A 142,413-nucleotide genomic window follows, 5' to 3' on the forward strand; every position below is an offset into this window, starting at 1 on the left:
GACAATGCTGCTGTAACTCCATTTGATCCTAGCTGCAAATTGAAAAAGCATGTTGGAGATCCAGTCTCTCAATTGGAATATGCACGAGTTATTGGAAGTTTAATGTACTTAATGAACCCTACAAGACCTTATTTGACATATTCCGTAAGTATACTTGGCAGATATACAAGTAATTCAGGGAAAGACCATTGGAACGCTTTGATTAGAGTACTACGCTATTTAAAAGGCACAATGAACTTTGGACCGCATTTTTCAAAATATCCACCGGTACTTAAAGGATATAGTGATGCAAATTGGATTTCAGATAGCTCGGAAACTAAATCCACAAGTGGATATGTTTTCACATTTGGAAGAGCAGTAGTGGCATGGAAATCTTCCAAGCAAACATGTATAGCATGTTCGACCATGGAATCAGAGTTCATAGCTTTAGAAATGACGCAAATGAAGTAGAGTGGCTTCAAAATTTTATGGAAGATATTCCATTGGAACCAAAGCCTATAACAGCCATTTGTATACATTGTGATTGCATGGCGGCAATTGCAAGAGTAAAAAATAAGATGTACAATGGGACGTCAAGACATATAAGACGTAGACATAATACAATTAGACAATTGCTTAAAATGGAATTATATCCATTGATTACGTGAAGTCAAAGGAAAATATAGCAGATCCTTTGACAAAACGCCTACCACATAAGCAAATTAAATTTTCATCAAGGGGAATGGGTCTAAAGCCAATATAATGAGTTGAACCGAATGGTAACCTAACCTAGCTGATTTGAGATCCCATGGTCTAGGTTCAATAGCCAAAATGCTTGGGTAAGACTCAATAGTTGAACACACATTTGACCATTCCTAGGATGAATGTGTGTTGTCTACAGTAGGTTTAGGTTACATATCTTACATTTAATGACACCGATATCTTTGTATAAGAGGAATGTAGCAGAACATTCTTAATTGGTGGTCACCTATATGAGAGTAAATGTGGGGTCGTATTTATGAGAATTCATGGCTAAAACCTCTAAAGCTCTCATGAAATCAGGATGTTGTTCAGGACCAAAACGAACACCAATGTATGAACCTAAGTACGTAGAAGTGAAATATGTGTGATACTTATTGTATCGGTTTATCACAAAAAGATGAACAATTCAAGATCAACTATATCCATTGGGTCATCAGGTAAACCCAATAAGTACTCGTTAAGAAAGGTTCAAGTCCAAAAGACACATCTTCTGATGCATATTTTGTTTTGTTTTTCTCTTCCAATGCTGCATGCATTTCATTTATGACAATGTCCATACAAATGTGGGGTACTGTTGGAGTTTGTGTGCAAATTGTCACATATCGTTAGTGTACATATTATCAAGATACTTGATATTATATTCTTCACATTAATAGTAATTTGGTGTGAATAATATGTTATATAGGTCTGTTGGTAAAAGACCGAATATGTATTTGAATAAGCCAAATTCAAAATTTCATACTTATCTCTTCAATTTGAATTTAACTTATGTGGGCAGTTTCTTAACTTCCTAATACCAGTTGGGAAAGGATACTTAGTATCCTATATAATACCAAAGAGGTCAGACACAAAAATAATAATATACATATACTGCATATAATATACATATTATTTGGAAGAGAAAGCATTCAAAAGTTAGCCAAAATTCAAAGCTCTGGTGCTGAAACTTTGAATTACAGATAGTTGAATCCTGGGGGACGGACGCCCATTGAACTACAAGCACGGAGTAGGGGCACAATTCTGTCTTTAGGACACTGCAAAATCTGCAGGCCTCTATCTTTTCAATCAAGTCAATTTTCCTACTTTCTTGTTTCTTTTAGTTTACAATATTTCAATTACGAATTGGTTGTAATACATTATTGGATTATAGTTATTTCAATTGTTTATTATAATTTGTTATCAATAACGTTGTATTCTGATTGTTTGTTCCAACATTATACTGTTCACATGGCCACGTATCCTTTCGAAAAGAGAAAATTCTATCACTTTCCTGTTAATCCCATGTGCAAAAGACCGATGAGGATAAGGAACTGACGAAACACCGTTTCCATTCGATGTCTGTGGTTCCATGTTGTCCCTGCTCCGTCCCAGCATGCCCCTTTTCAGCCTAATCAAGGTAGTAAGTTCCAACAAAAAATATAATATAGAAAGCAATAATTTGATTGGTCCAGAACATAATTCCAATATATTAGTTGGTTGGTGGTCACATAATTCCAATATATTAGTTGGTTGGTGGTCCTACAGATGACACAATACTATTCCTGAAGAGGAACTGGAATCTTAACTTTTGGAGCAGTTCACTGCAGTCTACCACTATCAATCTAAAAGATTTAGAACATATTTTCATGTAATGAGTTAAAAATAAGCTCATAAACAAAAAGAGATTCCCCACTTTGGTTGGACCCTAATAAAGATTACTTTTAGGCCTCGTTTGGCACATCGGATAGTACCACCATATAGTGTTAATAATACGACACGGGTGTTTGGTGAGCTTCGTATGAAATAAGCACGGACTATTTAATCCGGGCCCATTTATCTTATACCCCTCACACCCGGCTATTTATCCCGTCTAAAACCACGGGATAATTTAGTCGGGCTCGCTCTCTCCTTCCTCTCCAAACGCAGTGTCGATCCTCCCAGGTTCCGCCCCTTCCTCATTCATCTTCTTGTTCGTCTGAATCCCGGATTATCTTCTCATTCATCTTCTTCTTCTTCCTAGGTTCTGCCTCTCCCTTTGTTTCATGGAATTTTTCTGCAAATTTTGATTTCTGGGTTTTTTCATCAGCCGTTATCTAACACAACAGAGCTTTAAAGTCTGCAACTTTCTGCCATTTTCTAGAGCTTCAAAGCTTGTGAGTAATTTACTAGGTGAAAATCAAATTTAAGTTTTAAATTCAAGTTAAAAATGATAGATTTTATAGGATTAAAGAGGATTAAAGACTCCTACAAAATTCATATGGATTTTAAAAAATTTAAATGGATTGTGGTGGAAGGATTTGAAATCCTACGGGGTGAGGTTGAATTCTTTTTAGTCTTGATTATAGCTCTCAAATCCCACAAAATCCACAACTTATTGAAATCCTCCAAAATCTTAATTTTTTTAATACACTTAGATTTGAATGGATTTTAAAATCCTTTAAAATCTTTTAATTGACTACACCTAGATTTGAATGGATTCTAAAATCCTTTAAAATCTTTTAATTGACTACACTAGGATTTTAATGTCTTTTAAAATCCTCTCAAATCCGAGTTATTTTTCTTGTTTTGCGGAGGGATGTCAAGAACCAGAGCAAGCTCCAACGGCAAAAAGGCTCTCTTCTCTTTCCTAGTGAAAGACACACAAAACTCACTTCCTCTTTCTTCGCGAATCCAAGATTGTTCACCAGCTTCACCTCAAAAGCCGTCTCTGAATCCAACGGCCACCATGAGCCTAACCTCTATCCTCAAAACGAAGCTGTTTTTGGGCCTCCAAACCCCTTTTTGTCTGAATTAAACATCCCTAGAACCCCAGAAATTTAGGGAGGGAGTGATGGAGGAGGAGGGAGCGAGGGGAGGAAAGGATCGGAAATCTGTGGAGAAGATCGGCAATGTGAGGAGGGAAGAGAGAAAAGTTCATCAAACAAAAAAAAGATTTGTCAAATTTTTTTTTCTTCCCTTTTCTTATCCAGTTCAGTACCAAACACAGTATAAATAATACGATCATCAGTCTGATACTGCACCAAACGTCTGACTAATTTAGTTAGTACTATCCGGTGATTATTTATGCTATCCGACAAAAATAGTTAGTCTAGTCCAAGCTGCCAAACAAGGCCTTAGTGGACTTTGAAATCCGAAATGCTAACTAATAATTACAATTTATTGACCCAAACGGAAGAAGAAAAAAAAAAAAAAAAAAAAAAAAACATATTTTGCGTACTGTTTGTCTTTGAACCTCTATTTGAACTTGTACCCACTCATGCTAAAAAGAACTTGGAACTTGCAGTAATTTAGATCATGTCAGCATACATATAGAACTTTAGAGCTTAGAGATATGTTGATAATTATTTCATTTTTAGTTTTTAGTTTTAATTTCTTTGATTAGAGGTAAATGAGACATGAGGTAAATAAAAAATGAAGAAGGATGTAAGAAGCATAGTCGAGAGAATCTTGTGTCCAACAACTGCATGCGTGCTGCTTCTCTCTCAATCGGGGGGACCATGGGTGGGAAGGTGGGAAGAGGGATATAGAGGACTCTCTATTTTCGTGTCGGTAGTTGTAAAATCACATAGTTCAATAAGCGAACTTTACAATTTGTGAGCATGGTGGGAGAGAGATGTGGAAGATATGTATAAGAAACGATACACACAAGACTAAAACTAGGTATAAAAAAAACTACAACAATTTTAGATTTGTTTCACTTTCAAATTTTTGTGTCGTACATTCTCTATCATTTCTCCTCATCCCTTCCAGTCCCACCACTGTCATCTACATTTCTTCACTCATTTTTTCTCTTGAGCACAGAAAGTGAAAAATTAAGACAAAAAGACTATCAAATGAACCATTAATAAATTGAATTGTAATTATGATTCCCCCCATTTTGCCATCAGAGACATAAAACATACTCCAAGAAGAAGCGTGAAACTAGCTCCAAGTTGGAGCTTGGGATTGCTTAGCATTTTAGTATTGTTTATGAAATCAGCAGCAAGAAGATCAACAAGCGCCATGTAAATAAGAATCCCAGCAGATGCTGATAAGAGAAGCCCTTGAACAATTAGTGCAGTTGAGCTGCTCTCATTGTAGGTTTTTGATATTGCTATGCCAACAGCTATCCCAGTTGGTGTGGTGAGGGAAAAAAATACCACCATTATTGCCATGGTTTTATGATTGAACTTGGCCTGCCCAAATCATAAATCTTCTAATTAGCTTATAATTAGTATCCCAATTCAATCATGCGTTTTAACGTTTTAACATGACAAGAACTAACTAACTTGGGATACAGCCACAATATGGAATTTCCCGTTACATAAAAACTCTTCTCCTACAATGTTCAAGCTAGCAGGAATTTGGGAGCATTTTTTTCTTCTTTTTTACTTGACAAAGAAATTTGTTAGCTGAGAACCGAGTACCTGGTAGATGCATCCACCAAGTCCCATGCCCTCAAAAAATTGATGGAAACTCAATGCTGCCACCAAAGGCTTGATTGTGTGTTGACTTTGACAAGCACCAAGAGATATCCCAATGATCACTGAATGAACCAGAATGCCCAATTCCAGAACCTGCATTTTGCAATGCATGGCCAATCAATTAATAATTGCGAGTCCATATGTATGTAGTCCGACAACTGGACTAGCATGTTGGTCTGCTCGCCTAATCCTTTATTGCTTTTGTTTTTCGTTTGTATAAGATAAATAAGATGTAGAGTTCGTGTGTGTATATAGGAAATTTTGATGCCAAGCTTTAAAGACAATTTATTTGGATTACCTGTGATATGATTCGATGACGGATCAGCTCCGACGAATTTGATGCAGAACCATGAAAATGAACAGCGTGATCATTTTCTTCATCACCATCAACTGGCTGAGGTTTCCTGAGCTCAGACCTCTTCTGATACCCAGTAGCAATAGCTTCCATCATCAATGTCCCAATGGCTGACACCATGGCAACAAAACCTGTAAAGGGAAACCTTCTCCATGGGTTTTCACTAAGGCAGGGGCTTGTCAAGCTGTCGTTAGCATCAGGAAGCACATGAACAAACCCCGTTGCTAAAATCACCCCAGCCGCAAAGGCTTTGATTAAGAGATAAAAGTCTTTTTCCGGGTGGAAAAATGGTATGTTCTTCACCACGAATGGAAGACAAACTCCTAGTGCACCAGAAACTAGGACTGAGGCTATTGCAATTAGTTTATATCTGATCAGCAATTTGGATTCGTTTCGGTGTTCGTCTTTCTTTTCGTATGTACATGCTGAAGATGTCAAGATTGGTAGAAGAAGAATTAGGAAGAGGATGGTAAAGAAACTGTAATTTAATTCAAGTCGTCTGAACTTGATCATTGTATAAAATGGAAAGACAAAAAGAAAGTGATAAAAAAGGTAAAACTGAAGAAATTATGGTGGGAATATTTCCATGCTCATCGCTCATGCATAAAGTGATGAGTCACAAAGACAGACAATAATTGGTGAGCCTAACATGTACGGACAGAAAAAAGAGGCCAAACGTGTTCTTGCTCCTTGTCAAGTGATGAGCAAGCAAGGCCATACATCATTTTCAGATGAAAACTAATAAAAAAGATTTAAAAATTTTGAGTTTTAACGATAAAGATAAAATAAAAAGTAAAATGAATAATATCAAGTTTGACTTTTTAGTGTAAAAATATGATTTTTCGTTAAAGTGAATAATACTGCAGGCTTTTCGTTAAAACTCCAAATTTTCAATCTATCAACCATATAGCCAAATTCCAAAATTTTGGCACTGATTACTAGAGTTATATACATTAAGGCAACGATTTCGCACTCCATTATCAATCTGCACTGTAAATTAAATATTCACAAAATCTTTTTCTCATAGGAGTACACGAAAGTAAAAGGGCAGTGTGTTTAATTAGATGTCGCAATATATATTATTGAGAATTTTTTTTCAAGTATAATTTAGAATTAATATTGATTAAAAGTTGTGCATAATCACATTGACTAAACAAAATGTGTTCCCTATGCACTTAAGTACAAATCTTCCTCCCCATAAATTTTGAATAGAATATTAATACAGAACATGATCATTTCTTGCATATGATCCAATATTTTAATGGATAGAATTTTGAGTTTTTACCTATGTGTTCCAAATCCAAATCACCCCCCTCTCTCTATATCGCCAAATTATTGTAATAATTTCAAACCCTCTCTTAATAATAATAATTTTTTTTAAAAAAAGAAAAAAGAATATGATCATTTAAATAATACTGCTTGATAACCAGAAGCGACAACTGCTAGCAGCTAGGGTATCTTATCCTCCTCTTTTCCAACCAAATGTCCGTCATGGATTGGATGCCTTCCAATTTCCAACTCTCCATAAAGAAATTTTTAATTGTGACAGAAACATAAGTGATACACCACATATTTTAATAGAAGTGGTGAGAAATTTCATTTTTTTAAGTTATTAACTTTTTAGCACATATATTCCATAATTTGTATAGTGACATGTGATATACCATTCCTTGTACCTGTCATATTGAAAAATCTCTCATCGAAGTGGTAGAGAGATCAGTGGATAAGCTTTTGATTGGATGACCATCTAATTCTCAATAATACGATTTGTCTCATCACATTAGGCTTCCGGTGCTTTTGTCTGATCTTGACGAGTCTCACCATCTAATTCCATTCCATATAATTAGCAATTTGCTAAACATGGCCCTTGATGTTGATATGTAATTCGATGGACTTCTCCTAATATATCAAATCAAAAGCCACATGTTCCATGCATGCTGCATCAAGCTTCATGTGTGTGGGCTAATCCTGATTTATTCGTCCGGAATATATTGTTATTAACGACGTCCTCAATCGCCTAGATTAAAAGTGAGCCTTGGATGCATCTAAATTAGTATCGACATATAAAATGTATTACAATTATGCAGGTAAAAAACCAAAACTCAAGACTTATTATAGGTCATGTTGTCCTTCCACGTTAATTAATTAATGGATACTAGACTTAGCACCCTCTCCCTCATTCACGTTCTTTGAAATTTCGGGTGGCAGTTGGAGTTTGGTTTGAAATTGGGCAAAAAGGTTGGGTATCCATTTCAAATGGCAGGATCCGTCGACCCCTGTCAAACCCAGAATTACCCAAAAATACTTCCATGCGTCTTTGTGTGTTGTAGAATAATTTTTGTGTGTTATAGAACAATTCACAGCTGGGGTGTTGCATTTTGTAAGTTGGCCCATAAGAAATCTAGTTTTAATCTTCGACAATTCAGCCGAGTCTTTTGATTTGAATACATTTTGAGTAATGTTATTCATACCATATTTTTATATTATACTTCTATACCACCTTAAGTGGCATTTGATGTGGACAACAACATCATTTGAAAAATTTACAAAACCCAAGGAAAGGGAGGAGAAAGACTCCTCGTATACCACAATCATTATTTAATTAACTAGTTTTTCAAAAGGAAAGTGTCATTAGGACTCCAAAAATCTCATTCTACACTCCTCACAAGTGTATTTTTCTTTCTAAATATGAAAAATTTGGAGTGTAAAATGAAAATTTTGGAATGCCAATAACAATTCCCTTCCTTAATTATTAGTTTATTAAATAATGAACTAAATTTAAAAATCTGATTAATTTAAATGATGTGGCTGTCCATATCAAATGTCATCTAAGGTGGTATGAAAATATGGTACAAAAACATAGTATGAATAACATTACCCATACATTTTTGCAATGGACATAGTTATTACGTATGCTTCGTTTGTTGACAAGCATTTGACCATATATATTCCCCGTATTCAAACGTATATAGAACCAGAACGGTTTGAAAACGATATATTGAACATAGATTCCTCGTATTCGACTATATACTAAATACTAAACCACTTCATTCACAACTGATTACTTTTACAATCCTTCATAAACAGTTTTTCTTCAAAGCCAGAGAAAATCTCATAGCCCTTAATGCTTCCGGATTTTATACCTAAATTTTAGTTTATTGTAAGAATCCCAAATCCATATTAATTAATTATATAGAAAAGGACTATATTTTTCAATAATCATATGGATTGGTCCTCCATTAATAACACCAAATTCTTAGTAATATATCTACTAAGGGTAATGTTAAGGGGACTATCTATTTAAACCATATTTTGTAAATTATATAATATGGTTGTTGATTATTAGATTATTAGTTAAGTGTTGATTAACGTGTTATTTCCTATCAGTGACACGTTATATAATTTATAAATTAATCTACTTAAAATTACTCATCAGTCATCAACTAGACAGAAGTAAAATAAGAAAATTTCATGCCACCATAAATTGTGAGGACCAGCGCCCTTAATTAATGGGGATGGATGTTGCATGCACGATAATTCAAATGGAAGTCATGCATGCTATTGATGCACAAGCAAGAGATATAACGTCAGAAAATAATTTATCTTGTCTTTTCAATGTTGGAATATACAATCATATTCTCCACCATTTCAGTAACTAAAACATGAAATTCATGTGATCAGTCTTTTGTTATAGATTAATTCATATGCCGGCCAGCTGAGATACGTGATTACCTGAATCATAAAAGAAAGTTCATGAGATGAATAAAACAATTACGTTCTACTTTTTATCTGAAAGAATATATGATTTCTTCCAATCAGTTTTAACTCAAGTATTATGAGTAATTGAGTTGGGGTAAGGCCGTAAGGGTAGACATCTTTGGTAACCTCCTTACTTATATATACAAGCAATTATTATTCTAGTTCAACATAATTAGTTGTTTACCAACCATATATACATGTACATCATGTTATTTTTAACAAAGCAACATTCTAAACTAATACTTTAATTTATGGAGATGGAATTGATCAAACTCGAGTGTCTAACTCATATATATGCTACATGTACATCATGTTTTAAGTTTTATATTCTATGGACTTACTTATGTCTTAAAAAAATAATAAAGACATAGCCTTTTATTGACATTGGCAAATGGTGTGACAAATTTTTCTTCCCCTTCTAGTAACTTGGTTGTTTCAAAATGTAGAAAATTAATAGAAAGCTCATCGTAAATTTTTTTCATAATAAAAAACTCTCAGACAATTTTGTTTTTCATCTAGAGCACATTTCTGATTATTAAAGAAATTTTCTTTATTATTAAGGAACTTTTTTAATTCAACATAATACATGTACATCATGTTATCTTTTACAAAGCAACATTCTAAACTATTATTTTAATTTATGGAGAGGGAATTCAACCAGTGTAAAAATGAGTACACTACCCCTCATCAACTAGTCTAACTCACATATGTATGCTACACGTACATCATAGTTTAAGTTTTATATTCTATGGGTCACATAGTATTACGGTCTAGTGGTACTCTTCTTCACTTGTAACTAAGAGGTATTAGATTCGATTCTTACCAAAGGCGAATTTGAACCACACATTATTGCTAGCACATTATGAGACTTATCTCACTCCTCCACCCCTTAATATAGATAATTTTTTTTTTTATCAAAAAATAAAATAAAAGAGTTCTATATTCTATGGACTTACATACTGCTTAAAAATAATAATAAAGACTTCTAGCCTTTTATTGACATTGGCAAATGGTGTGGCAAACATTTTCTTCCCCTTCTAGTAACTTGGTTATTTCAAAGTATAGAAAATTAATAAAAAGCTCCTCGTAAATTATTTTTAAAAGAAAACTCTCAGAACTTTCTTTATCATTTAGGGAACATTTGCTTATTATTTAAAATATTTTTTTATCCTTTTAGTATAGATAATATCGGTTGTTAAAAAAAAATCACTTTTTTTTATTATTAATGACTTTTTTAATTCAAAACTCTTATGAAGTGCAACTTCTTTTTGTTTTTTGTCCTTAATTATAATACAAAAAATCCCTAATAGTAAGAAAAAGTTTCAAAGTGTTTTCCGGCGAAATTTTTGTTCGTAAGGTACTTTTTATTAGTTCTTCTTTCAAAATATATTGACATGTTCAAATAAAATTTTATCAAAAATTATGAACTTCGTGTAAATAGTTATTTATTAGTCTGTCGAGGCATCTGTTCACCAAAACATCATGGTTTAGTGCTTTTGTGAATTCAGTTGTCATGCTCCACACATGCCCGTTTCTTTCTTTCCTTCTTAGTTTTTTTCCCGTCACCATATGCATAATTTAGATGATAACTACTTCGTTTTCAGTTTTTTATTTTTATTATTTTTTTAACTGAAATCTTGTTTGGTAACTACTTTCAGTTTAAAGAAAATTTAAAAATTCAAAAGCAAATAGTGAAAACTCAATGCCAAATTTTGAAAACTCAACAAAGTAGTTTTCAATTCTTGGTTTTCAAATTTCAAAAAAGTGAGAAAAACTAAAAACCAAATAGTTATCAAACCGCCCCTCTCCAAGACCATCTCCAACCCTTGGGGATAAAACTTAAAAACTTAAACAAAAAATTTTTAACCCATAACCTAGAAACTGTTTATGGCTTAAAACTATGATTTTAGCCTTTTTTTTTTTCAAATAAAATTTAAGTAGATTATCTTAAATTATTTTTATGAACATTTTAACCTAAAAATATTTAAATTATGACAAATAATTAAAAAATACAAATACAAATACATAGGTATTTATAAAGTTTTAGGTGGAATTTGATTTAAATAATTTCTTTAAATTATTTTAGATTTTAGATTTAATTTTGGTCCATCAAATCTTTTTTTTTTTACCATTAGATTTGATTTCATTTGATCACAGTCATTGGATTATAAGTAAAAAACAAAAAGAAAAAGGTTAGAAATATGATCGTTTGGTGGATCTTGAATAATTTAAGCTAGACTTAATTTCTAGGAGAATCTAGCCCAAAAATATATTTTCTCCCCAAAGCTTATTTTAGCCCAAGGTTGGAGATGGTTTAGAGGAGTTTTAAAGCTTATATTTTAAATTTTATCCCACAAATTGAAGATGGTGTATGAAAACCGAGTTTTCCCCACCCGTCTATAACTTTTTCTTTTTCTTTGTTAGTACATAGACATGATAAATTAGCTTCTATAATGTATGCGACAGGGCCTTTAAGGAAGGGATCCCATGTTTCAAAAAAAAATGGGGACACCTTCTTGACCATTAGATTTGACTTTAATGAAATTCTATGGCTGAGATTACATCACAGGCCACAGAATCTCAACTATAGGATTTCATTAAAGCCAAATCTAACGGTTAAGAGAATGTCCTTATTTTTCAAAAAAAATAGAGATCCCTTCTCTTAAAGGCTTCATTGTATGCGATATTTAAATCCATGCCAATTCATTCAACTTTGGTCGCTAATCCAACCATGAAAAAGGACCCTCGTCACTATTAATTCTTGAGCCAAATTTGTACCTTTCCAAGATTCTTATATCCAATTGATGACCAAGGAAGCAATTCATTCTTGAAGGTTGTTTTTTTTATTTGTATAATTGTATGGTACATTTCTATGGCGTTATACATTTTCTTTTACCTTTTTACTGAGCAACATTATCATAGTAATTAAAACCTACAAGTACAGTGTGAATGGCAATTTCAATTAAACAAATCATATTGAAATTATAAAATAATCATTGAAAACAGTTGAAGTTTCATAATAAAAAATCAATTTGCAATATGAGAAATAATCTAAATCCTTATGAGGACATGCAAAGTTTAGTAAAACTTTTCTCACACCCTATACCATGGAGACACCAATCTTAACAAATAAAGTTAACTGATTTCACCTTTGATTTTATCACGTGAATCATATAAATTTGGCATAAGAACTGTCTTTTAATATTCTCCACACAGGCGTGCAATGAAACTGGAGCTGCATGTGAAATGTTTGGAGAGATGAAATGCATCATATACTGAATACAGTCTTCAAATAGATAATAAGTATACAGAATATATATTGTACTGTTTCAATACGATCGAACTCATTAAAAAGGGCAAAGCTAGTAGCTAGGTGGGGTAACTGGGTTGGCGTCAGCCACAAGCAAAGCAAGTTTCCAAGTTTAATTTTGCTTTCTATGGTTTCTTCAAAATGAAGAACGAGTTTGAGGTAACCTTACCCAACAGCATCAATGAAGGCAGGCACCACCATGGAATTCTTTGTCTTCTCATCTCACCTTCCTCAATCATTCACTCCACTCATTAACTTATATTGTAATTCTATATTATTATTATAATTGTGGAATAACTATCAAACAATGGGTTAGGCCAACTTGCCAGAGTAGTTTCTCCGCCTCTTTACACTAGAATTCGATCTCCCTTTCTATCGATTTGATTAATTTGGAATATCTGACTGTTAAACAAGCATATCATTTTCATTTAGTTATCATGATTGTGTACATGAAAAGATAATTTTTTAGGGTTTGCTTGTCTACTAAAACAACCAAACTTACTTATACATTAAAATTAGAAAAACGAAGTGATGTGTAATAGCAAGGCAAACAAAAACAAAGAATATAGTTTGAGAGTTAGGATATCTATAGCTACCTAATATTCCCCTACTTGATTGTCGTGATGCAATTAATATTTGGTGACCTTAAGTGACAAAGCAAAGACCAAGCAATTATAGATTCATGTACGTATTGAAACTGACCCACAAGGAGGAAAGTACTCTTTGTTTTGATGCAGCTTGGTGGCCTTTCACACACTGAAAAAGTGTACTCATGCATGCCCGTGACCTTCGGTTTGTCCTTCCATCATATGGTTTGCTGCGCTTTGCATATACACAATGGTAAAGTTTTTCATAAATTAGGGTTGTGATGAAATGGTCGGAACTAAATGTTTGTTTTCTACTTGGCCACTGGTTATCATTAAAGGCAGGGCACGACTAAATACTCCGTAAGTGTAGTACTACTGTAGTAAAACTTATAGTGTATCGATCTTTCTCGTAACTTGTTAAATCGCATGATGAGAAATAGACACAAGTGTATACACCCGACTTTGTCATAGCTGTTTTCTTCGTTTTTGCTAAAAAGAAGGATAAGAAATTTCAAGTCCAATTGGAGAATGTTAACTTTGTTTCCCCTCTTACATGGTATATAATAAGGCGCACTATATTATTGCATTAATTAGGTGGTATATATAGTAATGTCATTTGTCCATCCTCAACTTATAGGTTTTATTTTTTTTTTCATAAGATGTGACCACCGAAAATTTATTCACGAGTAGATGTGACCGAAAGAATTCTAGGGTTTGACCCCCACAACACAATCCCTTATTGATTTGGATGGTAATTTGTATTCAGAATAATATATAATGGGATGTGCTATCCACATACCCCTTTTTACTTCTCTCACATCTTTTGTTAATTTATGTCTTTTAATCTTCTTCAATTCATCCAATCCGACGACCTAAAATTAAAAGAGTGTGAGAAGTAAAAAGGGGTATGTGGATATCACACCACTATATAATTTTAAGATAAAAAAAAATGCCAAACAAAACAATTTAACCCAAAAATTTTCAAATCTAGTAAAATACATTGATATCTTGAGTCCTTGATTGCATGGAGTGTGAGCTTGGATCGAGTAAGCATGCATTTCATTATTTGAAAAATATAATCAATGGCCATCGTGTGCTGATTCTATTGAATGTGTAGTTACAGATGACAGACTACAAATGACAACAGGCATTCTTTTCTTTCAGAGCCCAAAGAAAAGGAGGAGGATGAACCAAAACCTCATAGGCATTCTTTGTCGTTTTACTTCTCAAATTATGCACCAAAGACATATGATTCTTCTCAAACAATGAACCCACCCCAAGAGCAATTAGATTAAGCACCTTTTCTCATGCCAATAAATTGATTACATATGGGGTGATGTGCATTTCCATCTTATTTGTAAATTACATTGTGAGTCTGCGACGCACAAAAAAAAACTACAATATAATGAAAATATAACCACATTTACATTCTCTTTGCTTGAACTTATTCTCGAGATCATCCCGTTGCATAGAAGTTATTCTCTACAATAAAAAATGACTTATGACATGTAAAGAACAAATATTGTAGTTCTTTCCTACTAACCTGAATCGTTTTATCGTACAAATTTCATAATCGGACTATTCATTCTCTTTATTATCATTTATCATTTCATCTTTAGAAAATTTTATTCGATTTAGAAATCGTTACTCATTCATATAAATCGAAGAAATTGATCATTCATAACTTGTTATCATAATCATTGGTTTGTTTGACACATAAATTAACTATCTCTAGAGTGAATGCTTTTTTTTATTAAATTGATCTTTAGATGATGGCAAATAACACGAATGGTTTCGATTATTCTTTTTCGACAGTAAAATGATGCCACATTAGTGGGAAAGCCCCCTTTTTGAGGAAGGACTAAAGTTAGTGTTTCAAGATATGTTGATAAATAATATCCTGGGAGATAGGATATTTCTTTTCAACCAATTGTGCCTCAAGTTCAAACAACACTTTTCTTTCAGTGCAACTTAGATTAGTAATACCGCTCAACATAAATATTGGTTATGAATATATAGTGTGAAGTGTGTCATTAAAAGTCAATAAATAGATCAACCAAACCCAATGAGGTGGAACTCCTACACTGGACCCAAATCAAGTACAAGGTTAGATTGCAGGTAGCAGGTTGGCTTGCTTTGTAAAAATACCTTATAAACTTTGTCAAACTTGTTGGGGTCCCAAAAGTAAGAATCTGGTAACTGCTTACTTTTCTGTTAGAGAAAGATTAATTAAAACAAAAATTAAAATCTCTCATCAGTTATGAAAACAACAAAGACAAGACGCAATTATTTTAAGGGTTTCTCATCATCATTTCATTTGTATAAATACCAGCATTTGAAGGGTGGTGTCCTTTGTATGATCCCATAATATTATCTAGGAAAACATTTCGTACCATTTTCTCAGCAAATATTAGTTAGCCCCTTCTCTTTCCATGTCCCCTTACTCCTCCTTTCTCTCTTTCTGTTTTCCTCTCTCTCTCTCCCGCACATATAAAGCGATCAAATATATCCCAACTTCTTGCATCTGACATTGCTAGAAACGCAGAGAAAAACAGAGGAAAAACAGAGGAGTTTAGGTATGGAGGCAATAATGCCGAAAACGGCTCTAATATGGTCAATCTTCATGGGATTTTGTAGCTTCATCGTAATTCATGCCTACGCAGATTCTCAAATGGGTTATCGTCAGTTTCCCAGTGGCAATTACAACGATCATTTGCGAAAACTGCAAGAGTTCAAGGCATCACTCATCCGCCATGATTCGATTTCTGTTGCACCATCTTCAATCCTACCCTCCCCTAGTCCTAGCCTTATTGCTCCGCCAACGGTAAGTCAATCCCTTTGTGCATAAATTATAGATTTTTATTTTGTAATTTGGTTGTTTAATTCTTGGTTATAATGTTGGGATGGAGTCTTTGTTGTTGAAATTATGTGTAACTTGTTAGCCCATGTTGTTGAAAAATGGGTGATGGTTGGTGCAGGGGAGCACTAGTCCACGTGTTTATCACGTGACATCGTACGGTGCTGATCCGACGGGGAGCAGAGACAGCACTGATGCACTTGCTCAAGCAATGGCTGATGCATTTAGAGGCCCAACTGAAGGGTTCTTGATAGAGGGAATTGCCAATCTTGGAGGTGCCCAGATCAATCTTGAGGGTGGCCTTTATCTGATCAGCAGGCCCTTGAGGTTGCCTGGAGCTGGAGTAGGAAACCTTATGGTATGCTCCAATTTACGTTATTTTCTTAAATATTGATAAAAGTCTATCATAAAGTTTCCACGAAATTCTGATACACGTACGTTATGTCAAATGGTCATCCTATGACTCACCTTGTGGAATTTTCCTAGTCTAATATATGTTTCCTAATTGTTGGTCAAATACATGTCAGCATCATGATTTGAATTAAGTAATGTGATTAGCTTTATGTAATACTTGTTTAACTTGAACATTCTTGTTTTTATGAAACAGATTCATGGAGGAACGTTACGCGCCTCGGATGATTTTCCAGCTAATGGTTACCTAATTGATTTATCGCCAACATCATCCGGTAACATGAAAGAAGAAACCAAAAAAGAGAGCTCAATGTCTGCGCAGCTTTCATCATCATCCTACAACTATGAGTACATAACTCTCAAGGACCTATTGTTGGACTCTAACTACAGGGGAGGGGGCATTTCTGTCATAAACTCACTTAGGACCAGCATAGACAATTGTTACATAACACATTTCACCACCAATGGGATCCTAGTCCAAAGTGGCCACGAAACCTACATCCGGAATTCCTTCCTAGGGCAACACATCACCGCCGGTGGTGATCATGGCGAAAGGAACTTTTCAGGGACTGCGATTAACCTAATGGGGAATGACAATGCTGTGACAGATGTGGTGATTTTTTCCGCTGCCGTTGGCATTATGATTTCAGGTCCGGCCAACATACTTTCCGGGGTCCATTGCTACAATAAGGCCACCGGATTTGGCGGCACGGGAATTTATTTGAGATTGCCCGGGTTGACACAAACACGAATCGTGAATTCGTACATGGACTACACCGGCATTGTTGCCGAAGATCCAGTGCAGCTTGATATCTCCAATAGTTTTTTCCTTGGTGATGCATACATTGTCCTAAAATCAATAAAAGGGGTTGCCAATGGGGTCAATATTGTAAACAACATGTTTAGTGGGTTCAATAAGGGGATAGGGATTGTTCAATTGGACCAAACAAATGGGCCTTTCAAAGAGGTTGAACAAGTATATGTGGACAGGAACAATGTGAGGGGTATGAACATAAAGGGCACAGTTGGAAGGAGGTCTGTGCAAGGCAATGGGAGCTCATGGACCGTAGATTTCAATCCAATTTTACTATTTCCTAACCTTATTCGGCACGTTCAATACACGCTAAGTTCCGGTGGCAACGCGTTCCCAAACCATGCCCTGAGGAACATGTCGAATAACCGTATTGTAATCGAGTCGAATGTGGCGGTTCCGGCTTCTGTTTTTGTGACAGTTGATCAAGGAGTGGCAAACTGAAAGCTAGCTGACCTAAATTTGTGTCAAGATTATTGACTGGACAAATTGTGAATAGGTTGGGGAGGATGGCAACATTTTGCCATTTTCTTTTTGATCATTTGCCCTTTTTTTAGTCATGATTTATACTATTAATTATACCACAGAAGATATATAAATATATTCATATACATGTTGTAACTTGTAATAGTAGTTTGAGTTAAAGAAATAAACCAAATACGATACATCTGTAAAACTTAGGCCACAATGTCTTGTTGCTTTGTCAAAGGTCATGTTTTGAATATGGTTCATTGCTGAATTTGTGTACTAGAAATTGACGAATCAAATAAAAGGCTTTTCTTGTTACACGTGACAATAACATTTCAACACAAGTCAAAATTTTAAATGATTAAGTAGAGATGACGAGGGATTGAAAATCATTCGGAAACAATTTTAGAGAATTTATAAAACAAGAGCAACTTACGTGGAATGAAATGTCACGTGAAAGTAAACTCGTTCCATACTCTGGTGATGATATTTTACATATAGTTTTGAAAAACATGACAATGTGATATCGTGGGTGTGGACGTGTACACATAATAATAAGGGATTATACAAACAAATGTCAGGTAGAAGTTGCGTGGAGTAGGAAGCCGAGATGACCAAAAGTCCAAGCTTTTGAATAGATAGTGGAACTAATCTTTCTATTCTATATATATGCCGAAGGTGGTTGGCCATTAGTCATGACTCATTCGTCAATGTTTTATTTTTTTCATACATACAAGCTACTTAGGTGCGGAGTGAGTTGAACACAGGACCTCGATGCTTGGGCAAATATTTTTGAAAAATTGATCGTTTTAATGATTCTACAACATCCAAGTGTTGAACTAACCAATTCAAAAAAAAAAAATTTTGAATCTATAAGAGTGAAATAGTGGGTTTACTAAGATGATATGATGAGTCATTAAAAGCGTATAATTAGTTGGGCAATCAAAATCTTTAATTTTTTTACCATTTTAATCAATTACTATTAACTACTGATGGACTTTTCAAATAAGAGAGTAGAGACTTAAGGTTACCGTTGAAGATTTATTGAGAGATTATAACTCAAGTAGTTGATGTGTATATTCAAAACCAAAAACTAAGAATAAAATCAGGCATCAAATAAGCCCAATAGAATTGTGACTGATCGCGGAGTTTGTTTTGCATTTATATACTTAGAATTATCGTTGTAGCGTAATGTATTTGTATTTTTGTAAGTGATTTTTTAAAGCGAAAATCTCAAAACCTCCTCTAGCATCTTTTAAGGACTCTCGCCTGCTTGCTGGAAGCTTCTGGGAAGAAAAAAAAGAAGAAGATTAGGCCTAGTTCGAGATATGCAAAATTTTCAAACTTTTCTAACCTCTTGTATTCTGTGTAGGATCAATACGTTGAACGGCGAAAACTTTTCTCAAGCTTCATTTTGAAAGTGTGATCTCAGTTCTAATTCATTTGTTTTTTACTCAAAAGATATATCATTCTCGTTAAATTTTTACACTATAATTGAGATGCAGGAACTTTTACAATTATTGTCTCTGATTGTGAATTGGACAAGAGTAGAGGAGGTATATATTTCTCAACTTTGATATCAATTAAACTTTGCGTGTTTCAATATTTTCCTTCTACGTTCTTTTTTTTCTTGACTTTTTTTGGTACTTTTTATTTTTTATTTTTATCCAAATACCTTCCATATATGTGATCCTGGATTTTAAGGCCCAAAAATGTTTGGGCTAAATCCTAACTAAAGTTGATAAGGTTCTCTATCGTTTGGTATGCAGACGGGACGGGACGGGACAGGACGGAACGGAACGGAACAGAGCGGGAGCAAAGATGCCCTCGGATGGAAACAAGGAGGAAGAAGAAGGAGACATAGAGGTTATAATTTTGTGTTCCACGAATGTGGAACGAGTCGTTCCAGGAGGGTGAGGTGGAACGAAAATTCAGCCAAATCTCGTCCCGTGGAACAGCTCATTCCACCCGTTTTAGGCGCACCAAACGTGGGATGGAACGCCTTATCCCACTCTGTTTCGTCCCATCCCACGTACCAAACTGTACCTTCACAAGAAATTAGGCCCAAATAAATAAAGAATTGGGTAATTGTCGGCACATCTAGGAGTATATAATAATTTCACCGTCCAATCTTATTTAACGCTTTATTTATCTGTTATCGGTCCAAGTGCTTATCTTAAACCGAAGAAGAAAAAAAGTCATGTACATAGAGAAAAAGGGAATAGATCCATTTTGGATCCTTTTATGGGGATTCAAAGAATTAATCAATTGAGTTCGTTTATTGTACATTACGTGGTTAAAAATCATATTGAATTTTGAATTTAAAATTGAATATAAATAGTACTTAACGAAAACTGACCGCACGATGTACGATAAACGGACACAATTGATTGATCTCTGTATCCCCACAAAGAGGATCCTTGGCCGAGAAAAAGAGAAATGATTGATACACACCATTTATTACTTTCTACACTCTTTTTAATTCTCGTTATTGAATTTCTGCTCTAATTCTCTTTTGATTTGTTCAATTAAATGATGAAAGCATAAAATGTTGATATTTACGAGGTGAAAAAAGGTGCAAAATTCATTTCTCTCAAATGAAAAAAAAAAAAAACATATACTTATAGGTAATTTTATTTACATATTTATTTTTACTTCTCATATAACCTTCTCAATTTTCAATCGTCAAATCAAATGAACTGAAGATGATAAATGACTATAATATAAAAAAGGTGTTTGTGAAGTAAAAATAGGTGTGTGAATAGCACTATCCAACTTAAATCAAGCAAAACTTGGTGCGATTTTGCATGCATACTTATATGTTAAAACCGACAATATTCACTTATCAAACATTTAATCCTATTATCCTAACCTAACAAATCAATGTTCACCATCTGAACTCTAAACATAATTGTTTGGGCCCAAAATAATATTATTGGGCCAAGCTTATATTTGTGTTCGGTCCAATGCTTTTCCAAAACTACTATGGGCCGTCCAAGCTGTTATAAGTGGCCAATCAGGTCGGCCGAGTCCTGTTGCAAGAATGATTGATTTGGATAAGAGTGAAGAAGTCGAGTCTTGGTACAACAAGGAGGTTTCAGAGTTGAAGGTGTTGGGAATTTAGGAGTGAATATGATTCATTATAGAGCTTGGTTCAGAAACATATTGGAACTTAGATTGGCCGAATCCTAATCAGATTAGATTTGGGAGTTTTAGTTCGGATACATCTCTGGTTTGGCTAGGAGTAGGTTTGCTGCTATATATACACAGGGGAGTGCATCATTCAAACCTTTCTCTAACTCAACACACAAACTGTCCTGCGCAAACTCTCGCTCTATGCGAAACCTCTCAAACACCTTTAGATTTTTATTTTCTTTTTCTGCTAACACATCTTCAGTTTGGATAAACAGCACTATTGCCGCAGAATCAGCAGACCCCGGAGCACCTTCAGTTTGGATAAATAGCATGACGTCGAGGCAGACTGGTTATTTATCCAAGTCTTGGCCAAGAAGGATTTTCGAGTTCTTGCTGGCAGAGGTCATCTCATTAGCCTTTTTGACAAAGTGAGGTGTTACAGATTACAGGGCTTGGCACATTGAACACCGAGTTGTTTTATGATTGGATATTCACAAGTAAGTTTTAGAGCTCGGCATCTTGACGACCGAACCACATTTACCATCAAGACATACATCTCTTTTGAGTACTTGTGTCCGTATAGTTTGGTATCGGTTCGGCATGCTTATACTTTTACGAATATAATCATCGTGACCGAACCCGACGCCGACAATCTGTGAACTTCGCAAGATTAACAGCCTTGTCTTCAGGCTGTAGAACCCGAAGGTCGAGACGTGTTCCTTCCTCGGCTGCAGTCGCAATATCAAGAAGTCAGCAGCACGCCCAACGTGACATCAACACATTTTACTCCTCGGCCGAGCTCGGCCGACGAGTTGGCACGCCCCGCACACAACCGAATGACGTAGTTAGCTTATTAATTACTCGGCCTGCGCGCCACGTAGGCTTGGTAGTTTTTAGGGTCAACAATTATATCAGATTGTCTCGTTAAACAATATTGAGAAATTAAAATAAACATTTTGTTCACTAAAGCACCTGCATAACCAAATTATCATAAATTAAAGCACTCAATCATAGACAAGCATCATACATGCTGTACTTAAATGCACATTGAAGAAGATATGGACGAACCAACTTGTGAACATGGGACTCATAATTGCAAGAGTAGAGTCAGTAGACTAAACCTGAAAATTAACTTAAATGTGAGTTAATTAGTACTGTCACAACACTAAGCTTTTTATGGTATACATCACCAACTCCTCAATGCTCACGAGTAATTTTTTAGTATACTCTCCACGCAGTGTTATAATAGTTTCTAATTATAATTTAAAAGTGGAATATATCAATTTTATCGGTTACTCATATTATAACAAATAAAATAATAGCACCACGTGACGATTTTTTGGGTATGCACAAAAATTTCTTCATGCCCACAACCGCGCAAGAAATAGCAAATGCATAGAATACAAGTCTCAACCACCCGCTTAGTGGTCCTAATTAATCGAAAGCCAACTTATTCTGTGTTTTTCTGTGAAATAAAGTGTAAAAGGCCTCTCTTTAGTGCTTTGCTTTCCATGCAGCAAAAAACGAGAAAGAAAGGAAAAGCAAAACTAATAAAACAAAGGGGTTTTTGCAGGATCGGTTCTGATCCTCTCGTTCCTACAGCTAAGCTGGTTGTCAGCACATGCTTTATGCTTATGGAATTTAAGGCCGGAAATTGGAATGTAGGATAAGAAAGAGGATTCGGATGTTGAAACGGCAAAATGTACTTAAAGATTTGTACAGACGCTTTAACTATGATTCTTTGATCAACTAAAATGCTTAATTGGAAGTAATCAACTCTTAGACGAGTGGTATTTAGTTTTAAATTGTTAAAATTGATGTCAAGTTCAAGAACTCCTTGCATTATTTACAGAAGAAGAAAAAACGCATAGATTTTATGTCTTTGTAATGCCAGATTAATATTATGTCGATTTGCATTGGCGAAGAGACTTACATTCTAATCATGGCATGTTAATTTACTTACAATGTATGAGTATGTTTCTTACTCCTGTGTATACTAACACAAAAGGAATATGCATAATTATGTGAGTCCCATCAATTTTGAGTATGTTTATCTCATACTCAATCATTCACATCCATGTTCCTTCTAATACCTCATTCCTTCATATCCTCATACCACATAAGTAAAACATTAATTAGTGGATTAAAATTCCATCATATCGATCATATCCAAATATTCATAGCCATATTCCTTCTAATACCTCACTCCTTCAAATCCTCATACCATAACATTAATTAGTGGATAAAATTTTCATCATATCAATTCCTAGTCATTTACAGCTCTATTCCTTCAAATACCTCATTCCTTTAGATTCTCATACCATGTAAGAAAAACATTAATTAGTGGATGATATTTTCATCATATCATACGCAATCATCCACAGCTCTATTCCTTCTATTACCTCATTCATTCAGATATATATCTTCATTTCATGTAAGTAAAACATTAATTAATGGATGATATTTCATCATTTCTTGCTTGTAAAGGTTGCTAAAAAAATTTCACCAACAAAGCAAATGGTGGTAAATAACATACAAACTTTAACATAAAAAAAAATAAAAAAAAAAGAATTTAACAAATATGATGACAGATAATAACAACCATATAACTAAGTAACAACCGAAAGGGCGAGAAAGCAAAAGACTGAAATTTTGTTCCCTTTCTCCTTATTTTTCAACTTAAAATAAGCCTAAACCTTTTTCCATTAGGCTCAAAACCCAAAGTTATATATAAATAGGAACAAGTAACGTATTTTTAGCAAGGCTCAAGAGACCCAAAATTCCAAAGACCAAAAGACCCCAAAAAAACTCACATCTCTCTCTCTCTCTCTCACAAGGGAGGCGCATTTCAAAGAGTTGTTCAGAGCAAGGAAAAATGAGACATATGATGATGTCATCAGCAGCATTGTTTTTCTTCTTGTTATTATTGTTGGTAGCAGAAGAAGCTTCATGTTCCTACAGGCCTCAAATGCTATCAGTATTCCAAGCACAAGCAACAAAGCTCCAACAAAAACCATCCACTTTCTCATTTTCTGCAGCTTCAAATGTCACAGGGGTAAGATAATTACAATGTTCATTCAGTTTTGTTTTATTTTAATTTCATTGTATCTGAATTAAGTTCAGGTTGATTAATTAACTAATTAATGTGGGTGATGTATGATTAGAATGGGAGGGTGTTTTACCCAATCGAGTATGGGGCAGACCCGGCTGGAGAGGAGGACAGCACAGCTGCCCTACTCAAAGCAGTGGAGGAAGCCTTTCAGTTGAAATCCGGGCTTGAATTGCTGCCTGGAATCACTGACTTGGGAGGAGTTGCCATTGATCTGCAAGGTGGAAATTACAAAATTAGCCAGCCTTTGATTTTTCCTTCAGGTGGTGGCAATGTTGTGGTCAGTAATTTCGCTTCCTTTATCTCTGTCATCTTGTCTGTGTCATCACGTCGTACAAGTTCAAGAATCTCAACTGCATATCTGTGTCATCGTGTACAAACAAAACATATAAAAACAAGTTCAAGAATATTTTGTTTTTTTTGTTCTTTCTTCTGGTAAAAATTAGACCGTGAAAAAGTAAAATGAAAAATTACCAATGAGAAATAAAATATTAAATACTCATCGTGGCCGGTAAATAAAGCTACTTACAGAAAAAGAAGAAAACTTTGGCAAATGGGTGACTCCCACGTTGCCATGTTGTTGTTTGTGCACCGGCTTTCGTGCATGGGAGCACAATAACACATAGAACTTTAGTTGGTCAAGTCGTAATAGTCCAGTTAAAGTTTTTTCTCAACTGAAATCTACTCTCCGACCTCTCCGTCCTGAAAATTAAAACCTTGGAGTAATGCATCCACCAAATGCAAACCCCACACAGATTCAATTTTATATTAATTCAACTTCAATTTTCGATGATACATTATTGCAGACGTTGTCGTTGTCACCTGTCAGGAAGAAGCTTCGCTTGATTAAAAATGAACTCCGGTTTATGACTTTGCCCGTGATCCTTGTTTTAGATGTTTGGAGGGTTTTTTATTTTTATTTTTATATTTACCGATACCTTTTGTCGTTAGAGGTTGATTATTAGATTCTAAATTAAGGATTTAACGGCCAATATTTCGATGTATAAACTACTTCAAAATATATTTAAAAAAATTCATAAACTATAACACACATATGTGACGCAAGATTTTAATGAGTTATTAATTTACCGTTAAAATTCAATCTTACTATTCAACTTGTTACATCTAAAAATGAAATAAAAGTCAGTTTTCCTCTTTGTTTGACAAATTAAACTCTCTTTTTCTATATGAAAGATTGACAAAGACTCTTCGTCAGTCTTTGGTTAACAAAGGAGATTCTCCTAAATACAGCAAATAGATTTTGCTTTTATAATATATTATCAATAGGGCTGTATGCTTTCATGTGCACCCAATGTCAATTTACTGGAATTATCTTAGATGTTCATATTTTTTTTTTTGTGGACATGAAAGTATTTTATATGGTCTCAAACTCTATATAGGTACGAGGAGGAACCCTTCGTGCCTCATCCACATTTCCTGGAGACCGCCATCTCATTGAACTATGGTCACAAAATTCCCAAAAACAGAAACAAAAATCCTCTATTGCTAATAATTATTTCACAAATGAAGCCCAAAACAATGAAGCAATCTACTACGAGGACATCACATTCCGAGACGTTCTCTTCGATTCGGGCTTCCGAGGAGGAGGCATTTTCATCGTCGATTCAGCCCGAATCCGAATAAACAACTGCTTCTTCCTCCACTTCACAACAGAGGGCATTTTGGTTCAAAAGGGCCATGAGACCTACATATCAAACACCTTCCTAGGGCAACACTCAACGGTTGGTGGTGACAGCGGCGAGCGGCAATTTACTGGGACTGCCATTGACCTAGCCAGCAATGACAATGCCATAACTGACGTGGTAGTATTCTCAGCTGCTATTGGTGTTGTTCTGAGGGGCCAGGCTAACATGGTCACTGGTGTACATTGTTACAATAAGGCCACAGGGTTTGGAGGCATAGGCATTTTGGTAAAATTATCAGGAAATTCACAAACCAGATTGGATAATTGCTACTTGGATTATAATGCAATAGTTATGGAAGATCCGGTGCAAGTACATGTCACAAATGGATTCTTCTTAGGTGGTGCAAATATAGTGTTGAAATCTGTCAATGGAAAAATATTTGGATTAAATATTGTAAACAATATGTTTACAGGGGGAGGCTCACAAGTTCCTATGGTCCAGTTAGAGGGACAATTCGGGGATATTGATCAGGTGGTGATTGATCAGAACAATGTGAATGGGATGAGCTTGAAATCAACGGTGGGAAGGTTGAATGTGGAGGGCAATGGGACGAAATGGACGGCTGATTTTTCATCTGTGTTGGTCTTTCCCAACAGGATTAGTGATTTTCAGTACTCGTTTTATACAAAAGGGGACACCAAGTTTACAGCACATGCTGTGACAAATATCTCAAACAATGCGGTGGTTGTGGAGAGTGAAAAGGTTGTAAATGCTGTGGTTTCTCTGGTTGTTCACCAGTAGATTAATATATCTAATAAGATCAGAAGTTCGATGCATAAATTTAATCATTTACTGCTTGTAATAATACTTTTCATAAATTTAATCAGTACTCTCAAATTTTTGAAATTTTGTAGTGTTTATCACCGAAGTTTATGGTGTTGTATAGCTCATAATTCTTATCACAAATGGTCCTTGAAATTGACCCTCATTATCAAGATGGTTTTTGAAATTAAAAATCAATCAATGTAGTCTTTGAAAATAGTTGTCGCCAATCAATGTGGTTCTTCATTCACAATTCTGTTAAAAATTCCATTAAGTGCTAATGTGGCACATAAATGGGTCCCACAAGATTTATCCGTTTTATCACAGATGGTCCTAAAAATTGACCCACACCATCAAGATGGTCGCTGAAATTAACCCACACCATCAATATGGTCCCTGAAATTGAAAATCAATCAATGTAGTCCTTGAAAATAGGTGTCGCAAATCAATATGATCTTTCTACCACAATTCAGTAAAAAAATTTGTTTTGTGCTGATGTGAGTTTAATAATTAATTTAAAAAGTTATCTAAATACCTTTTGCACAATGAATTATTTTATTTTATTTATTTTTTTATTTATAGTAGTGCCTACTTCGAAGAGAGATCTCTTCCATAAATTCTCAAAGGCACAAGGGTTAACCAAGGCCTAAGAGGGGGTGAGGAAATAGTTTTCAACCAACAATAGACGCCCCTCGGTTATAACCTCATTATCTCAAGGCAAACCTCACCGTTCTTTGCATCACCAAACCACTAGGGAAGTGCCGAACAAGCTCTCCAAGATTAAGGTTGTGAAGATATTGATCACCTAAATGTTAACGGTAATGTCCTAGAAGTCATTGTCAATGGGCCAAGACGTCGGCAAAGGTGATCTCGATCTAGGTTCAATTCGGTGAAGGATGTCGAAGTGTGTAAAGATTGGTGTATTGAGATTTTTTTAATAGAGAATAGAGAGCGAATGACGTAGAGAAATGTGGACTGGGATCGAAGGTGATTGCAGGACTGGGTTTTTGGGTTGACAATTTTTTTATTAACTATTAAATTATTAAGCGTACTTGTAATTTTTTAAATTTATTTAGACTTATGTGACCCATTTATTGTCATATTAGCACATAATATAATTTTTTACAGAATTGTAATTGAATGACTACATTGATTTGAGACACTTACTTGCAGGACTACATTACTCAACTTTCAATTTCAGGGACCATTTTGATGTCATAGGTTAATTTCAATGACCATTTGTGAGAAAAAAATGACTTATGAGGCCTATTTATATGACACATCAGTACTTAACAGAATTTTTAATAAAATTGTAACGGAAAGACCACATTGATTTGCGACACCTATTTTCAGGAACTACATTGATTGATTTTCAATTTTAGGAATCTTCTTGATTGTTGGGGTTAATTTCAAGGATCATTTGTGATACAACCCTAATTCAAATGAAGAAATATACGTCAAAGGTAAAGGGAAGTAGTCATTGCGATGCTCCTTCTTGGATTACTCTAGTTCCTTGACCGGTTAATTGTCAAGATTGGCTGAATTACCAAGGCAGCTACCCTAATTAGAATACTATAAACGAAAAAGACATACTAAATTAGAAAAGATAAAAACATTTTTAAATGATACATTTCTAGAAGTTGGGAAAAGGACTTGGGAGAGGAAAGCTTGACTCCTTCAGAATGGAATTGGATCCTCTTTTGAGCAGGAGATCAGGATCATTCTAACTCACTAACACGGATCGTTAGATTTTGATCCAACGGTTATAATTATTATAACTTTTAGAGGGACCCCCTATTTGTAGTTGTTGGATCAAAATCCAACGGCCCATGTTAGTGGATCAGGAAGATCATGATCTCTTGCTCAGGAGAGGATCCAATTCCCTTAAGAATGAGGAGGAGTTCCTCCTCGATATATTTTGTAACAGATTTACAAAACTTCGTCTTTATAATTAGAACTGTTTATACTATAAATTACTCTATAAAGATCATCTCTGCAAAAGTCAATTTAAAATAAGATCATTTAGTCCATGAATTGTAGGAAATAAATAGACGGTTCATAATACTTTTACAATATTAGACTATTTGTTTTTATACAGTTGAATGACTAAACGATCTCATATCTTATCGATTTTGTGCAAATATGGTTTTTCAAAATGAATTATAATATGAAGAGTTTTGATCATAAACACAAAATCATGTTAATTGATAATAATGCATCTTAAGAGGAACTCCTCTCATTCATTCAGGAGCTAAGTTAATTCCGAATTGGGAGCCCCAAACTACAGAAACAAAGATCAGGCATTAATCAGAAAACAACAAAAGTATATTCTTTTCCAATTACACCAAATTGAGCATACTTATTGTGCGATTTCTTTACGCTTAAGATACTGATGACTGTGTTGGTGCTACTCTTTGCACGCGCGCAGCTGTGTTATTTTAGTCACTTCAACCTTTATTTAGGAAATGTCTGTATCTAATATAAGAAATGTTATCATTCAGTACTACGGTCTAATAGTATTTCTCTTCACTTAGAAGTAAGAGGTCTTAGGTTTGAATATCGTGGATGGCGAATTCGACACCAAATTAGGTTGCCCATTGTGTGGCTTATCCAAACTTCCTCTCCTCCTAGTGTAAAATTATTGATATACTAAAAAAACAAAAAAAAAAAAAAATATATATATATATATATATAAGAAATGCTGTCAATAGTGGCTTTTTTTCACAATTCATCTAATAATTACAAGAAACACGTTATGCAATCAACTCGGTCGGAAGACTTGGAATTCTACTTCAATTGTGACTCAACTTAAGTCAAGCTCATTCAAAAAGGTCCGGTATCTCCAATCAATTAACATTGATTTAATGGTAGTTATCTTCATTTAGTCAAATGTTGTTTCAAATTTGACTCACATAATAGCACAAATACTATTTTTTGTACGGCAAAAAATTCTTTCACAAAAAATATATCTTTTTTAGGTTTATTTGTTTTGAAATGAAAAGCATAGGGGTTTGTCACTTCTCCAACTCTCTCTCTCTCTCTCTCCATTATGTAGGGTTTTTGGCAGGAGAATGGAATCCTATACATAAATCAATTAAGAAAAGAAAAGAAAATACTTTTACTGTATCGCTCAAAGTTGTATATGAATTGTTGAAATGGGATTGACGATAATATATGCAACGAGTTTAATACGTCCTATTATAATGACACAACTCGGTATTTTATTGAATTTTCATTTTTACATATCAGATCTTTTATCAAAGAAGAATATTGCATTAATTCAATCAAAGACCACAGGAAAAGATTCATAGGTAGTTCATTCAGATTTTGCCAAGAAGTTAGAAGGAGATTGGTCTAATCATATCCAATTGTTTGGGGTCTTTAGTAGAGTGAATTTACATTTCCAAAATTACGTGTTGTCCACTACTTGCAAGTTGGTGGGAAACAAGCAACCAATAGGAATTGGTATAGTTTGAAGCGCATTAAACAAAAGAGAAGAAGACAGTGGATTGCCAAGCAAGCATATCCAAACATGCCACCGTTTTCCTCATCCATCACCTTACCCTCCCCACGCTCTATTAATTGAGGAGAACAACTTGTATGACACAGGTTTACCGTCACAATAATGTATGTACTAATTATAGAAGAAAATATGTAAAAAAGTTAATACATGTTTTTGTGTTATGGGCATGAGAAGCTATGTAACGGTGAACCTATGTCATGCAAGTCCTCTTAATTAAGGGTTATTTTTCTTATAAAACAACGTTTGGCTTCTTCAATATTAGGAGTTATATTTGCTTTAATCGCAAATCACAATCTTATACATATATGTTTTAAGGTCACAACAAAAAACTTTATGTATACATGTCAAATCTAATTTGTCTAATAAAAGAACTTTTTCAACAAGCCAAGTATTTTTCGTATGTCCTAAATCACATTGCTCTCCACACCTACATTAACTAAGCCTTAGCCTCTTCTTTCCATTTGCCCTCAAATTTACGTTCCCCTTCAGCACGTACTACCAAAACTATGTTCATGCCCCTTCTCTCCACTAAATAAACTTGCATCTCCATCTTCCCACTACTACTCTCGTAAGTTTACAATTTTCTCCACCACTTCAGTCTTCGTATTTATCTCTATGGCTCAAACACCCCCTCCTCCAATTCCCAGTCCCATCTCAATAAGAACACTTTGTGACCAAGACCCTAATCATGATCAATTCCAACTCACTCATCATCTCAACTTTATGGTCATCTTGGCAGCAATCTTTTGTGCCCTTGTGTGTGCTCTTGGTCTCAATTCCATGTTACACTGTGTTTTTCAATGCACGAATCGCACCCTCACTGAACCGGTCCAATGGGTAGCTTCACGCCGGCTTAATTCAGGCCTAAAGAAGAAGGAAATGGTGGCTTTGCCTACTTCAACTTACGCTGATTCAGGTACTACTTCTCCATCTTCATCGTCTTCAGGCTGCGCTATCTGTTTGGCAGATTTTTGTGATGGGGACAAGTTAAGGGCGCTGCCCAAGTGCAACCATCGGTTTCATGTTGCCTGCATTGACAAGTGGTTGCTCTGCCACTCTTCGTGTCCGACTTGCCGGCATAGGCTCAAGTCCAGTGACTCCATGCCCTCTCTTTCTGAGATTGTCACAACCTAAGAGACTCAATACAGAGAAGTCATGAGCTTAGTTGAGTGGATATGACTGCAGAAACTCATGAGTTTGTATTAGGGTTCGATATTAGTATCTGGTTTTACTAGTTTCTCTTCCTATTTAACCTATTTTATGAGTTCATTCTTTCCTCATGGAGTTGAGAATGGAGGAGTTTTGAGTTTTGTAGTATGCAAACTATATTATTAAATGTTCTAGTTTTGCTATTGCCATATTTCATATGTGTGTGTGTAAACCGTAGAACATGAACTTATTAATTGACTTTAAATAATAAAAACAATGTCCGCTCTCTTTTCAGGGTGAATGCGGACCAATACTTTTGAAAGACATGAAAATTACAACTCACACTTATCCAAGCTTACTTTTGGGACCTTCAAATCTTTGTCCAGATTCCAGCGTATCTTTTTTAGAGTTTTAACGAAAAGTTCACGGTATTGTTCACTTTTAACGAAAAATCATATTTTTACACTAAAAAGTCAAACCTGGTCCTATTCACTTTACCCTTTATTTTGTCCTTATTATTAAAGCTCAAAGTTTTCAAACTTTTTTCATTAGTTTTCCTTATCTTTTTTTCCTGTTGTGCAACACAGTTAAAAGTTACTCGATTAGATCAATGTTAATTGCTCTTTTGTACAAGTGATATTGAGGAAGAAAAAAAATTTAAATCAGGAGCTCGAGTACAGTGGTTATATGATTTTAATCAACTGAGCTTCAAATTATTTGTGGAAGATAAATTATGTTTGAAGTACAATGTCAACGATTATTTGGTTTGTTGACACTCAGTCTCCATCTTATTGAAAGATGTTCTAAGTTCAAATAACATGAACTAACAACCGTTGGTAAATAAAAAAACAATTGATTTTAATATGATTTTATTTTATTAATCATGAATCTTCCAAATAACTTTAAAGTCATTCCATCTCGTTTAATAACCATGTAGCACATGTGTGTCTCTTGATATGGTGTTAAAATACTATCTAAAACTTGCTGTAATGGAAGCCACCAGCACTAAAATTTCTCAGCTCTCAAGGACAAAGCCATTGCACTTTATTCCCCATGTGATAGACTCAATGAGGTGAGAGGAATGCTGAAGAAAGAAAAGAAAAAGGCATGTCCCAGTTTCGTTCTGCTAAACTTGCAAGGAAACCTTTCCAGCATTTGGTTTTGGTGGGTGGATTCTGTAAAAAGCTTCCTATGTAGTGATGGTGGCAACACCCTCATCTGATGTGAGAGATTCCGAAACAAGAAACTGAAAAATGAAAAGTTGTTAATTTGTGGAAACTCGAACGACTTTGCAGAAATGTGTGATCTTCATAAAGATTTTGTGTAAACTACATCAAACAAGCACCTACCGAAACGAAAATGACAGAATATTATAATTGAGTTTGAAAATCCAAGCCTTGATTTTGGCTGTTTCACAAACTGAAGTCATATAATCAAGGAATCTAATGCTATCGACTTCTTAGTTAGTTCTACATTAATACAATGGACAAGTATTTCAGCTCCTAATTGACAACAACAGAAGCCACTTCAGTTCTCGTCTTCATCCTCGTTTTCTTCTTCAGAGTCATCATAGAATTCATCATCTTCTTCTTCATATAAAAGCCCTCTGAACTGCTGCTTCCTTATTCGCTTTTGAATTCGGTCCCTTATGGCTGTTCCCTGATAGAAGACCATGACAAGTTTTCAAGTCAAGAAAATGAGATAAATCTTCCCTGATTATGTTCGAATCAGCTCATGCATACAAACACAAGCGGTGTAACAAACTGAGATAAGGGAAAGAGAGCCCACCATTTTATGGAAACCTTCTTCAAACCTCTCAAGAAATCCAGCAACCAGCCGGTCAGCATTCTCCACCCATTCATTACGACGCATTGTGGCAGTTTGTGTTACTATTTGTATCTGCACATTCACATCAGAGTAAAATATCAATCGACTTATGACTAGAAAATCCTAAGCCAAACACGTTTACTGCAGCTCTAAGTGCTCTTACTAGTGCATGAAAAATAAGGGCCCAGCAAAACCAAGATTGTCAATATTATCAGGGAACTAAAGTCCGCAGGTTGAGTCTCGTTGGTATTTCTAAACCTAAAGGTTTTCTAAAATGCAGGTTCACTCTAGCTGAGTGCAAACATAAGGAAATAATCAACAAATATGTGAAAACAAAAAATGATGCCAGAAGCAAATAAGATTAGAGATGTCAAAGTCCAATAGTCCGTTAAGAAGATAAAAACATGTTCTAATTGCAAAAGTATGCAGCATAAATTGCAAACAGAGTGAGGCCATAAGTAAAAGTGCAGGAAGGTACCCTCGGAGAGGCTAGCCCAAAAAGGCAATACATGTATCCGATTCTTTTTGGACTTAACAAATGGTTGGTCTCTCTCATGCATTGTTTTCAAAATATATGCAACCCAATCTATTTAGTATATGAAACACCGATGATGCAGTTATGAAAGGAAATTCCAAACTGATGGCAAGACAAAAAGTACAGGGTATTGAAGCGTGTTACTACATATATGGTGTAAGTTGTGGTTTTGTAACCATGTAACGCGTACGTTATATAATGGAACTGTATGGGGTACTGAAGCCTGCTGGATTACAATCTCAGACACTCCAGTCAATGATGCAAATGAAAAGGTAAGAAATATTATTAAGCATCATGGAATAAATACCTTCTCTCCTACTTTTTCTTGGTGCTCCTTGACCCTTTCACGCAATCTTTTCAGTCCCATGTTCACTCTCAGTCGCTTTTCCTAATAGTGAGAAATAAGGATGACGGATATCACTTTTTGCACCAGAACAAAAAAGCAAGCCATCACATGAACATGAGATATTCATATAAACAAGAACTCACCCTCACATAGCTAACACCAAGATCCTTTCTCGTGTACCCGCGGTCCAAATTACGCATCACATACTGGTTGTAATCTTTAACTATCCTCATTATGAGATCTGATGTAGAGATCCCATCAGTTCGCTTTGTTTCCTTAAACTTACCAACGGACTTAACCTGTGCGGCAGTTTATGTCAATTACAAAATAAAACATGCCATATATGAAAATCAAGAATGATGAATAACCATATCGACAGAATAAGAACTACTACAAAAGTTAACACGCTGGAAGCATCCACACTAGTCAACTACTGATAAACAACTGCATAAGTAGCTGAAACAAAGCAAGATGACAGATAAGACTAGGAATTAGAAGAAGAGGATATAAATGAATAGCAAAAACCTAACAGCAAGAATTAGAAGCAAACAGGGCATATAAGACAGTAAGTGTTATTCCTATCGCCACCCAGAGTCTACTCGACATTAAGTGGTTATATCATGACAGTCTACAGAGAACAATTAAAACCTTGACAGATACAAAAAGGAAAAAGAGAAGGCCACAATGTTCTGAATGGGAAATAAACACGTAGGTTCGTTTATCAACAGAACTTACAAACTCATAGACATCCTTTCCAGAGCCACTGGCATCAGCATAGCTACACATTTAGGACAGAGAAGAAGCATCAGATTGATGATACAGAAATATTGCAAATCGTAATTAATTTGGGGTTGGTTAACTTTACGGAAGAGAGTCATGTGCCACAAAGTCAATCTTGTGCTTGTCAAGAAACTCTTGCGAGAGCACCCATGGTGCGTCGGGGATAACTTCATCCACCCATCTGTAGCATATATATTACAACACCATGCTTCAGGAACAACAATTGAGAAATGTAAAGTAGGTAACTGAGAGTGACGATGCAAAGTACGGTTTTCAACAATACGAATTTACGTTTTTGGTTAGATGCAAAGCAATCATAAAATGGTTTTAACAGCAATAAGCAGAAGATTAACAAGTACTTTCCATCTGACCCTTCGCTGTGTTTAGCTTAACCTAACAAAGTGAAAAACTTTAGGCAAATTGATAAACTAACCTGCAATGGCGGAGCGATTCATAGCGCTCCTTCTCAGTCATAACAGTTTTTCCCTTATAACTGTGTGTAATTTCATCACCACAGCAGCCAACAAGCAGGTACGTGTTCGGAAACCTAGATTTTAGACATAAACGAAACAATCCAAACCCAAATCACACTTCATCCAACTTATCAAATTTAGAAATTTACTACTAACAGTAACAAAAGAACAAAGAAAGAAACTTTTTGGCCTCGAATTCGAATTCCAAGGCAGACATAAGCAAAGAGAGAATTAATTCAAAAATGTTCCTTAACCAATCTTCAAGACAGTAAACATCCAGTTAAACCCAGAAACAATTTCAAGTCTTGACAGGGAAATTGCTTGAGATCCAAGAAAAAGCATGTAATTTCACTGAAAATATGAAACCAGTTCAATTCTGGAGAGAGAGAGTTACAGCTTCTTGGCTTGCTCGAGAGAACGGGCATGGCCGAAGTGAAAGAGATCATAAATGCCGTCTGCATAGACTCTCACTGGACGCTCCTCCTCCTCAACACTCTGCTGCTTCTCTTCCTCCATCACTCTTTGTCTCTCTCAACTGCAAATTCTTTGGGTTTTTTGCTAAAGTGGTTCCCTCGCAGAAATAGAGAGCTTCACAGCCTCTCTCTCTCTCAAGGACCACACCACTTGGAGTTTTGTAGTTAACGTACAAATACCCTTGTACGCTGGTTTCTCTTCAAGAGTCCGCTAACGTTGTTGTTGTCTTAACGGTTATCCCTACGTCCAAAAATCAGTTAGTACTGTTTATCGGCCGTTAATCTATCCATAAGAAGAGATAATATTTCACAACTTAACAGTTAGAGAAATGTTAAGGAGACTCATAACCTCACTTTGAGAGGGTGTATTTAGGATTTCTCTAATATTTAATATGTAAAAAAGTGAAGACGCTAACAAGAGAATTTTCAGTGTGATTGGAACACAGAGTGATACACATGTAACTATACAAATGATGAGATACGTGTACTAAAATGTTAATAACTTAAAAAGTAAAATTCCCACCACTTATATAAAAACACGTGATGTACCACCCATGTTCCAATCACAATAAAAAATTTCTGCTGCTAGACCAATTGGTCATATGAAATAGAGAGCTTCACAGCCTCTCCCACTCGCATTCTCTCTCTCTCTCAAGGACCACACCACTTGGGAGTTTTGTAGTTAACGTACAAATAACCTTATACGCTGGTTTCTCTCCAAGAGTTCGGGCTTAACTATGATAGTTGGTTATCTGTATCCGTCCGTTAACGTTGTTGACATGTTGTTGTCTTAATGACTATTCCAGCATCCAAAAATTAGTTAATACTGTTTTTTCGGCTGTTAATCACTTAATCCACTCAAAAGAGGAGATAATATGTCACAACTTAATATTTAGAGAAATGTTAAGGAGAGTCACAGCCTCACTTTTGAAAGAGTGTCTTTAGGATTTCTCTAATATTTAATATGTAAAAAAGTGAAGATGCTAACAAGAGAATTTTCAGTGTGATTGGAACACAGAGTGATACACATGTAATTATACAAATGATGAGATATGTGTACTAAAATGTTAATAACTTAAAAAGTAAAATTCTCACCACTTATATAAAAACACGTGGTGTACCACTCATGTTCCAATCACAATAAAAAATTTCTGCTGCTAGACCAATTGGTCATATGAAATAGAGAGCTTCACAGCCTCTCCCTCTCGCATTCTCTCTCTCTCTCTCTCTCTCTCTCTCTCCCCCTCTCTCTCTGTCAAGGACCACACCACTTGTGAGTTTTGTAGTTAACATACAAATACCCTTGTACGCTGGTTTCTTTTCAAGAGTTCGGGCTTAACTATGACAGTTGGTTATCTGTATCCGTCCACTAACGTTGTTGACATGTTGTTGTCTTAACGGTTATCCCTGCATCCAAAAATCAGTTAATACTGTTTTTTCGGCCGTTAATCGCTTAATCCACTCAAAAGAGGAGATAATATGTCACAACTTAATATTTAGAGAAATGTTAAGGAGAGTCACAGCCTCATTTTTGAGAGAGTGTCTTTAGGATTTCTCTAATATTTAATCTATATCTATACTATTAAGAGAACCCTCATTGTCAATTTTTTTTTTCCTATTTTGCTCTCACTTTTGATACTCACTATTGACAAAAAGGAGAGCAAATAGTAATTTTGTACCTTTTGACATAATGACAATCATATCCTTATTTTTCCTAGTTTTCCTTTTTTTTTTCTCCAGGAAATGACAATCATATGCTTATTTTTTCAATTTTACCCTCACTTTTGATACACAATATTGCTATAAGGAGGACAAAATAGAAATTGTACACGCACACAAAGTGTGTGCTCTCTGCTAGTATGTAATAAAATGAAGACTCAATGCTGTTAGACGAGATTTTTCAATGTGACCGAAACACAGAGTGGTACACCACGTGTAATTATACAAATGCTGGATATGTGTGCTAAAAATTTAATAACTTAAAAAGTAAAATTCCCACCATTAATATAAAAACACGTGGTGTAACACCAATGTTCTGGTCACAATGAAAAAAATTTGCTGCTAGACCAATTGGTCATGTGAAATTTTCTTTTTCTTGTTCCTTTTTTTTAAAAAAAAAAAAAAAAAAAGGGAGACAACTAGTAGTGAACCACAGTTATTCATCCCTTCCGAACTCGAAGGAGGTTAGTTGGGAATTGTATCCTACTCGCGTCGCATCGACAATCAAGCAGATTCACATCTTACAAAGTATCAAAACTAGGACCTCCTGGTTTTTCTTTTTATATTAAATACTATTTTAAATAAATTTTTTGTGCATGTGTCTAATATCCTTGCAGATAGAGTGATGGGCTTCTACTCATCGATTTCGTTTTGAAACTTTCCCTTTCTTGAACTATTATAATAGTTTTGAACCTTCCTTTCCTTTAATAATAATGCAATTAAAAAATTAAAAAAATTAAAAAAAAGCCATTTCTTCTCTATATTATGTTTGATACCAATTGACTTCAAATTATGGACAAAATGCAGAAAAAATAATGGTGTCCAGTACAACTTCCACCTGCTAGTGGGTTGGTAACTGAATAAAATATTATTCATGTTCAAAATGGCTAAATTTGATGGGAAATTCAACACGAAGAAAACTCAAAATTCTTCCCCAACCCAATAGAATACGTTTAAACCAGTCAAGCATTTTCTTGAGTTCGAAGTTGTGTTAGAGTTACGTTAACCGCAACCAGTTTATAGAAAATGCTAACGTCAATTGTTTACATGAGCATGTTTGTGACAAACAACGCTTAATTGGGTTCGGATCCTTAATAGATCATCACTTGACCATCGATGAGAAATTCAACATACAGTGGACAATCTCAGTCTATGTACAAGAAGTTATTGAAATAAGATTCATTGTCGTTTATATCGTAACAATACAATATCTCATTCGTATCGAAAAGACATTCTAGACTTTTCAATTACAAATGCTCTAACCAGACACTACTTACACATACACAGTGATGACACTCGGCCGGGCTGCTAATAGTTGCAGGAGCAAAATCTACCTCTGCATCCAATATTCACATTCTAGTGTATGGTGCTGTTTTCTATCAGTACCAGCAGTCCGAAACTTCCTCCTGCTGCGGCAAATTCTGCTTCTTTGGGGGACCAGAGGTTCTCGGGGATTCTCCATAAGCATCTTTCCCGGGTCTAGCAAGCTCTACGTAGATGATCCTGCCGTCAAGATTCTGATAGTTACAAAACAGCAAATGAGTCACCAGGAGTAAAATTTCGTGGGAAAAAGGCATGGGAAAAATGGTGAGGTTAGAACCTGGCTATCCCTATTTTCCAGGGCAAGCATGGCATCGTCTTGATTAGTATATTGAATAAATGCAAACCCCTTGGATTTCCTTGAGGATTCATCCTTGACTAGTTTAACTGGCAGACATAGTAAATACCAAATACAGTTACATGACGTTGATAAATGTATGGCAAAAAATAATGGATCGGACCTAATGAAATGACTAATGCCTTTTCGATAATCATCTAGAATTGTCAAGACTACAAGACATGTACCTTCAGCTATCTGGCCGAAACTGGAAAATTTCCGCTGCAAACTATTTTCACTGGTGGAATATGGTATATCTGCAGCTCAAAACAGTACAGTTAGAACTTGGACAGTTAAAGACAAATTGCAAAGTATCTTTACATTTTTGGGGATCTTCGGTATCTGGTATTATCTTTGTGAAGTGCTAACTCGCTATAGCTGTTGCTACAAACCTATACTATGGTACATAAAAAGGCTATAAACTTAGAATATATGATAAAGTTCAAGGATCTGAGGCCTCAGTGAAGAAATTGCTACAGCTGCTACCAACTCCTTGCTCTTAAAATTGTTGACTACAACTGCAAATAGTAAAATTTCATTCCAAGCCATGATTGCAAAAAACACAAGTGAGATATTTAGTTAGTGCCAAGCCAATCTCTGCTTGTAGTGAGCTTACTTTGGATGGAGAACCAAGTAATTCCGCACCTAGAAGCAGCTTAAGTAAACCTAATCATATTCTACAGATCCACGGCTTAGGCATTAACAATGTTCCAAAGATTGTCCATCCATTACTCTCAATGCTACCTTGTTAACTATCAGCCTAGCTAGTGTTGCTATTGTCTGAATCTGAAACACAGATGAACAACCTCTGTTAGCCGTATCATTTTACTTTTGCGGCTTTGCCGGTGCCTACTAAACTTCACATGTACAGGAATAGGCAAAATGGACCACCACCTCACTTCCTCTTTTAAACAATAAACTCTTCTCATCCCATTTGCTCTTAAAAATATTGAACCACGACAATGAAATTAGTCACCCTGGAATTTCTCTTTGTATCAGTCTTAAACTACTCCCTTATAATCTTCACACTCATCTTAAACTCGAGTTGTGCCAACTGTTAACCTACACTCATTCCATTTGAATCATCGAATCGAATTCGAGTGTGTGCTGCTAACCTCAATCCAAATAAACTGTACTCAATGTATGTTCACAAGCTAATACATTTCCAATCAAATGATAACAATACAAAACCGCCCAAACACAATTGAGTAGAGAAATTATGTCAAAAATTAAATGATAAATCAATAAAATACAGCATAAACTACATAAAAAATTAAACTGTAAGAAAACCCAGATGATAAAACAGTAAAAACTCAGAACAAGAGCTACTCCACTGCATAAATTACACCAAAATTTACCACAATTCACAGAATGAAGAAAACCCAAATGGAAAATCAACCGAATTCACAGTAATTGTATGAAGTAAACATAAAAATCCATACTTTTAACCAAGATTTTGCTTGCGAGAGGATAATCGAAGAACGAAGCTCTGACTCTGAGGTTCAATGGTTTGTCGACCGTACGATTTGAGAGAGAAGTTCGTTTCGGGTATGCATAACATGGGAAGCAGACCGTTGCCGCCCACATACCTCCTCAGTTCTCAATCTTCTTCTTCGAGTGTTGAGTTTTCTGCTAACTTCATCTGTTCTTCGCGGCTTCGTATTTTCAGTTTGCAGCGAAAAGCCCGCGACCCGCATTGCGTAATGGGTCTTAACCCGAGCCCCAGCCCAACAGCTTCCCTCAACCCTATTACCCTTCTTTTAGCCCATCTCATTTCCCTTTTTTTTCGATTTTTTTCTTAGATGTTTTTTTATGCATCTCATCTTCACACAGTTTAATTTCTCGTGAATTTTTAACATCAAAATTTGTCCGGCCTTTTATCTAAAATGGTCTATGAAATTGGTATAACTCCTTACTTTGGTTTCTAAGATTTGAAATTAATAGAAGTACTTATTGAGTTTGTCCACCATCAATCATTTTTGTCGTTCAGTTAAAAAAAACACAGTTAAATAAGAAACCAAAATGACAAAAATTACCCTCAATTTACTTAACAATAGGCTAAAATGAGTTGACAAAAATTAAGGGTATTTTTGTTATTTTCTCCTTATTTAATGAATATTTTTCACAAAACGATCAAAATGATTGATGGTAAACAAACGTAGAGGCAAGTGCTATCGATTTTAAATCTCAGGAACCAAAATGAGGAGTTATATCAATCTTAGAAACCATTTTAGTTTAAAAGCCCTATATTTTGAACTACAATTTTTTTTATACAATATGGATATATGGGCTAGACAATTACACATAATTAAACGTCAAAATTCGTCATTCGTAAAAATCGAACTTAAAATCTCATGCTACTTATAATAAATACATTGTCCTAACAAAATAGACTAGTAACTATTCAAACTACTATATCAAGAAATAGACTTAAAATTTAATATAAAGAAACAAACACAATGTCTCAACTTTTGTTGTATGAATGAATAAACAGTACAGTAGTTTAAAGGCTAAAACTTAGGTTACTTCTAAGAGCAGCTAAGTCAAATAACAATTAGGATAAATTAGAATTAAATGCCTCATTTTAGATTTTTCTAAATTAAACATCTGTTACTTTTCAACTTTTGATTAACGTGCTTTTACTTTTAATTAAACTTTATATTCCAGGTATATTCTTAATTTAAGTATTTTATAAATTCTTTTAAATCCATTTCTATGTAAAAAAAAAAATGCACTCAATAATATTCATTAATTTATTGCTATTTTTATGGAATCTCATCCCTCCCTCAATTTGAGGATTCAATTATATATACTGGGGTTCAAGATTAATTGGATGAAATATAGTTTTGTTAGGATATATATACACGTGTAACAATTGTATTGGAGGACTGCAGAGTTAGTTATATGTGTGCTGTATTTATAAGTGAGGTCGGTCACAGTTGCAAAGTAATGAAAAACAGAAAATTTCCCTCATCTTTCTCTCTCTAAGTTTGTTCTCTCTCTTTGATACGTTTCGTCTCTAGTGTTTCTCTGTATTACATATATTAGGGTTGTTATCATGGTATCATCGCCGACAATGGCTAACGCCGTCGTCTGACGATCTTGGTGACTGCTGCTTCCGCTTTCCTTTGTTACAGTGATCGGTGGAGTTCTGTTGTTTGGTCGTCGTCGGAGGTCTCTGGTTGGAGCTCGTTGTCGTCGTCGGAGTTCTCTGGTTGCCGATTGTTGGTTACTCAAACCCTAGATTTTGGGGATTTCTGGGTCCAGTGGCAACTTGTCGTGGTGGTGAACGGTATTTGTCTCGTTTTCTGCTCTCTTGCTTCTTGTTGTTCGTCTTTTTCGTAGATCTGGCTGTGATTTGAAGTGTTGATCAGTTGTTGATTCTTGTCGATTGTTGCTTTCTTGCGGAGCTGTTGGTGTGTCGGTTGATTGCTTGTGGATTGTTGAAGGATATTGTTTGTTACGATTTGTTGATTTCTTCGCTATGGTGACTGCTGCTCAATTAGCTCTCACTCAATCGCCTATATCTTCGTTGATACCTAGTGTTGGTAATACTGTGACTGTCAAGTTAGATGATGCTAACTATGTTACTTGGAACTTCCAAATTGAGTTGCTTTTAGAGGGCAATGGTATTATGGGCTTTCTTGATGATTCTATACCTTGTCCTGCAAAGCACAATATCATTGAAACTGTTGATGGCAATGTGGTTGATACTTCTTCTGTCACTGATGCTTTCAAAGTTTGGAAAATTCATAACAAAGCATTAATGACGCTTATCACTGCAACCTTGTCTACTGCTGCGTTGTCTTGTGTGATTGGGTGTCAAAATTCCAAGGAGATGTGGGATAATTTGAAGGAGAGATTCTCTAGTAGGACTAGAACAAACATTGTGCAGATGAAAATTGATTTACAGAACATTAAGAAAGGGGCAGAATCTGTTGATCTTTATCTTCAAAGGATCAAAGATTGCAGGGATCAGCTCGCTGCTGTGGGTGTAGTTATTTCCGATGAAGACATTGTGATTGTTGCTCTTCGAGGTTTACCTCCTGAATATAACACTATTAAGGCGGTTATTAGAGGCAGAGAAAATCTAGTTTCTTTGAAAGAGCTACGATCTCAGTTAAAAGCTGAAGAAGCAACCCTTGAGGAAGTTTTTAAACAGCCACTGATGACTGCCATGTATGCTCATGGTTCTGGTTCTATGTATGAATTAGGTGGATCATCTGGTGTCAAATCTTCATCCTCATGTCAGTTTCCTCCAGGTCCTCCAATGGTTCAAGGAGTTCAGCAGTTTCTTCCAGGTCCTCAAATGCCTCAAATGGTGCCCGGGGTTCAGATGTCTAACTTTGCTCCACTGTTCTCTTCCCCACAACTGAGTCCACCACCTCAGTACTCACAGTTTCAGCAGTTACCTTTTTCAGGACCATATGCATTTGTCTCTCAAACAGGATCTGGTACATACAATAACTTCAGGGGGAATAATTTCAAGTATAAAGGCAAGGGGAAGAAGTTTCATTCTGGTTTTCAAGGGTCTCAGTCTCAGTCTCAGTCTAATTTTCAGACTTTCAACACTCCAATGTCATCAGTGCCGCCTTATAATCCTATGCTTCTGTGTCAGATTTGTGACAAAAAGGGTCACTCTGCCCTCCATTGTTTTCAACGTGGTTGTCAAATCTGTAATTGGGTTGGTCACATTGCAGCAACATGCTTTGATAGGGGCAGTCCTAATGCTTTGTCTCAGCCCATGTATTCTTCACAGTTTCAGGCTCCTGGTTTACCAGTTCAGCATCTGCCTCCTCAATACATACCTAATCCTTCTGTGGCTCAACCAGCTTCATCTCCAGTGGCTTTTCCTGCTCGGACTACTTCCTTACCTTCTATCCCACAACAAGAGTACTGGTTGCTTGACTCGGGTGCTACCAATCATATGACTTCTGATATTTCGAACCTGCAAGCTGCCACACCATATCCATCCAATGAAACTGTTACTGGAGCTAATGGTGAAGGTTTATTCATATCTCACATTGGACAATCATGTCTTCCCACTAATTCTAATATGCTTCAGTTAAACAAAGTCTTATATGTCCCACGGTTATCTCAACATTTACTTTCCATGTATCAGTTATGCAAAGATAATAATTGTCGATGCATTGTCGATGAGTTTTCTGTGTGTATACAGGACAAGGTCACCAACAAGGTGGTCTTCCAAGGACTGAGTAACAATGCTGTTTACCCCTTTCCTTTGTTCAAACAACCACACTTCAATCCTGCAGCTTATCTTGGACAGAAAGTGAATGCTTCTCTGTAGCATTGCAGATTGGGTCATCCCACCAACTCTGTAGTTCAATTAGCTCTTAGAAAGTCAGCTATTTCATTTCCTTGTAATTCCATACCTCAAACATGTATTCCTTGCTTACAAGGCAAGTTTACCAAATTGCCATTTCCTTCCCTAGCAGCCAAGTCTACTGTACCCTTTGAAGTCATTCACACAGATGTGTGGGGACCTGCACCAGTCATGTCAATAGAAGGTCATAGGTACTATGTGTCGTTTATAGATGAATGTACACGGTATGTGTGGATTTTTCCAATGATGAATAAAGCTGCAGTTTGTGCAATCTTCATTCAATTTCATGCTTTTATTCAAACTTTCTTCTCTGCTTCTATAAAAGTGTTACAAAGTGATGGTGGTGGAGAGTTTGTTGGGTCTCTTTTTCAAAAATTCCTCAAAACCACAGGTATTTTGCATCAAATGTCTTGTCCATACACTCCTGAGCAGAATGGGTTGGCTAAGTGTAAGAATAGACACATTGTAGAAACTGCACTTACTTTACTTCAAACAGCCTCTCTTCCTTCCAAATTTTGGTTTCATGCCTGTGCCACAGCCACTTATCTAATCAATCGCATGCCCACTTCTGTTTTACAAATGCAGTCTCCTTTTGAGATGTTGTATCATTCTCCACCTCGTCTTGATCATCTACGGGTGTTTGGGTGTGCTTGCTACCCCACTTTAAAACCCTATAGACCCAATAAGTTAGCCCCCAAAACTACACAGTGCATCTTTCTAGGGTATGCTGCTCAATATAAAGGGTATATTTGCTATGCTCTTCAGGATCACAAGTTTATAGTTTCTCGGCATGTTGTCTTTGATGAGGATGTTTTTCCCAAGATTGTAGTGCATTCATCTCCCTTATCATCACCTGTGTCATCCCCTCCAGTTACACATCTTAATACTTTTCTGCATTCTTTTAATGTTCCTTCCTTCGAAACCTCTCCATCTCGTCCTGTTACTCAGTCCTCCCTTCCAACACCTGGTGATCTTGTTCCTGCTCCGAGTTCTTCATCTGTGGATATCGTTCCACAGTCATTGGTTGGTTCTGATCTGCATCCTGATGTCTCCATATCTCAAGTTCCAGAACTACAACATGTTGGTGTTTCTCAGCTTAATACACATCCGATGCAAACTAGATCTAAATCTGGTATTTTCAAGAAGAAGGTTCTTGTTGCTCAGGTTCTCCCTTCGTCTATCAAAGAGCCACAGTCTTACACAGCTGCTGCCAAGTCTGCTGCGTTGAGGGATGCTATGCAGGAGGAAATGTCCGCCCTAGTTAAACAGAAGACATGGAAGTTGGTCCCTCTTCCACCTCACAAGAATTTGGTTGGTTGTAAATGGATTTTTAAGCTCAAACATAATCCTGATGGGACTATTGCTCGTCACAAGGCCCGTTTGGTAGCTCAAGGGTTTTCTCAAGAAGCTGGCCTTGATTATTATGAGACATTCAGTCCGGTGGTTAAGCCAACCACAGTTCGTCTTCTGCTATCTTTAGCTGCAACTAAAGGCTGGAAGTTAAAACAACTCGATGTCAAAAACGCTTTCCTCCATGGTTTTCTGGCTGAAGAGGTATATATGTGCCAGCCCCAAGGCTTTGTTGATTCTGATCACCCTGAGTTTGTCTGCAAATTGGAACGCTCTCTTTATGGTCTCAAACAGGCTTCGCGAGCTTGGAATGATCGTTTTACCAGGTTCCTTCTCACTCTCGGATTTACGTCTTCATATGCTGATCCTTCGTTATATGTGAAATATGATGGTCAATCTGTGGTTGTGTTATTACTATATGTTGATGATATCATTCTCACTGGTGATAGTGAGCTTCAAGTTCAATCTGTGATTGCTCAGTTAACCACTGAGTTTGATATGAAGGATCTCGGCCTTCTTCATTACTTTCTTGGTCTACAAATTGACTATCTATCTCAGGGTTTCCTTGTGCATCATTCCAAATATGTTTCTGATCTCCTCACTAAGACCAATATGATGGATAGCAAGCCATGTACTACTCCTTGTCATCCCCATCAGAAATTACTCAACACTGGCAGTTCTTTGTTTCCTGACCCCAGTTTGTATCGGAGTATTGTTGGGGCTCTTCAATATTTGACGTTTACGAAACCGGATATTGCTTATTCCGTGAATCAGGTCTGTCAGTTCATGCAATCACCTCTGGAAAGTCACTTTGTTGCTGTCAAACGCATTTTGAGATATCTCAGAGGAACCATGAATCTTGGGTTATGTTTTCGACCGAGTTCCTTGACTATTAACGCATACACCGATGCTGATTGGGCTGGTGATCCCAATGACCGACGGTCAACCACAGGTTTTGTAGTGTTTTTGGGATGTAATCCCATCTCCTGGAGTTCAAAGAAACAGCACACTGTTAGTCGTTCCTCCACTGAAGCTGAATACCGAGCTATGGCTACTACGACTGCAGAAGTTGTATGGTTGCAGCAATTGCTCTCTGATTTACATCTTACTTGTCCTGATATTCCTCTGCTTCACTGTGACAACATATCTGCAATGGCATTAGCTACAAATCCAGTCTTTCATTCCAAAGCCAAGCACATAGAAATCGACTGTCACTTCGTTCGTGAACGTGTTCAACAAGGTTCCATTGTTCTGCAGTTTGTCGCATCTGCTGACCAACATGCTGATATACTTACCAAGGGCTTGTGTTTGCCTTTGTTTAGTTCTCATTGTAACAATCTTATGCTTGGTTGTTCCTCGCATAAGCTTGAGGGGGAATGTTAGGATATATATACACGTGTAACAATTGTATTGGAGGACTGCAGAGTTAGTTATATGTGTGCTGTATTTATAAGTGAGGTCGGTCACAGTTGCAAAGTAATGAAAAACAGAAAATTTCCCTCCTCTTTCTCTCTCTAAGTTTGTTCTCTCTCTTTGATACGTTTTGTCTCTAGTGTTTCTCTGTATTACATATATTAGGGTTGTTATCAAGTTTTTCCAATTTTCAACTCAACATTTTATATAGATTATAAAAAAAACAAGAGTCGTTTATAATTAAAATTGAGATGTAGACTAGACTGCCTAATTTCATGCAACTGAAAATAAATTTGAATTTTTTAACAACTACTTATAGTAGAAACATGAAGTAAGAGTTTTCATATTTTTATTTTTATTAATAATGAGTCCTTATTCCAATAATTAATTATTAAGAGTTGACAAAATATTTTTTAGTGCAATGTTTTAATGTGAAAAGTTATCTTTTTTTTTGGTTACACAACTTACACATAACGTATCATAAGTTTTGTACGTACCAAAATAAGGATAATATAACGTACTAATAACTTGGTACGTACTAAATAAAGAATTGCATAACGTACCAAAAGCAAAATTTTATAACGTACCAAAATACTAATACGTGCCCGGATTAAATTTACATAACGTACCAATAACTTACCAAATGATTGGTACATTATATTTAATATATCTGTTTGGTACGTTATATTTAATATATGTGCATGTTATATTTCATAATTGTATGTTAATAAGATGTTTATGTGTTTTTAGAATTTAAAACAATAAATTATTTGAATAAGAAAAATTCATTTTGAACGAATTATGATAAGATAAGATAGGATGTTTGTGGTGATTTTAGAATATTTGTGATATTATTTTCTGAACTAGTTGGTTAATTAAATACAATAAAAATTATAATTTTTAATTAAAAATTAGTAGAAGAATGTTTGATCAAAAGTTTAAAAGTTATAGATGTTTGATTAAAAAAATTCAAATGTAAGGTATCTATATCAAAATGCCCCCTAACAATTACGGAAGACCTCACAAGGGAGACTTCCGATTATTTCTCATGAACCACCTTGTCAATTCTCACAAATATATTACCATGAATTTTAGTGTTTAATTAGTGATGCTTGGAAATTTCAAAAAGCATGCATGTTGAAAGATGTCAAATGTGCACAGATCAGTTTAGAATTATAAGACAAAGACCCGTGACCATCAAGTCTTTGAACCTCATTATGGCAACCTATTTGAGAAGGAAAAGAACTTGGAAATCTGATCTGATCAGTCCAATTTGGTTGACGGCTTTTGGATAGAATTTCCCTCCACCGCTTCGGAAAGAGCAGATTGACCGGAACCAGTCCAAGTAAACAAGGCTACAGCGTACATATTCCTTAAATGGCAAAGAAACAAGAAAGTGAATTACACTTGGCGCATATAGACCAACTACCGAGTCGATCAGCAAGCTCAGATTCTTGGATAGAATTTCCCTCCACCGCTTCGGAAAGAGCAGATTGACCGGAACCAGTCCAAGTAAACAAGGCTACAGCGTACATATTCCTTAAATGGCAAAGAAACAAGAAATTGAATTACACTTGGCGCATATAGACCAACTACCGAGTCGATCAGCAAGCTCAGATTCTTGGTCAACCAAATGAGAGTCGATCGACCTTTTATTATGGATAAACCCAAATTGCAGAATAATAATATTTCTTACAATAAAATGGTCCCTTAGCAAAACGGCAGCCCACCTTCTTGTACAGATCCCTCGCCCTTTTCTCACTCTCTACTCTCTTACAAGTCAGTAGTCATTGGTCAATGCTCGTGACTAATAGATTATTGCAGCAGCATTAGCACACCACTACTGCAGCACACCATCAACAGTGGAACATTGGAATGCGGAACCTCCAAGATTAGATTAGTTATGTTGAAGCTGAACGATGATCAAATCCAATTTTTTTAAAAGTTAATTAGGTATTATTTCTTTATCTCAAAGTTTCAGTGCTTACATTGCTGTGACTTGCTTTAAGGAAAATGAAATATTGTAATTAACATGCATTAACTAGAGCATTTACTTGCTTGAACCCTTCTAAAAAAAATATTGTATAGGCTTATTAATTAATTTACCCTATGAAACTGCCATTTAATCTCATTTTAAGTCTTAAAACAATAGAACTTTACGGGAATATCTCTCTTGTATTGCTTCTTTAGAAATATATACATGTACAATCAGTGTTCAACTAGGAAACAAAATAAAGCTTATAAACAAACCTACTTAATAAAGGACTCCTAGTATTTACATTCCTTTTTTCGTAATATTGACTCATGACTAACACTCCCCCTCAAGTTGGTGCATAGATATTACACATACCCAACTTGACAAGTGAGTCATCAAACTTTCGACTACATACTGCATGAGTTAGAACATCTGCAAGTTGCTCCTCCGAATTCACAAAAGGTATTGACACAATCTTCCTTTCAAGTTTCTCTTTAATAAAATGTCGATCAACTTCCACATGTTTTGTCCTATCATGCTATACCGGATTATCAGCTATATCTCTCGCTGACTTATTATCACAGTATAGTCTCATGGTCTCCTTTGGCTTGAACCCAAGCCCCTCAAGGAGTTTTCGAAGCCAGAGAATCTCACAAATGCCGTGAGCCATCCCTCGATACTCAGCCTCAGCTGAGGATCTTGATACTACCTTCTGTTTTTTACTTCTCCATGTAACCAAATTTCCTCCTACAAAAGTAAAATATCCCGAAGTAGACCGTTGGTCACCCACACTTCCTGCCCAATCAGCATCTGTGAACCCTTCAACCCTCAAATGTCCATGCTTCCGATATAAAACTCCTTTCCCAGGTGCAGACTTCAATTATGCTAAGATACGCATAACAGCAGCTATATGATCTACACTCAGTGAATGCATAAATTGACTTACTACACTCACTGCATAAGCAATATCAGGACGTGTATGAGCCAAATAAATTAGTCTCCCTACAAGTCTCTGATATTTCCCCTTATCAACAGATTTCTGATTCGGATCTAAACATAGATGGTGTTTTTCAACAATAGGAGTATCTACTGGCTTACATCCCAGCATACCAGTTTCTTTTAACAAATCCAAAACATACTTACGTTGTGACAAGAAAATACCTTTCGAAGATCGAGCAACTTCAACTCCAAGAAAATACTTCAAATCCCCTAGGTTCTTCATTTCAAACTCAGCCGCAAGATTTCTCTCCAACCTTGAAATCTCATCAAAATCATCTCTAGTAATAATCATGTCATCTACATAGATGATTAAAGCTGTCACTTTTTCATGTCTCCGTTTAACAAACAATGTATGATCAGAATTACTCTGATAATACCCAATCTTTTTCATAACTTGAGTAAACCTATCAAACCATGCACGAGGCGATTGCTTAAGCCCATAAAGAGACTTACGCAACCGACATACTCCGGTATTTCTACCAGCACTATATCCAGGAGGAAAATCCATATATACTTCTTCCTCCAAGTTCCCATGGAGGAAAGCATTTTTCACATCAAACTATTTTAATGGCCAGTCCATATTAGCAGCTAAAGATATCAGAACACGTACCGTATTCATCTTGGCAACTGGAGAGAACGTTTCTTGATAATCTACACCATATGTTTGGGTATATCCCTTAGCTACCAACCTTGCTTTGTACCTGTCTAATGATCCATCGGCTTTGTATTTGACAGTAAACACCCACCGACATCCAACTGTTTTTTTTCTTTCTGGTAAAGACGTCACCTCCCAGGTATTATTCTTCTATAATGCCAACATTTCTTCATCCATTGCTTTTGCCCACTTTGGATCCTTTAGAGCCTCCTCCACATGGGTTGGTAATCGAATAGCCTCCATATTATCCACCAAGCTCTTATGTTCTGGTGCAAGACCATTGCAGGAGACATAGTTGGCTATTGGATACTTCAGTTTGCCTTCCGGAGAAAACCTGTCAGGTGGCACACCCCGATTTTGTCTCGGTGGCAGCTTATATGCATTTACATCGTTACTCGCGTTAGTTACATAATCATCCACACTACTTACCTCAGGTATATCTAGAGAAGATTCATTGGGAAACACTGTGGAGCTAGAGAGAGAGGGGGTTACATTCGCAGACTTGTCAACAATCTGCCCTGACTGCAGATCACTCTCGGCAGCAACCATTCTTGACTGCATGCTGCTCTCGGCAGCAATCACTCCTGACTCCATATCGCTCTCGGCAACAATCTGCCGTGGCATTCCAGCCCCATTATCACGCACGGCATCTATGATCACTGCCTCATTATGCACGGCATCAGCTACAGTGTTCCCTCCCAAGTCCAACCATTCCAGATCACCACTAGAGCTCTCCCTCTGGTGATCTGAAGATGAAGATACGGGAGCATAAAAATACTCCGATTTAGAAAATGTCACATCCATGGTAACATACATATGCCGAGTCTCAGGGTAATAACATTTATATCCTTTTTGGTGAGATGAGAAACCAACAAACACACATCAGAGGGCACATGGATCCAACTTAGTGCGATGAATTTTCTGAATATGCACATAAGCCACACACCCAAATACCCGGGGGTGAGAGTATAAGTAGACACCACTGGAACATGGTGAGTGAGGGCTTGAAGAGGAATGCGAAAATCAACCACCCGAGAGGGCATACGATTAATCACGTAGACGGCATAAGTAACTGCTTCAGGCCAAAAAATCTTAGGAACCGATGCGCCCAGAAGTAGAGCACGTGCCGTTTCTAAGATATGGCGATTTTTCCGTTCAGCCACCCCATTTTGCTGTGGAGTATAAGGACAGGTTGTTTCATGGAGAATGCCTTGATCACACAGAAACTCCGACAACTCACAATTAATATACTTACCCCTATTATTAGAACGGAGAACTTTAATCACAGACAAGTATTATGTCCGAATCATCTGAGAAAAAAATCGAAATACCATACCAACATCACTTTTATTTTTTAACACATACAGCCACGTCATACGAGTGTAATCATCCACAAACGTAACAAACCACTTAATCCCAGAAGAAGTAACAACAGGGAAGGGTCCCCAAACATCCGAGTGCACAAGTTCAAATGGTAAAACTCTTTTATTCATACTAGGAGGAAACGAAGCACTATGGTTTTTAGCAATAATACATACTTCACAATGTAAGTCTGATTCATTTATTCCACTAAATAGACTAGGTAACATATGCCGTAAATACCCAAAAGATGTATGCCCTAATCGACGATGCAACAACCACACTTCTTGTAAATTACTAGACCGGGACGCTCAAACTGCATTAGCTCTGCCAGAAACGACGTCGTCCACATAGTACAACCCCTCTCTCTTAGTGTCATACCCAATTATCTCCTTGGTCTGAATATCCTGAAGTAGACAAAAGGACGGATACATTAGAACAACACAATCCAATTGTTCAGTAACCTGTGGTATGGACAACAAGTGATGGGATAAAGAAGGAACAAACAAGCAATGATGTAAGGGAAGTGACGGGGTGAGATGCACAGTGCCGGCACCACACACGGGTGCCAAAGTACCATTGGCAGTTGATATATTTTTTCTGTGAGATGTAGTCATGTATTGAAACATATTTTTATCATATGTCATATGATCCGTTGCCCCAGAGTCCAGAATCCAACCTGTATGGTGCTGAATTTCGGAGGCTAAGAGAACACGTCCCATGGTACCTGTGTCGAAAGACGAGTCACCTCGAGTACAAGTCAACAAATTTTGACTAGAGTCACTGGGGCTAGGCACGGCTTCCTGGACTGTTGGTGTAGTCACAGCAAGGGAGGCATGGCCTCCATTGGACTGGCTGCTCCACGCTCCTTGGCACACAATTTTTTCTTTAACTCTGGAAACCAATCAGGCACCCCATGCTTAGGAAAACATGTATCTTCAGTATGATGGGTTTGTCCACAGAAAGTACATTTCAAATCATCTTTATTTTCTCGGTTGAAGGGACGAGAATTTAAAGATTGAGTAGAAGAATTACTAGGACGAGAAACACCAACTGGCCGAGAGATCATGGCCATGGACGGCAACCCTCCGTGATTGTTATTTCCACCCATCATAGTAGCATGTCGTTGAGCTTCACGCCGAACAACAAAAAACACCTCCTCAACAGATAGTAGGGGCTGAGTACGTAAAATATCACGACGCACTTTATCAAACACATCATCCAAACCCACCAAAAAGGCATACACACGATCAATCTGAATTTCTTCTCGAAGTGTCTTGAGATCCACAGCACATTTCATCTTGATTGGTCTCCGTTGATCTAACTCCTGCCAAACGGACTTGAGATCAGCATAATACACGCCAACTGGCCGACCCTCTTGACGAAGTCTAAACGATTTAACCTTCAATTCATAAATCTGAGAAATGTCTGAGCCATCATAATAGGTCCGAGCCACTTCTTCCCAAATTTCTTTAGCGGTACGCAGGTGAATAAAAAATCCCATGATAGCAGGTTCCATGGAATTGATCAACCACCCTTTTACTATTGCATTCCCTGTCTCCCACGTCTCATATTCAACACTATTCTCAGCAGGCTCCTTGGTACTCCCAGTCACAAAGCCCTTCCTACCGCGTCCAGCGATGTGCATCTCCAAAACTTTGGACCAAAAAGGATAATTTGATCCATTTAATTTCACGGTATTTAGTACAGCAGACACATCACTCTGAATAACGACCGGATTCAATACTGGATTATTGGTTGAGTTACTGCCCTCTAACTTCAACATGCCACTGCCTCCTCCTGACGCCATTCGGTTTTTCCCAAAAAATCAACACCGATGCACGCACACGGCAAAACTGTGCAGAAACGCCAATTAAACACAGTCCAGCCACACACTGCTGCACACCAAGCAAGATCACCCACTCACGGCTACCCTGTTTTCTGCAGAAAATTTGCAGAAAACGCAGTCAACCAAGCACAGCGGAAAGAACTAGGGTTTCGGCAACTCTAGCTCTTGATACCAAATAGAACTTTACATGAATATCTCTCTTGTATTGCTTCTTTAGAAATATATACATGTACAATCAGTGTTCAACTAGGAAACAAAATAAAGCTTATAAACAAACCTACTTAATAAAGGACTCCTAGTATTTACATTCCTTTTTTCCTAATATTGACTCATGACTAACAAAAACTAGTTTTGTCTCACATTGTCATCTGAAATTGTCATTTTCATCTCATTTAGTCTTAGATCGCCCCATTTTTTCTCGATTCTATCAAATATTTGTTTTATTAAAACGTAGTTCGGACATTTTATTTTTCACACAAGCAGAATAAGCCTCATACTTGGTGATGTGTCACTTACATGGGAATTTTGGTAAATGACCACATATTTGTCAGACCGCATGTGAATTGTGGTAAGAAAAGTTGAGAAGAAAAATTAAGGTTAAGTGAAAGAGGAGAAAGGTATTTAAGCTTGCGAAACCAATCCTTGAGTTCAATTGACGACTAATCTTCTTAGTGACAATGGCAGTTCATCGTAAAGCTAGAGAAGAGCAACCATTTTATTGTAAGTTTTCAGGAGCAAAGTAAGACAAAAGTAGTTCAGTAGGTAAAATGAGACTAAATAATAGTTTTAAGGGGTAATAAATTAATAAGCCGTATATATTGTAAAACTTTATATAAATTAAAACACACACAAATATATAATATATATTCGATAAATTAGGTTCTCCTTGTTGAGAATGCATGGGATTCCTCTACACCAAAATAATGGTTCAAAGTCCCCTAAGCTTAGCTTAGTTTGAAACTTTCTCTCTCTTCGGTGAGAGTCTTTCTCTCAAACTGAGAGTGTTTCTCATCCTTGTGTGAGTGACCGAAACTTTCTTCTCCATTCAACCGCCGGCCCTAGCAAGGCCTGGGTCGGTGGCAGTCCTTCATTTTTATTTTTATTTTTTCTCTTCTTTTTCTTCATTTTTCCTTGTTGCTGCTTGTTTTCGACCTTTCCTTCTTCCTCCTCTTGCCTCGGATCTAGCGGAACTTTCGCCTTTGTTGGAAATTCCTTCATCACGACCATATTCTTTCTCTTATCCTGCAGCTATCTAACATCCATGTCACCTTTCAACCATTTCTCTATCTACCCCCAATGGTTTTGGCCTCCTCTCGATCCTACTACTTCTCAGATCTGCAACCAATTTCTCTAACCGCATCTCGCGGCTATCCTGGAAGGTGTGTAGAGCTCTTGCTCGGGTGGTCACACCACCACCTTCCATTTGTTTGCCTTCGTTGGCACGATTCCTTGTGGGAGGTTTTTCCCACAAGTTTCATTCTCTGGATGGCTGCAGATTTGAGTGTTGTGGCATGATGGAGGCGGGTGGAACCTTCTTGATTTTTGATTTGGAGGCTTCTTTTGGGTGGATTCTGGTGCCTGCAAGAGGCGGTGGTTCGTGGTCGGTAGTGTTGGCGGCAACTAAGTACTTAGGCCATCTCTAACCGAAGGCTGGTCGGATGACTCGTTTTAACCCTTTGGCCCTCTAAGAAATTAATATTTTAATGAACAATGCAGGGCCATATTTCTCACCATCTCCAACCGAGGGCCAAAGGGTCATAGGGCCAAACATAATTTATTATTTGAATTTAAAAACTACAACAACTTATATTTAAAAACTACAATTTAAATTTAAAAACTACAAATTAAATTTAAAAACTACATTAACTTAAATTTAAAAACTACAACAACTTAAATTTAATATCCATAGTCAACATCATCTTCATCATCCGCCATTGTAGGAGTATAGTCAGAGGTAAACAACTACCGCCGGGTCATAATATCTTTTTTTTACTATCAAAATAGGCCTTACTCATTGGAGTGTAATTAGAAGTGCTCATTTCCATATTTTTATCATCCATCTCTTCTTGTATTTGTTTGGCCCGTTCTTCACGCCTACGGTTCCTTTCTTCCACGGCAATGGCATTTTGCTTTGCCATTAATCGCAATGAGGCCGCCACTTCCTGTTGAGCGGCGTAATCATCATTTGCCTTGCCCTTTTCCTTCAACCTTCAGGCCTTGTTTCGTCCCATAACCCTAGGTATGGAACCTTCACGTGAAGACGGATTTTCTACCCTTGTTTGTTGAATGGTAGGAGATCCATCTTCATCCACATCTGCAACTGAGGATGTAGTTCCAAACACCGGCATATGACCTACTCTATGTTGAGGTGGATCTTCAAATAACACCCACCCTTTACAAATTTCCCAACAACCGTGAAACTGAAAAGGTTTCAAGCTGTCATCCATATACAATTCCTCTGCTTGGCGTACCTAGAAAATATAATTACAAAAATTAAAGGAAATTAAATGTAATATAATTAAATATAATTACAAAAAATTAAAGGAAATTAATTTATGAAATTAAATATAATATAATTAAATATTTAAAATAAATTGTGAAGACACTTACTTCTTCGTAGTAATTAGCGCCGTTTGCATGTCTATTTGCGGCTGCTAACAGTGCTTGATGCCATTTGTTCAAACTTGGCTAAAGATGTTTCTTCCATCTTGAAGAACAACTCTCATGGTTTCAGGTATTCGGTGGAGTGGTGCCTTCGTAGAACTCTAAGTATTTTTTGGACACACGAGTCCAAACACCTTCACTTGTTTGAGAACTCCCCCTCACATATTCTTCCAACACCCATCTCTAAGCCCTGCAAAGAGCTTCATCTTCTTTTCGGTTCCAAACCCTACCGTTCATTGTAGACGAGGCCATTTGAAAATTATTGAAAAAAATGAAGGAAATATTTTTAGAAGAGGTAAGAAAATATGAGAATTGAAATGGTGTAGGAATGGTTTAGGTATTTATAGGAAAAAGTGAGAATTTTTTAGAATTTTTAAAAATAATTTTGGCCCAAAAAAAAAATTTCAAAAACCAAAGGTAACTGGCTGGCTGCTTGGGCCAGCCGGTTGGCCCTTTGACCCTTTTTTGTCCAGTGGAGCTCACGAGCCCTTTGGCCTGGCCCTTAGTTGAAGATCGTTTTTGGGCTATTTTCAGTCCTCTGGTCCTTTGGATCCTTCGGTTAGAGATGGCCTTAGGGTTTTTGGCTTTTGTTTTGTTTTGCTTTGGCTCATCTGTTTGGTTGGGCCTGTTGTGGGATTCAAATTTGAGTATTGAGCTTTATTTGTAATTGGATCCCAGTTTGTAAATGTTTTTTTTGTTGTGGTAATGAATGGTTACCTTTGGACCGCAAAAAAGAAAAGTGGACATAACATGCAAAGAATTTGTAGCTAGAGTTAAGATTATTTATTTACGCAAGCACATTATACAAGTGTCTGATCCCCTTCTTTTTCCCCTACCGCTTGTATTAGGAAAATGAAAATAAAGTAATAGTATATCGTGCATATATGAGCAAAATCTGAAAATGATGGCTTGATTATTCTAATATTACAGCATAAAACATTAACGAATAATCAAAGAGAAATTTCCATTGCTTTTGTTTTTTATTTGACCTAGTCATGAATATGTAGTACTTTACTCTAACTGGAGAAAAATTCCCTCGAATATTCATGCAAAGCTATATCTTCCTGATCCATGACAAAACCATCCACAACCTCCACACTTTGCATAGGATTATAATTAACACTACTCGACGAATATTGAAACACATCGTTACCACTACCGCTAACATTGTCAATCGGATACATTTGTTGTTCCCCTTGATGTAAGTGTTGGTTTTCTTGCAACTGTAGCAGCGGTTGTCGTTGTTGTTGCTGTACTTGTAGCGGCGGCTGCGCCAACCGCTGCAATTGTTGATGATACTGGTAGTTATAGTTATGATTGTCAAAAGGTGCCACTACAGAGCTAGTCACGTTATTATTGGATCCAAAACTCAAGTTGATCGGACCCTTTTGGCTCCCAAAGGAAAGGGGTGTGCTAGAAGCAGCACAACCTGTGAATTGTTGCACCAAATCTCGAAAGTTGTTGGCGTTGGCATTGAGGAGGGTGATGGGCGTCTTCTTTGAAACCCTAGACCTCCTTCTGATGGGTTTTGACACACTTCCTGATGGCGTGAGCTGGCCCCCACTAGGGCTGCTGGGGCTGATTTCTGTCACAGTAGGACTACTTGTTGTGACAATAGTGGAATCAGAAAACCCTCCACTAATGGGTGTTGTTTTCTGCCCATTATCCATGAGGGCTTGTTGGTAGTATTGCCCCCACTCGCTAGAACTTGGCATAGTTGTACCTTTGATGCCTGCAATTGAATTGCCTGTAAAATAACTTACAACAGAGAAACTGGTTGAATGTTTACTTACATAAGAGTGACTGGATGCCGATGAATCCTAAAGAGGATGAGTTCCGAAGAAGTACCGATCTTAAGATAATAGAGAAGCACCGCCAGAGTTTCAACGGTGCTTTTTAGTGGTGGGCGATTTATGTCACTCTATTGTGTTGTGAAAGGAATTATTAAGAAGCCTTACATCTCTATTGGATTTATAGGCACTTTTGGTCAATATTAAGACAAGTCTTTAGTTGACCTTTCAATTCATAGAGAGAAAGATGCTGATGGCCAAAGCAAGCAGTGCTTCCTGGAAATTACTTGTGTTATTATCAAATGAGGTGATCATAGCCACATCACTATCGGTCTCCAATCAATTGGTGGAGCGAATTTTGAGATGGTATACGCTTCTTTGGTCAGAAAATTGTTATAAAGAAGCTAACCACGGTTAGAAAAAACTTAATTAATTAAAGGGTATTCCTGCTTTATCAAATTAAGTTTCAGATTAGGAGATTTGCAACTTAGCAACTTTGCATGTGTGAGTTGATTTGATATGAGACATGCTAATTAATTTCTTTGACTTTACTTGAATATTTATTAGAGTTTAATTTCCTCGGTAAACTATGAGATTAGGGATTTTATATGGAAATTGATATTAGTACTCCAAAAATCTCATTCTACACTCCAAACTTTCTATATTAGGAAAGAAAAATACATTTGTAAGGAGTGTAGAATGAGATTTTTGGAGTATCAGTAACACTTCCCTTTCTATATTTTTAGTATATAAATTCACATCAAATAATATTTGCTGTTTATTACAAATAAACAACATAAATAAATATTAAATACATTTGTAAAAAGACATGATCTGGTTTACTAAGAATGTTAACGCTTGCAAGTCACCGTATAATATATATATATATATATATATATATATATATATTATATCAGTAATTTTCAATAAATATGAGACATGCTGATTAAAGTGTTGCCATTGCAATTAACCAATTAATATTGGGAAAGGGATTGTAACAACCCGTCCCGGAATTTAGGGAACGAAAAGGGTATTTTGGTAATTTCACTTTTATTGTAGGATATTTGTTTGAAATGTGACTTTGTGGCCTTAAATGGTGTGCCATGTCACCCCCGCTCTGATTTTGTCCCCGGCCCCATTTCCATTTTCTTTCTCTCACTCTTCCTCTCGCTGCACCCAACCCTCCCCGAGGGTAGCTTGCACACCCACACACATACCAACTGTCTCTCTCTGATTTCCCTCACCTATCTTGTCCCTCTCCCTCATCTGTGTGTGACAACTCCGGAACCTGGACGCCATGGGAACCAGTGCAAAGGTACAAAGGAAAAATTGGCGAGTCTTGACCACCTCTAATCATGGTAAGTTATTAGAACCTTTTTTATCGTGTTTAGGAGTGATTTTGAGATGTCTTTGAGAAGTTTTGTGGTTTTTGGATGAAGAACACATTGGGAAGACTTTCCCCAGTTTCCTGTGAGAACCCGTGGGTTTCAAAGCGTTTTACGGCCACCTCATGTCTTGAAATTGGTACGAATCTCTTCCTTATTCCTTGGGCTTCAATTTGGTATATTGCATGACTTGTTTTAGTTAGGTTGGGGGGTTGAATGGAGCTTGGAAAGCTCTGGTTTCCTCCTTTGCGAATCCGGCTTGAAAACCGGATCAACCCAACCCAGAGTTTCGAACCCAAGCCTAAACCATAACCAAATTTGGGCTCAAAACCTAACCCAAGGCCTTCGGCCCACTAAGCCCAACCCAAGCCTTTAGGCCATGTAAGCCTGGCCCGAACGCAAATGGCCTTAGCCCAGGAACGAACCCCAACCCAGAACTGAATTGGCCCAAAACCCAGAACCGAACTGGCCCAAACACAGAACCCAATTGGTGAGTGGGCCTGGGGGTAGGCGCACATGGGTGTCTGCCTTGGCCGGCACTTGGAGCACACGCGCTTCCACCAAAGGTATTGTGCTCTGCCGCTGTCCACGGCGACGCCGACGACCCAAAATGGCTCGTAGTGGCGTGTGACCGTCAAGGCCGCCATCCCGCGATGGCACGTGGTGGTACCCGAGGTCCCCCTTATGTTTTTGGATGTCCTGAATTCGTTTATGACATTTGTTTCTCAAAATTCAATCGTTATGATTGAGTTTTATTAATTGGAACCGTTATGTGTTTAGGTGTAATTGTTTGTGGAATTTTCGTCCTCTTTTGTTTGCACGGCTCTTTGCCAATGGTGTAAGGTGAGTTGACACCTTCCAAAATGCATATTTTACTATAAGAAATGCGTACATGAAAAACATGATTTTATGACTACCTCGGCCCAAAACCCAGAACCGGACTAGCCCAAACACAGAACCCAGTCCACACGTGGGTGCCTGCCTTGGCTAGCGCGTGAAGCACATGCGCCTCTACTAGAGGTACTGTGCTCCGCTGCCGTCGCCGCCAGCGACTTTTCCAGTAACCCAAAATGGCACATAGCTGTCAAGGCCACCACCCCGTGGCGGCACGTAGGGGTACCCTAGGTCCACCGTATGTTTTTCAACGTACTGAATCCGTTTATGACGTTCGTTTCTGAAAATCGATCGTTATGATAAGGTTTTATTAATTGGTACTGTCATGTGTTTAGGTGCAATTGCTTATGGTGCTTCCGTCCTCTCTTGTTTGCACGGCTCTTCACCAACAGTGTAAGGTGAGTGAACCCCTTCCAAAATGCATATTTTACTATTAGAAATGCATACATGAAAAGCATGATTTTATGACTACGTTTTATGCAACGTTTATGAGTGAATTGGTTACCATGCTTTATCAATATCATGCTTTATCGACTTTGCGTCCCTTGTGGTATATATGATTGATGACTATATACATACTTGTGAACGTGGTTTTACAATATGGCGTTTTAGCTACTGAACTCTTATTAAGATAGTTATACACACACACACACACATACATATATTAAAAATATTATGTTAATGTTCTTATGTACTTACTTGGTGGTTATTCAAATGATCTGGCTACGAGCGAATGGTCCTGCCTACAGGCGAATGATACATTTATATTGGCTTTGGCTGTGGGTTGTGCCTACGGGCGGAAAATACTTATATTGGCTTCAGCCGGGGGTTATAATGCCTACAGGCGGAATATACTTATATTGGCTTCGGCCAGGGGTTGTAGTGTTTACGGACGGAAGATATTTATATGGCTTCGGTTAAGCATAGGTTGTTGGCTTCGGCCGGGAGATACTTATATATGGCTACGACCGGGTGTGGGTTGGTGACTTCGGCCGATTATGATAACATTGTTAAGCACTATATATGATATATGTTTTATGAAGTTTTATGGCATGCTAGGGTTTTCGGAAAACCTATTACATATTATGCTATACAAGTTTTCTAAACATGGGGGTTAGTATGTTAAAGATTAACTGTTTTATTACTACGTATATATCAACTTGGTATATTCATGTTTTGATTTGCGCCCCCTCAGGACTTAGAATCGAGGCGTACAATCCCAGCATCAAGGCACTCCCGCATCAGCATCTTCGAGTCCTCTCGGTGTAGGACCCATCCTTTTGTTCATTCAATTTTATATTATTCTTTTTTAGTGTCTCGGTTTAGTTGTATACTCTGAACACGTTCCATAAATGCACATTCATTATAATTAAATTTACAAGTTTTATTTATGTCGGTTAATTGTTTCTAGTTCTCATGCATCCTAATATGGCTTCGTCACCTTCGGGTGTCAGCTAGCATGTGCCTACCCTGGTGTTTGGAGAATATTAGGGTCAAGCGTGTCAATTTTGGATCCTTTCCAGATCCCTTCCACCTAATCTTCTTCATCAAATCATCCGGGCCCTTGAAATTTGATCCAACAGCTAAAAATATAGGCCCACTTTAAAAGTTATAATAATTTTAGATGTTGAATCAAATTTCAATGGTCCGAATTGTTTGATGAGAATGATTAGGTAGAAGAGATTCGGAAAGGATCCCTATCCTTTATTTGAACTCAGCAACCTACTACTCGGTCAATTGTCATTATCAAAGTTGATGTCAGATATGATCTGTTAGCAAATGACATAGATTATGTTATTTGCAGCGATCTTTAATCCTTTTGTTTATAGTTAATAAATCAACACTAACTTTTAACGACAAAGTCTTACTCTTAGTACTGTTTCATGTCTGAAAAGGCTTGGAAGTTGATGCTATCCAAGTCTGAACGCAATTCTGATTTTTCTTACTTGCCGATGAAGTTTTTGAAGCTTTCCACAACAGCAGAAATGATTTAGATAGCTTCTGGAATTCAATTAATATATCACTGATATAAGACATTACGGTTTTTTATTTACTTTTTTCTTTGGATATGTAGAAAATTTGTCATCCAGAGATTCATAAACTAAGTTACTTCGGGGAAATTATATATTATCTGGAAAACTAGTGGACCCCATCCAGTAGGATTGGCTTGTAGGGCAAATTTTCTTACATTTATGTTTGACCAATATATACAATCCAGATCCTTTGAACATGTCGTATGTCTTTTAGTTTGTTGAAAAGAAATACATCATGTCACCTTCCCATGGATGTTGAAGATAGCCATTTTTTGTAATATGGACTGCGATATGATGTTCCAGTGACCATTTGTTCAGACTTTTTTTTAATTGATTTTCACACTATTTCAGCCTTTTGCACAATTTTTTTGTGCCTCACATATTTTTTTATTTTATTTTTATCGTTAAATTAAATAAATCAAACGAAAATAACGTACGAACTTAAACAGTGGTGTGTGAGAAGAAAAAAAAAAGTGTAGTTATAATTTCTTTTAGTTTGGTACTGGAGGTGATTCACTTAGACTAAACTAAGACAACTAGCTACCAACTATTTTTGGTCATTGGCATAGTGGATAAAAACTCACAGTTAATGAAAAAACATACATTCAAGGTTACATAAACTCTTCGTTTGGAAAAGAATTACCCATGTGCGTTCTAAATCAGATATTTTACAATTGTTTAGGTTGAGAAAGTTGAAAAAGATTTTATTTTTATTATTATTTGTTGTATATATATGTATATGTTGCTAATTACGAAAGGTAGATGTGCGAATCCTCCGTTGTTTTAAAATGTTTCTTTTTGCTTAATCTTTCACTTATTTGATGTTCCTAATTGGATGTGTGTGAACGAGAATCGGCTGCTCACTGAGAAGTACCTAACCTACCGTACAAATTAAGGTTGGTCATATAAATTTATGTCAAATAATTAACCTAAAGAAAAACATAATTAATGATATAATCTTTTATTCTTTCAAGAACAAAACCCCATGCTTATCAAGGATTGTTTTGACCAGCAACCACATCTGATTTTTTTTTTCTTAGTTTTGACTTGGTCTAGGACTGCTAGAGCCTAGAAGCCAAGACTGACATGAACACTTGCCACAACCTCTTTCGCTCCATGACCTTGAGGTCTGATAGATTACGAACCACACACGTCCAAGACTTTTGTATAAGGTGTAAACCTTTAAAGATCATGGGGAGCAGGGTTCAATTTTCTTCCCACATTGTCGTTCCTTGATATTGAAAAGGAAGGATAATGCAATCTGACGCAAAGACAAATAACGCTCTTTAGGAGATTCACCAGGAAGAAAAATGTAGAGGAAAAGTCTTACCTCCTCGCATTTAAGGATTTTTCTCTATTTAAATACTGTTATCTCGTTACTGACAAATTACAGGTTAACACATATGCATACATTTTTTTCCTTTTATAATTTTATAAGTCGTACCATAGGGATTGGATGTGAAAAACAAAGCGCCGGCTGTCGACTACTTAACATGCTCCATGTCCTTTATCCGGGCTTGGGATCAGCAGCGTAATTAAACTTACGCAAGCGGAGTTAAATTTGTGGTTAATCTGTGCAAGGTGCATGATTTAGGATTCATACAGCCGACCCCACTTAGTGAGATAAATCTTCTTGTTGTTGTCATTTTGGTAAATCACTTCATTATAGGTGTTAATTTGTGGTTTGTAAGAAGTTTTTCCTCTTTACAAATGGTGATCTCGCTACAAATAAATTGTAGTTTGACACATCCACAAATTTTTTTATTTTTATTTTGAGAAGTCACTTCATTATAAATTTCTAAGTGCTAATTTGTGATTTGCAAGCAACCTCCTCTTTACAAACAACTCTCGCTCTCTCTCTCTCTTTACACATAAATGACAATCTAACACGAGCAAAAAATTTTCTTTTGTATATTTTAGTACGTCACTTCATTACAAATGTTAATTTATGATTTTCCAAAATCAATTAGCTGCTTCTCTCTCATTTTCACAAACCATAAAAAAACTTGCAAATCTTCCCCTTCCTTTCGGTGTTTATGTTGCCAACAAGGTACTGGACGGTGAGCATAGTAAACCAATAATTCCTGGAGTTGGTTCTCCTTCTCCAAAACCTACCATTTACCAAGTATCTTCATACATAAAGTCTCTCTTTGGAAAAACTCATGTAAACACAGAACCTCTAATTCTTTCCAGTGAATGTTAAAAATCAAATCGACGAGAAACGAAACAAGAAAGAAAGGGAACTTATTATACAAGTAGAGGGGCATTTACAACGAATGAGGCATAAAATTACACCCCATCACAAGCACACAAGGAGAAAACGCAATGCACAAAATTGGGATAAAGTCCAATTCGAACTATTTATCCCGTTTTACTTCCTACTCTACAACTATTTCCAGTATGGCGGTAAGTCTGGGTTTTCTGTACCTCCTAAGGAGTAAAGAAGAGCATACAACACTTACAGATGACATAGCCATGCATGCACCGGCTGCCCATGGCGGCAACATGATCCCCAGCGATGGGAAGAAGACCCCTGCGGCAATAGGTATTGCGATCACATTGTACGCCATGGCAAACACGTAATTCAATCGAATACGAGTAAAGGTTTTCCTTGAGAGATCAATGGCTGTGATTACGTCTTCCAAGTTATTTCTCATCAGCACGTAGTCAGCTGCTTCAATTGCAATATCCGTCCCTGCCCCGATTGCCATACCAACATCAGAAGCAGCTAGGGCAGGAGAGTCATTGATTCCGTCACCAACCATGGCAACTATACTTCCATCTTTTTGGAATGAACAAACCACATCAGCTTTTCCAGCCGGCATTACCTCTGCCCTCACGTCTTGAATGCCAACCTGCCCAGCAATGTATTCACATGTATGTCAAAAGTCTACGCAACTAAAACATAGAAATCATATGACTAAACGTTACCAAATCATTATATTAAATCCTTTTTCTTTTTTTTTCAGAAAAGGAAATATCCGTACCCGCTTGATTTCCAAAAATAATCTCTAACTTTCAGTTTATACGAAGACTCTTAAGTTCATATAAGGTCAAACATGATTGCATCCAAAACTAAATGAAAAATGTAACCCGAAATAAAAGTCAAAGTTGCACATTTTTTTCTGTCAAAATTATCAGAACTTAGTTTGACAAATGGATAAACAGATATATACTAACCTCCTTAGCAACAGCTTGTGCTGTCCTCCGATTATCCCCAGTAACCATGACTGGTATGACACCCATCTTACGTAGTCCTTCTATCACTATGGCAGCTTCTCTTTTTAGAGGGTCCGCAACCCCCAATACACCAATTAAATTGCCTTCATATGCAACAAGTATGCCTGTCTTTGCACTTTCTTCCAGCTCTACTACAAAGTTCTCTACATGTGTAGGAATGTCGATTCCACTTTCAGTCATCAGCTTCCTATTACCGACCTGTTTAGGATACAATACTTCCAATAAGCAACCATGGATGGTGAAGCATATCAGGATGGAAGCCATATGGAAATTTAGAACTCACCAGAACAAGTTTTCCATCTATAAAGCACTGTATACCTCTTCCGGGCAAAGCAGAGAACTCTGAGGCATCAAAAAGCCATCCAGAAAGTGTGGTGTCTTTGCTCTTGTTCGGGGCATCGTTAGTGACGGAAGGCTCATCAAAAAAGTGAAAATGGCGTGCATATTCCACTATTGCTTTTGCCAATGGGTGTTCACTGCTAGCCTGAGCCAACAAAAAGAAAATATAAAAAAAATATATTAGCGGAGCTGTCAACTTTCTGCAGTTGAATGTTTAGAACTTTATATTAAAGCATGTAACAATGTTAGATGTCACATTTCCAAGGGCTACCAGCGAAAACATTTGAATTAAAAAATAATAATGATATAGAAAGAAGGTTTCTCTGGAGAGGTAATAGAAAGTTACCTCTGCAGAAGCCACCAATTTAAGAAATTCTCCACGATCCATTCCCGTGAAAACTTTTACAGTAGTAACTGTCGCTTTTCCCTGGGTCAGGGTACCAGTTTTATCAAATATCACATACTTGATCTTCTGAGCTCTTTCCAAAGCATCTCCTCCTTTTATCAGCACACCATTATTAGCCCCAACCCCCGTCGCAACCATGACAGCAGTTGGTGTTGCCAAGCCCAGTGCACAAGGACATGCAATTACCACAACCGATATGGAAAACATAAGGGCAAATACAAAGTGATTTCCGTTTTCAGGGAGCCACTTTTCTGGGTAAGCTCCAAAGGCTCCAGCAATATACCTAAAGCGAATCAATAGAACATACAAGTTATCAATAGCTGGCCTAAACATTCTCAACTTACAAATTCACTAATTATGCGAAAGATCATAATAAATACGGTCAACTTACCAACCCAACAATGTCAACAATGCCAAGGCAACTACAGTCGGGACGAAAATGCTAGCAATCTGCAAGTATGGAGAGATGGAAGACATTAGTTGCACTTTACTTCAAACTTTACAGAAGTTAATGAATTAGCTTTAGTGGAAATAAAGAAGGGCTAAAAATTATAGGGGGACTTAGCAACTTCTCACAAGCAACTTTATAAGAAATAATTCGACAATACCCCTGAAAATGATATTCATATATAGCATAAGTATCACATAGAAAAACTAATTCAAAAACTACATTTCCAGCACTTACAAAATCAGCAAATTTCTGAATAGGAGCTTTGGACATCTGAGCAGTCTCGACCAAATTAATTATCTGACTTAAAACTGTATCGGATCCAACTTTTGTAACTTGTATGTGAAGAGCTCCATGTAAATTTATCGTTCCTCCTATAACTAATGAATTTACTTCCTTTGAAACAGGTATAGCTTCACCAGTCACCATACTCTCATTGACATAACTTGAACCCCACACAACCATACCATCAGCAGGAACTTTGGTACCAGGAAGAACTTTTAACACATCCCTGGGCTGAATCAGCAAGGCATCAATTTCCCTTTCTCCAATGACTTTCCCACCTAATAAACAATTTAATCAAATTAGCCCCTTATCTAGAATTTTATATTCAATTCCACCATAAACTTTGATTTGGTTAAAGAATGATAAGAATATCAAATATTAAAACATAGGGACATGAAATATCAATTGGTAATGGAGGAAGAAAAATGAAAAACAAAACAAACAAACAGAATGATTGGTTAAATTATGATAACAATATCAAATATTAAAACACAGGGACATGGAATATCAATTGGTAATGGAGGAAGAAAAATAAAAAAATGAAAAACAAAACAAACAAACGGAATGGAACGATGTACCTTTATCTTTGACAATTAACAATGCTGTAGCTGGAGCAAGTTCTATCAACTTCTTGATGGCATCTGATGTTTTTCCTTTTGCAAGGCACTCCAGATATTTCCCCAAAAGTACAAATGTTATTAGCATGGAACTTGTTTCAAAGTATGTTGGAGACCAGAACCCAGTGACTGCACCATATAGAAGTGCGCATACAGAATAGAAGTAAGAGGCCGAAGTTCCCAATGCGACCAAAACATCCATGTTAGTTGAACCATTTCGTAAGGCTCTGGCAGCTGCAATGTAGAAGCGCTTCCCAATAACAAATTGAACAACACTGACCAATGCCCACTTCAACCAATCACCCATTTCGAAGGGCCCACATTTCCAGAGCAGTAACGAATAAAGAAGCGGGATATGAGGACAAACTACTCGAATGAAAAAGATAGGAATCTGGAGACAATTTATTGATGTCAGTTAACAGATTTTAAAAGTAATATATACATATCTATACTTAGTACTTATGCATGCATACATAAAAAACATAAGAAAATATTAGGACTAAGCGTCTAAAGGAGCTCCTGATAACCAGTGTCTCGATGCATTCTGAATGAACTACTTAAGAAACAATATGCTTCTGTTTAGAAAATTGAACTTTAAAATTAATTAACTTAATTTCTCTTATGATAGAAGTGATCTGTTCAATACCAAGCTGTTCAATACTGTACTGCTATCAGGCAAATTAGGCAAACAGAACTGAACAAGAATGAAGGGAAGAGGAAAAAACTAAGGTATGACATATAGCATAATCATGCGTCATTTTTTCTATTGATAAAGCATATAACCATGTGTATGTTAAGAGAGAAATATACTCACACTGAGAAGCAAACTGGACAGAAACAGCCGAAACATATTTGAGGCTTCATCGATATCTTTAGAAGTCATTCTTGTATAAGGGTTTGCCACTTGTAGTTTAAATTTCTCATTGCTTGATTCCTGAATCTCATCCACCAAGGATCTAGAAGTGACAATTTCAGGATCAAAGAGGATTTCAAGTTCTCTTGAAATCCTGTCAACATGAAAATGTCTCACCCCTTTCAAAGTGCTAATTATGGCTTCTAAAGTCTGTGCATCCATCTCGCTGAATACGCCAGCAACTCCAAGTACGATTTTATCCTGTTGACTACTCTGCACAAGTGATGCATCAAAACCAGCATCTTCAATGGCATTCACTATCTCATCTTTACTAATTACCAGAGGATCATACTCCACTTCCCCTAGTGAAGTTGCCAGGGCTACTACAGCTCTTTTGACCCCAGGAAGCCCTTTTAGAATACCTTCAACAGAGTTCACACAGGCAGCGCAGGTCATACCTCCTATTGAGAACTGACCAGACAGGGTACCATGTGGCTTTGTTCCACTTGCACTGGGCTCAGGTATAACCTCTGCCTCAAACCCAGCATCTTCAATTGCATTCTTGATGTCTTCATCCTGAATGAACAGAGCTAAGTAGTCTCAGTAACTAAAAAGCTCCGTACTTCTCAAAAACAAGTTGGTAAGCAGTATAGAATCATGATTAACCCCTCAAGCGATCAACTGAAGAACACACAAGGAAGATCAAGGATTAAGAAAGTTGGCCAGAACTTTACTCGAGAAATTCCCAAGGAAGGGCAACAAAATATTTAGAATTAAATTGGCAACCTACCAATCATATAAATCATTTGAACGCTTCTGTGTAGTTCATAGGAACATCACCCATTACAACGGTCGAAAATAACCAATTCAGCCAACAAGTGCAGATACGATGCAGGAAAATAGCAAGCAAAGCCTAGTATCCAACTTTTTGGAGCAAGTACTAGTGAAAGTAAAAATGTGAAAGAGTCCTGATTTATTGAAGTACAAATTACATAAGACCAAGGAGAGTTTCAGAGAGAAAGTTTGCACATTTATAGTACTAACGGCATGTAATCAGCAGCTTCACTGATTTCAACACTTGCTGATTCAAATGCAGGTTTCTTACATTATCCGGATTAATAACAACCTTACATTATCTTAATTTTTAAAACTAAAAGTACCCATATCTACATAAGCTATCCGATCCAGTTGGGTATGGCTGCCTCCCGGAATCGGGCATATGTTATATCTGAGTCATCCTTATGCAAAATTTACAAGAAAAGTGTACCACCAAACCAATCACAATTTTTTTTTTCAAAATGCACCATATGAGACATAATTTGAGTCCAACAAAAAGTAAATGTGTGTGTGTGTGTGAGAGAGAGAGAGAGAGAGAGAGAGAGAGAGAAAGCCCATCATTAAAGAGGGGATGCGGAAGAATAATCTGTCACTTTAGACTAATTCTTATCATGATTGCAGCTCCAAGTATATAAAGTAAAACCACATAATAACTGAAGTACCAAATAATTAACCCTTAATCATGATCCAGTCCAACATAAAGCATAAACAAAAAACAAGCATGATCAACCAAAACTCGATCCTAGGATTATTCGAAAACCACACTAATCCTCAGTGTTTTCGAACACTAAGGAACACCAAAACAACTACCAAAGCTCAAAATTCACTAACCCATGATACCATCCGCCTTAAGATCAACACTCAAATACAATTTAAAAAGAAAAAAAAAACCAAACTTTCTAAAAATTAAGCAAGCAGGACTAAACCATACTTCAAAACGCCCAAAACCAACTACCAAAAGCTCAAAAAATTTCGAAAACGGACACGAACCCAATTGCCCAATTCAGCCAGAGACACCCAAAAACCCAGCAAAACCCACCAGCATTCAAAAACCACATCCGATCAAAAGCTAAATTTGACTAACCTTGACCAATCTCGGATCAAAAACCACATCGGCCCTGTTCTGGAGCAACGCCACGGAGGCCGTGAGAACCCCATTGACGCTCTGCAGAGCACCTTCGACAGAATTCGAGCAAGCAGCACACGTCATACCAGAGACTCTGACTTGAACCCTCTTCATCCCGGCTTCAACTCCCTCCGAATTCTCATACGAATCCAGGAGCCTCACGTTCTCCAAATCGCCGAAGTCGCCGGCGGCAACCATCGACGTCGGAGCTCGGGCGGAGACTTGGGTAAGCTGGAGGTCTCTGGGACTCGGCGCCATTGTAAGGTACCGAGCCGATAGAAAAAAAAGACAGAGAAATTTATACAAAAAAAAATGGAGCGAATTGTAGAGAGAGAAAATGGAGATTGTTTTTGTAGAGAGAGAAGGGGAGGATGGAGGAGACTTTTCCGAGGGAGATGGTTGAGACAGCAATTTTCTAACCAAAGTCTTGGGAGAGCTGGTGGGGAGGGAGGGTGGCGTTTTTACGGTTTTGCCCTTGTGTATTTCTGGTAATTTGGTAATTACAAATATGAGGAGTTGGTACTGCCCTTCTGAGAGTTGTACTTCCCACTTGGGTGGTCTTTGTACCGCACGAAGGAGGTGGCTTCAAGGCCAACGTGGCGTGTGTATTCGTAAATACAATAAAACGTGTCTTGGTTAAGTTCGTAGGGAAACTTCAACTTGTCTACGTCCTAATTGGACTTGAATTGTTTGCGTATGTTTCTCTTCACCCGTAACGAATTACACAAACAACACAACTTCGAAAACAAAAATTTTAAATCCTGTTGTCAGGATGTGTAAATGTAATTATTAATGGAGCAGGATTCGAAACTATTACAATAATTTAAGAAATGAGAAGTTTCAAACTTAGGCCGCACGAGTAGAAACTCAACATCATATCCACTAAGATATTGGACATCCTGCAACCTCCTCTTATTACACCGATAATTTTGCTGTCTGACTATAAATTAGTAGCACAATGAGATTCAAAATTGTTTGACATATTTCATAGTGAAAAAAGAATCACTTGATTAATTACAACTTATTCAAAAATAAATTTTCATGATGATCTGTCTTTTCTATTAGACTAATGTGATGGTATCTTATTGGCCAAAGAAAGTTGTGATACCCATTCAAAAAAAAAAGTTTATGATTATATCTTGTTTACTTTAAAGGTAACAAATAAGACTTTGACCAAATGCATTCACATCAAGTTTGTTTGCTTTCTTTTCCTTGGTATATTCTAAACCTTATTATTAGTAATTATGCAACTTTTATTTGCAAAAAACATTAATTATTTGACCTTTATGACTTTTATGAAGGGCAAAGTTTTATGAAACTTCTTAAGAGTCATCTAAAAAATTAATACAAAGAATAAAGAAATTGGAATGAAAATTAGTTTCATAACAATTATACCAAACATACAGCATTACGGCTTCCAGATCATGAGGAGCGGAGGGTCAAAACAACTCAAATTGCTTGCAAGAAATATAAAATGCATTTCTTATACCTTTTTGAGTTAATCTGACCTTTTTCCAATGCATTTTTTTAGAATGAGGATCCTTTTCTGATCCTCTTTGTGAGGATCATAGAAATCCTCTATTCGCATCCATTCATTGCACATTATACGGTCGATTTCTTTTTAGGTATTATTTATATTCAATTTTAAATTAAAAAAATTACAATAAATTTTAACCGTACAATATACGATAAACAGACATGATTGAAGAATCTTCATTCCATTTTTTAGGCCTTTCAAGTATGCCACATCACATTCCAGATTATTATATTACTGTTAGTGTGCAACTTGTGGACAAAAGTTCACGAGGAATGCTAAGAAGACATTCTCAAACTAGGGCTAACATTAATTCATATGTCAATATTATAAATCATTATACAAAAAATATAAAATGACATAAACTCTATAAAAATTTTCATTTTTAAAAGAATTTCCTTAACGTATCTCGATTTATTATGGGTTTTAGAACTAGCTGGGCTGCAAATGTCTTTTCGCACCTTGTTAAAATAGGCATCGCAGATTTGTCAATACCAGGTGCACCCACAGTTTTTGCTTTGGTCACCTCACCTGGCCATGTGCTTTTCTCCCTCCAAGGTCTATTGTTTTTCTCGTTTATTCTTTCTTTTTGTCCATGAAATCCGAAATTAAAATTGGAATTTGTCGGAAAAAAAAAAAGGACCACGTTTATTTTGCTAGGAGTCGTCGAAAACGTGTAATTTACGGCCAACTTGGTCCGGAGCTGCCTACCTCAGTTTTCAAAGGGAAAGGAAAAGAAGAGCGACCTTGCGAGAGGGTAGTTTGGGAACTACGACGTGAATTTGCTTGGAGTGACGGAGTCTTTGTTGGATATAACGAAAAAGCGTGACGATAGTTTGCCGGCATATTGCAGCGGAGACGGCAGCCGTCGGATGCTTTGACCGGTATTGAAACCCATGGCAAGTCGGTGGTTTCGCAGATCGCTTTCTCACCTGGGTTAAGTAATTGCGGATGAGAATTTCTTTAGGGTTAGCCTGTTAGGGTTTAGGATATTTACTTCATATAGTAACAACTTTGCGATTGGTGAATGCAATGTTCTATTCTAGGTGATAAGTTAACAAACTTTTGATTTTGCTTTTAAACGAACGGCACTACAAAAATGTATAGGTTTTTTTTTTATTCAAAATGATTCGTGAAATTGGCACTATTCATTGTGGTCTCTGACAATGAAAATCGATATAAGTGATCTTTGAGTTTATCCATCGATCGTAAATCATTTTAGTCATTTCGTGAAAAATTTGTCAATATCCTCACTAAGTGGAGTGGTTAGTTTGACAAAAATACCCTTAAAAAAAGTGGTCACGTGGTCGTTCAAAAGATATTGATAAATTATTCACGGAATGACCAAAATGATTTACGGTGGACAAATTCAGGGATCACTTCTGTCGGTTTTCACTGACAGAGACTAACCTGAGGAATTATGCTAATCTCGGAAACTATTTTGACTAAGGAACTGTAATTAGCACTTCAAAAATCTCATTCTACACTCCTCACAAGTGTTATTTTATTTCTACTTATAGAAAGTTTGGAGTGCGAAATGAGATTTTTGGAGTGCTAATAACAATTTCCTTTTGACTAAAGAGTTTAAATATATATTGTCGTCATAGTTGTATAATCAACCACAATGAGATATTGAACTCGCCACCAACATTTCTCACATTCTCGTACATGAAAATCAAATTTGAGATCTTCTTTTTAACTTAGTAAAGGCAACCATCATTTGGAAACAGACTAGTTTTTTTTTTTTTTTTTTTTGTCAAATTTAAAGACTAGTGGATTAACTATACATTCATCTTGTTTTTTCTCTACTTTCCACCATCATTCTTCATTCATCTTTACTCTTATACACTTCACCTTTTCTCAAGCATAAAATTGATGTACACTTTGTGTAATCTGTTAGTTTTTTTTTCCCTCTCTCCACCATCATTCTTTATTCCATGTATCATTATGCAAATGCAAATCATTTTCGGTCCTTAATTATCAAAGGATTAAGTATCCGTACAATAACTATTTCATTTTTAGTTGTTATCTTTTATGCTTGAGATAAATCAAAGTATATAAGAGAAAAGATGAATGAAAAATGGTGGAGAGAGTGAAAAAAAAAAAACAAGATAGATGAATAAAAACAAAATAATTTAAAGAAAAAACAACTTAAATCATTTTTGTTTTGTGTACTTTTTTTTATGTTAATTTCTTCCACAGCTCTCTAATTCTTCTAATACTCCCTTAGGTAGCAATTACCTCATTTTTATTTCCACGTACTTCTGTTTTATCTCCGACACAAAAACAAAACTTAAAAGAAATAAATGAAATAATTATCAAGCAGACTCCATAAGTTCCTATGAATAAAAATCATTTGTCTTTCACTTCGGCAGGCATGCCATATTGCCATGCAAACTCGCAATAAACGAGAGCCATTCATTTTGGAAAGATGACCTGCTTCCACTTACTTGATACTTGATGGAGAAGAAAAGGTAGTGTAAAATACAGAGAAATTAAGGGGATGAATAACGATCCACTACTACTACAACGCATGCATGCTCGAATTTAGCAAGATAAGAAGACAGCTCATCCTTCCACCAAAACACAGCTCTGTCGACCTCCAAATGGCACAGCTGACTGACGTGGCACCCACTTCTTCTCTGCCCATCCGACGTGGAAAATTTGGAATACAAGCTGTACTTTACGGTAACGTATGATCGAGAGAGGGCAATATGGTAATTTTGCACAGTAGAATTAGGTGATATCCCTAGGTTTAGATGAACAACTAAATCCATCAAAATCTAACCCAGTAGAATTGCTTTAAGTCTGTGCCATCCTCCATGGATGATTGGGACATACAAACTGGGGATGTCCTTATCGAAGGGTTTTAATATATGTTAGTGTTCTTGGTGAATAGCAGGTGATCTGAAACAGGCATATATAGTTGGTGCAACGTCGTCCATGACCAACACCCCATATTAGTTATGGACAATTGTGACTTGTGACTAGACTAGCTAATTGGTCTCCTACCAAATCTAACCTAGGGTTTGTCAAATAATAATATCATGATATCAAATCATCTAGAAAACTAGCTAGTTTGTCATCCTCAAAAATGATTTCTTTCTCATGTTTTTTTACAAGAAGCGATAGCAATTTTTCATTAAAATACAATAGCAAATACAATGTTGTAACATGAGTTCGTATTCTTCAGTAACCAAATTACTTATCTAGAGATAAACAAATAAACATAATGAGTAATATCTTAACTGGCTACAACCACAAACGTCACCGAAACTAGCACAAGCACCAATAGAACAAATTTGTCACAAAACGGAAGACTAAGGCATATATAATGTCATACTAACAATTAAGACCACATTAAACCATCGCTAACAAAGATCAAATCACGATAATATAATGTTAGGTTAGATTTTAACTTTGGTCATTTGTGGGTACCTTCAGTATATCATATTGCAAGTGCAAGTGCTTGATATATAATTAATAAAAGGACCAAAATCGGAATTTAACATAACACCTAGATTCACTGTTAGCAACTTAACCAAACACACTAGCTAATCTAACTAATTTTAAATCGAAATCAAAGAGCATCACCAACAACTTCTCTAAAAGAGGTTATTTTGGCTACTTTAACTTAAAAGGCAGTAATAACAATTCCAACATACTAATTATTTTAGTTTTTAGTACCGTGGCTCGCTATTTTTAGGGAGAAGGAGAGAGAAACTAACTGGCTAGCTAAACATTTAAAATTATTATGTCACTTGTATGCTCATGCTCCAATCTTTGTGTTCGGTTGTCGAACATACGAAAGAACAACGAGATCTTAAGGCGAAGTAACAACATTTAATGGCAGAAAACGATATATGACAGCAAAGCAGCAGAGCGATGAAATTTGAATTTTAAGATTGTTGTCCGATTAATAAAACGACCAAAAAATGGATACTAACTAATTCAACATTAGTTAGTTAAGCCTATGTGATTCTATGTAGTCAACCACCCTAATTCATAGTATGGAGAAATAAGTTACAAACATACCTAATTGTTTGACAATAGAAAAGTGAAAAGGTTAGTAGTTGCCAAAGACACTAACCCAAAAATCATTTATGGTTTTAATAATGAAAGACTAAATTTGCAGATGTGGGAGCTTTTACTTGCTAATTATATGTAATGGAGGACTCCCTACACTGAAATAAAAACATACGTACCATATTAATTAAACTAAAGTAAAAACATATGTACCATATTAGTTAAACTGAAATACACGAGTTCAAATTGAAATCCGAGCAGAAACACATAATCAAAAATGCATTTCACACATAAGCCTCGTTTGGTACATGGGATGGACGGAACACAGTGGGACAAAAGTAGTTTGTTCTACTCTGGCCTGCATACCAAACATAGCACAAAAAACCTCCTTTCCATCTCATTCCATCTCGTCTCTTTCTATCCCGTCTACGTACCAACCACGCCCATCATGTCAACATGTTTTCACACGACAATATTTGCGTGGCAACGAATTTGTCGCTGCAGTTGATTTAGAGCATTTACCTTGAACCCGAGATTTTGAGCTCGACTACTCCTTAATATGGCTTATAAAACAATCTTTATGCGTTGTGTGGACCTTATGGACTAGGCCTATATACCTTCACCAACTAGCGCATTTACGTATTAATTGTTTTGGGCTCTTCTTGTATTTTTGCCTTATGGACTAGGCCCAAACAACATCACCGAATCGGCAATCGCAGCAAGTTCTGCGCAGCGCTTCTTCATCGTCACAACCTTCCTTCCAATTCTTTCCAAACCCTGGCTTCTTCAATCCCCACCGCAGCATCTCCGCCGCCCACAGCATCTCCTTCCGCCTCCAAACCCTTCTCCAATTCCCTCCACCACTTCCCAAATCCTCACTTTCTGCAACTCCGACCTCTCTCCTCGCCCTCAGGTACTCCATATTTCTGTTATTGTTGTCGCCATTGTTCAAAGTTTCAATTTTTAAATTTTGGGTTTGGGAATAGCTCAGTAACTTGAATTGTTGATTGAATTTCAGGTGCCTCTAATATTGTTGTCAATCATTAAGTCGGATGAATTTAGCACCGCAGTCAGCAAAGCTAAAGGTAATTTTTTTTTTTTTTTTTTGGGTTTTTTCTGGTTTTCAAAATCTTTTTGTTTTGAGAAAACTTGCCATATTTTCATACAACTTATCTGATGTAAGTATAAAATTTCATATAGATGGGTTATTGCTGGTTCCGTCATAGTAATTCTATATGTTTTAACTTGAATATGGTAAAACCCAAGGTCCATTTGGTTTCTGATCTGTTGTGTGCGTTTTGGTGCAGCCTACATTCCAATTCTTTAAAGACGGGGAAGAAGGTGGCTCAAGTTGTTGGTGCTAATGTTGCTCGCTTGAGAAACACTTTTGGAAGTTTGGGAAATACGACCTAGTATTGGAAAACAATATAGTCAAGTCCTAAGTTCTTGTCTTGATAACGGACAAAATGATTCAAACTTGTGATCTCGTGTAATATTATGAAAGAAAATTATTAAAACAACAATTGTTGGGTTACCATATGTCATATGTCCTAGGAGCTACAAGCGCAACAACTCCGTGGTTGACGTATTATTGTAGCACATCTCATTGACTACACTTGTTGATTGATTAGGAAAAAGAAATTGAACTAAATACAATGGTGTTAAAATATAATTTAGCTGTAAAAAATTCAAACACATTATAATTTTTTCATCATTTTTGTTCACTAATATTAACAAACGAGATTATTCAAACGTGTTTGATACTTTGAACAAGGAAATGTCCAACTTAATGTCGGCCAACAAGTCTAAAATTGTGAACTTGTTGAAAACATTGGCATTATATGAATGCCCACACACACACACAAACACATTGTCAATTCCCATTCAGATTGAAATTGACTTTGGGGATGCAGGAGATCATATTTTCCAAAAGGGTGCTGTAAATTTTCAATGTATAATTAATGCATCAGTATTGGAGTTGCTCTATAAATAGAGCACTTCGTATGCCTTCAAAAATACAGACAGAAAGAAAGAAAGAAAGATCAATAACATCATATATTCCTCCGTCTTTTATTAGTTATCCTTTTGTGCTATAGTTTCAGTGTGATATTTTATACCTGCTTCGCTTCATTCACTAAAAAGTTATTTCTCTAACTTTTACATATTTATAACAGAACTTTTATATTTTTCCGCAGAAGGAAATTATGATATTGATTTAGAAGTCGACTTAAAAGTAGGCAGGAGCATTTGTGTCCTTGTCAAGTAGTCCCCCTCCCCACTCAATCTTTCCTTCCTTGCAATTTCATGGTGTGAATACGAATGTAAACGCGTGAAACTCAATCGAGTTGATGCACGCTACGTAGCACTATTTTCTTTTAAGCTCTCATTGCTTTGTTATATATATGAGTTAGAGTTCACTTGTTGTGTTCATCTGCAACCAACTGGGGAATATATATACTGATTTCTCCTATGGATACCTTGCTTGCAAACACCTTCTTCAATCCCCTCAATATTTCTCTCTCTTTTCTCATTTTGCTTTTGGCATCTACGTATCTACCCACTGCCATAATCTGCTTGGGTGATATCGGAGTTCCGAGCACCAGCACTGTGAAACCATTATGCATTGAGGAAGAAAGTCGAGCACTTGTCAGCTTTAAACAACATCTTGTTGATCCTTCTAGTAGGCTTTCTTCTTGGGTGGGTCATGATTGCTGTCAATGGGAAGGAATTTCATGCAACAACAGCACCGGCCATGTTGTGAAGATGGACCTCCGGAATCCGTATCCGTATCCCGATTCTGATGCCAAGTGGGACGAGTCGGCTTATAATAAGTCTTGCTTGGGAGGTAAGATAAATGCTTCGTTGTTGAGCTTGAAACATTTAAAATACCTGGACCTCAGCTACAATGAGTTTCAAGGCATTCGCATTCCGATGTTCTTTGGGGAGCTTAAAAGTTTGCAATATCTCAATCTCTCCCTTGCATCATTTGGGGGAGAGATTCCCCCCTCTCTTGGTAAGCTGTCAAGCCTGAATATTTTTGATCTCGGGATGAATTTCCGCTTGTCTTCCAGAAACTTGACTTGGCTTTCTCACCTCTCTTCCCTAAAATACCTTAATCTCAATTACGTGGACCTTAGCCGCACAGGAGCCAGTTGGGCATATGATATTAACATGCTTCCTTCATTGTTAGAGTTACACTTATCTTCGTGTCAAATTGAAAGCATTCCACTCTCACTCCAAAGGATTAACTTGACATCACTTTTGGTCCTTGATATGTCGGATAACGGTATTAAATGTTCTTCATCTCCCAGTTGGGTTTTTAATCTTAGCAGCCTCATGACACTTGATCTATCGTGGAATAATTTCAGTTGTCCTTTTCCAAATGAATTTGCAAACTTCAAATCTCTAGAACACCTTGATTTATCTCAAACAGGCTTAAAAGGTCAAATTCCGAAAGTCATTGGAAATTTGTGCAAGCTAAAGGTCTTAAGTCTTTCTTACAACAAGTTTGATGGTGGAGGGATTGAAGAGTTTTGGAGGAGCGTCTCAAAGAGTCCAAATAATTCATTAGAGTCGCTAGATTTGTCTAATTGTGAGCTGGAAAGCCAATTGCCGGCCTCCATAGGAATGTTAAAGAATTTGCAGGATCTCAACCTTGGTGGAAACCATTTGTGGGGCTCAATTCCTGATTCCATTGGAAACTTGTCATCCATGAAAACATTGGACCTCTCTTTTAATAAGATGAATGGCTCCATTCCAAAAAGTCTGGGACAACTCTATGAGCTAGTTCACCTCGATCTGTCTTATAATTCATGGGAAGGTACTCTAACGGAAGCCCATTTCAGAAACCTCACAAGATTACAATATTTTCGAGTGGGAATTCAAGTCACAGACCCACCCATGTCCCTCATTTTTGACGTGGCTTCTGTTTGGGTTCCTCCTTTCAAGCTCCTATCAATTGCGATCATAAACTGTCAGGTAGGTCCTGGTTTTTGGGTATGGCTTCAATCTCAAACTGAACTGATCCAAGTCACTCTTCGTGGTATTGGAATCTCTGAAGATTCGATACTAGAGGAATGGTTGTTGAAGATGTCTTCCCAACTCAAAATTTTGGATTTATCTAACAACCAATTAAGTGGAGACTTTCCATCCCATTTGAAATTTCCAAATTTAGAGTATATTGATTTGAGTCATAATCAGTTGGAGGGCCCATTCCCACTTTGGCGGTCCACTAGTGTCTATGCCCTTTATCTTGAAAGCAATATATTTTCCGGGCCAATTCCCTCGACTATTGGCCAGATGATGCCCAATTTGAAAATTTTGTCTGTAGGAAGCAATCAATTTTCTGGGGAAATGCCTTGTGCATGGAGTGTGGGAAGCAAAATTTGGTTTCTAGATGTTGGTCACAACAATCTCTCTGGTAATATTCCCACTTCATTGGGGGTATTAAGTTTACTGGAAGTATTAAAGCTCAACAACAACAATTTTGGCGGTGTAATTCCTGATTCCTTGCAAAGTTGTTCTAGTTTGAGGAGTCTTGATCTTGGACACAACAAATTATTTGGGAACATACCTCTATGGATAGGAAGATCAAATGTATCCTTGTTGTATAGGCTACAATTACGATCCAACGTTTTTACAGGACATATTCCCCAGCAACTGTGCAATCTTCGGAACCTTCACATCCTCGATCTTAGTCACAACAACCTTTCAGGTACTATTCCCAAGTGTTTTGATACTTTAATTTCACTGGTCAACTATAATTCTAATGCCTTTGGTATGGGTTCTGAGCAAGCCACACTGACACTAAAAGGAGCAGAGCTTGTGTACAACGTGACTCTAAAACTTGTAAAGAGCATTGATCTTTCATCAAATAAATTACAAGGTGAGATTCCTGAAGAAATAAGCAACCTCATCCTGTTGGGCACCTTGAATTTGTCCATGAATCAATTGACTGGAAAGATCCCCTTCAAGATCGGAAACTTGCATTTGCTCGAAACTCTTGATTTCTCGCACAACCACCTTTCAGGACATATTCCTCAAAGCTTGTCATCTTTAACCTTTTTGTCCCACTTAAACTTGTCTTATAACAACTTGACTGGAAGAATTCCTTCTGGAAGCCAGCTTCAAACGCTCAATGATTTGTCCATTTATATGAACAATCCATTGCTATGTGGCGTTCCTCTCTCAACTAATTGCCCTGGAGATGACACTTTCCCAGCTAAGGATGCGAATGACAAGAATGAAGATGGAAATCATGATAAGTTGTGGTTCTATGTCAGCGTGGTACTTGGCTTCATCGTAGGTTTTTGGGGCATTTGTGGCACATTGATCTTGAAGACATCGTGGAGATATGCCTATTTTGAATTCTTTGACAACATCAAAGATAAGGTAGCACTAGCAATTGCATTGAAAGCGACTTGTTTCAAAAGAATTTTTTTTTGAGTTTGATTATATATGTATGTGTGATGTTTTCCCCTTTCTACATTGTATTTTTGGTACTTGCAATTTATGTAATAAATAAAGGAATTGTATCCATCTTTCAATAGATGTTTCCACAAGCAACTTTATGTATTCTGATTTTCTCTTGTGTAAAAACCTGGAATTAATAAAAACTAATGTTTTTTTTATTTCTACTAATTATCGATAGCATAATACAAAATATGTATATGGCCGTCATCCATTCAATGTTCACTACAAGAAAATGTGTTGTAGGGTACCATTTCTTATCACTGGGTTTGTAAACCTATGTGTCAATATTGTCTAATTTTAGTGCCCTTAACCTTTGTAACACTGTGATTGGTGTCAACTATAAAATTTTGATACCGAAGTCATATTGTTTTGTTTCTCAATTAGGACTGATTTTCTTGTTTTTTTTTTTTTTTTTTTTAGTTTTTCTCTCCCATTTTTCTGTCAAAAATAGTTCAATATTCATTTAGTATTACTATTCCACATATATTTTCACATCCTTGTAAATATGAGTTCAAATTTTCTGCACTCAAAACCCTTTGCGCCTTATATTATACTTGAGTAACATGTGTTCTTTTCACTAAATTTATCTTTAGTTTTTAATTTTTTTATTGAAGGGATAAGATGAATGGCCAGGTGACAGTCGTGTAGATAGGGCAAAGAGATGCCACATAGGGTTTTGAGTCCAAAAGATTTAAACTCAGCATAGGAAGGAAAGAAAGAGAGAGAGAGGAACTTGCTTTCATTTTAATTTGATTCGATTTGGAAACCAAAATCTAATTTAACTCCATGTCTGTCGATCCTGTCGAGTCTAAACGGAAGATGAAAGTGCTTTTATTTTAATCTAATTCACAATTTGTGGAAATGAAGAGAAGGAAAGAGCGACGTGGGGCTGTAAAGCCGTCCTCGGAGAAAAGGGTGCTGAGATTGACACTATTTAATTGGGTAATACTAGAGAGATCAACTATTTAGATCCAATTTTATAAACTATATAATATGTTAGTTGATGATTGAATTATTATTATTTTTTCTTTTATTACAAAGGATAAGGAATAAGATTTTGATTTACTTTTTCTTTCTTTTTTTGGGTTCCGTCTTTCTATTAAAGTAGCTCATATTGTTTGCAATTGAAGTGCATTTGGTTTGCCTGCAATTTCTTTTTCCAAAAGTTTAGCAGATAACAGAGGTTTAAGGATAACAGAAAAATTAATTAGTGAGTGGGTGGACACATGTCACATTTTTTAAGGGGCCATAGAGTGACACATGGGTATTTGGGGAGATTTTTCAATGTAATCAGAACACGAGAATGAGATAATATATCACGTGTCATTATACAAATTATAAGATATGTGTGTTAAAAAGTTAATAACTTAAAAAATAAATTATCTCACCACCTATATAAAAATACGTGGTGAATCACCCTTGTTTCGGTTACAATGAAAAATTTTCTCGAGTATTAGGGTGTTGAAAATCTGGATTCTTTCCTCTCAGGGATGAAACTTAAGGGGGTGTAGTCAATTTGGATTATAGAGGATTTTAACAAATTTTTTTTAGTGATAGATTTCAAAGGATTTTAATAGACTTTATAATTCTCTATGGATTTTAGAAGATTTATATGGATTTTCATTATGATTTTTGTGGATTTATATGGATTTCTTCCATAAATTTCTTAGGATTTTGAAAAAATTGAAAATCACACGCAGAGCCGTCATTTTTAATGAAATCATGCAGCTGTGACTCAAACAACTCCAATGTCCCAATGTGTGTTCCATTCAGTCTAGCAGACCGACCACAAGCCACAAGCCGCAAGCACCCTTTCAATCCCATGCTCACCATTTTCCTAAACTTCAATGCACACTCTAGCTTCCTGCCCTTCCAGTACCCACCAAGCGTAACATTAGAAACCACATTTCATTAATTTCCAGCAAGCTCCACTTCCCCACAACAGCAATACATATGAATCAACAAGTTCTGCACATGCAGCACAGAGTTTACCCCAAAACTAGAAAGTATAGCTATTGGGAACAAAGCTCGGCCCATCGATGAACTCACTGAGCTTGTGCAAGTTATGTGGGTTTGGGGTAATGGAGATTAGATAATTTTGGCGATTTGAGGCGATCTGCCATTGAAAATCAGTTTCGTGCGAGGAGAACATGGGAGAAAAAAACTGATTGCAGTGACATGTTAAAAAAATATTAACCATCGGATCTCAGGTAAGGCAATAAATGGAGGAAGACTGTTCCTCTTCTGAGAAAAGAGAGAACTTGCCAGAACTCAATAGCTGTTTACGAGTAGAATTTGAAAAATAAAAATCCATGATAGATGAGAATGAAGACGATGTATTGGAAGTCGACGAGGACGATGGGATGTGTTCTGAAGAGGAAGGTATAGATGAAGATGAAGGGGTTGGGAGGTTCTTTTCTGTTTGAGGGCGTGAAAAGAAATCAGATGGGGGATGGTAGGATTCTTGACAGCATTTGGTATATATATATTATCCACCTTTAAATCCATCAAAATCCATCTCCCATTCAAACCCTATCAAATTTTTTGTATTCTCGCTAACTCTGGATTTAGATATATTCTTTAAAATCTTAATTGACTATTTTTGGATTTAGATGTATTCTTTAAAATCCTCTTAAATTTACTTTGAATGCACCATGATTTCCAAATCTTTTAAAATTATAGTTGACTACATCATGATTTTAAAGTATTTTAAAACCCCATCGACTACACTCCTTATTTTGCCCATTCATTTAATGACATGTGGACTCCACTATTCCTCGAGACTCAGTATTTATTGTTTTGGAAAACTAATTATTTGATTTCCACATAAGCCCTCACTAATCAACCACCTTTAAACCAAAAAAGTTAAAATAAAATAAAAAATAAAAAATTCAGATTCCCATGTGGCCGTTCGCTCTCCCCATCTCTTGCTTCTTGCGTATCATGTTCAGATTCTTCAATCATAGTCTACCGAATTGCAGAAGAAATTGCAGAACACCCATTCGAACCTACCCAAATCAATGTCCTGACCGAACCCATATAAGAGAATTCGATCCATGGCAAATTTTCAAATTCGTTCTCAAAGAAATCTTGACCAATCGCCGTGAGGTCGTCACCTGAATAGAGAAGAATAGGAATTGGGTTTTCTGGGGAGACCTTGTACTCAACCAAAGCACAAGAACGATCACATTGATGTAAAAAATATTTGACGACTTCATATGAGCAGCAAGCAATCTTTGGTTGCAGGTTGCTGGGCAGAGAGGAATTCAAAGAGACGATTGAGCAAGAGTAGAAGTGGATCATGATTATATTTTTTTGGCCAAATTTTTTTCATGGTTTCTTGTGGTGTCATGACATTTTTAATGTGACCCTTGTGGTGAAAAGACTTTTAATTAAACTCTCGTGGTGAGCTTTATTAGTAATTGAGGTCCAAATCCCAATTTTCGTTAATCTTCCGTTAAATAAACTCACATGACTATCACATAGAGGGTCAAATTCGTCATTTCAATTCAAATTACATCCTATTTCATGGACCTCTAGTATGAGGTAGGGTTTAACGAAAATTAGATTTCATGGAAAAAAAGTTTGAATGTAAAGAGTGAAACTAAACCTGTAAAACCACGTCAATGGCTAGGAGAAAATGTGAAAGTGATTTTGGAGAACAATTCAGAAAATAAACACATAATCAAAAATGCATTTCACACATAGGCCTCGTTTGGTACTTGGGGTGAGATTGAACATAGTAGGACAAAAGTAGTTCTTTCTACTCCGGACTGCATACCAAACGTAGCACAAAAAAATTTCGTTTCATCTCATTCCGCCCATAGTGTCAACATGTTTTCACATGACAATATTTGTGTGGCAACAAACTTGTCGCCAATAGTGTCAACATGTTTTCACATGACAATATTTGTGTGGCAACATACTTGTCGCTTCAGTTTATTTGGAGCATTTACCTTGAGCCCGAGATTTCGAGCTCGACCACCCCCTAATATGGCTTGTAAAACAATCTTTATGCGCTGTGTGGGCCTTATGGACTAGGCCTATATACCTTCACCAAAAGGCCCATTTACATATTCATTGTTTTGGGCTCTTCTTGTATTTTTGCCTTCAACCCCAAACAAAGCACCGAATCGATAGAAGAAAAATGGTGAGGAACTCAGGGGTAGCCATGGCAAGGCAATTGCTCGGCAATTGCAGCGCTTCTTCATCGTCACAACCTTCCTTCCAATTCTTTCCAAACCCTGGCTTCTTCAATCCCCACCGCACCATCTCCGCCGCCCACAGCAGCTCCTTCCACCTCCAAACCCTTCTCCAATTCCCTCCATCACTTCCCAAACCCTCACGTTCTCCAACTCCGACCTCTCTGCTCGCCCTCAGGTACTCCATATTTCTGTTATTGTTGTCGCCATTGTTCAAAGTTTCAATTTTTAAATTTTGGGTTTGGGAATAGCTCAGTAACTTGAATTGTTGATTGAATTCAGCAAAGCTAAAGGTATTTTTATTTTTATTTTTATTTTTTTTGGGTTTTTTCCGGTTTTGTTTTGAGAAAACTTGTCATATTTTCATACAAATTGTCTGATTTATATATAAAATTTCATATAGATCGAGCTGTGGTCCGGGCCTTGTAAGTTCGAAAGACATTTTCTTTTAAGCAATACCCACATGTAATAGCGTATAAGGTTGACATCGACGCGTTTATTTTGTTTGAAGAAAATGCTCCAGTTTATTTTGTTCTTGGTATATAGCTTCTTTTATTCATGGCACTCGTGGGATGATCTTTTTAAGATGGTCTTTTGAATGGATTATTGCTGGTTCCATCTTAGTAATTCTATATGTTTTAACTTGGATATGGTAAAATCCAAGGCCCATTTGGTTTCTGATCTGTTGTGCATTTTGGTGCAGCCTACATTCCAATTCTTTATAGACGGGAAGAAGGTGGCTCAAGTTGTTGGTGCTAATGTTGCTTGCTTGAGAAACACTTTTGGAAGTTTGGGAAATACGACCTACTATTGGAAAACAATATAGTCAAGTCCTAAGTTCTTGTCTTGATAACGGACAAAATGATTTGAACTTGTGACCTCGTGTAATATTATGAAAGAAAATTATTAAAACAATAATTTCTGGGTTACTGCATGTCCTGGGAGCTACAACCGCAACAACTCCGTGGTTGACGTATTATTGTAGCACATCGCATTGATTACACCTGTTGATTGATTTGGAAGATGAAATTGATATGATGGTGTTACAAACGTGTCTGATACTTTGAACACTTTAAACAAGAAAATGTCCAACTTAATGTCGACGAACAAGTCTAAAATTGTGAACTTTTATACTTTTCCACAGAAAGAAATTATGAGAATGACTTAGAAGTAGACCTAAAATATAATTTCGCCATAAAAATATGATGGTGTTAAAATATAATTTAGCCATAAAAATTCCAAACACATTATAATTTTTTTTTATCATTGTTGTTCCCTAATATTAACGAACGAGATTATTCAAACGTGTTTGATACTTTGAACACTTTGAACAGGGAAATGTCTAAAATTGTGAACTTATATACTTTTCCGCAGAAGGAAATTATGAGATTGACTTAGAACTTAGAATTTGACTTAAAAGTAGGCAGGAGCATTTGTGTCCTTGTCAAGTAGTCCATCTCCCCACTCGATCTCTCCTTCCTTGCAATTTCATGGTGTGAATACGAATGTAAACGCGTGAAACTCAATCGAGTTGATGCACGCTGCGTAGCACTATTTTCTTTTAAGCTCTCATTGCTTTGTTATATATATGAGTTAGAGTTCACTTGTTGTGTTCATCTGCAACCAACTGGGGAATATATATACTGATTTCTCCTATGGATACCTTGCTTGCAAACACCTTCTTCAATCCCCTCAATATTTCTCTCTCTTTTCTCATTTTGCTTTTGGCATCTACGTATCTACCCACTGCCATAATCTGCTTGGGTGATATCGGAGTTCCGAGCACCAGCACTGTGAAACCATTATGCATTGAGGAAGAAAGGCGAGCACTTGTCAGCTTTAAACAACATCTTGTTGATCCTTCTGGTAGGCTTTCTTCTTGGGTGGGTCACGATTGCTGTCAATGGGAAGGAATTTCATGCAACAACAGCACCGGCCATGTTGTGAAGATGGACCTCCGGAATCCGTATCCAGATTCCCATTCTGGTTACCAGTGGGACGAGTCGGCTTATAATAAGTCTTGCTTGGGAGGTAAGATAAATGCTTCTTTGTTGAGCTTGAAACATTTAAAATACCTGGACCTCAGCTATAATGAGTTTCAAGGCATTCGCATTCCGATGTTCTTTGGGGAGTTTAAAAGTTTGCAATATCTCAATCTCTCCTTTACATCATTTGGGGGAGAGATTCCCCCTCTCTTGGTAACCTGTCAAGCCTGAATATTCTTGATCTCGGGATGAATATCCGCTTGTCTTCCAGAAACTTGACTTGGCTTTCTCACCTCTCTTCCCTAAAATACCTTAATCTCAATTACGTGGACCTTAGCCGCACAGGAGCCAGTTGGGCATATGATATTAACATGCTTCCTTCATTGTTAGAGTTACACTTATCTTCGTGTCAAATTGAAAGCATTCCACTCTCACTCCAAAGGGTTAACTTGACATCACTTTTGATCCTTGATGTGTCGGATAACATTATTAAATGTTCTTCATTTCCCAGTTGGTTTTTTAATCTTAGCAACCTCATGACACTTGATCTATCGTGGAATAATTTCAGTAGTCCTTTTCCAAATGAATTTGCAAACTTCAAATCTCTAGAACACCTTGATTTATCTGGAACAGGCTTAAAAGGTCAAATTCCGAAAGTCATTGGAAATTTGTGCAAGCTAAAGGTCCTAAGGCTTTCTGGCAACAAGTTTGATGGTGGGGGGATTGAAGAGTTTTGGAGGAGTGTCTCAAATTGTCCAAATAATTCATTAGAGTCGCTATATTTGTCTTATTGTGAGCTGGAAAGCCAATTGCCTGCCTCCATAGGAATGTTAAAGAGTTTGCAGAATCTCAACCTTGGTGGAAACTCTTTGGTCGGCTCAATTCCAGATTTCATCGGAAACTTGTCATCTTTGAAATCATTGTACCTCTATTCTAATAAGATGAATGGTTCCATTCCAAAAAGTCTGGGACAACTCTATGAGCTAGTTCACCTCGATCTGTCTTATAATTCATGGGAAGGTACTCTAACGGAAGCCCATTTCAGAAACCTCACGAGATTACAAGATTTTCAAGTAGGAATTCAAGTCATAGACCCACCCATGTCCCTCATTTTTGACGTGGCTTCTGTTTGGGTTCCTCCTTTCAAGCTCCTGTCAATTGCGATCATAAACTGTCGGGTAGGTCCTGGTTTTTTGGTATGGCTTCAATCTCAAACTGAACTGATCGACATCGCTCTTCGTGGTATTGGAATCTCTGAGGATTCGATACTAGAGGAATGGTTGTTGAAGATGTCTTCCCAACTCAAATATTTGGATTTATCTAACAACCAATTACGTGGAAACTTTCCATCCCCTTTGAAATTTCCAAATTTAGAGTATATTGATTTGAGTCATAATCAGTTGGAGGGCCCACTCCCACTTTGGCGGTCCACTAGTGTCTATTACCTTGATCTTGAAAGCAATCTATTCTCCGGGCCAATTCCCTCCAATATTGACCAAATGATGCCCAATTTGGAAATTTTGTCCGTAATGAGCAATCAATTTTCTGCGGAAATGCCTCATGAGTGGAGTGTGGGAAGCAAAATTTGGTTTCTAGATGTTGGTCACAACAATCTCTCTGGTAATATTCCCACTTCTTTGGGGGTATTAAGTTCACTACAAGTATTAAAGCTCAACAACAACAATTTTGGCGGTGTAATTCCTGATTCCTTGCAAAGTTGTTCTAGTTTGAGGAGTCTTGATCTTGGACACAACAAATTATTTGGGAACATACCTCTATGGATAGGAGGATCAAATGTATCCTTGTTGTATAGGCTACAGTTACGATCCAATGTTTTTACAGGACATATTCCCCAGCAACTGTGCAATCTTCGGAACCTTCACATCCTCGATCTTGGTCACAACAACCTTTCAGGTACTATTCCCAAGTGTTTTTATAATTTAACTTCACTGGTCAACAATAATTCTAATGCCTTCAGTATGGGTTATTTTGAGCAAGCCACACTGACACTAAAAGGAGTAGAGCTTGTGTACAACGTGACTCTAAAACTTGTAAAGAGCATTGATCTTTCATCAAATAATTTACAAGGTGAGATTCCTGAAGAAATAAGCAACCTCATCCTGTTGGGCACCCTGAATTTGTCCATGAATCAATTGACTGGAAAGATCCCCTCCAATATCGGAAACTTGCATTTGCTCGAAACTCTTGATTTCTCGCACAACCACCTTTCAGGACATATTCCTCAAAGCTTGTCATCTTTAACCTTTTTGTCCCACTTGAACTTGTCTTATAATAACTTGAGTGGAAGAATTCCTTCTGGAAGCCAACTTCAAACGCTCAATGATTTGTCCATTTATATGAACAATCCATCGCTATGTGGCATTCCTCTCCCAACTAACTGCCCTGGAGATGACACTTTCCCAGCTAAGGATGCGAATGACAAGAGTGAAGATGGAAATCATGATAAGTTGTGGTTCTATGTCAGCGTGGTACTTGGCTTCATAGTAGGTTTTTGGGGCATTTGCGGAACATTGATCTTAAAGACATCGTGGAGATATGCCTATTTTCAATTCTTTGACAACATCAAAGATAAGGTAGCACTAGCAATTGTATTAAAAGTGGCTTGTTTCAAAAGACTTTTTTCTGAAGTTTGATAGTACTATGTATATGTGATGTTTTCCCCTTTCTACGTTGTATTTTTGGTACTTGCAATTTATGTAATAAATAAAGGAATTGTATCCATCTTTCAACAGATGTTTCCACAAGCAACTTTATTTATTCTGATTTTATCATGTGTAAAAACCTTGAATTAATAAAAACTAATGATTTTTATTTCTACTAATTATCGATAGCATAATACAAAAGATTTATATGGGCGTCATCCATTCAATGTTCACTACAAGAAAATATGCTACAGGGTACCATTTCTTATCAGTGGCTTTGTAAACCTATGTGTCAATATTGTCTAATTTTAGTGCCTTTAACCTTTGTAACACCATCATTGGTGTCAACTATAAAAATTTTGACACCGAAGTCATATTGTTTTGTTTTTCAATTGGAACTGTTTTTTTTTCTTTTTTAGTTTTTCACTCCCATTTTGTTGTCAAAAATAGTTCAATATTCATTTAGTACCACTATTCCACAGATATTTTCACATCCGTATAAATATGAGTTCAATTTTTCTGCACTCAAAACCCTTTGTGCCTTATATTATACTTGAGCAATACGTGCTCTTTTCACTAATTTTATCTTTAGTTTTTAATCTTTTTATTGAAGAGATAAGATGAATGGCTAGGTGACACTCACGTAGATAGGGCATGGAGAGGCCACAAAGGATTTTGAGTCTAGAAGATTTAAACTTTGCATAGGAAGGAAAGAAGGAGAGAGAGGAAGTTGCTTTTATTTTAATTTGATTCAATTTGGAAACCAAAATCCAATTCAACTCCATGTTTTTTGATCTTGTCAGAGTCTAAATGGAAGATGAAAGTGCTTTTATTTTAATCTGATTCACAATTTGTGGAAATGAAGAGAAGGAAATAGCGACATAGGGTTGTAAAGCTGTCCTCGGAGAAAAGGGTGCTGAGATTGACACTATTTAATTGAGTAATACTAAGGAGACCAACTAGTTAGACCCAATTTTGTAAACTATATAATATGTTAGTTGATGATTGAATTATTACTTTTCTCTTTTATTACAAAGGATAAGGAATAAGATTTGATTTACTTTTTTGTTTTTTAAGGATCCGTCTTTCTATTAAAGTAGCTCATATTGTTTGCAACCGAAGTGCATTTGGTTTGCCTACAATTTCTTTTTCCAAATTTTTAGCAGATAACAGAGGCTTGAGGATAATAGAAAAATTATCAGAGTTAGGATTAGTGAGTGGGTGAACACATGTCATATGGGTATTTGGAGAGATTTTTCAGTATAATCAAAACACGAGATGATACTCCAAGTGCCATTATAAAAATAATAAGATATATGTGTTAAAAAAGTTAATAACTTAAAAAATAAGATATCTCACTATTTATTTAAAAATACATGATAAACCACTTGTGTTTCGGTCAGAAAGAAAAAAAAATTGAGTATTAGGGTGCCGAAAATCCGAACTCTTTCTTATCGGGGATGAAACTTACTTTGCCCATTCATCTAATGACATGTGAACTCCACTATTTCTCAAGACTCAGTATTTATTGGTCACAACAATAAATACTTGGCTTTCTCACCTCTCTTCCCTCAAATACCTTAATCTCAATTACATGGACCTTAGTCGCACAGGAGCCAGTTGGGCATAGGATATTAACATGCTTCCTTAATTGTTAGAGTTACACTTATCTTCGTGTCAAATTGAAAGCATTCCACTCTCACCCCAAGGGGTTAACTTCCTTCCACTCTCACTACAGAGGATTAACTTCACATCACTTTTGGTCCTTGATATGTCGAATAAGAGTATTAAATGTTCTTCATTTCCCAATTGGGTTTTTAATCTTAGCAGCCTCATGACACTTGATCTATCGAGGAATAATTTCAGTAGTCCTTTTCCAAATGAATTTGCAAACTTCAAATCCCTAGAACACCTTGATTTATCTGGAACAGGCTTAAAAGGTCAAATTTCGAAAGTTACTGGAAATTTGTGCAAGCTAAAGGTCTTAAGCCTTTCTGACAACAAGTTTGATGGTGGGGGGATTGAAGAGTTTTGGAGGAGCGTCTCAAATTGTCCAAATAATTCATTAGAGTCGCTAGATTTGTCTAATTGTGAGCTGGAAAGCCTATTGCCGGCCTCCTTAGGAATGTTAAAGAGTTTGCAGAATCTCAACCTTGGTGGAAACTCTTTGGTGGGCTCAATTCCAGATTCCATCGGAAATTTGTTATCCTTGAAATCATTGTACCTCTATTCTAATAAGATGAATAGCTCCATTCCAAAAAGTCTGGGCCAACTCTATAAACTAGTTTACCTCAATCTGTCTTATAATTCATAGGAAGGTACTCTAACGGAAGGCCATTTCAAAAACCTCACGAGATTACAATATTTTCGAGTGGGAATTCAAGTCACAGACCCACCCATCCCTCATTTTTTACGTGGCTTCTGTTTGGGTTCCTCCTTTCAAGCTCCTGTCAATTGCGATCATAAACTGTCGAGTAGGTCCTGGTTTTTTGGTATGGCTTTAATCTCAAACTGAACTGATCGACATCACTCTTCATGGTATTGGAATCTCTGAGGATTCGATACTAGAGGAATGGTTGTTGAAGATGTCTTCCCAACTCAAAAATTTGGATTTATCTAACAACCAATTACGTGGAAACTTTCCATCCCGTTTGAAATTTCCAAATTTAGAGTTTATTGATTTGAGTCATAATCAGTTGGAGGGCCCACTCCCACTTTGGCGGTCCACTAGTGTCTATGCCCTTTATCTTGAAAGCAATCTATTCTCCGGGCCAATTCCCTCCAAATGATGCCCAATTTGTACACTTTGTCTCTTTATGAGAATCATTTGAATGGCACTATTCCTCCCTCTATCTGCAACATGCAAAACTTGGGATACTTGTCCATAAGGAGCAATCAATTTTCTGGGGAAATGCCTCTAGCGTGGAGTGTGGGAAGCAAAATTTGGTTTCTAGATGTTGGTCACAACAATCTCTTTGGTAATATTCCCACTTCATTGGGGGTATTAAGTTCACTAGAAGTATTAAAGCTCAACAACAACAATTTTGGCAGTGTAATTCCTGATTCCTTGCAAAATTGTTCTGGTTTGAGGAGTCTTGATCTTGGACACAACAAGTTATTTGGGAACATACCTCTATGGATAGGAGGATCAAATGTATCCTTGTTGTATAGGCTACAATTACGATCCAACGTTTTTGCAAGACATATTCCCCATCAACTGTGCAATCTTCAAAACCTTCACATCCTCGATCTTAGTCACAACAACCTTTCATGTACTATTCCCAAGTGTTTGGATACTTTAACTTCACTGGTCAACAATAATTCTAATGCCTTCAGTATGGGTTATTTTGAGCAAGCCACACTAACACTAAAAGGAGCAAAGCTTGTGTACAACACGACTCTACAACTTGTAAAAAGCATTGATCTTTCATCAAATAATTTACAAGGTGAGATTCCTGAAGAAATAAGTAACCTCATCATGTTGGGCACCCTGAATTTGTCCATGAATCAATTGACTGGAAAGATCCCCTCCAAGATCGGAAACTTGCATTTGCTCGAAACTCTTGATTTCTCGCACAACCACCTATCAGGACATATTCCTCAAAGCTTGTCATCTTTAACCTCTTTGTCCCACTTGAACTTGTCTTATAACAACTTGACTGGAAGAATTCCTTCTGGAAGCCAGCTTCAAACGCTTAATGATTTGTCCATTTATATGAACAATCCATCACTATGTGGCCTTCCTCTCCCAACTAATTGCCCTGGAGATGACACTTTCCCAGCTAGGGATGCAAATGACAAGAATAAAGATGGAAATCATGATAAGTTGTGGTTCTATGTCAGCGTGGTACTTGGCTTCATCGTAGGTTTTTGGGGCATTTGCGGCACATTGATCTTAAAGACATCGTGGAGATATGCCTATTTTCAATTCTATGACAACATCAAAGATAAGGTAGTACTAGCAATTGTATTGAAAGTGGCTTGTTTCAAAAGAATTTTTTATAGAGTTTGATAGTACTAAGTATATGTGATGTTTTCCCCTTTCTACGTTGTATTTTTGGTACTTGCAATTTATGTAAGAAATAAAGTAATTGTATCCATCTTTCAATAGATGTTTCCATAAGCAACTTTATGTATTCTTATTTTCTCATGTGTAAAAACCTGGAATTAATAAAAACTAATGTTTTTTATTTCTACTAATTATCGATAGCATAATACAAAATATGTATATGGCTGTCATCTATTTAATGTTCACTACAAGAAAATGTGTTATAGGGTACCATTTCTTATCAGTGGCTTTGTAAACCCATGTGTCAATATTGTCTAATTTTAGTGTCTTTAACCTTCCTAACACTGTCATTGGTGTCAACTATAAAAATTTTGACACCAAAGTCATATTGTTTTGTTTTTCAATTAGGACTGATTTTCTTGTTTTTTTTTTTTTTTTTTTTTTTTAGTTTTTCTCTCCCATTTTTCTGTAAAAAATAGTTCGATATTCATTTAGTACTACTATTCCACAGATATTTTCACATCCGTATAAATATGAGCCAAATGAAGCTACTTATGTTAGTGTACTTTCTTCCTGTGCTAATTTGGATGGGTTGGGATCTATTTATTGGAGAAAGCAAATCCATAGGGCATGTTATTTGGAATGAGATTGAATTAAATGCGTTTTTGGGGACTGCGTTGGTGGATCTTTACAGGAAGACTGGTTGTTTGGATTGCGTTGGATATGTGTTCCAGCAAATGGTAGTTAAAAAAAAGTGTATTTGGAATGCGATGATTTCTGCACTTTCTTTGAGAATGAGGCTTTGGACTTGTTTGAAAAAATGAAGATCGAGAGGTTGCCGTCGAGTTGTGTTGTGTTTTAAGGGGTTGGGTGGTAGTTGGGTTGAGTGCTTTTTTTAGTTTATTTCTTTCAATTTCTGCAAAATAGTAGAATATGTAAAGGACATTTTAGGAATATAGGTGGGTGAAGAAAGAGTGTTTTAATTTTTTCAACTTTTTTGACGGGTGGTAATACAAGGTAGGGTGGGGAAATGGGGTTCTAGACCTATTTAAAGGTCATTGTGAACCATGCTTTGCCCCGATGTGGGACTTTGAGTCTCAAAACCTCCAACAATATTTAGGAAGGAGGAGAGAGAAGCTAACTGGCTGGCTAAACATTTAAAATTATTATGTCACTGTACAATGATGCCCCAATCCGGATCAGGATCCTCTCCTGATCTAAGGATGACGATCCTCCTGATCAAGGAATGTAGACCGTTTGATGAAAATCTAACGGTTATAATTATTATAACTTTAAAAGGACCTCATGTTTATAACCGTTGGATTTTCATCCAACGGCTCACACTTTTTGATCAAAATGATCTTCTTCCTTAGATCAGGAGAGGATTAGGAGAGGATCCTGATCCCTCCAATCCCTCCAATCCTGTGTTCGCGAGAACCGGAGTACCAAGATTTGATGGCGAAAAACGAAATCTGACGGCAAAGCAGCAGAGATTTATTATTTTAACATTTCTGTCCGGTAAATAAAACGACCAAAATCGGTACTAACTAATTCAACATTAGTTAGTTAAGCCTATGTGATTCTATGTAGTCAACCGCCCTAATTCATAGTATGGAGAAATAAGTTAACAACATACCTAATTGTTTGACAAGAGAAAAGTGAAAAGGTTAGTAGTTGCCAAAGACACTAACCAAAAAATCATTTATGGTTTTAATAATGGAAGACTAAATTTGCAGATGTGGCAGCTTTTACATACTGATTATATGTAATGGGGGATTCCTTTTTATGAACTTCTTCACATGCTCCTAACAATATATGTCACAAGTTTTATCTCTACTAATAAAACACTCATTGTCAACCGAGTATTTATCAAATATAGTAAAAAATTAACCCTTAATTTCAAAAATGTTACTTTTTTATAGAATCTTTCAAATATATCCAAATTTTCACATAAATAGACACAAATATCCTCAAATTTAACAATCAAATAAATTAAATGCTTTTTAGCCAAAATGATTCGTGATATTGACATAACTCCTTAATCTGGTCCTTAACAATTAATGATAATCAATAGTAGTGTTCTTGAATTTGTCTATCGTTAATCATTTTAGTCTTTCTTTGAATTTGTCCATCGTGATCATTTTAGTTTTTTCGTGAAAAATCTGTTAATTGCTCTGTTAGTGTGATGATGTGGCACCACGTCAATCTCACAAATACAATCATATAACGACATGTGGATTAACTTTAAAAACTATTTTTATATTTAAAACTAAAAATGATATTGGTAAGAAAAAAGGCGTTGAAGGCATGGTTGAAATTATGTTGCTCCCACTTGCGGTAACCACAGTGGCGCTCAATGTCGGTGATGAGGGGGTTGTAGGGGATAGGGTTGTAGTGGTGGAGTGTAGAATCGAAGGTGAAGTTGGATCAAAGCTTGAGACCACAGTAGCTAAAAAGAATTTAATTTATTTAATTGTTAAATTTGAGGGTATTTGTGTCTATTTAAGTGAAATTTTTTATATATTTGAAAGTTTTTATATAAAGTGACATTTTTTAAATTAAGAGTTAATTTTTTGCTATATTTGATAAATACACTTGTCAACCAAAACCCTATGAAATTATTAGTTTAATCCTCTAACTAAAACAGAACATGAATAAGAAATATGGGTTGAAATGTAATTTCACACAACTAAATGTTACTTCTTTTTTTTTCTTTCAAAGCATCACTTACATGTAATCCTAACATATCTCCAATTACAAATAAAAATAAAAAACCTTCCCATTACCACATTCTCCATCACTCTCTTCGTCTCACATTCTATTTCAAAAACAAAAATAAAAAAATTTCACACACACTTCGTATGTGCCCATATGCAAGTTAAAACTTAAGAAAACTCAAACCAACCTAACAAACATTGGGTAAGAAGGAGGTTAAGGATTGTGTCATATCCACCCAAAGCGTTCAATGTAGCAACTTAACCAAAACACTGCCCACCATGACATCACTGTGTCGATATGATAGTTGGGTAAATTCACCTAGGCCCAGCAAACGATAGAGAAAGATTTACATACATCTTGTTACATCACCGCTTTGACATTTTAAGTCATTAATAATGTAATGTTGCGTTATTGGTCTGAAGTTATAGAGTTGTTTACTTGAAGAAGTTCTCTCACCAGACACTTCATATATTTGATCAACTAGAGTTCAAAGGGCGCAAAAAAGCTTTCCTCTTTAAGTTGTGACTCTGCTGTAACCGTTATTTGATATGATGCATTTTTCGTTTTGAAATTGAGTACATTTGGCAATGATTCCAACAAGGCTTAGTATAAGTATAGTTACTGGTACTAGCTAATTGCAGGAAAGTCCAATATTGTTATAACGAATTAAAACATACGTACCATATTAATTAAACTGAAATAAAAACATACATACCATATTAGTTAAACTGAAATACATGAGTTCAAATTGAAATCCGAGCATAAACACATAATCAAAAATGCATTTCACACATAGGCCTCGTTTGGTACGTGGGGTGGGAAGGAACATAGTGAGACAAAAGTAGTTCGTTCTACTCCAGCATGCATACCAAACGTAGCACAAGTAAACCTCTGTTCCATCTCGTCCCATTATGTCCCGTCTATGTACCAACCACGCCCATAGTGTCAACAAGTTTTTACATGACAATATTTGCGTGGCAACGAACTTGTCGCTGCAGTTGATTTAGAGCATTTGCTTTGAACCCGAGATTTTGAGCTCGACTACTCCCTTATATGGCTTGTAAACACTCTTTATGCATTGTGTGGGCCTTATGGACTAGGCCTATATACCTTCACCAACTGGCCCATTTACATATTCATTGTTTTGAGCTCTTCTTGTATTTTGTTGCCTTAAGCCCCATACAAAGCACCGAATCGAGAGAATTAAATGGCGAAGGACTCGGGAATAGCCATGGCAAGTTCTGCGCAGCGCTTCTTCGTCGTCACAACCTTCCTTCCAATTCTTTCCAAACCCTGGCTTCTTCAATCCCCACCGCACCATCTCCACCGCCCACAGCATCTCCTTCCACCTCCAAACCCTTCTCCAATTCCCTCCACCACTTCCCCAACCCTCACTTTCTGCAACTCCGACCTCTCTCCTCCTCGCCTTCAGGTAGTCCATATTTATGTTATTGTTGTCGCCATTGTTCAAAGATTCAATTTTTAAAATTTGGGTTTGGGAATAGCTCAGTAACTTGAATTGTTGATTGAATTTCAGGTGCCTCTAATATTGTTGTCATTAAGTCGGAGGATGAATTTAGCAGCGCAGTCAGCAAAGCTAAAGGTAATTTTTTTTTTTTTGGGTTTTTTCTGGTTTTCGAAATCTTTTTGTTTTGAGAAAACTTGTCATATTTTCATACAAATTGTCTGATTTATATATAAAATTTCATATAGATGGAGCTGTGCCAGCACTTTTCTATTTCACTGCAGTGTGGTGCGGGCCTTGTAAGTTCGAAAGACGTTTTCTTTTAAGCAATGAAGTCATTGGCACGAAAATGTGGCGTAATAATGTGCTTTGAACTTATGATTGGTACTTTGGTGTGATCTTCTTGTGCAGGCAGGATCATATCTCCAATCATTGGGGAGTTGCGTGAGCAATACCCACACGTAACAACGTATAAGGTTGACATCGACGAGGTGCGCATTCGAATTGGAATTTAGTCTTCTGTAAACTTGGATCATTTTTTTTTTTTGGGAACCATTTTAGTTCTTTTGTGGACTACTTAAATCCCAGCTTAAGATTAAGGTCAAAACTCGGAAGAACTCTTAAGTGTTGCTAATTATGAAATCTAGTTATCCGTTACGGGTTTTAATTCCCAAGTTAGTTTTAGCAATTATTTTACTTGTGGGCTCATAGCCATCTGGCATGGAATGGTTAGCTAGTTTGAATGTAATTTCGTTTCTTTTTATTTTGGGAGCAAGAATTTTTTCATAGTTCATACCTAACCTTGTTTATTCTATCTACAGAAGGCCTTACAAACACTTTGGACGAGTTGAATATTTCCTCCGTGGTAAATGATTTGCTTTAATGTTTTTGAAGAAAATGCTCCAGTTATATAGCTTCTTTTATTCATGGCACCCGTGGGATGATCTTTTTAAGATGGTCTTTTGAATGGATTATTGCTGGTTCCATCTTAGTAATTCTATATGTTTTAACTTGGATATGGTAAAATCCAAGGTCCATTTGGTTTCTGATCTGTTGTGTGCATTTTGGTGCAGCCTACATTCCAATTCTTTAAGATGGGGGAAGAAGGTGGCTGAAGTTGTTGGTGCTAAAGTTGCTTGCTCGAGAAACACTTTTAGAAAACGCTTCAAGTAATTCTTTAGTACATTACACTACACTTGTGTGCTTTCTCATATGTGAATGTGGTGTTTATATTAAATGCATAATAGCTTTTAATGGTTCAAGTTTCTCCAAATGTGATCAGTTCTATAGCTCAATTTTATATTAAACCCTATCGTAGGATTTCCATTTAATGTATGTGTGTAACTAAAACTGTTGGTGTTGATGACACTTGGAAAGTAGCTATTTGAAAACGTGGTAGTTGCATAATTCATTTGCGCTTGTGTCATTGGAGCTTACTACTAGACCAAATGATATACCATATTGTGAATCAAAAAACTAAAAAACTCTCCGCAATGTGGAACATTCTGTGGTTTTTGGTGTAATTGTCATCTGATGATGGTGTAGGCAATCAACTGTGTTGCTCCAACATCATGTCAATTTCGTTCTAATTTTTAGGGTTATGGCACTTAATTATGCATTTACTAGCTACTTGATTGTCTGTTAAATTTTTTTTTTTTTTTTTTTTTTTTTTTTTTTTTTTTTGCAAAAAGAAAGAAAACCACAAAGGAAAACATTTTGGTGGTGTTAAATTTGGGTTACTCATGTTGTATTGGTTTAACTTGCGTAATTTGTGTTCAAAGAGATGCGTAAATTCAGATTCTTGGACATGTTTGTGAATCTATATTTCTTGTTCTCTTGAACTCCCTCACACTCTCAAACGCGGAGACACTGACGAATTTCTGTATAGTTTCTAGCTTTCTGCTGTATGATCTGGAATTATGGCTGAGCAGTTGTTTTGTGTTCCAGGCAGGAATGAGCGAGGATGAATAATCCGCGGCCAAAATAATAAAAAAAGAGGATCCAGAAATACTTGTGCATAAAGAGGAGAAGAAACTCAAGTAGATTGTAAGAATTATTTTGTGCTAGCTAGCTGATTGTAAGATTGGCCTTTCTACCGTTAACAGTTAACTTGTTCGACAAGTTTGGTTTTTGAAGCTCAATCAAATTTGTGTTGGTTTATATGGTAATTAGTTAAAATCCACAACCTACAAGCACCGACTAAATTAAAAGAAAGCATTCATTTGTATTCGCTTATACGAAAAGGGTGGTGCTATTCACAGCACACTTTCCTAATTAATTTATGTCATTGGATCTTCTCAATTTATTCGATTTCACGGACGAAAATTGAGAAGAGTGTGAATAGTACAAATTCATACGAAAATTGTACAGAGACCTAAAAGTTTGTAGTAATTGGAATACCCACCAAGATATGAAGTGTGTTTACAATGGGTTAACAAAACAAAGTTACGTCATCGTGATGGGCCTAGTCAGAACTACAGACTGATGCATCGCAAATACATATTGTCCTAAACAAAGTTACGTCATCGTAATGGGCCTAGTCAGATATACGTACTGATGCATCACGAGTATATATTGTCCTCGCATAGACGCAAGTCAAACACACTCCAAATGGAGATGGCTAAACTCGAACTAAAATCTTTACATTTGATGACATAACCAGATCGAGCTACAAGCCTACAAGTGAGAGAATAGGATATATCACTGTGGTTTGGACTGCATGATTTAGCCAAATTATGTACACCATAATTCTATGAGAAAAAAAAGAACAGAATCCAATCGTGGGGCTTCTTACTAGAACAGGGCCAGATATCAATGTTGACCTACATTCAAATCGTAAATTTTACTCTCTTAAGTTTCTCATTCTATACTCTTGTTTTTGTTGATTAATTCTCTCTTTATTTATTCTAATATAATGATAGAACAACAAAAATAAATAAAATAAGAGAGCGAAAATCAACATAAGTTTGAATACGAAATTGAGTATTTATGTCAAGAGTTAAACCATGAGCGTCGAAAATTACCATTCTTTTTGAAATCTAGTATGAAGTTCATTTTTAAAAAATAAAAAATATAATTTTATCTCAACAAAATTGGTGAAATTTGAAGGAAATGCCGGTCAACTGCCGAATACTAATTGGGTAGAAAAAGATACATGTCAAATTAAGTGCAAGTAAAGAGCTTAAACTGATAACATTTTAAGGTCTAAACCATTAGTCTCTTTAGGATTATTCTTAATATTTTAACACGATCACGACATCTCTTGGAGAATGCAGATACGTCATATAGCTCCAACCTTCCACCTCTAACATTAAGTTTAAAGATTTAACACGACAGAAATAGGAATCCTAAGCCACCATGGCATCCCCTGATGTTAAATCGCAATTTAACTATTTTAGGGAATATTTTGGAAAGCTAGTTGCCCACTGTATTTCCACGTGCACCTCTGCCTAATTTTGCACCCAACAATTGCTTGATGAAGCTGCTGAGTTTGCAGAATGCATGCATTCCTTCTTGTCTCCATTTTTCAGTCCCTTTGTTTTGTTGTTTGATATAAAACTATTAATCACTGTTCTAAACACATTTAAAACCCTAAACTATGACCATAAACTGCTCAAGTTCCATTTTTCTACTTCTAATCCTTCAATGTTTATACTGCTTATTTCAATTAATTAAACATACGTTCGAATTTAATTAGAAAAAGAATTATCTGCAATGAATTTCATATATTATGCTTTGTATCTCTCATCACGTGATAAAGTTAAAAAATAATGCTTATCCTTCAATTAATTAAACATATTTTCGACCTTAATTAAAAAAAGAATTATCTGCAACGAATTTCATATATCATTATTTGTATAACTCATCACGTGATAAAGATAAAAATATAAATTTTACACTCCAAAATCAGACCCTCCATCTTAATCACCACTGGACTCGATTTCAAGCATATGAGCAAGTTCCAAATGACACACCCCCCAAAATTAGTAGACAAACATGACTACAATTAGGTGTTTTTGAGTCATTCAATACATAACAAAACAGTTTTGAGTAATTCGATGAATTTTTTAATTTAGAAAATCGACAGACGAAGTATATATCCTTTTAAACTTGTAAACAACATATAAACGTATTAATATATAAAAACAAAAAGGAAAATAAAAGGACACACCAGTCACCAAATATGCATAAATGCAAGGAGCTGTAGGTCATATGGCAAAGCTATTTAACCGAGGTAGTGCGATTGTACCTACAGCTTAAACAGACAAAACAACAAATGGTCAACCTATTTTATTTGTTATTAAATAATAAGCCAGAAAAATGTACTTTTTTCTTGTTACTGCATTAGATATTGTACAAGTTGGGTGCCTATATATACCAATAGGATTTTTTTTGGTGAGGATTTTAAGGATTTGTAAATTATGTTCGTTTATTGTACATTATGTGTCAGTTTTTGTCAAATACTATTTGTATTTAATTTTAAATAAAAATATTTAAAATAATTTCTGACCGTACGATGTACAATGAACGGATAATTCATGGATTTCCTGAATCCTCATAAAGAGGATCCGCCGAGAATACAGATTCCCCTAGATAATCATGTTTAGTTGATAATTACAACAGGATGATTGAGAACTGATTTTTTTGGTGGGGGTAAAATAGTATTGAATTGAATCAGTTGATGCATATTCTTTGGTGGGAGGGGAAAGGTTTGTGTGGCAGAAAGAATGGAACCCAGAAATGAATAATGGAAACTGATCAAAAGCTAATGGAACACATTTCATAGTTCCAAAGTTAGAAAATTGTCTGACAGAAGCAAAAAATAAAGAAAGAGAAATTCTATGGAAATTTTTTGAACTGAGAATCTTTATAGATTTTTTATCATTTTACAGTTTAACATCAATTCTTGTATTAGCATTATGGAACATTTTGCTAAAGGCACAAGATGTTAGATAATTTATGAAGAATTCGAATTTTAAAAGAATCTCTTTAGCATTTCTCATAAAGAAAATGCAAATGGTGGATTCTAATCAAATAGTACCTTCACATTTGAAGTGAGAATTGGGTTTTGATTCACAGGCAAAAAATAAATTAGTTAGAACAAAAAGCGTTCAAGTCAAATTATCTAATTATGACATATACTTATTTTCAAGATGGGACTACTCAACAGGAGATGAGACCACACTTCCTATAAAGTTGTTCATAAGTGTTTCTTCGTACTCATTATTTATAAGAAATTTTAACGAAAAATTATATTTTTATAAATCATATTTTTATATTAAAAAGTCAATTCTGATACTATTTATTTTATCTTTTATTTTATTCTTATCGTTAAAACTCATAATTTTTAAACTCTTTTAATTAGTTTTCCTTTATTTCTATTTCATATATATATAACACATACAAATGCAATTTGGCAGGAAAATCGATGCAGGTTTTCACACAAACTTTTGGTGTAATTTATTTGTATAATGTTAATGTTACTAAGAAAATTGTATACCATAAAAGTAGAGAACAATTTCGTTTTTATTTGTCTCGGATCATTTACAAATAGGATATTAACTTGTTTTCCATCGGATGCGGTTTCACAATTCTAATATGAAATTGAGTTAAAAGTTGATAAATTTCTAGATACTATTCAATATACGATTTGATTATATTGTTGAAAATTAAGTTACTGAAGAAGCTTGACCTAACACTTTGACCTGAATGACAAAAATTAATCTTGAGTTAACAAAATTAAGCTTAATTTTCCGGGAATATTATAGCCAGAACTGAGTACGGCAAAAGGGTTCAAGGTAGAAAAATGCATAGTAAATTAAATAGTAAAATGGGAGGCGCTCAGATCACTGTGGAAAAAGAAATGGACTAGGATTTTTTCCTCTCATTTTTCCATATCCTTCCATTATTTCCTCTCATATTCTCTTATTTTGTTTTTCTTTTGCTATAAAAAATTAATATAAGATGTTAACGTGACTTAACCGTGATCGTTCAAATAGAAGTTAAGAGAAGAGGAGGAAAAAAAAAAGGGAGAAAATCCTACTCCAAAAGAAATTGTGTTATAGTATTATTGCACTATTTGCAGTGTAGAGAAAGTACACACCGGTGGGTTGCCTTCCCACCATTGGACAAGCAACCTCTCTAGATCCTCTTTACGAGGATTAATCAATTATGTTTGTTCATCATACATCATACATTGTGCAGTCAATTTTCGTTAGGTATTATTTATATTTAATTTATAATTTAAAATAATTTAGAACTACACAATATACGATAAATTGATACAATTGATTGATTATCCGGATCCCCACAAAGCAAATCCGGAGAGGATCTATTCCCCCACCATTAACTCCACTCCCCATCCTAAAAGAGGCCAGAGCAATTTACAGGAAACAAATTCTTTGTTACGTGACATTCTAATTTAATAATATATTATTATGCGAAGAAAAATTTGTACATAGCAATGCATTATTGGACAAAAAACATTACGTGACGATAAACTTGTTTTATGTAAGTCCTTCTCCCATCCTACACCACATCACATGCACTCTCACCTCACCGAGAGCAATTTTCATAAAATAATTCACCGCTACTCGGTGTTTTAATTTAATAATGTAACTTTTTGTAAAATAAAACTTAGACATGATTTTTTTTTTGTTAAACAATACATTCTGTTAGATTAGATATTAAATTAGTTAACGACGAAATTTGAATTCACGCTGTTATACAAGAACTCAACATTTTTTTACTACTAAAAGTAAATAGCCACTCGTGATATTTTATTATTAGACTAAATTTTGACGGTGAACTTATTTTTTTAGGTCATTCTTCTCACACCTCATCACCCAATCCATTAGACTCTCTCTCTCTCTCTCTCTCTCTCTGTCACAAATAAAAACACATACACAGACTCTCTTTTGTGCAAAAACGACAATAATTCTGAACCTCCACCTGCTATAAAATAGCACTTAGTTAAGTAAGGGTTTTTGAAACCCAACTTGGTTAAAAAAAAAAAAAAAAAAAAAAAAAAAACTAAACCAAGGGCGCAAAAGATTAAGGCCTCGTTTAAAAGAGGCCTAATTGACTAGCTAGCTATTGCTACAATAGTAGCTAAACTTAAAAGGCTTCTCTTTCATACGATCTCCTTCCCACTTCTTTAAAAACAAATCAACACGATTCGTTCATGGTCTTTGGAGAGAAACAAAGCAAGAGAGAGAGAAAGAGGGGAGGGAGGGAGGGAGGGAGAGTTAAAGGATGGTGAGAGATGCGTATGGTGGCCATGGTGGTGGAAACACTATTAAGCCTGCATGGCTTGAGCGTTTAATGGCCGAGACATTCTTTGGCGGGTGCGAGGTCCACGACAGCCGCCGGAAGAATGAGAAGAACGTCTTCTGTCTGCACTGCTGCCTTAGTATTTGCCCCCACTGCCTCCCTTCTCACCGCCTCCACCCACTCCTGCAGGTACTCCGATACTACTTTTCTCACTCATCAAGTTATGTCACCAAATTTCACCGTTCATCTACCCTTTTGCATTTTTACTAGTTTTCCATGTGGCTTCTACTTCTAGCTAGCTAGCTAGTTGTAACTTTTTTCTTTATGAACTTGATCACTTGGTGTGTATTGCAAATTATTGTGGAATTTTACTGTAGAATTCTCTGTCTGCTACTTCATAATTTCCTTTTTCTTTGCTTTCCAGTGAATTCAGGTAGTGCAGTAGCTATACATATGTGCTTTGCCTGAATTGTTTTTACCTCTCTATATAAATTGGTTCTTCGAACAATTAACAAATTCTTGCATAGAGAGAGAGCTCGCTGATTGTGAATTTTAGCCTTGATCTTTCCTTAGGTCTTTCTATCATTTCATTTTTTAATCTCTTAATCTCTTAATCTCTAAGAATTGAAAGTATTTTGCGATTGTTTTTGAAAACTTGTCTCAAAATCTCTTGCTGAAGTGTTGTAATTTATACTTTTAGATTTTCTAATATATGCTCCGAAGTATCTTATACATCAGAGCTAATGAAGCAATTGTACATCTTCCCAAACTTTTACTCAATTTTTTCAACAAAGGGAAACTTTTACTCTCTTGAGTGTGGCCAAACAAACAAATTAAAAAGGAAATTCATGACGAAGTTAATTGTTGTTGAATTTTTGAATCCGTCAAAACTGTCTTATTCAATAGAACTACTCTTCTAGTTCAGGTCATCTCTCCATGCAATTGCAATTGAATGTATTTTTTTTTTTTTTTTTATAAAAATATAAATATGGTATTCCAAAAAGGTTTCATGATGCCTTCTTTGATTCCCACTTCTTTTCATTTGGTTTGTATCCTACAAATGGAAGATTTTGTTTCTATCCATTTCCACCCTACAAAGGTCCTCAGCTGTCGCCTTCAATAACAGCGAAACTTTGACCATATAATAATTTTTTCCAAATTTTCATTTTCTAGTGTTTATATTCCCAAAAGATCCCACTCCTTTTAATTCAATTCAATTCAGCTCTCAGTTCATTTATTTTTCCTTCATGTTTGGTTGCCTAGCTACTCATTTCACCTAAATTTCCAACTGGTTAATTTATTATTGCCTGATGAGGTAAATAATTGGCTCTCGAACTTTTTGAAGTTGAAAATTGTACTTGGTCTACGCAAATTTACTTAATTACTTTCAGTCGCATGTTGCAGAAAATTTACCTCAGCGTTGTTAACTGTATGGGAAATCACCATTTGTGGCTGTAAACAAGTCCAATTAACATTGTTTTGGCTTTCATGTGACAGATTAGACGATATGTATACCATGATGTGGTTCGATTGGGTGATCTTGAAAAGCTGATTGACTGTTCCTATATCCAGGTATGACTACAAAATAAAACCAAGAATCTGGTAGCAGAATGGTATGGTAATATTCATCTGCACTAGTAAGTAGAAGGTTTTAAAGTTTAGTTCACTTGCATGATAAGTTCAATACTTAATAATTATGGTAGTCTCATTCTGTGGTTTAACTCAAATCTCCCGTCTTGAGTTTGGTATGCATAAAAGAATTCATAGTAAGTAATTTTTCATGTACTTTCCTAGGAGATTGAGAAATACATTTTTCGCATTATAATGTTGGATAAAGTTGATTTTTCACGTCCCAAATGCAGTGAATATCGTTACATCAAACCAAAAAAACAAATGAGTAAAAGAAAAAACGAAAACGTGAAAGAGTTAAAAAGAAAATTACTTTTTATTTTTTCAATTGTGTTAACAAGTTTGTTCCTTATTTGGCAGCCTTATACAATTAACGGTGCCAAAGTGATATTCTTGAATCAGAGGCCGCATACACAGTCCAGGACTTGCAAGCAGGGCTCTGCCAATATCTGCCTCACTTGTGACAGGATTCTCCAAGAGCCATTCCACTTTTGTTCTCTCTCGTGCAAGGTCCATTCATCACCATCTTCATCTCTCTCTCTCTCTCTCTCTCTCTCTCTCCAATTGCCTATTTGAGGGCTTTTGATATTTTCTGACACACACTGGTTCTAAGCCATCGCCAATGTTCTTACTTAATTTGCTATATATCTTGGAAGCATCTCTGCTGCTTTATGCATGGCTTCAAGATAAGTAATAAAAAAGAAAAATCCTATTTGCACATTCACTTTTATTCAGTTTACTGGTTTTTTTTTGTCTCCACCTCAACTATGGTCTTGATATTTTGTTTTCTTAGATCCAATAGTATTTAGAGGCCTCAAGGGTTTTTCTCAATTTTAGGATTACGTTACAGGCAGATACTATCTCTCTCTTAATCTAGTGGTATATCTTGTAACAAATATGTATGTTACAGGTTGACCATCTGGTGTACCAAGGGCAAGATTTATCTGGTATACTCTACCGATTTGATGCATCCGACTTCACGATCTCTCAGTTTGAAGGATTACGCATGGACAGCTCAGAGATGACTGAGGATGATGGTCACATAATGTCTAGCTCCACCATAGAAGACCCTGTGCAATACAGAGCTTCGTCATGCTCCAATGAAGCCACCAGCGATTCAATAATGTCGCTAGAACCGGGGGTTATCAAGAAGAAGAAGAAGAAAAGCAGCGGATTTCTCCCGGGGATTGTCCTCTCCCTTGGCAGCAGGCGAAAGGGTGCTCCTCAGAGAGCTCCTCTTTCTTAGAATGAGACTTTGGGAAATAAATAAATAAATCGTAGGGTTAATTAAAATTATTGGCATCATATGAATGTTAGGTACTAAGGTTGGTCGGGCCATGCACGGTTAATATTTAGATCAATTTGTCTCTGTATTTGCATGGGGCATTTCCATTACTGACTTAAGGTGGCTGCAGAGAGACTGAACCATTGAAGGGTTTAGCCTCTCATGCATCATCTCCACCAATTTTGTATCTAAGCAGGTAATGGCGGTTTGCGAGTGTATACTATATATTTGTTTTTAAGCTACTATAACTATCATATTGTGTGTTTTTTTTTAAATATTTAAATAGGCATATGGTTGGACAAAAAAAACAAGTAATTTTGAATTCCGATAAGATCATTTCCAATCTCTCTATTAAAACCTAAAATTTTTTAACCCAATAAATTTATTTCAATTTTAACTCAAAAAATTTAAGTTTTAACTAAAAACAGTTTTTCTGCTCCATTATGCAAGGTTAAATTTTTAGTCCGAAATTATTAAAGAATAAATTTAGATTATATTTTTATTTAAAATAACTTTTTTAAAATAAATTATGTACACTATTTTAATTTATTTTTATAAACCTTTTAATCTAAAAATATTTAGATTTTAATAAATATTGAAAAATTACTAAACCGACCCCATGAAACACTGTGAAAGAATATGAAACACAATTAAATAGTTTTTTTAATTACTTTAACCTTTGGATTTAATTTTGGGCCATTAAATTTTTTTTACTGTTAGATTTTATCATATTCAATCTCAACCATTGAATTTAATGTATGTAAAACCCAAATTTTAGGTTTTAACTCAAAACTTATTTTAGCCTCAACCATTGGAGAATGATTGAATTAGTTTAAAAACCTAAATTTTGGTGGTCCAACCTTTTAATCCTAGCCTAACTTCTAGGTTAAATTTGCCCAAATTTTAGTTTTAACACAAAACTTATTTTCTGCCCCACCATTGGAGTAAGATTGAGTTAGTTTAAAACCTAAGTTTTAGTTTTTAACCCAAGGATTGGAATGGTCTAACGGTACTGAATTTCACACTATTTAAAAAAGGCCAAAGAAGAAAATGTGATTGTAATAATTAATTATTTTTTCAATAAATTAGCTTCTTTTTGTACAAGCAATATTATGTGGAGAAAATCGAGCGTAAAACCCCTGAAATGCAGGCCTATTTGACTGCAAAATTATAGAGAGACATTGAAGAATTATAGAGAGATTTGAGGTGAGAAAGTGTCTTTATTTATAGTAGTAGGGAACCTAAATTCCTTACTCCAGTAGGATTACAAGTCTAATAGGATAATATCTAAAGATAAAATATGGTAGAATCCCATAACAATTTCTTAGGATTTACACAATCACATTCCTAAACTATTAGGACTGCAACATGAAATTACTAATAAATTCTCTATATTATTTGAGCTACACAGCCTCATCACATTTTTTTTACTAATATAAGAAATCTTGAGGATTTCTAATATGCTTAAAAATATATTGTACACCTGCAATTGTTTTTGGTAGATTCCTAGAGAAGTTTATTATATCCAATGTAAGGGGGTGGGTTTTCCAGTCTTGAGAAATGATGTAAAGTTGCGAACTATCGAACATGTGATGATATTTGTGATTATGGTCAAATCGGTGTCCTTGTTGATTTAAAAAACCAACCCACAAAGTGAAGTACTTATAGGGTGGGATAGGTTTTTATGTGTATTTGAAACGCGAATTAATACATTATATGCTATAATATAAGTGAATAAAATAAACATTTTATAGTTTACTTATATAATGAATGATAGTAGTGTACCGGCTTATGAAAAATCTCTCTTTCGTTGGGAAGCAGGAAAATTCACGGGAAGAGGTAGGATCCAAATTGGGTAGGTTTTTCATTTGCAAGAATTGTTATAGGCCAATAGCTCTTTTCGGTTTTGGCAATGTGGTTTGACCCGACACAGATACTATATCATTACGACTTGTGACACTTCATCTACGTCTCCTGTGAGTCCCTGTGGTATCTTAGCATAGGCCGGATGCAGAGGCACAAAATAGCTCATTTCTCCATTGGACGGGGTTCCATAGGCTCCCACGACGCTAATCCTGCAAATTCCTCTTTTTCATATTCTTTTTGGATACAACATCCATTTATTGATGAATTTTGGGATCCATGTGCCTGAACAACTCAGAGTCATTGAAGCGCATTGACTTTACATGCATTAGTTGCTCATAGTCATTTATGCACGTGCGTTACAGTATATTCAAGTTAGGGTCTGAATATTTGAGTTTACAACTTAGTTCTTGTTTTTTCTTTTATCAATAGACTACTCAATGCAAACTTGTAAGCTCAAATTTCTTCCCCAAGTAAAACTAACATCAACTAATTGTGATATATCGTATGTGCATTATTCTCATCTCTTTTTGTACCTCTATCATTTCTCTAAGAGTATCTCCAATGGTGCTCTAAATTTTGTCCCTACCATCATATGTCCTTATGTATAGGGTGTAGAAGGTTTCCAATGAGGTTGAGTTAAAGTCCCTCTGGTAGGAGGACTTGTCGGAGATCTTAAAAAATTCCACAAATGTGAAAACCATATGGGGACTCAAATAGTAGGCTCCAAGGTTGATTTTGAGTGGAAAACAAACCCCACCCACATAAACGATGCACAACAACGTCTCTCACTCCATATTCACATGCAGCTGCAGGTTATTCGCTAACAATTGCCGATGCAGCGTCAAGCAAGGGCCTCACACCGCACTTGTAAACTTTTTATTTTACCGTTGGAAAACCAATAGTCTAGATAGCCACCGTTTTTATCAACAGTCATCGTACTCCAATGAAATTGACAAAAAATTTTTAATCTTTTAATCACTATATTATAAATTCTACTGTAAGAACCTTCCATGAAAGACAATATTCCTCCAGAAACTTGATATTTTCTTGAAGCCCCGTATGTTTCAGAAGGTGAATAAGATGGGAGAAGACTCATGATTTGATATCGAAGAAGCATCTTGCGATCTTCTCTCTTCAGGTTCTCGTAAAGTAGTGAGTAATGCTTGCTATTAGTTAGTGTACAACTACAACGGTACTAGCTACCCTATAAATTAGGGTAGGCAAGATCTTAAACGACAGAAGGATCTTGGGTTTTAAGGGGTATGGGGGATTAACAAGAGGCCACATTTTGTATGGGATCGTTGAGGAGGACGGACTTGGACACAACTAGTCTACAATCATTACTGGTGTGACCTGGTTTTGCAGATCAAGATAACAATGATAAACCCGAGGCTTTGCTAAGCTTCCCGCCAACAAAGTTCTCAGCTTTTCTATTACCTTCTTTTTCACTGACAAAAATTTTTCATGTAATTTATTTACCAAAAAAACCTTTCATGTAATTTGTTATAGAAAAATGATTTTGCGCACTCATTATTTATTTTGCACATTGTTGTTTATTTTTTTATATGTTGATTGAGTAAATAAAAGAATAATAAATAAATAATAATAAGTGTGTAAAAATCACTTTTTTTTGTTGCATCAGTCAGTTATTTATCCAGAAAGATAATGATGTAATAAGATAAATGAAGGCAAATTATAAAAGAGATAAACAAAGGGGTATACAATAAAGGATATGTCAGTTTGTCCTCAATTTTCTGATTTTTGAATCCTGGTATTACTATGTCATAGTAGGCATTATCTTTCTGCATACGTTATAGGAGTCTTTTTGGTTCTGTTCAATTTGTGAGGACAGTTCGATGGACACAACAAACCTTAATGCATAAAGTAATTTAAGTTAACACATTTTGATATGATTTCAGCTAATTAAGTTTCTAAATTCAGTCTAATAGACCCAGATATACTGGATAAGTGTTAAACTTAAGATAATACTTGGATCTCTTTATTGAAGAATGCACATATATTACCAATGTATTTTCATTGTATAAATTTATAAATTTTTATAATCAAAATTATTCAATTTATTAATTTTCATTTGAGGTATGTAGTATGGCGTGACCAAGAGTTATGTGTGAGCGCACACAAGAAGCAGAATCCAGTTTTCCAGTCAAGTATAACCACAAAAGCACCTACTAGGGTATGGCTTTTAGGATGTGGGATCAGAATGGCATTATTGATAGGTGGGGTCAGGTGAAATCACATGGCTATGTCCCGTTCTGTTTTCGGTTTCCATTGTAGGAACCAACCAATCTGCAAACAGGAGGGGGATTCTCTTCCTTCTTAATTTTTTTTCCTCTTCTTTTTTCTCCTATTTGAACAATTACAGTTTAGCCACATTAATATTTTATATTGATTTTTTTATAAAGATAATAAGACAAAAAATAATATGTGAGAGGAGAGAAAGAAATGAGAGAATCCATAGTTGGGGTTGTTACAGGTGGCAAGTCTGCCATGCAGAAATATTATTTTGACTCATCCACTATTTCTCTTGCAAGGATACAAACCACGTGTATGATAAAGTATCACAATTAGGGTTTTTATTTGTATAGTTTTGTACAATGTATGTAAATATTATGTTAGACGCGAGTTATTCAGTCCATTGAATTGCCCTTGATTTGCAAATTTCTAGTATGGCTTTTCAGTTGATGATCTTCCTGTAAGAATCCTCAGATATCGTTTTGTTAGTTGAGTTTTCAATTTGTGTTAAATAAGGGTAAATGTTGGGAGTAAAAGAACTGTGGAAGTGTTCATCAAGAATGCTCCAATATGTAGGTGTAAGAACTGATCTTTGTAAAGTCTGCAGAAGATATGAATTACCCTAAACCCTAAAACTTTTCTCTACACCAGGCGTACAATTTTATCAAATAAATATGAATTACAAAAGAATGCAGAAGATATTTTCCTGTTAATAATGTTTCTATGTTACACGTTCTTATTGTCTTGCTAAAGGGTTTTATTTGTTTATTCTGTTTCATCAGAAGGTGGATTGGTGGAAGTTGTTCAAATAATTCCAATAAAGAAAGAAGAAAAGAAATACTGCCCATGGTCTTGAGTTGTGGACTACCATGCAGGATGCAGTGTAGAAAGCTTGTATTATGGGCTTGGATGAGCATTCCAATGTGAACGTGTGTTGCATATCTAAGTTTTCGAGAGAGAGAGAGACAGAGACAGAGACGGAGACAGAGAGAGAGAGGGATGGAAAGAAGGGGGGATTGTGTGATTTTCAAGGAGGAACAAGCTCGAGGTAATCTGAAAATCATTATTCAGGTTGTTGGATTAGAGTAGTGTTTATTTTATAACTTTTAATTGATAAAGTTTTGGTTAAAGATGAATGATTAAGATTTAACAATAAAATTTAAAAGTATATGATATTTTGTACTGTAAAATTATCTTAAGAGTATTACAAGAAATAATATATATATATATATATTGACACTACGGTTATGGTTATGCTACCAACTATCCACGCTACCTCCTTCCATTTGAAGGTAGATTTTTTCGTACAAGTTACAACTGAGAGTATATTCTTTTATTAGTATCACTATCATAATGTGATATATATATGTTATATAATGAGACAGTGATAAGAATATAAACTTTGTTACATATTAAAATCTCTCCATCTAAAGCCTCAAGCTTTCTACGACAATATATGAAACTCAGCTTTTGTTTTTCTCATAACTTTTCATGAAACTTGATTCTCATATTACACATTATGAAACCCAACGTGATAATGACATGATACAAAAGAAAGTTTCTCTCCATTTACCCAAAAGAAAGAAAGAAAGAAAGTCTCTTCAACTTTCTTTTCAACTTAAGTGATGCTTATCTGCACCCTACATCTTTGTATTGCATACAAAATACAATCATCTTGTAGTGCTCCATGAAATAATGGCATGGCTAGCTAAAACGAAAAATGCAACTTCCTTCTCAGCCTTCGGAGCACTTGCATGCATATTGAAAATACAACTATGTTAATGTAATTCTCAATGAAATAATGTCATGGTTGAAATGAAAAATGCAAGTTTTTATTTTTGTGGTTAAACTTATATACACCCTACATTATTGCCTTACATTGAATCATAATTGTGCTGTAGATTTGTTATAGTCAGCATGATTTTTTTTTTTTTGACAAGAAACGATAGAATGGTATTTCATTGAACTTCACAAACAATTACAAGGGTTGCCAATTGGGTACATAAGCTCCAATGATCAACAAATTGATCTGGAGTAAATTTGCGCAAGTAAACAAACAACAATAAACCCCTAAACGGCTACCACAAGCACTACCCTACCCCACAAGATGTCTTTTAGTACGAATTTGTTTCAAAAACATGACATACGCAACAAATTAACACTGGCAAACACATAGTCATCGCATAGGCCACATAGAGTCATCGCAAGTGAGACCACAATAAGTCATCGTTGAAAGACAAGACAACATACCAATCGCATAAAGCAAAGACAAATCCAGCTGTGACATCCCACATCGCCCAGGGGAGTGATCCTTATATGTATATTCCCATCTTTACCTAGCACGAGGCCTTTTGGGAGCTTACTGGCTTCGGGTTCCGTAGGAACTCCGAAGTTAAGCGAGAAGGGGGCTAGAGCAATCCCATGATGGGTGACCCACTGGGAAGTTGCTCGTGAGTTCCCAAAAACAAAACCGTGAGGGAATGGTAAGCCCAAAGCGGACAATATCGTGCTACGGTGGTGGAGCGGGCCCGGAAAGTGATCCGTTCCAGGTTGGGATGTGACAATTTGGTATCAGAGCCTAACCCTGGCCGTGGTGTGCCAACGAGGACGTCGGGCCCCTAAGGGGGGTGGATTGTGACATCCCACATCGCCCAAGGGAGTAATCCTTAAATGTATATTCTCATCCCTACCTAGCATGAGGCCTTTTGGGAGCTCACTGGCTTCGGGTTCCATTGGAACTCCGAAGTTAAGCGAGAAGGGGGCTAGAGCAATCCCATGATGGGTGACCCACTGGGAAGTTGCTCGTGAGTTCCCAAAAACAAAAATCGTGAGGGAATAGTAAGCCTAAAACGGACAATATCGTGCTACGGTGGTGGAGCGGGCCCGGGAAGTGATCCGTCCCGGGCCGGGATATGACACCAGCCACCACAAAACACGCGACCACAACTTACAGGGTGAGGCAACAAAACCAACTACATACTACTTCAAGAAAGAAAGAAACCACCGGTTAGTTCATCGCAGCAACCAAGACCCAAACCAGGACCAAACCATTAACACATTAGTGAGCTCCACAATATCCCTGAGAAGATCAGGTCACACAAGGCGGAGTCACCTGCTATGGTTGCACAACATAGCGGCGTCATCATTGAACGCCGGAGGCGGCGAGTCTGTAGGATCTGAGTGGCCAAGGATGCAGCCACCAAATTTGAGAGGAAAGCGTCATAGCCACGGAAACAAGCTGATGGAAATGGAGCCAATGCTTGAAGGAAAGTCGAGGAGAGAAAGGGTTTGGTTTTGGAAAGGAGAGTCGGGCTACAATGGCATGGTTAAAATGACAAATGCTTGAAACCTTATTTAACTATTCAACTTGCATGACATATCTAGCTAAGTAGTACTATCCATACATTTATTTTTACTTCTCACACATACCTCTCAATTTGTGGCCATCAGATTGGATGAATTGAAGAAGATCGATGGTCAAAAATTAACCATAGCGTGTGATAAGTAAAAATAAATATATTAATAGCGTTATATATCCATCTAGCTAATAAACTATGAAGCTCATGATTCGGGATGCAGCTTACGTACCCATTCACAATTTCACAGTGGGGGTCATCTCTTTTGGAGCGTTCAGATCAAGTTTAGGTAATGAATTTCACTTCGAATTTCTACAATCTGCTGATCAATCAGTTTGGCACTTGGCCACGGTTTGACATTCAATGGAAAACCGCTTTTCAATTGGCCACGGTTAATTGCTCAAAGGAATATATTAGGAGCTACTTGATGCAGTTTTTTTCTTTTTTTTTTTTTTTTTTTTGTTAAACCACTTGATGCAGTTGGAAACCTTACGAATTGAGAAAAACTTTGCTATTTGATATTTTGAATTTTGTAACTATTTGATCTTTAGTTAAAATTATAAAAATAAAAATTCAACGGTTACAATACTTAAAACATTTATATTTTTGAGCATCATAGATTTTTTTTTTTTTTACTTTTTTTCTTTGTTGCACACAGAAAAGTTTTTCTCCTTTCAAAATATAGACTTTTTATTTTAACATCTATGGATGCTCAGTGTCGACATCTATTTAACTATGAAATTGGATAGCAAGTGGCCCTCTACCATAGTGGTGGAGAGGAATGTTGCTCTTGCACTATGGCATGGGTTCTAACCCCGTTAGTTCTCCAATCTAACATCCGATCTAACAAATTTATCGTTAGACCAAAAAAAAAAAATTATGAAATTGGATACAACGGTATTTGGTCCTTTAATTTAAATGTGTTGACACTAAATGCTTGTAGGTACTACGAAAAAAATGTTCAATAATAGTATAATACATCAGATTATGTTAATTATGAATCATGCATGATAGACCTTGTTGATGTAAGCTCAAAACACATTGTGATATTTCAAGTTGATTTGTAAAATTTGAGCATGAAAACTATCAAGAGAATCTAACACTATTAAAATTTGAGTAGTTAGGTCATGTTATTGGCACCAAGTCTTGGTTCCTCTAGCTAGAACCCTATTTGCTAGTTAGATCTGATGAGTGATGAGTTTGCATGCTAAATTGTCAATTTGCTCCCTAAACTATCACTTAACTTTTGATTTTCCTCATGAACTTTTTAATTAGAAAATGAAGGACTTAAAACTAATTTTTTTTGGTTGATTTCCCCCCATCCGTTAGTTTTTAATAGATTTCATCCAAATTAATGTTAACTTTTATGACGTGCACACCACATGACTCTTCTTTACAAAAGCATCTCTTCGCTAAACAATTAGACACAAAAACTATAGAATCACACATATTTGCATAGGTTTATATTTTAGAAATTTAAGATTTTCAATTATTTTAAAGAATAAAATGACCGAACTATCCTCATATGTTATGCACATGCTTTCATTTAACAGAAATTTGGATGGAATGAACAAAAAATTAACAACAGGGGGCAAATCGGCAAAAAAAATTAGTTTAAATCCTTAATTTTTCAATTAAAAAGTTTAGGAGAAAAATTGAAAATTAAGTGATAGTTCAGAGAGCAAATGAGCAGTTTGTTTGTTTTAATATGCGTGCTAAATTCATGCATAGTGATAAATTGATTAAGAACAAAGATAACTCTAAATTAATATGCGTGCTAAATGTCGTGGGTTACCTTATAGATGGCTTTTGTTTGTTTCAATCGATCAGTTCTCATAACCACTCTTGAGCTCTCTGCTTTTCTGCAGAAGAAAAATCAAACTTGAAAATTTTAAAGCAATTTCATTATCATACAGAAATGCTTTTTCATGGGGCACACCCATGAAGTTGACTAACCATGCGTTGACTAAAATCCCCATTCAAACTCCATCATCATTGTGTTTGTCACAAGCTACCAATGGAAAATGACCTAATTGGTGCATTTGTTGGATGGACTGCCCTCCACTTCATGTGTCTTCCTGTTTTGTATGGTCACGGTTAAGTTATGTTAATATTTTATATTATTTTTTATAGAGATAATAAGACAAAAATAAATAGTAATATAAAATATTAACGTAGCTTAACCGTGATCACACAAACAGGAAGGCATGGAAAATACATCGGAAGTGGAGGGCAGACAATCCTTGTCCTTGTAGGGTTGCATGCTACACTTTCCAATTTCATTTACCAATTCTTTTTCCCTCTCGACGTTTGTATCGTACAAAGGGTTGGAATGCTAAGGGTTTCTGGTGCTAGTTTCACACGCATCCTTTCATTATTTGTACGTTTACCCTAATTATCTAGAGGAAGTTGAATAGTAAGCAGTAGATTTGTGAAGGGAAATTTAGATTAGAGTTAATAACTTATTAACAATAGAGTTAAATAAAATGCATGGCCCGGGTTTTGGGGAAAACTCACAAGCTCAACAGCATGTTCGTGGACGAGTTGGAGTTTACAATGATAGGTTTACAAAGACATGAGGTCATCTGACACCGTCGATCCCTGCAGAATCTGATTAGTGGTTGGGAGTCATGTAGGACTTTGGGAAGCAGATGCATGATCCATACGACAGAGAGAGAGAGAGAGAGAGAGAGAGAGAGTTCAGAGGTTAGTTTAAATAGAATATTTATTTTTTGGTCGAATTAAACAATATTTCTTTAAACACATCGATCACACATCGAACGCACACTTGTCAGCCTTACAACTTGCACCTGACTCTCCTCTCTCTCTCTCTCTCTCTGTCTATCTTTCGGCGGCTTATTACGTCCCTTCCATCTGACCTGGGTGAGTTTGTAAAAGCCAAAGCCACCACGCTGTTTCTGAATCCTGATGTGAAAATTCATATTCGATTTAACGCGCTCTGCAGATGGTAGAGTGTATCTATACACTATAGGTCTCATGTTAATTGCGAGCTAGCATTGATAGGGATTGGGCATGTGGCAGCTCATTCACATGCATGAGGCGCGGCAGAGATAAGAGCAAGTCCACCCGTTTTGGGAGAGTAAGAGAATGCAAGGGTAAAGGTAATGAAATTGGTCTTTATTATTCACTTTAAACACTAATTTTCCTTATAAAAGTTCACCTATTTGGAAAGATGAAGGACAAGAATAAGACGATTACTACTCACAAATATACTTTTTATTTATTAATATTTTCTTGGGCTTATCCTCATGTGTCATTATTGTCTTAAATTTTTAATGAGATTTTCAATCAATTTCATCGCTTTACGTGTCATTATTCATTAGTAATATATACTCAAATTTTTGTTAAGATTTTCAACTATTTATGCAGTGTCACGTGTCATTATTCTTTATTAGTATCTGCTCATATTTTTGTTTAATTAAGTTGTGAATTTTGCAAGATTTTTTAAGAGTGAACATTGTAAGTTTTTTGGACTTTTTTGGTATTTTATTTATTTTTATCGTCGAATTGATTTAGCTATTGAATTTTTAAAGTTTTTTTCAATTAGATCCACAAAACAACATGAGCCACGACAACTTCATTTTCGATTTTTTTCCGTTGGAATCCAAGGTCCTCGTCAATAAACCGTTGGAAATCCAACTACTGGTGCTCCTAAATTGGAGGAATTGGATCCTCTCTTGAACTTGTGCTCAAGAGCCTCTTGACCAACACACAAGGACCGTTGGATTTTGATCCAACGACTATAATTATTATAACTTTAGAGAACCTTCTATTTATAGTCATTGGATCAAAATCTAACGGGTCTTGTGTATTGGTTAGGAAGCTCCTGAGCCCAAGTTCAGGAGAAGATTCAATTCCCAAATTGGAGTCATTTGACTCACTTTGGTGCACGTGGGTAGGGCTGGCCTTCTGCTGCTTGACGTCAGGCCCGACGTCACCTACTATCAGCAGGCTCAAGGCCCAACAATTGTTGCAAGGGCATTCCAACAGGCTTCCCGGAGACCACCAATTGCCTGCCCACCAATTGCCTGCCCAATTTTGCGGACTTGGCTTGTCTGCCCTCCCCATCCTATACCTTTCCCATCTCCTCCTATATTATGTGGTCACGATTAAGCCACATCAACATTTTATAATAAGACAAAAAAGCAATGAGAATATAAAATATTGACGTAGCTTAGGCCATCTCCAACCGAAGGGTCCAGAGGGTAGAAAATAGCCCGAAAACCATCTCCAACCGAGGGGTAGGCCAGAGGGCTGTGGAATCTGAAAGGGCCCCACAGAATTGGAGAAGGCTAGAGGATTGGTCAGAAAAATCATCTTTCCTGTTGGTTATAACCGACATGAATACTTAAGAAAAAAAATTCAAATGCAACGGCTAGCTGACGTCAGCTAGCCGTTGCATTTGAAATTTTTTTTTCTTTTACAGTTTTATTATTATTTTTTATTTACAAAATTTTTCCTATAACTTCTATTTTTCATTTTTTTTAAATTCTATTTTTTTCCTATAACTTTTATTTTACAAAATTTGTTTCATATTTTTTTTAAATTCGATTTTTTCTTATAACTTCTATTTCACAAAATTTGTTTTATTTTATTTTAAATTATATTTTTATCCTATAACTTTTATTTCACAAATTTTTTTTCATTTTTTTTAAATTATATTTTTTTTCCTGTAATTTTTATTTTACAAAATTTGTTTCATATTTTTTTTAAATTATATTTTTTTCCTATAACCTCCTAAGCCATTATACAACATTCAAATGCAACGGCTAGCTGATGTCACTTAGCTGTTGAATTTGAATTTAAGTTGTAGTTTTTAAATAATAAATTATGTTTGGCCCTATGACCCTTTGGCCCTCGGTTGGAAACGGAAGCAAATATGGCCATGTACTATTCGTTAAAATATTAATTTATTAGAGGACCATAAGGCTAAAATGAGCTATCTGACTAGCCCTCGGTTGGAGATAACCTTAACTGTGATCACAGAAATAAGTAAAGATTAGAAGAGCAGACAATCCAGGTCCCAATTTTGCACCGGTTGGACCCTCATATTTTTTGGGTCAAGGGCAATTTAATGCAATTGTCTGCGGATTGGGCCACCGCTGGACTTTCTCTAATACTTTCTCACTGATTGGAGGAAAAGCACTTTTCATTCCGAGATATGCCAGTAGTTTTTTAAATTGACGTTTATGATAATAAATAATATTTTTGTATAATTAATCATTTATTTTCATTCCGAGACAACTATGATTTGATGTTAATATTAACAGTGTGAATGGAAATGATTGCTCCGCCCTTCAAGATAAGAACCTTGTGTACGACTCCGATTATGTTCTTCGTAACGTAGCTTTTACAAAAAGTATATTTTTTATATTTTAATCATGTTACAACATTATATTTATTCAACTTGTGTGAGAAATGAGAGAATTTGACTTCTAAATAATTGTATATCATTTTATGTCTCATTTCTTCATCACGACACGCCAGCTTAGTAACGAATATGTTTTTTTTCAATTGATTAAATATATCTTTTTGTATATATCGTCTTATCGTAAGATTTTATTTGTCAATGTGTTTATTCATTTCAGCATTTAATACGGATTGAAAGAGAAGAACCCAAAATGATAAAAAACAAATTCTTTCTAGCTAGTTGTATACACCACAAACACAGTTGAAGCCTTGAAGATAATGTAGAGAACACATAGCTATGGGAAATGGATACTCAGATAGGGAGAGGACCTTTGTGCTTAATCCTCTAAATGTGTGGACCGTGTTCCTTAAACAAAATTTGGGGGAAAATGTTGAATGAGCTGAATGTGAATCCTCTTCGGATCTTCTTTGTGAAAGTCCTCTTTGGATCCTCTTTGTGAGGATTTTGAAGGTCCTCAAATCATGCACGTTCATTGTGGCGTGTTGTTAAAAATCATTTTAAATATTTTTATTTAAAATTAAACATGAACACAAAAACTGACTGTACAATGTACGATGAACGAACATGATAATAATCTCACAAAGAGGATCGGGGAGGATCCTCATTCGAATGAGCTGGGCATCCTGCCTCCTACGTTACTTGGTCCTTGAGAAGAGGGTAGACAAGGGTGGAGGTGGAAAGGGACCTGACATCAGATATTCGAGAGGCTATCATTGTCCTAATTGTATGACTCATAGCACTCTACGTCTGTCTTCCCCCTTGACCTGTTGCCATCCTGAACGATTACCTTCTGGCTCATGGCAACACAATAACACATCGTCGGCAAAAATGGTATACATTTTATACAAGATTTGTTGAAGTTTATAGAATGACGTTCCATCGTTAATTACATCGATATTGTTTTAACTGAATTATTCATGTAATCAATAAGCACGGGATTTTTATGCCAAAGTTTTGATGCAATTAAAAGTGCAACCATTTAGTATTATTTGTGATTGTTTTATAAGATGACCGATATAGAATTTTTTACTTTGTTCAACAGAATTACATTCTTCTCGTAATTGTGCACTCTTTTGTTTGTGTACAACATTTGGATAGATTAAAGCAAAGAAGATTAAAGAGGTAAGAATGTGCAAACAAAAGAAGTACGCAGAATTCATTACTGTGTTTACTTTCCTGCATTAAGAATATTAGCATTGTATTCTTCAACTAATGTTTGTATTTCTCTTAATACAGCTTCCTTTTTATTTTCCGAAAATTTGTAAGTTGAGTGATTAAGAACGTTTATCTTTACATATAAGATGTTGTGTTCAATTCCTTGCGAGTTTGCTCTTTCATTCGCAGGAGGATGCGAACAAACCAGTTTACAGATCACACAAAATCTGTAACGAACTAGATGTGAGCTCCAGAAGCTTGTGCATAGAGGAACCAAATTTGGGGATACCATAGGTTGAACTAGGGGTCCCGTTTGGATATAAGCAAAGCCCATTTGCATAAAGTTCGTGTCACTGCCTGTAAAACACCAAAAGCGTATATCTTGAGTGGTGGTCCCTGATTCACCTTTGATTTACTCAACCAAAAGGTCGGAAATAAATAACAGTGTGCATGAAGAGAAAACGGGCCTTTGCATCTCCCTGAAACAAATTACCGCAGCTGAAATAATACGTTTGCTTGCCAAAACCATTTTCGATACTACAACCTTTCTTTTTCCAGTAAAAAAAAAATTATTTTCAACGTCTCCCCCTTGAATTCTTGGAAGGTTGATCTCTTTATCTCTTGCCAAGGCAGGCTTAAAAATCTGTATTCACAGGCAGCTGAAAAAAAGGGAACAATTTTACAATGTAGGTAAAAATTCAACACCTATAAATCATGATTGCCAAAATAGGCTACCGCACCGAGACCTCTCATCTTAGAACGACGTTCAACTTGCTCTGCACCAACTCTCTCACATTCCACTGCATACAGAATCGAAACAGTTATGGAGGTGTGGCATACACATTTGAAACAGTTATGGAAGTGTGAATGCTCCTATGAAGGAAAGATATGATTACATCATCTCTCGTTATAGGACTTGCCTGCAACTTATTAATTTCATCATCTGTGAGCGAGCGTTCCATGGATCGATATGTGATTCTGTAGCAGTGGCTGGTCATTCCTTTCTTGTTTGTGAAATTGTCTATCAATTGTACCTGGCAATCATGGAATAGCTATTTCAGAAAACTGCATAACCCCGCTTCCAATATACTGTCAGGTATTAGAAATCACTTCTTCAGACTCCAGACTATGTTGGGGCGAAATATTTGATGGACAAATATCACACAGTGGTAATCATAGAAGAGATTTTTGTAAAACTTCCACATTCGGATTACAAATAACTTTCCAGATGTAGGAATTATTCCACCGAACCAATTTAGTAAGGTTGGTATCGTTAATTAATATAGCAGTTTAAGTGTGGGGATTATAATTTAACTTTCGAATCTTCCAATTTTAAGCCACTTCAGGAGAAAATCATTTCAGAAAACTAGCTGCACTGAAGACGTCAAGTTAGAGCTGCTTTTCATTTCCAATAAACATCAATGTATCCCTTCAACCATAATGTTCAACGTCTACACACCTCCAGAAAGTTTGAGTGAAAACAGGCATACCTCCTCTGCAAGATCTCCAGCTACTTCTCTAACAACTTCACATAGATTGTTTTCGGTGAAAGACTCATTTATCCAAAAACTGACATCTTTGTAACAAGGAGGATACTGAAACGAAAAGAAAGAAACTTTATAAGAAATGCTAGCAAGCAGTAATTTACCCTCAAATTAATAGTTAGATCCATAACTACCAAGATCTTAAGAAGCAACTGCTGTAAGATCATTTATTTGTTTTTTCCTTTTTCATGATTCAATTTTTGCTTTCTATCTTTTGATTTACAAGATATAACAAAGGGGCAGCCCAAGCTCTAAACACATGAAGGAGGGAGGGAGGGAGGTCAAAGATCTCACTAAACTTTATCTTAATTTTACACAATAATAAGTGACCAGGACATGAAAAAAATAAAAAATAAAAAACATGGTAATTTCCACTGTGTGAGTTGCAACATTACCTTGGAAAATGGCTTGAATTTGACTCCCAGCTGGCCACTTGAAAACTATATCCAAATCCAAAATTGGACAATCAGATACTGGATTAGAAATGACAAGGACTTTAATACTTGCTTATTTCACTTGTAAGTCTTAAAATCGAGCTAATGGAATATATCTTTAAAAAAAAGGGAGGAAAGAGAAAAAAAAAATCATATTTAACAGACTCAGGAACCACCTGAGAAGTGAATCTCTCATCAGTTGACCAGAAAAGCCGAATATCAGGGATGTCAAATAAAACCATTGCCAGCCGTTCCAATCCAAGTCCGAAAGCCCAAGCAACGTTGTCTGTTTTGCCACTTCTCCTCAATATTTCTTGTTCTGTCACCCCACAACCCAAAACTTCCAACCATTTTTCCTGGTATTGTATTCAACATCAGCTTATAAAATTGATTTAATGCTAAAAATATTCATGCATCCAAGCATCAATTCAAAAGAAATGACAAGCGGTTTCAAAGCATGAACTGTAACAACAGAAAACTTTCCTTAACATTTAAGAACCACACCTTATATCAATGGCCACTAGTTCAACATGAGATTTAAATATCAACAAGTGTCCCAGTTCAAAGCATATCAAAAGCACTAGTTGAATATGAACAGTAATAATGAGCAATAGAAACAGTCAGAATAGAAAGTATCTCCTGGGAGTTGCATGGATATATTTTTGATAAGTTATACTTTTTCGTAACCAGAAAGAAAAAGTTCTATTACTTTTTCATCTACATGCATTCAACTCCTTGTGTTTTGGTTTCTAAGGGTCTCAAGGGACCTACATGTAATCTAGGAGAGGCATCAAGTTTAAATCTAGCGTAAACACCTACTTCCACTCTAGAATTCCTAGATATCCCAGGCAGTAGATAAAACAAGTTATACAGGCAGAAGTAGAGTTCCAAAATTGGAAGTATCCATATTATATATATATACAATTATACATACATATATCAGAAATAGCATGAAGTAGATTCACAATCCAAAACAAACACGGTATGTTATTTTGTGCCCCCAAAATGATCATAGTCAGTAGTATACCTGAAAAAATATCTCAAGTTCAAATGATGGGTTGGTAAATGGGAAATATGTATCAACCCAGCGCATTTCCACAGAACCTGAAAATTTCAATTTAATCAACTTAGATGTTCCAAAACAACTGTATCATTCATATAATTTATAAATATATAAATAAAATAAACTAAGAAAACAATTGAAGAATTTTTAAAGCAAATAACACTCCATATACCTATTTGCTATTTGTTGGATACTAAAGTACTCAAATGGCAAACCAAATTATAACTTGTCTATGAGATACCAAGCACAGTGGTTCAAGATAGATTTTACCAAATAAGTGGCGTGCCAAACCCTCTAGACATTTCTTTAAATCTCCAGCAGCATAAGATGTGCCATCTGTCCCAGATGCCTCCCAATCTTGTGGAGAAAAAACACGAACACCTTCCATCTATATGGGCAGGAAATAAATTCATTACATAAGGCAGAATCCCAAGAAGCTAAGCAGCATTGAAGTCTTATTGTAAGCATTAGAGTTAAGAAACCTGATGGAACACAGGGTAATGAGTTGAGTCAATGGAATCCCTACGGTACACATCTCCTGTTACAAGGAAGTGAGTATATCCTCTTCTCAATATTTCGGCCTGATGAGCACTTGTATGACACCTCAAAACGGTTTGAGAGTCAATATAGTATGTATCATTATAACTTCGACTCACATGATCAGCAGGAACCAAAACATCGTCAAAATTCTGAAAGAATTGAAAATTTTATTCACTGTCAAGAAGTAAGTCATAGGTTCTTACAATCTTACAAGGATAAAAGAGCATTGCAATAACGCACATCTACAATTCTTCTCTTATGAAAAATGCATGACATCATCAATGAGGTTAACAATCCACAAACATAGTAGATACGAAATGATAAACACTGGAAGCTAAAGATTCTTTATCCCTTCATTTGGCGTATTTCATGGCCCAATTTTTAATAAAATCAAGGTCATACCTCTTTCACAGACACAATTGGACTGAGATTATCAAACTTATCGAACTGATTCGAGTAATTGGTGTCAAAATACTCGTATATTGCATTCTTCAAAATCCCAAGTGGGTGCTGATCTCTTCTGTGGAGTTGGAGTCCAAGCTTTGCGAAAATTGTATCCGGAACATTGTTTGTGGGGTCATCCCTCAGCACATCTACAAACGCATAATCCAAAATTATTATGCAAATAACAAATCTTTCAGAAAACCAAGTCGGCAACTTTCCATTTGTACATATCCGACACAGCATCAAAAGCAACATATGATGAGAGTTCTAACATTCTTCCAAAAATTTGTTAGACTTAAGCCATCCAACATTGGAATGGAATGTACTTGAATCGGAAACAAGTATTCCAGAGTGCAACGACTTTATGTGAGAGACCATTCTAACAAGTATACGAAACAAAATGCAAAATTTTTCAACCAACCAATGGCATACCGAACAAAATATACTGCAGCCTTAATGAATAACAAAATAAAAGGGCGAACCCAAGTTGTAAAAACGTAAAACCAATTCAAATATAACAGTTTCACAGAAAACTACAACTTACGGAATGAAGAAATTCAAAGTTTCAGGTTGTAGAAATGCAAGCCAAGTACAAAAATCTCATCACCACTCAAACCCAATACGGAAAAACAGCAAAAATATCAAAAACAAGAGCAACCCAGATGAGGGAAATGGTTAAAGTTACCATCTTTAGCAATCTTGACGCCGCCCAGCTCGAGCACCGAAGCCACCGGCTGCCTCCATTTCTTGCTGCGAAGCCTATCGGAGGAAAGAGCTGCAGAGGAAGAAGAGAAAGGCAGGCAGAAAGTGAAGCTTCTGAGGCAAGCTGCGCGGAGAGAAGGTGAGGTTTTGGAGAAGAGAGTGGTCTGCGCAAATGAGAAGGCCGTTGCCATTCTCGTTGGGACTGAGAAGAGCTGTGCGTGGCAGAGTCTCGACTCTTTATCGACGATTTGGGCCTTTAATTTTCTTTTCTTTTTCTTTTTTTTCTTGAATTTTTTTCTCGGGTTCGGGTTTGGTAAAATTGAAACGCCCAATGCCAATCCGGACACGATAAGTTACGCAATTTGAAATCCGTACGAGTCATAAATAAAATGTGTACACGATCAACACCATTCAAGTAACATTATGTTCACAAAAATGATAATATTATAGTCGGATTTTCCTATTAGACTTGCGCGAGTTGACACCCTTACTGCACACACTTTTAGACTGTTCTCTCGATGCCTCTTTTGAGTTTTATGTAGAGAGGTATTTTGAAGATATTTCTTGGAGATCTTTACAAGCAAGCACTTCGCACTAAGCTACATAGACAATGCATATCATGAACATATGTCTTCCAACCCTATTCATTGTACACGGCTCTCAGCCTTTGTGTGCGGGATCTCATCTGGATTCAAATTGTGGAGATTCTAAAGATCCTCGCATCTTAGTCATTCATCGTGCATCATACGGTTAGAAATCATTTGACTTTTCTTATTTAAAATTAAACACAAATATATAGTACCCGACGAAAATTGACTGCGCGATATTCGATGAATGGTTAGGTTGTGAGGATCCTTAGGATTCCCACAAAGTGAATCCGGAGAGGATCCTCTTCCGTGCAGCCTATGGTCCAAAGCATCATTGGCTTTGCCCACTTCTTTTGAAAGCTTTCTCATAAAAGCCTTACAATTTTACATTAATATTTCAACAGAGATTGAATCGACTCGTCATGGAAACAATCACTGAACCTCAAACACCAAAAAGAAAGGAAGAAAAAAGAGGGAACGAATTAGAGGAATTTTGATTAACTTCGAAACACAAGACAATCATTGAACCTCAATTGTTAAAATATTGCTTGAAAGAAATAAAAACCATCTTTAAACGCAATCATCCCACAACGTAAATAGTTGAAAAACATAGAGGAAAGGAAAACATATAGAATACTACCAGATTTAAGTCTAAGGGATAAACTATAGCATGTAGAAATAAACCAACAGAGTTATATATTTGTACTCATCTCCTTCAAGCGGATTGAGCACGTGACCGATGAATAGAACCGTTTCAGTCATTTCTCTCTGATGAAAAACAGGAATGGGTGATCAGTCACAAAGTCCATCATTTTAATCGGTTCATCCTGTAGAGAAAATCCTAGCTATGTCATCAACAGTTACAGCTGCAGCTTTTGTGCCTTCTTCATCAACTTCAATGAAGGACTTATGGATAAGTCTGGCCTTACCTCGGGGTGACTCCACCATCTCTGTCAGTTCACCATCATCACTAAAAGGCAACACCAGTCCTAAATCCTTGAGAATAACGGAAGCTTCAAAGCCAGAGGTGATCTTAAACCTTGGCATTTTGAACAAACGAACTGGGACTAGTGGTTCGGGGCGATGGCAATCTAAGAAATCATGCTGGGAACAAACCCTTTCGACCAAAGCTGGGAGCCCATCCCTTGCATCGGGAAGTAATAAGTGCATTGCAAACTGCCGCTTCTCGTCTTTGCCTTGTTCGTAAGGAAGCTTCAAGACTTTGAAGCCATCAAAGACTTTTACAAACCGGTCCCCGTAGCTTCTCATTAATGGTGCCTTAACAAAAGTACCATCGAGAAGGTAGAAGCGACACTCTTCTGTCTCCGACGCATCAAACTGGTCGCTCCACACTCCTTTGAAGTATATTGCATTTGCAGCTATAAGCGTGGTTTTGTTGTTAACTGTCCCAGGACCAAGAACATCTTTGATAAGGCCCTGCGTCGCCTTTTTAGCCCATGAGTTTACTTCAGCTCTCGCTTCTTCAGGGTTGGTATGGAAATTAACTTGTTTTATAGCCGCCTTGCGAACAGTTCCACAACCTCTTTGACAGAAGGTTTGATGGAGACAGATTCCTCAACCCAGAGGCCATTGGCAAAGTTCAGGCAGGGACCGCCTCTAATGGATCCATTTGCAAAGAGCAGAGGGACAAGATGGGAGGCGAGGGAGTTGAGTTCGTCGACGGACTTGGCTTGAGGAAAGAGAGCAACTGCTCCTTTGTGGGACCCTTTGACCCAGCCGTAAACAGCCACAGGACGACCTGAATGGACAGCAGCGAATACACCATGTTCTTGTCTTTGCCGTCAGTGGTGAGCAGTTGCTTAGTAATTTTGAGAGAGACATCGTTAGGTTGCTGATGGATTCTTTGGTCGACTGAGATACGTACAAACAAACAAGCAACCTCCAGTTGCAAGGAAATTAAACACAAATAATAGGGTTTAGAAATCAACCAGAAATCATAGATATTCAAAAACCCCAAGTGAATTACCAATGCTTAATTCTAAACTCCAACAGTCAAAAGTGCTACAAAAATTTAATTATTATCATCCAGAATATTATATAATAAGAACAATTAAACCAACATTGGGTTGACCCCTGTATAGTTTAGGGAAAACAGATTTAACATACATTAAACCCTAAACCCTAAACCCTAAATCCCATATATAGAAACAACTAACTGCCCAGTGGTGAAAGCGGCATGCAATATTTGGAATCAAAACCTAAATAGTATGGTTCTTAATTTCGAAGAATACAGAGCTAGGGTTTTGAAGGAAGAATAATGAAAAGACTACTCAACATGTTGTACGAAACAATTTTGGCAGCCACGCTGGTTTTAAAGTAGATTTGGAAGGGGGTGGGGAAGCGAGAGGCGTTTAAGCGAACTTTTTATTGTGGAAGGGGGTAGAATTTTCGTTTTAATAAAAAAAAAAGTAATGTTATTCATACCATATTTTTGTACTTCATTTTCATACCATTTAATGTGGCATTTGATGTGGACAACCACATCATTTGAATTAATCAAAATTTTTAATTTAGTTAATTATTTAATAAACTAATAATTAAGAAAAACTAGTTAATTAAATGATGATTGTGGTATACGATGAGTCTTTCTTCTTCCTTTCCTTGGGCTTTGCAATGAGTCTTTCTTCTTCCTTTCCTTGGGTTTTGCAAATTTTTCAAATGATGTGGTTGTCCACATCAGATGCCACCAAAGGTGATATGAAAATGTGGTACAGAAATATAGTATAAATAACATTACTTTATGTTTATGGTCTAATTGTTTTTAGTATAAACATTTTTGGGATTGTTATTAAAAATTTAAGTTTTTCTACAAAAAGCGTTTTTGGCTGTGAAAGCACTTTTGAAAGCAATTATTTTGTATAGCGCCCTTTTTTTAATAACACCTCAAATGAAATACATTTACAACTTGCATCAAATTAATACAAAGCGTTATACACACCTCAATTGTTTTGGTGTCTTAGTCTTCGACTCTATCCGGCAATCTCACTTGGTGTATGTAAATAATTACAAATAAACAAAATTTTGTGTGGTGATGGGGAGAGAGATTTTTCAGTGTCACTATATAAATGATGAGATATTTGTGTTAAAAAATTAACAACTTAAAATATAAAACTTATCTCGACTTATATAACACTTGGTGTAAAATGGTGTAGCTCATCTTTTCAACGTTTTGCCAGCCACACTAGCTAGGGTTTTGAACCCAATCCTCTGATCAAAACGGGGTAGACTTTGGTTTAATTTTCTGTACAATAGTTGGGTCAAACACTAACCACCATGTTTCCTAAAAAATAGGAATTATTAAAAGAAGCAAATTAAACTAATAAAAGCTCAATAAAACTAAGGGATAAATATCCACACACAACAAAAAAAGCGGGGTAGAATTTTGGTTTTATTCTTTAGGTTAAACTAAGTAATCTTTTTTTCCGGATGGAATCCTATATTGATTACAGTTTCTTGAACAAACATATTATCCACAATAAAAGGGAGGGGACTTAGCCTCACAATGAGCTAGCAATAATGTGGTTCAAATTCGTCTTTAGGGAGAATCGAACCTTCGAACCTAAGACCTCTCTTTTATAAGTTAAGAAGAATACCACTAGACCGTAGTACTAAGAAAATTCGAAGACAGGCTTCTACTCCAATAGCATCTAGAAAAACAGATTAAAAAGAGAGTTGCCCTAATGATAAATCATTTTTCGAGCGGATTGAGAACGTGACCAATGAACAAACCGTTTCAGTCATTTCCTCTTTGATCAAAAACATGAATGGGCGATCAGCCACAAAATCTGTCTTTTTGCGAGAAATCGGACCACCAGAATCGAAACAAACAACTACATGACTAGAAACAGTTGCAACTTCTGTGCCTTCGATTTATGATACATTGTGGCATCTGCTGGTGATGACTCCACCATCTCGGTTAAATTACCACCATTGAAAGGCAACACCAGTCATGAAGCAACTTTTTTTTAGTACGTATGAAGTATGTGTATAAACAAAATTTTGTGTGGTGGTTGGTCCTTAAAAAAATTATTAGTTATCGGTTAAGATTCACAACACCTTTTATTTCAGTTCACTGACATTTTTATCTATGCCAAGTTTTAAATTAAAACTAAACTCGTTTTATTAACATCCACATTCTTTTGGTCAGACTCTTGCGACTGTCTCTCGCATCTCGGCAACCATCCCTCACAGCTTGTGAGGCATTTACAGTTTTAAATTTTTTTGAAAAAAAAAAAAATGAAGAACAAAAGAGTAAGGGTGGACAAAGAAAAAGGAGAATATCAAAGACCGTGAAAAAAAGGTTTTTTGTGCTTAACAATCCTCACTTGGGTTAAATGAAGAACTCAAAAAGGTACTAAAAGACCTTTCGCCGCGGGGGAGGGGGTTCAGCCGTAGGGATATACGAAATATACGAAATTTTGTTTTCATTTAGATGAGGACTTGAGAGAGTTCAGAGAAATACTTTCGTTTTTACAATTAAATATAATAAAAAAAAAACACAAACGAGAAGAGAGAAGAGATTGGATCAACTTGTCGAGGGATCACTGTCCCTTTATTACTCCTAATATTGAATATTATACCATTTAGATCACAGTTTATCTCATCATCGTGTTTGTTCATTGCTTATCAAAAATCAATAATTTTCTGAGAAACACAAAGCAATCACTGAATTCCTCAAATGTAAAAATACTGCTCCAAAGAAAACTAATGAATAAAAATTAGTAATCATCCCAACCGCAATCATACATCCAAATTATATAACATATAGAGCACTAGTTGTTTCCGTTCAAAAAAAGAGCAAAACTACCAAATCTAAATCTAAGGGATAATCAAACCTAAAAGAGAGATAGAACAAGAGAGATTTTCTGACCCTATCTATGATAAAATCATTCTTTAAGAGGATTGAGCACTTGACCAATAAACATAACCGTTCCAGTCCTCTCCTCTCTAATAAAAAAGAGGAATGGGTGATCAGCCACGAAGTCTATCTTTTTAATCGGTACAATCGGTCTAGCCGATGCACCTGAACAACCGACAAAAGTAGAAACAGCTGCAGCTTTTGTGCCTTCTTCTTCAACTTCGATGAAGGATATATGAAATATCTTTCCCTTAATTATATCTGACTCCACCATCTCTGTCAAACCATCAGTGAATGGCAACACCAGTCCTAAATCCTGGAGAATATCGGAAGCTTTAAAGCCAGAGGTAATCTTAAACCTGGGGATTTTGAAGGCACCAACTGGGACTTGTCTTGCTGGGCGATGACGATCTACGAAACCAGGCTCGGAACAAACTCTTTCAACCAAAGCTGGCAGCCCGTTTCTTGCATGTGGAAGTAAAAAGTACATAGAAAACTGCCTCTCCTTGTCTTCGCCTTGTTTGTAAGGGAGCTTTGCAACTTTGAAGCCGTCAAAGGCTTCTACAAACTGGGCCTCGTAGCTTCTCATGAACTGTGCCTTAACATAATGACCGTTGAGAAGGCGGAAAAAATCCTCTCTTGTATTTGATGCATTGAACTTGTTGCTCCAAAGGCCTTTGAAGTATAAGGCATTTGAAAATATAAGAATGGTTTTCTTGTCAACTAACCCAGGAGGAAGAGCCTCAGTGATAAGGCCTTTCGTTGCCTTTTCTGCCCATAAATTCACTTCAAGTCTCACTTTTTCAGGGTTTTGGAAACTAACATGATTTATATCTGCCTTGTAAGAAGTGTCCACAACCTCTTTGAAAGAAGGTTTGATGGAGAGAGACTCCTTAACCCAAAGGCCATTGGCAAATGATAGGCAGGGACCGCCTCTAGGGGATCCATCTGCGAAGACCAGAGGAACAAGATGGGTTGCGAGGGAGTTGAGTTCGTCGACGGACTTAGACTTAAGGAAAGAGAGCAACTGCCCCTTTGTGGGACCCTTTGACCCGGCCGTTAACAGCCACATGACGATCTGAATGGACAGCGGCGAATACACCATGTTTTTGTCTTTGCCTTCAGTGGTGAGTAGATGCTTAGTAATTTTTAGAGACACATCGGTTAGGTTGCTGATGGATTCTTTGGTCGACTGAGAAAGAAACAAACAAAAAGTTACAAGGAATTCAAACACAAGAATAATTAACTTAACATTGAGAAACCCTAAATCCCATATGGATAAACAACTGATAGACCATATATATAGGTGAAAAGGGCATGCAATTTTTTGAACCAAGAGTTCAAATCGAAACGTAAATAGTAAGGGGCATAGTATTCAAAATTTCAAAAATTAGAATTCAAAATCAAAAGGAAAATTGAAAGCTAGGGTTAGGGTTTTGTACTGGAGAACAATCAATAACAAAAGGGAAACTTACTTTAATATCGCGATTGGGGAGAGAGAAGGGGATGTTGCGACAGGGGATAGAGAAGGCGAGAGAAACGTGATCAATCTCCGTCATCAAATCAAAGTCAGGGAAGGGTGTCGGCTCTTCAAACAACGGCCTATAACTCTCAAATTCAAATTCAAATTCAAAGGCGCCAGGAGAATGAGGCTGCTGGAAGTTAAACAACGGCGTCTGCTGCTGAAACGTCGACGGAGTTACAAAGGCCGGGGTCCAAGGAGTGACGAAGGAGGGGTTCCAAGACGGCTGCCCGAAGGCTGGGTTCCAAGACGGCGTCCCCAAGTTTGGGGTCGACGAAGGCGGCCTGAAGGCTGGGTTCCAAGACGGTGGTCCGAAGGCTGGGTTCCAAGACGGCGGCCCCAAGGCTGGGTTCCAAGACGACTGCCCGAAGCCTGGGTTCCAAGATGGCGGATCGAAGGCTGGGGTCGACGACGGCGGCCTGAAGGCTGAGTTACCAGACGGCGTTCCCATGGCTGGGGTTGACGGCGGCGTTCCCAAGGCTGGGGTTGAAGACGGCGGCCCGAAGGCTGCGGTCGACGAAGGCGTCACGTATGGGGACGACGAAGATTGATCTCCGAACATTGTCTCGCTTTTGAATGTAGAGAGGGAATGTAGAGAGGGAGAGTGGTGTAAGTCAGCTGTTGGACGTTTTGGGGTTTTGAATTTTGGATTAAATTTCTGTACAATGATTGCAATATATATAGAGGGTTTAACCTAAACCTTTTTGCGGAAGGAATGTTCCAAATTATTATAAAGTATAATTGGGTGTTTTTTTTTTTTTTTAAATTTTATTTTATAAAAAACCAATATCATTTATAGTTCTACATTAGGGGAAGATGTGGGTTTAGTCTCATAATGACCTAACAATAATATGGTTCAAACTCGCATCTGACGAAAATCGAACTTAGATCTTTCACTTACAAGTTAAGAGAAATACCACTTATAATTGGGTGTTATAGCCTATTTATTTTACTGAAGGCCAGCAGTAGAGATAAGAAGAAGGATTGAGAAATTTATGTGGAGGATTTTTTTATTATTTATGTTTTCATTTATAATAATTATAGCGCATTTACTTGTCTTGCAAGTAAGACAAACTTCAAAGTATAATCCTAAATACAATATGTTGATGATTTATACAATCACATATATATTATAATTAATATCACAATATTAGCAGCTTTTTCTTTTGGAATTTTTTTTTTCTTTTTCTTGTGATCAATTTAATTTGTTTTTCTTGGGATCCTTTTTATAATATTAATATCAAAATATATATCATGCATACTACAATATTTTCCAAATAATCTCAATTTAATATATAAAATTAAATGATTCACCATTTTTCCGCAGTCGTTGATTAACAATCATGCAAGAATAGTGTCCAATGAGGTATTGATTGATTACCATTATAATAAACGATATGCAATAAACGTAGATTAAGTAGCATTCCGAGACAAAGATTGTACTCTAATAAGGTTTGATCATTTGGAGAGATTTTTCAGTGTGTCTCAAGAACATGATCCACAAAATGTATAATAATACAATGGTTGGAAATTCATATTTTTTGTTAATCAATTAGGTTTGTTTGGGGTTATTTATCTAGAGAATACTTTTGTTCTTAAGCAGTTATATTCTTATTGTGTTTCATACGAAAGATACTTAAGCAGTGTTTCCTAACACCATCTTCAATATAGAGGCAAAAAACTTAAACTTTAGCCTTTATTTTTAACTATTCATCTATGCGTATGGGTCAATTAGTTTTTTTTTTTTTCTTCAATGATAGGAGGCTCACTAATTAGAGTCCCGAACTTTGTAGATTGTTTAACTTTTGTTTATCTCTAATTTTTTTGCCAAATCTTTTTTGTGTTTCCTATGGTGTCACGACATTTTCAATGTTACCCTCGTTATGAAAAAGTAGTTAACTAAACTATCGTGGTGAACCTCATCAGCAATTGTGATCCAAATCTATACTTTCGTAGTCTCTTGTTAAATAAACTCATGTGAATCTCACATGGAGAGACGAAATTAGTCGTTGGATAAGACATTTAGAACTAATATCTCCAGGCCCAACACCAAAACTAAAAGCCACACAAGTGATTCAAAATTTGAAGGCTGTTTTAATTACATACGTACCAAAGAGCAAGGGATTGATGGAGCAAACCATGCAAATATTAGGACATAAAAAAAAAAAAAAAAAAGGAGGAAAACCATGCAACCACTAGGTACTTTACCGGGAAGATGGGGGAAGTGGAATGGGGGATGGGAAAGTGGGGAGGAGGGAGGGAGGGAGGGAGGGAAGCCTTTATCTCTTGCCAAAACAAATACCACCAAGGGGTTGTGACACCTAACGAATCATTCTCACTCTCGTGTTCGCTAAGGATGCCGCCGCGGGAGCTGCTACATTTGTTGCCATGGGATGTCATAGTTTCGCCGGATCCATCGCCAGCCACACTCCCATCCTTGTCGATCAAGTTTCAAGCCTTTTTTTGGTCAAGTCAATTCCAATTTCAGTTTAACCCTAGTAGCTGACAACCTATGTTTTCTGGTTTCTTTATTTGGTTTGAAAGAGGAATTTAGCCTCTCCAAATAGTCTCATGTGGCACTTAACGGAAAATTAATCGAAGTTGAAGTTTAGACCTCAATTACTAACACAGCTCATCATGAGGGTTTAGTTAACAATGTTTCATCACAAGAGTGACTTTGAAAATGTCATGACACTACAAGAACGATAAAAAAATTTAGCCTAATTTTGTTGGATAACAATAATTGAGTTAGCCCTTCTCTATAATCTTCCTTTTTTGAGAAAAATATTGGCAACATTTGCACTAACTTTTGCATTTGAACATTTTCACTTCTTCAAATGACATAAGTCATATTTTACACAAAAAAACGAGGCCTTTAATGACTTTGAAATTATATTTTGTACTTCTCATCATTTATTCTTAACCAAGTTGCACAGGGAATTTGTGTTAGCTATCCCACATCAGTGGGCTAAAGAAATGTGTTTAAATATGATTACCTCACTCTAACTAATACCAAGATTTTTTGTAATAAAACCTCACACTGATGAATTGGAAAAGTGGTAATTGACAAGTTGATAACGGTATTAATGGGGCCTCTGGGCCCATCAATCTAAAATTCCAACAATTTGGTAATCGTCCCTTACTACTCAAAATTCTCTTTGTTACTATCTCTATAAATTAGATATTAAAGGCCCTTTGGCGAATACCCTCTCCATTTTATCGGGTGTTTGTGCTAAAGGTGTGTCTTGTTTGTAAGTGGAGTTTCTTCAATTCAACCTTGGATAAAATTTTTGATTAACCACCGCGATTAATCAAAAATTGTTTATTAAATCAGTAAGGCTGTTAGGCGGCATTAGGTGGCCATTTGGGCGGGCTAAGCAGCTGATGGGGTGGTCAAAAATATTGTGCAAGACTCACGACTCACTAGGAAGGAAATTTTAATTGCGTCGTCTTGCTGTCTCGCTAAGCCTGGCGGTCTTCCTCTCGGTGTGCTAGAAAAGGAGTCGATGATGGAAGATGTACGAGAGAGAGAGTTGCAGAAATAAAGTTACAGATCTGCAGTTGCAGAGATCGATGACGGCGACGTTATTTTAGCCTTTAGGCTAGCTTTGGGCATGGTTTTTTTTTTTTTGAACATGTGACAATTCTCTTTCAAAACTAAGAAATACAAGGCCCAACCTTTCATTTGATGAGAACAAATACTATGGGCTTAAAAAACGATACAAAACCAACAAAAAGAGTCCACAATTTTACACATACAAACATATTTTATAATTATAATAAATTTAATTAAAATAACAAAAAAGGCTTAGGCCCGTGCTAAACTTCTCTATGCCGTCCAACTACTGCTTAACGCTTTTTAGAACCCTGATACATAAGTATGTCAACAAATGGGATGCATTTTTCCACACCATCCTTAAGTGGTGGTAATGCTCACCACCCTACTCATTACTATTGGATGAATTTAAATTTTGAAATTTGTGTTTATTCAATACAAAATAAGTGAGCAAAAATATTCTCCAACAAATGTGTCTAAATAATATTACTCACACTATTTTATGGCCTAGAAAAATTCACCCATTTCATAGGATTCAACAATCTTTACTTTTCAACATTGAAATTGAAAATGATCTTGCCACCAAATTAGAGAATAACAAGTAATGCTATGTGGTGTGACTTGAAATTTTTGAACACTATGGTCTCCTTTGATAGGGGAAAGTAGCTTAGATAGGATTATTCACCACATTGAAGGGCATTTTAAAGAAAGAAATGGATGAGAACTTTCATATTTTGTGCAAGTTGAAGGGTTCTCATGAAGAAAAATATCCCTACCAGTTTCCACAAAAATGGTAGGATCAAAAAGAAAAACTTGACTTCGTGAGTTATCTTCAACTTGTACAAAATAGAGAAGTTGTCATCTATTTCTCCCTTCAAAACGCCTTAATATAGTGAATAGTCATATCCAAACTAATTATCTCTATCAAACAAAGTCAGTATAATTTTTCACTCTAGTGTTAACATTTAGTACTTTGTTAAATGCTTCCATGTCAAAAGCCAAATTTCCTCATTTCATTTGCTTTACAAATTACTTTTTCCATGATAGCTATGAATTCTATTGTCTATCCCCCTAACTTCCCATCAAAATTTGGCAAGGTTGGTATGCAAGCTTCTTACATAAATGTTTGGTCTAGACTCTCTAGTTAATAGGGCTCCATGAGTTTGATCCATATGCATACGCACTTTCCTAATAGACTTAGTTAATAGGGCGCCATGAGTTTGATCCATATGCATACACACTTTCCCAATAGACTTGAGAGTTAAGACGGTGCGCATGTACGAATTCGGCCTAATTTGCTCAGAACAGTGCGTCCATCTCTTTATATTTAGTTTAGTTTAAAGCATCTCATGCTTTAAAGAAGAATAAATACACTTGGCATCAGAAACTCGTTTGCACAATTGAAAAAAAAAATACATATATCACATGAGATTGGATCAAACACATGTTGAACATCGATTTATGTCCAACACGTGTTAGACTCCTAATTGAATAATGATATTATTTTCTAGATTAATCCATCATCATCCCCATTCATTGGCTTATCAAAAACCAATAATTTCTTTTATACTTCCAACAGATTCTTTCTTTCGCTCCATACACCGACCCATTTGCGGGTCGCACCCACCGGGTCCCCACCCGCTCACAGGGGCAAAATCGGCAGAGTGACCAAACAGGTCGTTGAAGCTTTATCTCTATGCCTAGATTTCCAACATAAGGGCACTTCCAGCGTGCTCGTGTCCTAGATTTCCAACATAAGGGCATTTCCAGCGTGCTCTTTTGTCCTGTGCATAGGCTCTATTTGCAATTCAACCCCCTTTCAAACTAGCTTCAGCTCATTTGGGTAATTGGGCTAAAGAGGAGTTCGTGGGAGAGGGCAGGCAGGAATCCAAGGTCCGAGTGCCTGAGAGGGAGTGATGCAAGGCGCATGGGGGCGCGTCTTGGGCATGTTTTCAGATGATGGGGTCCGCGTATTAGCCCCACTCAATCACTTTGAATTTGGACTGTTTGATTTCCAGATTAACGGTACAGTTTTTTCGCCTTTAAAAGTTTTTTAGAAAAAGAAAAAAAAAAACAGAAATGTTTGGGTGGGCCATGCGCCTCATTCTAGACTGTTGGATTTCAAATTTTTTGAAATCCGACAGTCCAGATTAATTAAGTTAATACATTTTTTTAAACTAATTAAAAATCCAAAAAAATTTAAAAATTTAAAAATTTATTTTATTTTATAAATACTTTACCATTTTCTCTGACCTTACATTACATTTCAATATTTTTAATGATTCTAAATAGATAAGGACATGTTGCGTGACGGAATTGATTAAAAATCTTATCAAAATCTATTCATAAAAATTATACTTTCGAATAACGACACGTGACATGACGAGATCGGTTAAAAATTTTATTCAAAATTTAAATTTAAATCATTTTTTATTATTTTATAAAATAAAAAATACTAATATTTTATTGCCTGAGCAAGTCTAGCGGTAGCAAATGACCAGTGGACCAGGGACCTTTTCAATCCAATTGCCTCCCTTCCTTGCTCTAGCCCATATAGGCAATTGGGCTAAGGGGGGGCCTGTGTGAGAAGGGAGGCGTAAATCGAAGGCCTGAGCGCTTGAGGGTGTGCTGATGCAAGGCTGACGTTAGGATGATGTCAGCCATGTTACAAAAAAAATTGCATTAGGCACGTGCATAACACGTGCGCTTGGGGGCGCGTCACTAACAACTTTTCAATCAATAGGGCCTGCAGTTTGATTTTTGAAATGTTACCGTTTCTAGGGTACATGGCACCATCTCGGCCGTTGGATTTCAGCATATATTTTTTTTGGACCCTTGGATTTCCAGCAGTAAAAAAAAATTCAAATCTCCCCCAACAACTAGTGACGTGGCACAATATCAGCTGTTGGATTCCAGATCAACGATCCATGTTATTCACCTATAAAAATTAAAAAAATAAGAAAAAAAGGAAAAAAATAGATATGTTACCGTTGTGCCATGTGGCACAATCTGGAGCGTTGGATTTCAATTTTTTTTAATCCAACGGTAGAAATTAATTTAGTTAATAAAAATGTAAAAAATTAATAAAAAAATCCTAAAAAAAAATTTAAAAAATTTAAAAAAAAAAATTTGATTTTACTTTTCTATAAATACCTTATCATTTTCTTTTACCTTACATCACAATTTCATATTTTCTGAAATACTTTCAACCACATTTCAATCTTTCTCTCAAAGTTTCTATGTACTTTTGTTTCCAACAAAATGACTAACAATGCATATACGAATTAGACGCGTATTGAAGATGTTACGTTGTGTTCTAACTGGGTTGAAGTTACTCATGATCCAATTACGGGTAATGAGATGTAGTTGCGAGAAATGTGGAGCCAAGATTTCCAGATGAATGGGGTAAGGTACTAGTACATTTGATACATAATTTAAATGTGGGAATTTGTTTCTGCAATATTCATACCCTTTTTCTTGAGAAAATTGGTGGGAAAAGAACGAAACAATTGCTCTCCTTGTTGGAGAGTACTCAGCCAATTGTTTACTCATTGGAGAAACGCCTTGGCAAAAGCTAGTAGTAATCTTCAAAGTGGGAAAAATTTCGCAGATCAGGTAGCAATATATTATATATTTGTTTGTACTATACCCAAATTTACATTAGCTACTTTGATTATAATTATTTCTTCTCCCGCATTCTGTAAACACTTTAAGCACAAGTTTGGTATAATGCCAAAAACAAAAACAAATCATTCATCCGGTTGGAATATTGTCGAAGATTGTCTTAAATTCAGAGTTGTATCTGTTGGTCCAGTTGTCATAAACATCACCCATCTACACTCTACGCCTGATCATGATTCACATGTTCATGAAAACGACACAGAACGAGTGCCGGAAGTGGCCCCTGAACAAGGGTTGAGGTTGACATGTTATCCAATTAGGCCTCAAGGTAAAAAGACTTCAAAGAGAAAAGGGAGTGCTTCCAAGAATGATTATGCAAAATA

At 36.3% G+C, this 142,413-nt stretch overlaps 17 protein-coding genes, 2 long non-coding RNA genes and 1 pseudogene across 24 annotated transcripts; 12 read left to right on the forward strand and 8 right to left on the reverse strand.

Moving 5' to 3' along the window:
• Positions 1-4,383: 4,383 nt before the first annotated feature.
• Positions 4,384-6,143, reverse strand: LOC103953343 (zinc transporter 8). Its single transcript, XM_009365088.2, has 3 exons — positions 5,482-6,143; positions 5,127-5,276; positions 4,384-4,895 (listed from the first exon to the last, which is right to left on the reverse strand). Exons 1-3 carry the CDS (start codon positions 6,049-6,051, stop codon positions 4,581-4,583), a joined length of 1,035 nt encoding a protein of 344 aa, XP_009363363.1. The 5' UTR covers positions 6,052-6,143; the 3' UTR covers positions 4,384-4,580.
• A 9,361-nt stretch (positions 6,144-15,504) lies between these two features.
• On the forward strand, positions 15,505-17,949 carry LOC103953243 (polygalacturonase QRT3). Its single transcript, XM_009364979.3, has 3 exons — positions 15,505-16,018; positions 16,173-16,409; positions 16,659-17,949. The coding sequence occupies exons 1-3, from the start codon at positions 15,773-15,775 to the stop codon at positions 17,715-17,717; spliced, it is 1,542 nt and encodes a 513-aa protein (XP_009363254.1). The 5' UTR covers positions 15,505-15,772; the 3' UTR covers positions 17,718-17,949.
• Positions 17,950-23,520: 5,571 nt separating this feature from the next.
• LOC103953242 (polygalacturonase QRT3) lies at positions 23,521-26,520 on the forward strand. The gene is made up of 3 exons (XM_009364978.2): positions 23,521-23,931; positions 24,041-24,265; positions 25,386-26,520. The coding sequence occupies exons 1-3, from the start codon at positions 23,752-23,754 to the stop codon at positions 26,430-26,432; spliced, it is 1,452 nt and encodes a 483-aa protein (XP_009363253.1). The 5' UTR covers positions 23,521-23,751; the 3' UTR covers positions 26,433-26,520.
• Positions 26,521-30,396: 3,876 nt separating this feature from the next.
• LOC103953241 (RING-H2 finger protein ATL74-like) lies at positions 30,397-31,385 on the forward strand. The gene has a single exon (XM_009364977.3). It carries the CDS (start codon positions 30,592-30,594, stop codon positions 31,108-31,110), a length of 519 nt encoding a protein of 172 aa, XP_009363252.1. The 5' UTR covers positions 30,397-30,591; the 3' UTR covers positions 31,111-31,385.
• A 1,069-nt stretch (positions 31,386-32,454) lies between these two features.
• On the reverse strand, positions 32,455-35,710 carry LOC103953240 (choline-phosphate cytidylyltransferase 1-like). The gene is made up of 8 exons (XM_048582656.1): positions 35,481-35,710; positions 35,047-35,160; positions 34,699-34,794; positions 34,569-34,611; positions 33,977-34,132; positions 33,795-33,875; positions 32,914-33,024; positions 32,455-32,784 (listed from the first exon to the last, which is right to left on the reverse strand). The coding sequence occupies exons 1-8, from the start codon at positions 35,600-35,602 to the stop codon at positions 32,653-32,655; spliced, it is 855 nt and encodes a 284-aa protein (XP_048438613.1). The 5' UTR covers positions 35,603-35,710; the 3' UTR covers positions 32,455-32,652.
• A 2,719-nt stretch (positions 35,711-38,429) lies between these two features.
• Positions 38,430-40,595, reverse strand: LOC103953239 (organelle RRM domain-containing protein 6, chloroplastic). Its single transcript, XM_009364974.3, has 4 exons — positions 40,378-40,595; positions 39,124-39,192; positions 38,879-38,985; positions 38,430-38,795 (listed from the first exon to the last, which is right to left on the reverse strand). Exons 1-4 carry the CDS (start codon positions 40,520-40,522, stop codon positions 38,658-38,660), a joined length of 459 nt encoding a protein of 152 aa, XP_009363249.1. The 5' UTR covers positions 40,523-40,595; the 3' UTR covers positions 38,430-38,657.
• Positions 40,596-57,426: 16,831 nt separating this feature from the next.
• Positions 57,427-58,494, reverse strand: LOC125476470 (VQ motif-containing protein 22-like). The gene has a single exon (XM_048582655.1). It carries the CDS (start codon positions 58,256-58,258, stop codon positions 57,560-57,562), a length of 699 nt encoding a protein of 232 aa, XP_048438612.1. The 5' UTR covers positions 58,259-58,494; the 3' UTR covers positions 57,427-57,559.
• A 6,380-nt stretch (positions 58,495-64,874) lies between these two features.
• LOC103953238 (copper-transporting ATPase RAN1) lies at positions 64,875-71,209 on the reverse strand. The gene is made up of 9 exons (XM_009364972.3): positions 70,755-71,209; positions 68,795-69,409; positions 67,942-68,371; positions 67,316-67,641; positions 67,022-67,080; positions 66,571-66,913; positions 66,169-66,369; positions 65,826-66,083; positions 64,875-65,500 (listed from the first exon to the last, which is right to left on the reverse strand). Exons 1-9 carry the CDS (start codon positions 71,052-71,054, stop codon positions 65,024-65,026), a joined length of 3,009 nt encoding a protein of 1,002 aa, XP_009363247.1. The 5' UTR covers positions 71,055-71,209; the 3' UTR covers positions 64,875-65,023.
• Positions 71,210-76,968: 5,759 nt separating this feature from the next.
• Positions 76,969-77,895, forward strand: LOC103953342. Its single transcript, XR_007257759.1, has 3 exons — positions 76,969-77,269; positions 77,375-77,441; positions 77,664-77,895. It is a non-coding gene; the product is annotated as an uncharacterized LOC103953342 (long non-coding RNA).
• An 827-nt stretch (positions 77,896-78,722) lies between these two features.
• LOC125476504 (receptor-like protein EIX2) lies at positions 78,723-81,996 on the forward strand. Its single transcript, XM_048582705.1, has one exon. It carries the CDS (start codon positions 78,826-78,828, stop codon positions 81,799-81,801), a length of 2,976 nt encoding a protein of 991 aa, XP_048438662.1. The 5' UTR covers positions 78,723-78,825; the 3' UTR covers positions 81,802-81,996.
• A 3,752-nt stretch (positions 81,997-85,748) lies between these two features.
• Positions 85,749-87,082, forward strand: LOC125476506. The gene is made up of 2 exons (XR_007257758.1): positions 85,749-86,208; positions 86,734-87,082. It is a non-coding gene; the product is annotated as an uncharacterized LOC125476506 (long non-coding RNA).
• Positions 87,083-87,593: 511 nt separating this feature from the next.
• On the forward strand, positions 87,594-88,412 carry LOC125476505 (receptor-like protein EIX2). The gene has a single exon (XM_048582708.1). It carries the CDS (start codon positions 87,686-87,688, stop codon positions 88,244-88,246), a length of 561 nt encoding a protein of 186 aa, XP_048438665.1. The 5' UTR covers positions 87,594-87,685; the 3' UTR covers positions 88,247-88,412.
• On the forward strand, positions 88,264-90,857 carry LOC103953237 (receptor-like protein EIX2). Its single transcript, XM_048582707.1, has one exon. The coding sequence runs from the start codon at positions 88,264-88,266 to the stop codon at positions 90,667-90,669; it is 2,406 nt and encodes an 801-aa protein (XP_048438664.1). The 3' UTR covers positions 90,670-90,857.
• A 1,655-nt stretch (positions 90,858-92,512) lies between these two features.
• On the forward strand, positions 92,513-92,992 carry LOC125476428 (LRR receptor-like serine/threonine-protein kinase ER2). Its single transcript, XM_048582606.1, has one exon. It carries the CDS (start codon positions 92,513-92,515, stop codon positions 92,990-92,992), a length of 480 nt encoding a protein of 159 aa, XP_048438563.1.
• A 474-nt stretch (positions 92,993-93,466) lies between these two features.
• On the forward strand, positions 93,467-94,690 carry LOC103955849 (receptor-like protein EIX2). Its single transcript, XM_009367756.2, has one exon. It carries the CDS (start codon positions 93,467-93,469, stop codon positions 94,688-94,690), a length of 1,224 nt encoding a protein of 407 aa, XP_009366031.2.
• Positions 94,691-98,458: 3,768 nt separating this feature from the next.
• On the forward strand, positions 98,459-101,030 carry LOC125476429 (thioredoxin O1, mitochondrial-like). The gene is made up of 7 exons (XM_048582607.1): positions 98,459-98,837; positions 98,943-99,008; positions 99,119-99,169; positions 99,282-99,361; positions 99,692-99,735; positions 99,944-100,039; positions 100,818-101,030. Exons 1-5 carry the CDS (start codon positions 98,459-98,461, stop codon positions 99,719-99,721), a joined length of 606 nt encoding a protein of 201 aa, XP_048438564.1. The 3' UTR covers positions 99,722-99,735; positions 99,944-100,039; positions 100,818-101,030.
• A 4,786-nt stretch (positions 101,031-105,816) lies between these two features.
• LOC103953339 (protein RGF1 INDUCIBLE TRANSCRIPTION FACTOR 1-like) lies at positions 105,817-109,310 on the forward strand. The gene is made up of 4 exons (XM_009365083.3): positions 105,817-106,331; positions 107,640-107,714; positions 108,132-108,281; positions 108,682-109,310. The coding sequence occupies exons 1-4, from the start codon at positions 106,125-106,127 to the stop codon at positions 109,015-109,017; spliced, it is 768 nt and encodes a 255-aa protein (XP_009363358.1). The 5' UTR covers positions 105,817-106,124; the 3' UTR covers positions 109,018-109,310.
• A 14,308-nt stretch (positions 109,311-123,618) lies between these two features.
• LOC103953236 (phenylalanine--tRNA ligase, chloroplastic/mitochondrial) lies at positions 123,619-128,113 on the reverse strand. Of its 6 annotated transcripts, none has more exons than XM_048582711.1 (11): positions 127,849-128,113; positions 127,122-127,312; positions 126,662-126,868; positions 126,450-126,567; positions 126,144-126,220; positions 125,293-125,472; positions 125,078-125,122; positions 124,629-124,733; positions 124,035-124,172; positions 123,885-123,938; positions 123,619-123,797 (listed from the first exon to the last, which is right to left on the reverse strand). In XM_048582711.1, exons 1-10 carry the CDS (start codon positions 128,054-128,056, stop codon positions 123,888-123,890), a joined length of 1,320 nt encoding a protein of 439 aa, XP_048438668.1. In that variant the 5' UTR covers positions 128,057-128,113; the 3' UTR covers positions 123,619-123,797; positions 123,885-123,887. The 6 variants fall into 6 exon arrangements, with proteins under 6 accessions (XP_048438668.1, XP_048438667.1, XP_048438672.1 ...); XM_048582710.1 differs by having other exon boundaries at positions 123,879-123,938; XM_048582715.1 differs by having other exon boundaries at positions 124,059-124,172; positions 127,849-128,112.
• A 1,002-nt stretch (positions 128,114-129,115) lies between these two features.
• LOC125476430 lies at positions 129,116-133,093 on the reverse strand (annotated as a pseudogene).
• A 152-nt stretch (positions 133,094-133,245) lies between these two features.
• Positions 133,246-135,415, reverse strand: LOC125476431 (serpin-ZX-like). Its single transcript, XM_048582608.1, has 2 exons — positions 134,807-135,415; positions 133,246-134,523 (listed from the first exon to the last, which is right to left on the reverse strand). The coding sequence occupies exons 1-2, from the start codon at positions 135,413-135,415 to the stop codon at positions 133,360-133,362; spliced, it is 1,773 nt and encodes a 590-aa protein (XP_048438565.1). The 3' UTR covers positions 133,246-133,359.
• Between the last annotated feature and the right edge of the window lie 6,998 nt (positions 135,416-142,413).

Source organism: the organism of the source record quoted next, unplaced genomic scaffold, assembly GCF_019419815.1.
Source record: "Pyrus x bretschneideri cultivar Hongxiangsu unplaced genomic scaffold, Pyrus_bretschneideri_v1 Contig19, whole genome shotgun sequence".
Taxonomy (NCBI): Eukaryota; Viridiplantae; Streptophyta; class Magnoliopsida; order Rosales; family Rosaceae; genus Pyrus; species Pyrus x bretschneideri.

Coding starts and splice junctions, on each gene's coding strand:
- LOC103953343 (XM_009365088.2), bottom strand. CDS start 6,051: ATGATCAAGTTCAGACGACTTGAATTAAATTACAGTTTCTTTACCATC. Junction 5,277..5,481: donor GTCATCGAATCATATCACAG/GTAATCCAAATA, acceptor TGCAAAATGCAG/GTTCTGGAATTGGGCATTCT. Junction 4,896..5,126: donor TTGGTGGATGCATCTACCAG/GTACTCGGTTCT, acceptor TGATTTGGGCAG/GCCAAGTTCAATCATAAAAC.
- LOC103953243 (XM_009364979.3), top strand. CDS start 15,773: ATGGAGGCAATAATGCCGAAAACGGCTCTAATATGGTCAATCTTCATG. Junction 16,019..16,172: donor GCCTTATTGCTCCGCCAACG/GTAAGTCAATCC, acceptor TGGTTGGTGCAG/GGGAGCACTAGTCCACGTGT. Junction 16,410..16,658: donor CTGGAGTAGGAAACCTTATG/GTATGCTCCAAT, acceptor TTTATGAAACAG/ATTCATGGAGGAACGTTACG.
- LOC103953242 (XM_009364978.2), top strand. CDS start 23,752: ATGAGACATATGATGATGTCATCAGCAGCATTGTTTTTCTTCTTGTTA. Junction 23,932..24,040: donor CAGCTTCAAATGTCACAGGG/GTAAGATAATTA, acceptor ATGTATGATTAG/AATGGGAGGGTGTTTTACCC. Junction 24,266..25,385: donor CAGGTGGTGGCAATGTTGTG/GTCAGTAATTTC, acceptor AACTCTATATAG/GTACGAGGAGGAACCCTTCG.
- LOC103953241 (XM_009364977.3), top strand. CDS start 30,592: ATGGCTCAAACACCCCCTCCTCCAATTCCCAGTCCCATCTCAATAAGA.
- LOC103953240 (XM_048582656.1), bottom strand. CDS start 35,602: ATGGAGGAAGAGAAGCAGCAGAGTGTTGAGGAGGAGGAGCGTCCAGTG. Junction 33,876..33,976: donor TTGGTGTTAGCTATGTGAGG/GTGAGTTCTTGT, acceptor TCTCACTATTAG/GAAAAGCGACTGAGAGTGAA. Junction 33,025..33,794: donor AAGAAAAAGTAGGAGAGAAG/GTATTTATTCCA, acceptor GTGAATGTGCAG/ATACAAATAGTAACACAAAC.
- LOC103953239 (XM_009364974.3), bottom strand. CDS start 40,522: ATGTGGGCGGCAACGGTCTGCTTCCCATGTTATGCATACCCGAAACGA. Junction 38,986..39,123: donor TTTCGGCCAGATAGCTGAAG/GTACATGTCTTG, acceptor TATGTCTGCCAG/TTAAACTAGTCAAGGATGAA. Junction 38,796..38,878: donor TGGAAAATAGGGATAGCCAG/GTTCTAACCTCA, acceptor TGTAACTATCAG/AATCTTGACGGCAGGATCAT.
- LOC125476470 (XM_048582655.1), bottom strand. CDS start 58,258: ATGCCAAGTTCTAGCGAGTGGGGGCAATACTACCAACAAGCCCTCATG.
- LOC103953238 (XM_009364972.3), bottom strand. CDS start 71,054: ATGGCGCCGAGTCCCAGAGACCTCCAGCTTACCCAAGTCTCCGCCCGA. Junction 69,410..70,754: donor TTGATCCGAGATTGGTCAAG/GTTAGTCAAATT, acceptor CTGTTCATTCAG/GATGAAGACATCAAGAATGC. Junction 67,081..67,315: donor TTCAGAAATTTGCTGATTTT/GTAAGTGCTGGA, acceptor CCATACTTGCAG/ATTGCTAGCATTTTCGTCCC.
- LOC125476504 (XM_048582705.1), top strand. CDS start 78,826: ATGGATACCTTGCTTGCAAACACCTTCTTCAATCCCCTCAATATTTCT.
- LOC125476505 (XM_048582708.1), top strand. CDS start 87,686: ATGGATACCTTGCTTGCAAACACCTTCTTCAATCCCCTCAATATTTCT.
- LOC103953237 (XM_048582707.1), top strand. CDS start 88,264: ATGAATATCCGCTTGTCTTCCAGAAACTTGACTTGGCTTTCTCACCTC.
- LOC125476428 (XM_048582606.1), top strand. CDS start 92,513: ATGACACTTGATCTATCGAGGAATAATTTCAGTAGTCCTTTTCCAAAT.
- LOC103955849 (XM_009367756.2), top strand. CDS start 93,467: ATGCCCAATTTGTACACTTTGTCTCTTTATGAGAATCATTTGAATGGC.
- LOC125476429 (XM_048582607.1), top strand. CDS start 98,459: ATGGCTTGTAAACACTCTTTATGCATTGTGTGGGCCTTATGGACTAGG. Junction 99,009..99,118: donor CGCAGTCAGCAAAGCTAAAG/GTAATTTTTTTT, acceptor AATTTCATATAG/ATGGAGCTGTGCCAGCACTT. Junction 99,362..99,691: donor ATAAGGTTGACATCGACGAG/GTGCGCATTCGA, acceptor TTCTATCTACAG/AAGGCCTTACAAACACTTTG.
- LOC103953339 (XM_009365083.3), top strand. CDS start 106,125: ATGGTGAGAGATGCGTATGGTGGCCATGGTGGTGGAAACACTATTAAG. Junction 107,715..108,131: donor TTGACTGTTCCTATATCCAG/GTATGACTACAA, acceptor CTTATTTGGCAG/CCTTATACAATTAACGGTGC. Junction 108,282..108,681: donor TTTGTTCTCTCTCGTGCAAG/GTCCATTCATCA, acceptor TGTATGTTACAG/GTTGACCATCTGGTGTACCA.
- LOC103953236 (XM_048582711.1), bottom strand. CDS start 128,056: ATGGCAACGGCCTTCTCATTTGCGCAGACCACTCTCTTCTCCAAAACC. Junction 126,869..127,121: donor CAATTGTGTCTGTGAAAGAG/GTATGACCTTGA, acceptor CAATTCTTTCAG/AATTTTGACGATGTTTTGGT. Junction 123,939..124,034: donor GTCCTATAACGAGAGATGAT/GTAATCATATCT, acceptor TTCTGTATGCAG/TGGAATGTGAGAGAGTTGGT.
- LOC125476431 (XM_048582608.1), bottom strand. CDS start 135,415: ATGTTCGGAGATCAATCTTCGTCGTCCCCATACGTGACGCCTTCGTCG. Junction 134,524..134,806: donor TCCCCAATCGCGATATTAAA/GTAAGTTTCCCT, acceptor TTTCTTTCTCAG/TCGACCAAAGAATCCATCAG.